Raw genomic sequence first — 144,179 nt, forward strand, 5'->3', positions numbered from 1 at the left:
GGTCCTATTGCTCGATTTGTTGTCAACCTCTGAAACTGGTTAATATGCAAAGACTTAACTGATTGGAAAATTGGGATCAAGCAGATTTTTTTTTGCTAGCAACCCATTTTGTGGATGAGCAGAAAACAACTTCTTTATGTAGGGTACGATGCTGAAGAAAATGTTACTAGCTTTGCTACATTCATTTAAGTTTGGCTTGTTACAACTCAGTCTTCCAGTCAAGATAAGTAAAAAGGTCCCACTCAACTGCATTTTAAACAAGTTTTAAAGTTATTATTATTATTAATAATAACTTTAAATTACAGTGGTGCCCCGCAAGACGAATGCCTCACAAGACGAAAAACCCGCTAGACGAAAGGGTTTTCCGTTTTTTGAGGCGCTTCGCAAGACGAATTTCCCTATGGGCTTGCTTCGCAAGAAGAAAGCCCATAGGGAAATCTCCGGGGACCTCTTTTAAATGCTGGCGGTGGGGAGCAAAGCCTTTCCCCCCCCCCCCGGCCTTCAGAAGAGGTCCAGGAAGGCCGGCGGGGGCCGAAAGGCTTTGCTCCCCACCGCCAGCATTTTAAAAGCAGTCCAGGATAGCAGGGAAGGGCTTCCCGCTATCCCGGACGGCTTTTGAAGGCAGGGGGGGGGAGCAAAGACTTTTGCCCCCCGCCGGCCTTCAGAAGAGGTCCTGGACCTCTTCTGAAGGCCGGCGGGGGGCAAAAGTCTTTGCTCCCCCCTGCCTGCCTGCCTTCCCGGGAGAGCGGAGAAACGCGCGTTTCTCCGCTCTCCCGGGAAGGCAGGCAGGTTTTTTTAAAATGCTGGCAGGCGGCAGCGAAGGCTTCTCTGCCACCAGCATTTTAAGATCGCCCCGGACAGCGGAGCAGTCCTCCGCTGTCCGGGGTTTTTTTTAAATGCTGGCAGGCGGCAGCGAAGGCTTCTCTGCCGCCCACCAGCATTTTAAGATTGCCCCGGACAGCGGAGAAGTCCTCCGCTGTCCCGGGGTTTTTTAAAATGCTGGGGGTGGGAAGAAAAGCCCTTGTCCCCCCCCCACCCCCAGCCTTCAGAAGGGGTCGGGGGACAGACTGTCCCCGGACCTGGTCTGAAGGCGGTTTCCATAGGAACGCATTGATTGATTTTCAATGCATTCCTATGGGAAACCGTGCTTCGCAAGACGAAAAACTCGCAAGACGAAAAAACTTGCGGAACGAATTAATTTCGTCTTGTGAGGCACCACTGTATTATTATTATTATTATTATTAATAATAATAATAATAATAAAAAAATAATTTTATTTATATCCCACCCTCCCCAGCCGAGGCCGGGCTCAGGGCAGCTAACAACAATAAAACAGTACAAAAGTACAACACAAACAACACTCTAAAATCATTCATTATAAAATTAATTCAAATCAAGCCACTGGTGACCATTGGGCCAGAGCTCCACGAAGATTGCCGAGGGAGGGAGTCAGGCTGCGCCCTGGCCAAAGGCCTGGTGGAACAGCTCTGTCTTGCAGGCCCTGAGGAAAGATGTCAAGTCCCGCAGGGCCCTAGTCTCTTGTGACAGAGTGTTCCACCAGATCGGAGCCACAGCCGAAAAAGCCCTGGCTCTAGTTGAGGCCAGCCTAACCTCTCTGTGGCCTGGGACCTTCAAGATGTTTTTATTTGAGTTGCTGAATATAACTCATTTCTTCACATTTACAGATCTTAGAACATGCAGCTTCAACTTAAAGGGGAAAGGTTATTTATTTCATAAAAAATTATATACCTCTTGATTGTAGAAAAAACATCAAAGAGGTTATATTGTGTGTAAAATATCCAGTGTTGTATCTGCCTGTTTGTTGCATTTGTTGGAAGTAGGTTTTTGCCTAGGATAACTTATTCCACGACAAACTTGCTAGCCTTTAAGAATGCTACAAGACGCTGTTCTGTGGCTGCTGTGTTGCAATGGTGCTGTATCACTTTGGAGTTGCTAGGGAAATTAGCTGTGTTAGCCTTGTACACCTATCTGCTGGTGTAAATACTTCAATTTACAGTGCCAGTAATGTTAAAGTCATATGTAGAAAGGGATAGACCAGCCTGATTTGAAACGGCATGTTACCAAAAAGCAACAACATGCTCTAGTCCTGGCAAGGTCAGTTCAACCCTTATGTCAGCTTTGTTATCTGATCTCTTCCTTGCTTTAGACTATAAAGTAATACTGCCCTTATATCCTCGCAAAGCACACAACATTCAGGTTCTGCATATAGTCATAGCTTTTACAACACAAAAATAGACCTGGGAAAATAAGCATGTCATTAGAAAAGAATTTTGAAGGCCTGCTGAAGCCAAGGGAAAAGATTCCAATCACTAAGTTGGGTTTAAATCAGGTGCTCATTAAGGAGTATGGTTTCTGCAGCAGCAACCAATCAGAAATACCATATTTTTTGCTCTATAAGACTCACTTTTTTCCTCCTAAAAAAGTAAGGGGAAATGTGTACGATGTATGGGGCGAATGCAGGCTGCGCAGCTATCCCAGAAGCCAGAACAGCAAGAGGGATTGCTGCTTTCACTGCACAGCGATCCCTCTTGCTGTTCTGGCTTCTGAGATTCAGAATTTTTTTTCTTGTTTTCCTCCTCCAAAAGCTAGGTGCGTCTTGTGGGCTGGTGCATCATATAGAGCGAAAAATACGGTAGATGCTTTTGTGGTTAAAATGGTTTCCTTTAACTGTTCCCTGTTCCTTTACACTCTTGTCACTGGTCAAGAGTTTCCTTTTTCATAATTATATCCAGGATAAAATACTAATTATTGTAGATTTGTGCAGGAATTGTTCTGATATCTACTTGGTAGAAATATAAAAAGTCCAAATTATTGATGTCTAGTTGTTGATTTAAAGAAAAAAGTGGTGGATGCAGGTAAAACCATGAACAAGAATCCCACAAGTCACCCCATACTATATTAAAGAAACAGGTTTCTCCCTTCAGTTCTCACTTATATGTCATATTTCCCTAGCTGCCTTTTGTAATGTATAGAAACCATTGTGTTCCTTGTTGTGTATGGTGGTCTCAAAAGCTGCTAACATGGTTAAGGGTATGAAAGGCCATGTCCAGATTACTTTTGGGGGGGATTACTTATTTTGTGCCAATTTTAAACATTCTTTTTTTCTAGAATCCCTGAAAAATAATTAAACTTGCAGAGTCCAGAATGAGGATGGCATTCCTCTATAGGTCGGTCCTAAAATGCATATAGTCCCAAGTTATTTGCTAGATACGAAAAATGTTATCTGAAATAAAAATATGCAGTTAGAAGAAGGTTCATTCAACCAAATGGAGCAATTTTAACAAATTGTACTTTGGGCAATAGATGAGACAACATGTCAATGCAGACAGCAGGTGGACATAAATGCAAGCACTTTTCAGGAGGCTTTTGTGGGGATCAGATGCTCCTGTTTCATTTTATCCTATCTGATTTTCCTGCCTCTCTGTATGATAGATGGGAACAAAAGTGGAAATACTGGGTGTGGTACCTTCACAATCCAGAATGTGACACCAGTAATACTTTCCTGTGTATTGTACTGCAGTAAATGGTGCTGTACTGCAGCACCATCTCCCACCAAAAAACTTTACAAAGTTCTGATTTAGCGTTAAAGCTGAAAGTAGGAGAAGCTTCCGTTTTAAGTATGTCCTTTGAATTCAGGGCGAGGGTGTGTGTTGTCATCCTTCTGATTAGAAAAATCTCAATTTTTTTCACCCCACAATATTGGATTGTAGTCTTAGGTTCTATGGCTTGCAGGGTGATTGTGGAACAGAAGGGAGAAATCCATATGATCAGATGGATTCTAATAAACTGGTCAGAAATGTGCTTCTTTGCAAATCACAATTTTTTATTTTTTATTTTAAAGTTCCCCGCTCACTTTACTTGGTGAAATGGATTTTTGCTAGTTTGAAAAGAGCCAAGTTTCCCCAAATCAAACTCTTAGCTAGCATGCATTGTAGTACAAGTCAGAGGTGTCTGGTTTTGTACAAGAAAAGCCTGCTGTACCAGACCATAGCTTGGTTCACAAATACTAAGAGAAACTATGGCTTGGCATGAACAGGAAAGAAAATGATGGGTATTTCACTCTTTACTCAGTTCTGTGGTTGCTGTAGTACCAGAAGCCATGGTTTGCCTTAGCATTATGCCTGAACCTAGCCTTGTGTTTTGTTTTATGTCAAACTATAGCCCATAACCAAGGTTTGTTCTTGGCTCAGTGCTTGTGGTTTGTTTGAGTAGTGATCTTGTGGGAATTCACAACAAGAATCAGAAGAAAGTAACTGCAAAGCTTGAGCATGGCTGGAAGGCCGCAGGTTTCGCCTCTCTGAATTAGAAGCTTAAATAGAAATTTCCGTGCTATAGTTTATTCTGTCAGAAACTGGCCATTTTAAATTGTTGCCCTAAGCAGCAGAGTTCAAGTCTCCTGGTCTTCAAGAAATGATTCAAGATACATTTTCACAGGATAATTCTTGAACTAGATCCCTTTTTAAAGTATGTTTCTAGCCCTCAAGGACAAGACACTGACATTTTCAAAAAAGTGTTCTCGGATGAATCTCATATTATTTGGATCCTGTAACGAAAGCTTTTCGGGATTAAACTGGGTTGCACATTACCCCTTACTTTCAGCCAGGAGAGAAAAGGGCAGAGAGTCTGAGATTCTGGCTCAGGCACACAAAAAGCAGTTGTCACATGTGTAATGGGGCAAAGTCCACGAGTTCACACTTGGGATCCTGTAGCTGCTGTTGCAGCCTCAATCATGAGGAAATGTAACATTAAAAACAGCCCAAGTCCCTTTGAAAATGTGTCTAAAAGCACCAATAAAGGTTTAGGGGTTGCTAGTTCTACCAGAGCGGCAGCATTTGGGATGTCCAATCTACATATGCACACAAACAGGACACAAATATTGAAAACTAGTAGCACTGAGCTACTGTTAGAAGATGGTGACCCATGCAACTCTCACAAATGCTTAGAGTCAAAGAAATGTAGAGTTGGAAGGGTGACACCTGGCTTGAGAGCAGTACATGTGAAAAGGATCTAGGAGTCTTGGTTGACCACAAACTTGACATGAGCCAACAGTGTGACGCGGCAGCTAAAAAAGCCAATGCAATTCTGGGCTGCATCAATAGGAGTATAGCATCTAGATCAAGGGAAGTAATAGTGCCACTGTATTCTGCTCTGGTCAGACCTCACCTGGAGTACTGTGTCCAGTTCTGGGCACCACAGTTCAAGAAGGACACTGACAAACTGGAACGTGTCCACAGGAGGGCAACCAAAATGGTCAAAGGCCTGGAAACGATGCCTTACGAGGAACGGCTAAGGGAGCTGGGCATGTTTAGCCTGGAGAAGAGGAGGTGAAGGGGTGATATGGTAGCCATGTTCAAATATATAAAAGGATGTCACATAGAGGAGGGAGAAAGGTTGTTTTCTGCTGCTCCAGAGAAGCGGACACGGAGCAATGGATCCAAACTACAAGAAAGAAGATTCCACCTAAACATTAGGAGGAACTTCCTGACAGTGAGAGCTGTTCGACTGTGGAATTTGCTGCCAAGGAGTGTGGTGGAGTCTCCTTCTTTGAAGGTCTTTAAGCAGAGGCTTGACAACCATATGTCAGGAGTGCTCTGATGGTGTTTCCTGCTTGGCCGGGGGTTGGACTCGATGGCCCTCGGGGTCTCTTCCAACTCTGTGATTCTAAGGGGCCACAAGGATCATCTAGTCCAACCCCTTGCAATGCATGAATCTTCTGCCCAGTGCGGGGCTCCAACCCACGACCCTGAGATGAAGAGGTTGTAATTTTATTTTATTTTACTTGGGCCTTTTGTAGCACATACAAAGGAAGTGAGTGTTGATTTTTCCTGTACTTGTGGCAACAGCTTACAACGGAATCCCAGGCGTGTCTAGAACCAAATCCCACCAAACCCTGTGGCAAATCCTGCCTAGACAACAGGAACGGGGCCGCAGTCAAGTTAGTAGAGGCAGATGTGACTGGGGACTCAGTTATACAGCTGGAAATATTTAAATCATAGCTGTCAACTTTGAGATTTGAAAATAAGGGATCAGCAGCCTCGAAAATAAGGGATCAGCAGCCTCACCTGTCCTGGGCACAGTCTATGGGATATCTAATAATCCGGGATAGCAGCGGGAAGCAGTGGGAATCAGCGCTGGAATAAGGGAATTTCCCGCAAAAAAAGGGAAGGTTGGCAACTATGATTTAAATGTCTTGCAAAGTGCAATATACAAATGTGACACTAGAGGGTGACGGCGAGCTATACCAAAATCAATGCATTTTTCAAAACGTTTTTTTTGGGGGGGGGCATATTCACAGCGGTTTAAAAATATATGTGTAGATTCCACCTAAGTCATCACTCGAGGTGTAAAGGGGGGGACGAGGAACCCCCCAAGTTGATGGGAGTTGCCATTCAAATGAATCTCGTGATCAGCTATGAGGCTCACTCTCAAAACCCCTCCCCATATTTTATTTATTCAAGTTGGCTCCCCTGACTGGAAGACTTCTCTGCCCTGAAGGTGAGGACTGTGCCTTCATCACCCTCAGGAGCCTTGGGGCTGAGGAGGGACGGCGGTGTGGTCAGGGCTCGGCGTGGCGCCCTTCTGCCTCAAGCGCCCAACCCGCCCGCCTTTCTGTGGTGGGTTCCGAGGCGGGGGAAAGCAAGAAAAGGCGGGAAAGAGAGAGAGGCAGGCAGAGCGCGCGCGCGCGCGCCGGCCTGCAGTGCAGCTGTTTCTCGCACGTGACCGCGGCAAGACCGGCTGCTGCTGCTGCGCCACATCCAAGTCTCTCACTGCGCGTGCCTTTCTCTGAGGCGATTATTCTGAGAGGAAAAGCGCGCCAACCCGCTTCGCCTCAACAGCCCCCACAGCCCCAGGCTTCGCTCGCTGCCTGTGGAAACTTCTATTTTTACTCCTTCATGGCCCCTCCGAGGCCGCCTACCCGCTTCACGGCTCGGTCCTTCCTCCTCCTCCTCCTCCTCCTCTCTCCCTCGAGAGACGCGGCTGGATAAGGAGCCATTGCCGCCGGTGCATGTGGCGGCTTGTTGTGGCTCTTCTTCCCTCCCCCGCCTCAGCTTGCGCCCTCCGGGGAGAGGCGGGCGGGGCAGCCCAAAGAGGGCGCTGTGAGGGAGCCGCTCCTCCGTTCGTCGTTTCTCCCTCAAGGGGACGCGCCGCCGCCGCCGCCGCCGCCTCACAGCCCGCCCGCCCGCCCGCCCGCCTTTGACAGCCCCGGGGGCGGGGGAGCGAGCGACGCCGGTCACGTAGCGAACGAAGCAACAGGAGCCGCTTGCGCCCCGGCCAACTTCCTCCTCGACCGCGGGACATTGCCGCCCCCTCAGGGACGAGCCGGGAGAGTTCCGCCTTCCTCTCTCGGTCTTCATCTTCCTCGCCTCTTCGCGGACATCTCTTCAGCGAAGAGCCGCAGACGGCGCACTTCCTTTCAAGGCAGACACTCATCCGGCGCTGATCGGTGAGTGATCTTCTCTCACCGCCGCCCCCCCCCCCCACAACGTCCCTTCATACTTTTTCTCCCTTTGCAGGTTTGATTGACGCTGCTTCTGGGGCGGGGTGGGGGGTGGGGTGGGGTGGGGAGGAGGGTGCAGCACCCACCTAACCCACCCAGACCCCCCACACCCTGTGGCGACGCGATGCGCCACGGAGCAACCACGTGTTGCTGTTGCTGCTTCTTCCACTATGACCGTATGTGGGCAAGAGGCTTCGCCGAGGGACGTGGTCTCTCTGCCCCGAGGAGCTTACAGTCTGGATTTCCACAGGGAGCTGTGATGGCGCAAGGTGGCATGGAAATCAATGGAGGCTGTTATGCAATGGAAATAACACCCCCCCCCCCCCGCGCTGCGTTTAGTGGGGTTCTCCTCAGCCTCCAGTAGGAGTGCCAACATAGGTGCAACCAGGATTTTTGTTGGGGGCAGCAGGCGTTTGTTGGGAGGGGGCAGATTTGCATTGATTTGGATTGATAAGGAGGGGGCAGCTGCCCCCCCCCACGGCGCCCCCTTGGCTACGCCCATGGGTGCCAATTTGAATAAATATTGGAGGAGACAGGTAAATCCTGCCCCACTTAATTGACCACGTGATGCAGCACACACGCAAACACCATATGAATGGCAATGCCCATTAAGGTTTTTTTGGGGGGGGCCTCAAATCTTTTGGGGGGCAAAGGAACCTTGCCCACTAGGAGTTGGATCCTGTGCCCTCCAGTAAGCATGCCTTGGGCCTCACTTCCATTGGGACTGAGGATTATAGATCTTACTCAGCTACGCTTTGGCTTTGTGGTCTCACAACCGCAGCCAGCTTTGCACGGTTAGAAGGAAGCCTCGGATGCCAAATGGGAACGTTTTAATGACTGGCACCGCTGACACTGACAACTTGCCTTCAATAATTGTTGCATCAATAAATCACAGTAGAAGGATTGTGAAAACTAGGACAGCTCTCTCTCTCTCTGTATATAAACAGTTTTAGGTCTACAACAATGCATTAAAATGTTGGTTTTTTGTTTGCATGTTTGCTTGTTTTTGTCCTGTCTCAACTCGATCACTGTTAATCTATTGGTATGAGCAATGATGTCTGGTTGGAATCCCACAAATATTTGGTTAAAAACCTGTTTAATACGTTTCCTGATGAACACACCTTTTGCCATTTTTTTCATAAACACCCTACCCTGCTTTTCATCTAGCTACCAAAGCTTACGACAGTACCAGCACTAAAATACTAATTAATGTAATATGCCAGGTGAAAGTAGCATATTTGGAAGTAAAGTTGAGTTTTGCTTTTTATTTTTTATCATGTGGATATCATGCATATATCAAGATTAAAAAGAAGTGTTTTTTGTGTGCATTCATTTCCATTTTCTTAGAGACAGAGGCATAGATTTATCTCTCAGTGCATCATTTTGTTGAGATTCAAAGACAGCTTTGAACGTACTTTGTAGGCTCTAACTTGTGCCAATAACAAATTGTAGGCGCCAACTTTGCTCATAACTCAGCACTGCACTTGTGTGGTTTTCTCTTCTGTTCAGAGATCAAGTGATAGAGGGTCACTCTGCCATTTAGCACTGCAGAGCTTAGGATACAATTTCAGTCTGGGATTTTGCTGTAATGTTGAAATCCCAGTGAGATACAAGTTCACCTGCGTTAGTGATGATGGAAGCATAAACAACCTAGGAATAAGCATGTAATTTGGGAGGCAGTTTCTTTTTTCAATTGCATGATGATAACTGCTTCTTCACAAATAATCAAATATTGTAACCAGCGTCATCTGTACAAGTACAATGAGGGGGTATAATGTTTCCTAGTGGAGAATAATCCAAAATGTACTGGTTGGTTAGCAACTTTTCTCGTTGGAGTTTGCTTGTGCTGTATTTAGGGTGTGCGCTTGGAGTATTATGGGTAAAAATAATGTCTCAGGAATGTCACAGCAATAAACTCCAATTGTGCTGCTCAGAGTGAAGCATGCAAAGTAATGTTATACATAGCACAGTATACTCTGGTTTCAAGCTTGATGTTTGTAAAGGGTTTGGAAAGGCTTTTTAGCAATATTAAAATTACAGAGACAGGGCATAAAAGAGGGGAAAGGTTACAAAATGCATCATACCTGAATATTTAAGGGTAGCTGTAGTCATAGAGGGGAAAACTGCTTGGAGTAGTTAGGAAGGTAGGAAGCTATCCTTTACTCAGTCAGACCACTGGTCCATCTAACTCAGTATTGGCCACACTGACCAGCAGTGGCTCTCCAGGATTTTAAATGGGTGATGTTCCCAGCCCTCAATTATGTCCTCTTGAGGAGTAATGGACTATAGCCTGCACCATGGCCAGTGCTTTGGGTAGATGGTGGATCAGGCATCTGCAAAACATCTATAAGCAGAGTGACTCAATTCACATATAGGTCAAGGTTACTGATCCCAAGATGCCAAGGTTACTAAATCTGTGGAGGCCATTTATCTAAACTCAAGTCCACCTTGTATGTGCATTGTAGGCCCATGTGCAGTGTAGCTCTGGGGTGTGGGAAGCAGTCAGTAAAAATGACAAGTTGGGGGGGAGGCCATAGCTTTATTGATTACAGCGCAGGAGCTTTGGCAAAGCGAAGGCCTATATCCATGTGATCACCAAGGCTGGGTGATGAGCTGTGTCTGGACAGCAAAGATTGACCAATTTTGAGATTTCCGCACAGTATGAACCACTTACAGAGAACCTCCCCTAGCCACTGAGGCAAGGGTGCCATGTCTCATCAACCCCCAAACTGGGCTTCAGGACAGAAATCTCTGCCCTTCAAGATCCCTTAAGGGGAATCTTCATTAGCTGGGAAATGGTGACCTTTGACTGACCCTCCCTTCTAAGGATTCTGCCCAGTGCCTTTTCCGCCATAGGAAACTTGTGACAATTAAATATTAGATAAAAGCAAAATTACAAAGAATAGCATTAGAAGGTGGGTGGAAAGATCAGCGGGTGACTGTGGTGGAAGTTGGTTGTGTCCTCTTTTTATGTTCCTGGAGTGGACCAGACCCTGGAGTCTTCTCTCTGATCTGCCCCAGAGGCCCTGCCGCCTGGGAACCCCCTGGGAATCCAGCGATGAAGCTGAGTGGTTCCCAGTTTCATCACTGAGAGAGGTGGGGTTTCCCCTCCCCCAAATGGAAAGTCTGGATTCTTAGAACTGTTATAAGCACCTGCACAAAGTGATAATGTCCTAATTTAACTACAGTAAGTACAATTCACTTGCCTTTAACTTGTGCACATTCAGCTTTATGTGCATAGCAAAACAAATAAAGGGGACAGAAAGCAGGCACGGTTCTGGGGGAAATGATTTAGCAATCCCACCTGCCATTGAACTCAGTGTGCTTTGACCAGGGCTTTTTTTCAGCTGAAACTCACCGGAACTCAGTTCCGGCACATCTCAGGTGGTCACCATTTCTATTCTAAGAGAACGGGGGAGGTGTTCATGGTGAGTTCCAGCACCTCTTTTTCTAGAAAAATAGCACTGGCTTTAACTATATGTAGTTTTGGGTTTAGGCATGATCCCCAGAACGTAACTCCTGCTTATGTTGTGGGTTTACTGTAATTCTTTCTTAGATGCTAAAGAAGAACATTCCAGACTTTTCATGTTGATGATACACTTTTTAGACATGCATCATTTTGCAACACAGTAATTCAGTTTTACTAGCAAACCAGAGGTTAAACTAATCCCTTTCCAGCCCCAGGAGGAGCATGGGGAGCATTCGTGCGACACACCTACACATTGCAGCCGACAAGCTAATATGTCGTGACACACAGTTTGGAAAGCTCTGTGCTAAAGTATTCAGGTCACTTAATCTCAAAATATTCACACTGATGTTGCACATGTGCACACACACATGATGGTAAAATTACTTATAGTAGTTGGTATTACTCTAGAACAGTGTTTCCCAACCGGTGTTCCGCGGCACACTAGTGTGCCGCGAGACGTTGCCTGGTGTGCCGTGGGAGGGCACACTCATTGAAATTAGAATTAGACTTTTGCCCCCCGCCCGCCTTCAGAAGAGGTCCAGGACCTCTTTGCTCCCCCCTGCCTGCCTTCCCGGGAGAGCGGAGAAACGCAGCGTGTTTCTCCGCTGTCCCGGACAGCTTTTGAAGGCAGGCAGAGGGGAGCAAAGACTTTCGCCCCCCGCCCGCCTTCAGAAGAGGTCCAGGGCCTCTTCTGAAGGCGGGCGGGGGGCAAAGGTTTTTGCTCCCCCGTGCCTGCCTTCCCAGGAGAGCGGAAAGTCTTTGCTCCCCCCCTTCAAAAGCCGTCCGGGACAGAGGAGAAACGTGCTGCTTTTCTCCGCTCTCCCGGGAAGGCAGGCAGGGGGGGAGCAAGGACTTTTGCCCCCCGCCAGCCTTCAGAAGAGGTCCTGGACCTCTTCTGAAGGCGGGCGGGGGGCGAAAGTCTTTGCTCCCCCCGCCTGCCTTCAAAAGCCGTCCAGGACAGCGGAGAAACACGCTGCTTTTCTCCGCTCTCCCGGGAAGGCAGGCAGGGGGGGAGCAAGGACTTTTGCCCCCCGCCCGCCTTCAGAAGAGGTCCTGGACCTCTTTGCTCCCCTCTGCCTGCCTTCAAAAGCTGTCCGGGACAGCAGAGAAACACGCTGCATTTCTCCGCTCTCCCGGGAAGGCAGGCAGGGGGGAGCAAAGACTTTCACCCCCCGCCAGCCTTCAGAAGAGGTCCTGGACCTCTTCTGAAGGCGGGCGGGGGAACAAAAGTCTTTGCTCCCCCCACCTGCCTTCAAAAGCCGTCCAGGATAGCGGGAAACGCTTCCCTGCTATCCCGGACTGCTTTTAAAATGCTGGCGGTGGGGAGCAAAGCCTTTCGGCCCCCGCCGGCCTTCCTGGACCTCTTCTGAAGGCCGGAGGGGGGGGAAGGCTTTGCTCCCCACCGCCAGCATTTAAAAGAGGTCCCTGGAGATTTCCCTATAGGCTTTCTTCTTGCGAAGCAAGCCCATAGGGAAATTCATCTTGCAAAGTGCCTCAAAAAACGGAAAACCCTTTTGTCTTGCGGGTTTTCAGTCTTGCGAGGCATTCGTCTTGCGGGGCACCACTGTATATATAGTCAATATAGGCACAGAGTTAATTTTTTAAACATTTTCTAATGGTGGTGTGCCTCAAGATTTTTTTCATGAAACAAGTGTGCCTTTGCCCAAAAAAGGTTGGGAAACACTGCTCTAGAAGTCTCTCACCTTTACTGTTAAAAGTATGTTGAGGAGAAAATACCAAATATATGTGGCTTCTCCCATTTTTCAAGTCTCTTTTCTGGCTGCCACTATAAATCAAACATTCAGCTAGTAACTGAGGGTTATTAAGACCTCCCCACATTCTCAACGTGTTGTCCAATCTGTGCCTTGAATTTCACTGACTGCTGTTAGGAACTAGACTCCATGCTCGACATTTTGAGGGGGAGAGGTAACATGTTCAACCTTCTCTGGAGTTGGACGATCCATATACTTTTGTGCTTTTGTTTATTGATGTTTTGTTTATTGTTTATTGACCACTTTTGTTATGTGATATTTTTATATGTTGTAAGCCGCCTTGAGCATGGTTTTAATTTTGGAAAGGCGGCTTACAAATAAAATGATTGGGTGATTGATATATCAAATTTCAGCTTTCTTATCAGTTGTGGTGAAAAGAAATTTTATGCTACATCTCTGAGTAAGTAAATGAGGAGGATCAAAATGTGTGTCCAGGAATAATAATCTGTTCTGATAAAAAAGTATAGCAGTTCCTTTCTTAGTTCTTAAGCACCACCATTTTATTTCTTAGCTAGCATTCCTTTTAAAACAAGATACTTTCCTATCTATGAACGGCTGCATGGGAATTTGAACTCATGTGTCCTATTTTAGGCTAGTTTTAAGAGATTGCTTATGTACTGCATGTTATTTAGGAAAGAGGCTAATACTCCTGAGCTATTATTTAGGAGCCTCACTGCAGTACAGATGGTGGGATTTGTGACTGTAGCTAAGCTCAGAGATTGAAAAGAACATTACTATATAAAATGGGAAAAAAGAGGCACTCTTGCTATCTCCCTCAGAGTTCAAAAGGCTATGAACTGTTGACAGTTGCTCTCAATCGTCTCAATGTACTTATAAGCTGAGCCACTGCATATTTTAAGTAAGGAGAACATTTGTCAAAGTACACAAACTTTCATTATGTTGCAAACAAGCATTAAGTCAGGATAAAATTAGTAGACCAGAAAATGTAATATGATTCTTGTGGTGTGATGTATCATCACCTTTGTACCTCCCTAGATATATGGGTTGCTATAGGTTTGATACTGCTTTAGAAGAATGCTCTCCAGGAAGGTCAAAGGGCCAGTTCCTAGAGGATAAGGGCAAGCTAATGTGCAGTCAAGATGAACTCAAGAAAAAGGGGGAAGGGTTGTTCACATCATTTAGTCCCCAAATCAAGACCCAACACCCACACGATCTTTGTTTCCTACTTCCTCCTTCCACACTTGTTTTCTTATTGCAGACAACTGTGGTTGTCTCCCTGTCTTCCCTTTCCTACTTAGCCCATGGTGTTGCTAAGTTGTGATGCTTCCTCCTTCTCCTCAATATCTCCAAGCAGGGTTGAGGAACTTGTGACCCTCCATCTGTTGTTGGACTACAGCTCTTGTCTGCTCTGACCATTTGCTATGCTGGCTGGGGATGGTGGGAGTCTGTGATTCTTGTTACACAAGCTACCTTATTTTTCCGTGTATAACACGCCCCCGTGTATTAAGACGCCCCCTGTTTTGGGGGACTCAAAATTAAGAAAATGGGGGGAGATAGTCCCTGTGTATAAGACTACCCCCCTTTTAAACTTTATTTTTTAGTAAAAGAAAACCTAGTTTTATACATGGAAAAGTACGGTATTTCTTAAAACCTTTGGATATTTTAATTTGGACTTCAACAGTCTTGCTTTTTCTTGTGTTTTCAATGAGCCTGAAGACAAAACCTTGCATGCAAATGTTGTAGCTCATAATTGGACCCATATCAAAGAACCAGAATGAATTTAGTATAGTGCTGTGGCTTTTAAATAATGAAATATACTTTATAGCTGGCTGAGGATCATCTGAGGCTTTAACATCCCTATGTTTAAATATGACTTGATTCCTGTAATGCTTTTGCCCTAAGTGTGAATCACTGTTGTTAATGTCTGATATGTATAATTACACAAGAAGCTTTTCATTTTATTGCTTAATTTTATATAGTCACTGACATGACTCTTAAATGATAAAAGAGGGAAATTGTGTTAACCATGTAAATATCTTTCCTTTCAGAAGTAAAAGTCTTCATCAAAAATTTGTTTGATGACTCAAACATGGATCCCATATCGTTCAAAGTTAAAAATCCTGAAGCAACCAGTGATGGCTCAATAGACTTCAGTCTTCAGCTAGTAGGTTCTCTGCCAGTGCACTCTCTAACCACTATGCCAGTGCTCCCTTGGATTGTGGCAGAGATTCGGCAGCTCAGCACACACTCCTTGAAGGAAGAGCCTAACTCCAGCCAAATACGGCTTTATGTCTCACCGACCAGGCTGCGATGTGAAGCAGACACAGGGAAAACCCAGCAGTGGGATCCTCTGATTTGTTCCAGCCTGTTTGAGTGTAAGCCACAGCATGTCCACAAACTGATTCACAACAGTCATGATCCAAGCTACTTTGCCTGCTTAATAAAAGATGGAGCCACAAACCCCCAAAGTATCTGTTACGTATTCAAAGCTGATGATCAAACAAAAGTAAGTGATATATTTTTGTTAACATTCAAACCGAGAGATATTAACAGTTCTTTTAGAGAATGTGTTGCAAATTAAGATGGCATTTAAATAAACTGTATTGTAGAGAGATGCAGCTTCTGTGATGGTTTGACATCCGTGCCATACATTTAAGATATGTTACTTCACACTAAGAATCCAGGGAACTGTAGTTTTATAAAGCTACTGGGATTGTGGCTCTGTGAGAGGTAAACTACACTTCCCAGGATCATTTACGGGAAGCCATGACTGTTAAAATGCTATAAATGTGATTTAAATGCATGATGTGGATGTGAATAGTTTTATTCCATACAAGCTGTATATGATTATTTTCTCAATATGTAAAACGAAGTATCCATTCATTTATCCAGAGCTTCCCCTATTTCATGAATATAGGACTTCTAAAACAAATTATATTAGTACTCTATGACGCTTGGTAGTCAGTCTGTGTCAATGTGCACGAAGAAATTGTTCAGCAAAAGTGGTGCAAATAGGGCAGTTAAAAAGGTAAAGGGTAAAGGGACCCATGACCATTAGGTCCAGTCGTGACCGACTCTGGGGTTGCGGCACTCATTTTGCTATATTGGCCGAGGGAGCCGGTGTACAGCTTGTGGGTCATGTGGCCAGCATGACTAAGCTGCTTCTGGCGAACCAGAGCAGTGCACGGAAATGCCATTTACCTTCCTGCCGGAGCGGTACCTATTTATCTACTTGCACTTTGACGTGCTTTCGAACTGCTATGTTGGCCAGGGACCGAGCAACGGGAGCTCACCCTGTCTCGGGGATTTAAACTGCCGACCTTCTAATCGGCAAGTCCTAGGCTTTGTGGTTTAACCCACAGCGCCACCAGCGTCCCTAAATAGGGCAGTTAGAGAGTGATAATTATCCTGTTTGTGCCATATGTCTTTAACTCTCAGCTTCTGTTATCCAGAGAACAGATTCAGTTAGTACAGTTATCTCTGAATATGGCAGTGTATTTGGGGACCATTAACATTTTTAGCCATTTTCTTTCCATTGGGACTTCCTTTCTGCATAAAATAATGAAAACTTTAGATTGGTGGTGGGCCAGGGGTGTCAATTCTCAGCACCCTCAGTAGCTTTTTGAGGGGCTACTTGAACTTGTATAAAACTACTGTAATATGAATCAATAGTGTAGATACGCCATAGATAACTTGTGATAAAAGTTTTTGCTTTTGTGTTTGTACAACCTTCTGATTGGCAAGCCCAATAGGCTGAGTGATTTAGACCACAGCATCACCCGCGTCCCCACAATAAATATGGCTTATCATAGGCTCCCCAAAGAATAATAATAATAAAAAAATTATTATTTATACCCCGCCCATCTGGCTGGGCCTCCCCAGCCACTCTGGGCGGCTTCCATAGAAAGCAAAAATACAGTAAAATATCACACGTTAAAAACTTCCCTGAACAGGGCTGCCTTAAGATGTCTTCTGAATGTCAGGTAGTTGTTTATCGCTTTGACATCTGCTGGAAAGGCATTCCACAGGGCGGGCGCCACTACCGAGAAGGCCCTCTGCCTGGTTCCCTGTAGCTTTGCTTCTCGCAATGAGGGAACCACCAGAAGGCCCTCGGCGCTGGACCTCAGCGTCCGGGCAGAATGATGGGGGTGGAGACGCTCCTTCAGGTATACTGGACCGAGGCCATTTAGGGCTTTAAAGGTCAGCACCAACACTTTGAATTGTGCTCGGAAACGTACTGGGAGCCAATGTAGGTCTTTCAAGACCGGTGTTATATGGTCTTGGCGGCCGCCCCCAGTCACCAGTCTAGCTGCTGCATTCTGGATTAGTTGTAGTTTCCGAGTCACCTTCAAAGGTAGCCCCACGTAGAGTGCATTGCAGTAGTCCAAGCGGGAGATAACCAGAGCATGCACCACTCTGGCGAGACAGTCCGCAGGCAGATAGGGTCTCAGCCTACGTACCAGATGGAGCTGGTAAACAGCTGCCCTGGACACAGATTTGATCTGTGCCTCCATGGACAGCTGTGAGTCCAAAATGACTCCCAGGCTGCGCACCAGGTCCTTCAGGGGCACAGTTACCCCATTCAGGATCAGGGAATCCTCCACACCTGCCCGCCTCCTGTCCCCCAAAAACAGTACATCTGTCTTGTCAGGATTCAACCTCAATCTGTTAGCCGCCATCCATCCTCCAACCGCCTCCAGACACTCACACAGGACCTTCACCGCCTTCACTGGTTCTGATTTAAAGGAGAGGTAGAGCTGGGTATCATCCGCATACTGATGAACACCCAGCCCAAACCTCCTGATGATCTCTCCCAGCGGCTGCATGTAAATGTTGAAAAGCATGGGGGAGAGGACAGAACCCTGAGGCACCCCACAAGTGAGAGCCCAGGGGTCTGAACACTCATCCCCCACCACCACTTTCTGAACACGGCCCAGGAGGAAGGAGCGGAACCACTGTATGACAGTGCCCCCAGCTCCCAGCCCCTCAAGACGGTCCAGAAGGATGTTATGGTCGATGGTATCAAACGCCGCTGAGAGATCCAGCAGAACTAGGAAACAGCTCTCACCTTTGTCCCTAGCCCTCCGGAGATCATCAACCAGTGCAACCAAGGCATTTTCAGTCCCATGATGAGGCCTGAATCCCGACTGGAAGGGATCCAAATGGTCCGCTTCTTCCAGGCGTGCCTGGAGTTGTTCGGCCACCGCTCACTCAGTCACCTTGCCCAAGAATGGAAGATTTGAGACTGGGCGATAGTTGGCCATCGTGGCCGCATCTAAAGATGGTTTTTTAAGAAGCGGTTTAATAACCGCCTCTTTCAGCGGGTCTGGGAAGGCTCCCTCACGGAGGGAAGCATTCCCCACCCCACGAAGCCCATCGCCCAGTCCTTCCCGGCTAGCTTTTATAAGCCAGGATGGGCAAGGATCCAGGAGACAGGTGGTTGGCTTCACTCGTCCAAGCAGCCTGTCCACAATGGAATTGCAGTTCCTCTAGGAAAGGGAATAACTGATAAACCAGTTTTAAGTCTGCAGTATACATACCTCTTTCCATTCCAGACCACATGTTAGTAAATATTAGTCTATGTGTAATTCCTTGAACCACAGGATCTGGGTGTCAAAGGCTGTTTTAGCACGACTGGCTTGGCTGCACTGGGCGCTGTGCTGCAGGGGGTGCCACAACAGTGCTGTAGAATGGAGCATGAGAGACAGGAATGATGGTGAATTTTAGCGTAGCACAGGTCACCACTGAAATTTGAGAGCCTAAAGTCTGCCACTGTGGGTATTAACTAAAGTGTAGGGTAACAGTGCTGGGACTGACATGCCCCAAACTGCTACGTCATAAATGTGTTGTGACAACAGCATTACAGATTTGTTCCAGATAGCAGGAGGCTGATAGTTCCTTCTCTACCTGTTTTCCTTCCTCTGTTCCCAATTTGCCTGGAGTTCTGATCTTTAGTAGCTATATGATGTCATATTGTGAAAACAGAATGGATCGAGTGTCCCTTGCTTTGAGAACTGTTGATCTCAATCAGTGAATGTTATGTTATAACCATGACAATTAAAATCATGGGATGTCCACCTGCCCCGCCCCCTCCCAAAATACTGGTGGCAATAATAATCACCTCAAACACTAGTAGATGATGTTATTATTGGTTATTTTTGTTAATATATATTATTGATCACTGTTTGCTGCCTACCACGATGCCCCATTTTGTTTTACACTGTGAAAAAATGATGGTAACATTTACTTGCTTGGCTAGTTTTGGGAGCAGATTGACATAAGGTTTGAAGAACAAAACAGTTAAGTAGAGGACTGTGCATGTTTTAGTTTCTTTTGGGAGTATGGGTTTATTATTAACATCATGTTCTAGGAAAGAGCCGAACATTTTCACACAGCTACGAACATCAAATGGATGCAAAATTTATAGTTCTAAAGCATAACATAACATAAACATCTTGTCCTTTTCTAAAAGTCCTATCACGTAAAAAGGATCCTGATTTGGAAGAAGCTCAAATAATTGTGACCCTTGTTTATACCAAGTAAAACAAATATTTCATTAGAAAAACATTCTTTTTAATACTTTGCTGCCAAATATGTAGTGAGCCTCTAAACTAGTTCTGGTATTTGTAATCTGAAGAACAAATGTATCTTTAAAAAAATCTGTCCGTAAGATTGTTTTTTGGGGTAGCATTTTAAACTTGGGGAATGGTTTTTACTTTAGTCATTAGGTGGCTTCTCAGCTATGTGGAAGCTTTTGAAGTTGAGAATGGGTATTTTTCATGAGACTTTGATTGAGATCCATGAGCTCTCACACACTATTATAATGATGTGGCTGTAATATGGTAGCAGACATTGGCCAGGATCTGAAGAACTGTGCTAGTTCAGTGTTCCAGTGTGACTCTTGACTTGTGCTTTCTTTGAACCCTTTCTTTTGCCTTTTGAACATAAATGGAAGTTTGTGATTTGGGTGTATCTGTTACTCAAAAAACAAAAATCCCTCTGCAGAAGTGCAAGTCCTGGAAGAGACAGGACTTTCCATTTTAGGTCCTGGCCATATCAGTGAAACACAAAATGTATAGCATTGAACATGCATTTTATACCATAGGTTAGCAAACTCATTAACAGTAAGTTTTTATTTAAGAAGGAAGTGAGAGAAAAGTGCAGTTATGCACTTTCTCGCACACTCCAATTTTCTTCCTCACTTCCTTCTTTGGGGAAACCAAAGTTAACAAACTGGCAAATGGTGGTTTGCACCAACCATGAACCAGAAATCATGACTGGAAGTAGGTTCTGGTTTGGACACATACTTTGACTTACACCAGGTGTGGGGAACCTGTGAGCCAGATGCTATTAGACTGCAACTCCCACGAGCTTACTGGGGTAAGCATGGTCAATGGTCAGGGATAGTGGGAGCTGTACTCTATAACATCTGGAAAGCCAGAGGTTCTTTCTCTCAGGCTTGCATAAAGCATGGCTTGCCCAGTGTCCAAATTTATTATGTAAACCATGCAAAGGATGGTATGCCTGAATTAGGAAGGAATCAACAGCATGTGCATGGAGGAGAGAAAGTATAATGTTCTATACAAGCTTTAGAGTTAAATAATAAGATGAAAGTATAACTATACAATACAAAAGGTAATGGTTGGTTGAAATGAAAAAAATCAATGTCCACATTAGGACAATATCTTTATTAGGCCAACCAAAATATCACAAAGCAATGCACAATCTTTTGAGTTCTCCTGAACTCTTAATAAGGCTAGTTAGTATACAAAGCAAGAAAATAAAATAAAAGTGGGGAGGAGAGAGAGAGAGAGAACACCCCCCCCCAATTGCTGGTGATTAACCCATCATTTCCTACAAGTTGAAAGAATTTTATGACGGACTGATAGGGGAAATAGTAGACATTCATATGAGGTCCCTTAGGTTCTATGCAGGTATAGATTCTCTATCTCTGGAAATACAAAAATACAAGTTAGTTTTATGTCGCCAAATCTTATTCTTTAGTCTTTGATCTCCTCTACAGAGGCCAGTCAAACAATTTCAGCATCAGGTGGTTTTGCTTCAATGAGAAAACAAGCCTTCTTAAAACCTTTGATCTCAGAATGCTATTGAAGTGTTCGTCTTTGATATTTAATTCCATAAACATGCATAGGAAGTATCTTGAGAAATTTATTGGCCTGGCCAAACAATAAACACATGCTGGCCTATTAATTGCTGGCCAACAGGCACTTCTGCAAGGTGGGCTTATATTTATATTGGGCTGGGAAACCTCAAGCCCAGAGGCAGAACACTTTCCTATGGCTATGCCCTCCCCTCACTGTATGCTTCCTTAGTGCTTTTGTTTGACTGGAATGTATCGTTGACCTCTAATAATGCTTCTCACATCCTAGATGGCATATGGAGCGGTGTATGTAGAAACGTCTGCATTGGCATAGCTGGAATGTATAAAGGAAAGACTCATACCCCATGTTATGCCCACTTTTGCCACTGGTCCCACCTACCATGGGCACATGGCCCCCACAAGCTTCCCTCTGAGGTAATGTGGCCCCCAGGATGAAAAAGCTGCCCTATCTTAATTTGTATGAAACATTTCTGGATTTCTACAGGTTTCACAATCTAACAGGTATTCATATACAGTTATACCTCGGGTTGTGAACACTGCGGGTTGCACGTTTTCGGGTTATGGACGTGCTGAACCTGAAAGTACTGGAACAGGTTACTTCCGGGTTTCGGCGCATGTGCAGAAGTGCTAAATCACGCTTTGCGCATGCGCATAAATGCCAAATCATGTCGCGTGCATGCGCAAGCAGACACGGCGCTGCGGGTTGCGAATGTGCCTCCCGCACGGATCACATTCACAACCCTCGGTTCCACTGTAATGTTTCAGCTGTTAGAAGCCCCTTTTCCCATGCAAGCTAACAAAATGTCTACGACTGAAAACCCCCACAAAGTCTTTTATTTCTGGAAATAGAGAAATTGTGAATTGTCAAAAAGCTGTTCAAAATTATCCACCAATATTTTCAAATGGCTCTGCCCTGCTAACACAATTTTGAGCTGTTGCTTTACTCAGTATCTAAAGTTCAGAGTTTGGGGAAATATTTGGCTTTCCAATTTTTTTTACACCAAGTCAGTTTAGAAGCCCAAGTAAAAGAATGCAGCTTTGTAGCAGGAGTTGGAAGAGGGGAAAAGAGGGCCACCACACAGGTGCATTTTATTATTCTTTATCTAAACCAAAAGACTGAAAAACAAGAAGATACAGCAGTGGTTACCAACTGGTGGTCTATGGACTGCAGGGGGTCCGTGTAAACCACCCAGGTTTTTTTTTCCTGAACAGCCAAATATATTTGTTGCTTAGGATGCAAAAACTGAATAATAATAGCACCCAATTGGTATTGCACCTTTGTCAACCTGATTCCAGTCTGCAACTTAGAATAATATTTTTTAGGAATGTGTTTTGAGAAAAATCCATATTTTTGAGGCTTGTATAGCTGGCTTATACTGTAACCAGCCTTTGTTTGATTCCAGTTCCTCAATAATGATTTAAAGTAACTATTAGGACCAACAGCAAGAATCTAATGTGAAGAATTCCCCCCACCCCAAAGTTGACTTCCAGCATATCCTCTTAACTGACTTAGGGACATGATAGGCAAGGAGGGATTGGAGAGGGAAGAGTAAAAGTGCAGTTGCATAAACATAAGCTTTGTTTTGCCTAGAGGCGAAGAGTATGCAACAGTACAGATAGTATCGTATTACAACTGGACAGTTAAGTATAGCAGTACCCAGTTGCGATCAGTTGGAGTACTGGATTTGTCCCATGTTTGCTGTAAATGTCTTCAGTACTGGCTAGAAATAGGATGTTTATCTAAGTGACTTAGTGCCTGACAGGTTTGGTAGTTCTTAGGTTATTTTAAAGCCACTATTTCTTAGTGATTATACTTAATGAGTTCAGAAGAAAGATGAAAGTTATCCACATTTTCTTTTATTTTAGTATTTCACGTGGTGTTTTTCTTATTGTATAGTCTTTTATTTTGAGGGTTTCATGTGTATTTTCTATTGGAAAGATTGCTAGGTAAAGGTAAAGGTACCCCTACCCGTACGGGCCAGTCATGTCCGACTCTAGGGTTGTGCGCCCATCTCACTTAAGAGGCCGGGGGCCAGCGCTGTCCCGAGACACTTCCGGGTCACGTGGTCAGCGTGACGAAGCTGCTCTGGCGAGCCAGCACCAGTGCAGCACACGGAAACACCATTTACCTTCCCGCTAGAAAGCGGTCCCTATTTATCTACTTGCACTTAAGGGTGCTTTCAAACTGCTAGGTGGGCAGGAGCTGGGACCGAATGACGGGAGCTCACCCCGCTGTGGGGATTCGAACCGCTGACCATACGATCGGCAAGTCCTAGGCACTGAGGTTTTACCCACAGCGCCACCCGCGTCCCTTCGGAAAGATTGCTAGTAACCCCTATAAATAAATAACACTGAGCATCAAATTGTACATTAACTTCAGTGTGTTCACCTTTTGTTAGAAAACCATATTATTTCACATGGATGTGTATTTCTATTCTTTAGAATGTTGGAATATGACCTGAGAGACCAAGGTTCAAATCTTCACTCAGCCATGAAACTCAGTGAGTGACCTTGCACTAGTCAGTCACCACTTCTCAATCTAACCTATCTAACAGAGTTTGTTAGGGTAAATGGGAAGCAGTAAGTCAGGAACCATGTATGCCACCTTGAATTCCTCTAGTGAAAAGTGGGATATAACTGGAACAATACAATACATGCACACTGCTGAAAGGCTAGTGGAAGTGTCTGGCATTCTGATCAATAGTACAGTAGGCTACCAGACTACACAGCCAGTCAGGACTGAGAACTGATGAGGATTATGTACATTATTCCTCTATGAAAGGCATAGAAAAGACACAGCAAACTCCCCAAACATTGGTTGCTAGCTTTAGCTTCATGATGGAGGATTATTATGTAATTTATTGTTTATATCTGACACCAAGGCTTTTGTAAGCATCTCTCTATTAAAATTACCCAGACAAGACATTCAACTGTGGGATTAGAGTTAGTATTGTTTATAGCATTTGACTAGCAAATGTTAAGACAATCTGCAAAGTTATGAGGAAATACTTAGAGAAACACTCCCCCCCCACACTCAGATTTATATAAATGTCAATGCCAGCAAAAATTGTACTGGTGCCCTTTTCTCTCTTCTGTCAAATGTTGCAGACCTCATTTATTTTCTTTGTAAGGTTGCGCATAACTTTAAAGATGCAGCTGATTTTCATTTGAAGGAGCAGAAATAATTGAAACTTGAGTGCATCTAGATCTCCTGAGAGAAATAAACTTTTTAACAGACTTGTCAGAAAAGTAGACATTTTAAACATGGAGCAAAAAATGACGTAGTTTGATTTAAATCAGGGGCCACTAATATGACACTGGTGCCCTCAAAGGCCTTCCGTGGTGCCCATGGCGTCACCTGCTGAAATGAGGCTTGAAAGAAGCATCTTGTTGTAGCCCATAGAATAGGGTGTGGTGGGTGCTTTGTTGTCTGTGTGGTGCTCACAACAGTTTGTCTTTTTTGCAATTGTGCCTGAAACATTTGGTGACCAAGGATTTAAATGATCCATCTTATAGCTCAAGAAATATCTGCTAAAATCTGTAACATTGATCCAGAAGCACAATCAGTACTCCTCCGAGAGAAAGTTATGTTCTTAGGGGAAGGTCCATACTTCAGAGAAAGAGTATATGATTTGAATGTAGAAAGTTCCAGGTTCACGCCCAGGAATTACCCCAAGGTAGGCTGCAAAAGACCCTGGTTTGAAACCTTGGAGAGCCACTACCACTCACTGCAGAGAGAAGATTGCACTGAACCAGATGGACAAATGATCCAACTCAACATAATACAACGTCAATGTTGGGCACCCATTGGACAGTGCCTCTGACATCACAAATCAAATGTCCCTATTCCTGAAATTTTGGGGCAAAACATCATGTTTAAAAAGAAAAAAAAACTGTGCATAGCTATCCTTTCCTGTACCATTTCCAAGGTGTGTTTTTTTTTTTTGGGGGGGGGGGAAATAGGTGAACAGGCTTTGCCCATCTCCACAATAGCAAGCTGTTTTTTTCTTTCTCCACTATGTTTGTGCAGTTATACAGTATTACTGTTGTAACATTGGAGACACTATTGTAGCACTAAGAGAGAAATAGCTTTTGTTGCCCCATTTTTTTTAAAAAAAACCCTCATTACAATCGTTTAACTTTATAAGGAGAGAACTCTGTGAAACAGCAGAGTGCCAAACTCACATAACTCAACCATTAAGCTACAGGTCAGCTCTAAACTCAGGAACAGGACTAAAAGCAAATAATAAATTCTAGTTCGCAAGCACATGCCTTGCAGAACAATGTTTTAGGTCAGAGAAAAATGTGAGTCCAGTTTGATGTTCTAAATCAACAGCCCACAACAAAGGCCTGTCTGGATTTTCCAGGAGGCTGCTATATAGTCGAAACAGCCAATAAGGCCACATGTGGTCAATAAGCAACAGGTGGCCCTGAGCCGTTGAATAAATAGCACCAAGAAAATCCAGCCCAGGAACTCAGTCCTGACAAGAAGCAAGGAAGATCTGACAAATGTAGAGATTCCAGCGAACATTTAAAACCACCACCATCCAATCTACTTTTTATTGTTGTACATGGTGTATAGGTAGAGCCCCATGCTTGCAACTTGATCAACAGGAGCTATGCACCTAGTTTTACAGCTGGGGAGCATACAGTTTGTATGGACAAGGAAACACATATAGGCCCCTGTGTGCACATTAAGACATATGAGGGCAAGGCAGACAGGTTATATTATGGGGAATGTGGGCCACAATCCCAATTTCCCACCACACATACAGTTGGTGAGATTAAGCAACTCGCCTTTCTACCCACTGGTTCCCCCCTGCCAATATCCTTTTCCCTCTTTCATGTCTCCCTTTTCTCTGCATCCCTAGGATGCCTTGTTGTGCTGCAGTTCCCTAAAACAGCCACACTGTGGAGCTATGGCATTTTGAAATGTTCAACGTTCAGACACCAAATATGTAGGATGCAGATATTTAGCAATATAGAATCATAGAATCATAGAGTTGGAAGAGACCACAAGGGCCATCGAGTCCAACCCCCTGCCAAGCAGGAAACAATATTTTATCACATTACTTCCTAAGGAAAAGGCCATGGCAAAAATCAGAGTGGATTCTGGTGGTGGGCACCACTGAGCATAGACCCACTTTTTGTGCTGACTTTAAAACTCAGCACTTCCTGCTAAATAATAGATTTTACAGTATTTTCTATAGGATGTGAAATGTCTTCTCTGTGTGCGTGCTGAGATTTAGAGGCATAAGGGTTTCCAGCTGCATCAGAAACTGTTACCTTTACCAGCTTCAGAAAAAATAATTGCGTGGTTAAGGAAATCTGACCTATCTCCATGCAACATAAGCCAAGATAATAAAGAGTTAGCATTTATTGATAATGGAAAAGCTGTCAACAGTTAGTCACAAGCGGACAAGGAAGTAAAATGATATCACAATCTGATTCTCAATTATATTCTCTAATGTGGACAGCAATCCTGTGAACAAAGCTAGAACAGTGCCAGCCTATATGTGTATATTCGTAAGGGCTCAGCCAGGAGGCAAAAGTTTTAAGCTACTAGGATAACCATTATTTTAATAAAAGTTTCTTTTATTTTCATTTCTATTGGTCCAAAAAGAATACTTGTGTGTTAAATTATGTACACTATGCTACAAGACAGATGAGTCTCAGTCTTGTATTGGTCCCCATGTTGCAATGGTCTTCTTTGTAAACAATAACATGAATAAAAATTCAGATTGATTAGAGCTATTAGGGCAGGGCTGCTGATTTAAGGCATGGGGCAATACCCTTAGACTCTGTTGTGTTCCATTCAAAGGACCCATGGGCATAGTAACTTATTTGATTGGAAAAGTAAGCAGTTACATCATTCCAGTTAAAATCAGAGGGACTGAAGTTACTTAATGAGCTGGATTATGCCTATTTTATGTAAAGCCTATTTCAGTTTTGTAACATGCATTTATGTCAAAGTTCTGATCATGTTCTCAAAAAGCCAAGGATATGGGCTTTGAATACTTTTAAAGCAAAGGATAAACATACTGTACTGATATCCTTGTCTTAAGCACATTTAATTGACTTTACTTAAATCTGATGCAAATGTGAAATTTATGTTGACTGGAACATAGATTTGTAGTGCAATGCTGTACATCAACTCAGAAGTACCCTTGAGTTCAATCATATTTATTCCCATATAAGTTTGTAAAGTGTTGCACCTTAAGTTCTATTATGTATCAAACAAAGAAACAAAGAGAGAGAAGTTTATATTTCTTTCTAGTATTTTTGTTACACATTGGTGGTGTTATTAAAATTGTTTCTGAGTCATTTACTCATAACAATATTTACTTGGAAATAAGTCTCACTGAGTTCAGTAAGGCTTAGTCCTAAGTAAGTGTGCACAGGATTGTAGTCTCAGGGTTGTGCTTTAAAAGTACAGGTGTAACATGGTATTCCAAACTGTGCAACACAAGATAAAAAGATCTCAGTTCCATTCATCATGTTTTATTTGCCTGTTGATTGCTAAAAACTGCTCTTGAATGCATCTGCCAGTACAAACAGTGTTGGTGTCTGTGTGGGTCTCCAATTGCAATCCAAGCCTGAGACATTTCTGAAAGCCGTGTCAGGAAATTGGAACCTCTTTAGTTTGCCTTCACAGAAATAGCTGCAAGTGTGGGAAGTACTTTATCTGCAGCTTATATTTCAAAATAGTTTATAACTCTGGAGATGCTCCCACTGCAGTTTCTCACTTGAATTTTTAGCTGGGAGATTGGGATTGAGGAGGAGAGTGAACTTTCTTCTAAATACCTTCCCTACGTTTTATTTTTAACTGTTTCCACCAATAACATCTCTCATAGACAGTGATGGTTAATTTCTACAGAAATTGCTTATTATGAAATAAGTTGTACAAAACTGTGTTTCCCAGTAGATACCATTTTTATAGTTTTAATGATGCCCAAACCATATCTCATCTTGGAGGAAACACTAGGATATGATTTAGTGGTTACTGAGAACAAACACAAAATCCAAGGAATTCACATAAAACTTGATTAAAACCTGAACACTCAATTTGATATCATATTGGCCAACATTATTTTAAAATCTGTTTTCAGTGTGATGCAGACAGGATTATCAGTGACGCTATTAATGTATTGTCATGCAGTAAATGGTGTATCTGTGGCAATTCCAAAAGTAATGAAAGCTACAAGTTTGATTGTTTTGGAACTGGGTCAGATGAAGCATCAATCCAATCTGGAAAGAGCTTTTTCTCTGATGTTAATGTTATTCTGGTGTTTCATGTGGATAAGGAGATGTTTTTTTGATAGGATGGCTGCATTTTCTGCACATGAATTCAAAGAAAGGCCAGCTATATGTGGCATTTCCCACACACCCTTTAGGGTTTTGTTGTTGTTTTTCCCTTAGGGTTGCTTTCCTGCTTGAAGCTCACAGCAGAGACTGGGTGGAAGAGAGGTCACCCTTGCTCATTCTGCAAGCAAGCTCACACTAGTTGGTGGCTTCCATGCATTCATTTCAGGGGCTAACACTGAGGTCATGGTTGGAGCAGTTCATGTTGTGACATATTTGGTATGAATCTGTGCTATGTATGGGCTATACACACAGATTCTACGAATTGCGTGATTGTTTGGCATTTTGTTTTTGTATTTCTTTTTCCTATTTCTTACCAGGTTCTAAGTTTAGACACTTTGCTTCAAAATAAAACTAACATACATCTAACCATTCAGTGGTGACATTGGCATCTTCCCACAAAAAGTAACATCCAGAACACCTTAAAGCCCCTTAAGCAAACACACAATTCCAGCTTCAGTTCCTACCAGATGCAGATGGTTTGCCATCTTCCTCCACAGACATGCATCTTCCCTAACCTGACTTCTTAAAGTACAGCCAGGATGTAGTGGTAGAGACCTGCTGGTTCATGAGCTAAATCTGGCCCATGGATAACCACCAAGTGGCCCACTGTTTACCCATCTCCTCCTTGGAGCTACAGCCTTGTGGCTAAAATAAACCTTTTAGTCCCAGACAATCTTCTTGGAGCTGACTCAGGAGGAAGAGGAACTGCCAAAATCACACAGGCTGTACACAAAGTCCCAGATTGTGAAGGTACTGGTAGGCGCCGGGCAAAAACATATCTCTCTAACCAGGCGTTCGGCTGATTAGCACTCTGTGGCTTTTTAAATGTGTTTGTGGGAGGTGGGTGGTTAGTGGTTTGTTTTTATTTTACTATGTATTTTTTATTCTCGTTTTGTATTTTTCTGTTGTGAACTGCCATAGGATCTTCGGATGAAGGGTGGCCTACAAATTTAATAAATACTCCTAATAAGTGTGGCAAGTGAATAAAAGGGAGAAGTAGCTTGACCCCTTTGGCTCTGTGCTTTCTTTGACCTGCATTGCCCATTGGTGCCAAGCACTGAGTTGCCAATACATGAGTGTAGTGTTTAGTGAAGTGGGTCAAGTGATCCCCCCCTTTCCTGATTCAAGAGGAAAATGAACCCTGACTTCTAGATATGAGGCAATTGCATGGCACTACTTGTGTGCTCCCGGCGTTCACTCTGAACGCCTGGAACTAAAGACTACCATTGTTTGCTCACTTCCACCAGGACCTTTAAGGTAAAAGAACAGTCCAAGCCATGGAAGCCGAGTGTTGTGGAGCCCTTTGTCATGCTGCCATAAACTAAAGGAGTTGCACCAGTAACTATACACAGATCTGAGGAGATGTCAGTTGGAAGGAAAGCAAAGAGTATGGCTGACCTGGCCCTTATGGTCAATGCACGATAGGTACCTGGGGACCATTCACCCTAGCATGGTCAGCTGTGGCTTTTGTTGCCATTTTCTAGTGCCTCATGCCCAGCAGTTTTGCAGTTTCTGCAGTGTCATAAGACAGAACTTTTGGGGAGATTCAAAGGGTTTATTTGTCTTTGATTTTTTTTTATTTTTTTTTTGAGAGGGCGTGTAATTGTTTCAATGTCAGATAATCCAAGCCCTAAAAGCTTCATGAAATACAAAAATATTCTTCAGTTCTGTAACATTGGATGTATTATATAACTTTTCTGTGGTTAGAATAGGATTGCCAGTTAATATATGCTATCTCAACATGGCCCAGATTGGGTTTGATGTGAGGCTGTGGGGAAGAGCCCGCAGTTTCTGATAGGCCTGAAGCAGTCCACATTTTCCGGTAGGTCCAAGAGCAAGGCCCCACATAAAAGCCATGCATTCAGACTCAATAGCTTATGTTAAAGTTGTTGAGGTGTGGCCTTGTGCTCTACTTTTTTGGCAACCAGCTCCAAAGTTTTTTTGGTTTTTTTAATGCAACTTTTCCTGCTTGGTTGGCTGCCTTCTTCTCAGAGAAATCAGCCCTCATAGGAACAGCAAGTCTACTAAAGCTCTGGGCCCCAGAGAGGCAATTTACAGTTTGGCCTCCCTCTGGAGCAACTCTGTTCAAGCCTGGAATGATCTGTCATGAGCAACGTTGTGGTGGCTGTTGTAGTGACTGACCACTGAGTTCCCCTGGGAACTGTCTCCATGGCAGCTGCTTTAAAAGGAAGTTCTGGTAGAGACTTGGAAGGTGAATGTGTACAAGGCAAAGTTTTCTACCCCAAGAATTCATCCAGCTGCCCTGTTCAGTCTATCTCTATAACAGATTATAAAATGCTGTTTTCAAGAGCTTTAAAAATATTATACAGTGCATATGGAACAATTTTGCTTTTTGCTATTTTTGGGATACTATATTATTGAGTTTTCCATTCATTTAAAATGACTATACAGTACCTTTGGAAATAGCATTGCTTAATCTATTCACAAGCTGCAATAAACATTAAAACACTAAGTTCTGTTTTAAGTATGTCTGTACTGCTAAACTTTTTTTGGAGGAGAGGAGGTGGAACAAATGGACAAACATTAAGGGGAAGCAAATAAAAATAAATTATTGAATACCTGAATACTTTCCAGGTAGCTCCACAAAAATAAACCTTTTTGAACTTGCAGACTTAATTTTTACTATGCAACTGGGAGACAGAAATGTTATAACATGGTCAGGAGTCCCCAGTCTTATGGCCAGAAGCCAATCTTTGCTGCTAATTGTTCATTGTCCAGTTTACACTTACCATTTATAGGGATATGGTTGTTGTGGTGGGTCGTTCTCCCCCCTTTATTCAGCTAATATTCCAGAATAATGTGGGGTGTTTTTTAAAGCCTTTTCTTTTATTGCAAAACAACAACAACAACTTTTGTGAAAGAAAGTTCCTGAATGGATCCTCAATATTTTTCATCTGTCTGGAATATGTACAAGCAGGACTTTTTTTCAGCAGAGCTCACAGGAGCTCAGCTCCAGCATCTCTCAAGTGCGCACCATTGCCATTCTAAGAGAACAAGGGAAAAGTTCTAGAAAAATAGCACTGTGTACAAGCACAGTGTCCTGGTTTATTTGTGGTTTGGGGTTGGTGGGCGTGGCTTGGGAGACATCTGTTTTGTGCTACTTCTCTCTGACCTTTGCAAGCTGTCAGTTTGTGACATCGACAGATGGAGATGATGTTGAGTCAAAGCTCTACCCACGACAACATTCATTAGCTGCAGACAAAATTTCATCACAACAACCAAGTTCGCCATAGCTCAGGCTGACGCACCTTCGAATCTCCTATACTATCACAAGATTAGAATTCCAAAATGCTAGGCATTTAAAAAATAATAATTAAAATTCCATGAAACAGCTGTAGCTTTATGCATGCTCATAACGATGATGTTTATTGCTGGAGGATCATGAGGGTATGTAAGAAGTGTGACTAGAGCCACAGAACTTTTTTCAATTTGGGCACAACCCATCGTTAGTGCGGAAAGGAAAACCCTGCACTCACTCTCTAATAACAGCAGCTTGTGACCAATGGTGCAGACAGTCAGCTTCACATTCACTCTAAAACGTTGGGTCAAACAGCACAATAAAAGGTAAGAGCAGAAAGGCCTTGCCTTTCCAACGCTGTTTAAATAACATAATTCATAAAGCACCTGAGATTTGCTAAGTGCTGTACACAGATTACAGTCACTGCCCATACGCTTACATTTAAAAGACAGGAAACAGAATGAAAAAAAGAATGGAAAGGAAAGTTATATAGTTCTTATGAGCAGCTTGGAAGGAAGCAGCTGGTCTCTCACCCAAGCCTATGGAGTGGCTTCTGCTGACCCATCTTTCCCTCTGACGTGAAATGGCTGTGTTATTATTATTATTCTTAAAACTATTAATTAAATCTGTTAGTCGCTTTATCTTACACAGGGTAATCCAAAGTGATTTACAACCAAATAGACAGATGATAAACCTCACATAGATACATTAAAACCAAGAGAAAAGAGAAATATGTTAAAAACATCCCACCCAATTCTAAAAGGTCACAAATAGTTAAAGGCCAAAGGCCAGGTTTTGCCTGGTGTTTAAAGATATATAATGATGGTACCAGGCAAGCCTCCCTGGACAGGGCATTCCACAAATGGGAAGCCATTACAGTCTGTTCTTGTGTTTCTACCCTCTGGATCTTTCGTGAAGGAGGCACACAAAGAAGGGCCTCAAATCATGAGCACAGGTTTAGGTTGGTTTGTATGGGGAGAGGCGACTGTTGAGAGGAGACGTTTAGGACAGCTCATCTCTTGTCCCAGCCAATAGACTGGGCTTTGCTATGCTATTCCTCCTATAGTAGCCATGTGATAATACTGGCATTACAGTGAATAATTTTGAAAGTAAACTAATCTGATGTATATCAGCATTTCTCACATTTATTCTAGAACCAGAAGCCTGCAACCAAGAAATTTATTCAATATATGATGTAGACTCATCCCAACATTAATTGGCAGCTGGTAACATTTTAAATTTATAGGCCTTGCTGTTTTTCATCACAGCACTTATTTAGGAATGTTTGCAGAGTGCCATTACACATGTGCAGAGTGCAAACCCAACACCATCACTTGTTCTCTGCACATCTATGGACAGGGAAAGAGCTTCTGTGTAAGAGGAGGGTCCAAGTATAATTTTCAGACAAGATTGACTCATACCTCTTATTTAGAAATTAAGCCATACTGTATGAAATCTATTCATCTACATGTCTATTGCCAAAAAGCTAAACACACAAAACATTTTAAAATGTGAGGAAAGCTTGCTTCTAGTTGCACACGGTCCCTCCCACCCGCAACGCCCCCAAAAGCAATTTAACATTAAAAAAGCAATTCAACATTGCTTTTTTCAGAGGGGGAAGAAAATGGCACTTACGGTACATTACTTCACTATTACCAAAAATTCATTATATTTTGCAAAATATGTTTAAAAATAAAGTACAGGACAAGCGTCCAATATATATTTCATGTTAATATTGCAAAAATCACTATTCCACTGTTGCTCCAATATTGATGTACTAGTGGAGGCTGCAGTCCCATCATGTCTACTCAGAAGTAAGTGGGGCTAGGACTGCTGCAGAAAGACAAGAAACGAATTCACTGAATTTGGGGGTTTTGCGTTTATTTTCAATTAGCAGTGACATTATTTATTTGTAAGTTGGAATGTTTCTAGAAAGTCCTATTAATGGCTGTGTTGTTGGGAGACTGTGCGTGTTGTTTTAAGTAAGTTCTATGAATGCTCTCTTTTATTCAGAACTCCTTAAAAGTTGCCAGCATATGTTCATAACTGCCCTCCTTGGCATGTTATTGCAGTTCTCTCTTAAATAAAAAAAAACCTGCCCCGTTTCACAACTTCCTGAGTGATTTACAGAGCAGGACTTTGTTGATACTTTCTTTAACTGCCTCTCCCTGGGAGTAGGTGGAGTCGTCTTTTGAAAGCAGCCTATAGAAAACCTCACTCCTGCGCGTAACCCACCCAGCCTTTTCCTTCCTTGCAATGAATCTCTGCGATAGACTGTGGAATTGTGTGCGAGAGACCAGTGACCTCATAGTTGCTCGCAGAGCTTGGAAGGAGCGTGGTTTTCTGCAGCATGGAGCGAATAGTCTGAAAGAAGTGCTTTCTTGTTTCTCAGTAAATGAGCTTACTGCTCGAGGCAGATGCGGGAGAGGGCGGTTTTATGAGAGCGCAAACGCTGAAAGAGGAGAGGAGAAAGTGGCTGGAATTGCAACTTCCCGCACACTGCTGCATCTCCCCTTGTTAGGATGTCACCATTGTTCAACTGGGTGGCGAAGGTAGGAGGAGTTTTAAACTTCATTCATCTTATTTCTTTCTATTTAGATATGCAGATCAATGGCTATGTTTTGATGGTGGGGTGCTGCAAGAGAAAAATGCAGCTGGAGAGCAAACGTTTTGTTAGAGGAAAGTTAAGTCTGTGTGGCTTTTTAAAATGTGCAAAATCTCTGTGAAAACGCCTAACAGTACAACCATTATGTATGTTTACGTGGAAGAAAGTGCCACAGTGTTCAGTGTGAATTATTCTCCAATATTGGTGTTTAGGATTGCAGAAGAAGCTAGAATTCTTGTGTTACAGCGAATTTGTAGGAGTTGGTGTATGAACATTTTAGTATTTATATGTAAAAAAAGACAATTTGCATCAGTTTAAATCTGGCCATTCTTGTTGGTTCACCTAGTCTGCTCCAGAAATTGAAAGAATCCTTTGGGGTAGCTTCGGACTACGCTTGGAGATGGACAGCCCATAAGCAATAGTGGCAGAGGTTGTTTATGTTTTAGTTATTTGTCCTGGAGTGCTGATAGCAGCTTCCACTGTAACTTAGCTTTCTTCCAAGTGTGGACGCTGAGCAGCTCAAAGGGTTAAATGTGATAAGTGGGGTTTTTTGTGCCTCTGAGGAATTAATAAACTGATGGCCGGTTCTAGTTTGTGATTCAAAATGGGGATGTGAGACAGCCCAAGAAACACATCCTAGAAGTGAATTGAAAAATGAGGACATAAATCTTGGACATAAGTTATTTGACATTTATCTCATTTTCTTATGAGTACACATTTTACTATGGAATATAATACCTTCAATTTCTTCCTCAAGAGTTTGTGTGCTAATATCTTTGAACACCTCAAGAAAATGAAGTTAGTGAAAATTGATGCATTCCTCTTCTTTTATTGTCCAAAAAGGCATAATCCTCTCTCTTAAATGACTAAAACAGCTGCTTATTTTTTATCACCTTTGTACCTCACCGCTGGGTCTTGTATAAAGGGTGTGTTCTGTATACTCAAGTAAGCAGTAGCATATTCTTCTTCCTGTTCTTTATTCTGTATTCAAATTTCCTGTCATGACTGGAATTGAAAATTCTGAGCCTTGCTAGTGCCCACAGGAATTTCCATGTTTCTAACTGGAGAGTGAAGTATCTAACCACTTACTTTCTTACTTTCTGTCACATGGATTTGTGAATGAAATACCTATCCACTTACTGTTGTCTTGGATTCTTACTGTTGTCACTAGGCTACCTTCAGCTGTCCTGAAGGGAACCAGCAAGTTTCTAAACATAATCTCAGGATTGTTCCTCTTGCCATATATCTATACACTTAAGTGACATTTTGAAGTAACAAAGTAGGATAAGTATTTTTTTCTTGATCTATTCTTGGCATCCGTCTGTCTCTGGAATCAATTGGGGAGTGTGCCTTATCTTAGTCAAATGAACAAATTAAGCATATTGGAGTTTAGAGTAGGAGTATTGACAGAATGGGAGAAAGTAAAGACATACAATGCTATCTTGGCCACAATACATTGTACAGTTAACTGATTGTTGTTGGACTACAAATCCCTTGCCATGCTGACTGTGGCTGATGGTATTTGGACCCCATAAATTTCTAGAGGGCCACATGTTGCCATCCCTGCTTTACAGCTTTCGTTATATCCCCTTCCTGCTGGCACTGCCCATGATTTCTCTATACCAGGTTTCCCCAACCTGATGCTCTTCAGATGTCTTGGATTAGAACTCTCATCATCTCTGTCCATTGGCCATGCTGGCTGCAGCTGATGGAGCCCACTGGAAGGACCAAAACTACTCTAGGCTGTTGTTCTGTTTTACAGATGAGGAACAGAGAATTTGCTAATGCCATGAGTCATTACCCGATCAGAAGAGAGTCCTTGTACAACCAGGAGTGACCTAGTTCTAACCTTTTACAGCACAGTAGCCTTTACAGAAAACTTAAGTGTTCAAAAATACATGTCAAAGCCTTTCCCTTAATTCTGTTCTAAGTTGATAACTTTTAATAGTTACTATGCTGTGCTTTTCACTAACCTTTCCCGTCTCTTTTTGACTATAGCATTAACCATTCTAAATCAATTCATTAAAAAAATTGTTTGAACATTTGGAATTTGTGGGTGAAAATATTAGCCCCTTCTACACCTGCCCTATTTTGGGTCATCCTTTTCCCTTTGTTGACAAATATTTCAAATTTAAAGAGTGGAAAGCATGTGGCTTATTGAGACTCAAAAGACGTTTTCCATCAAGACACTCTGGCAAACTGTCTGCAAAAAGCCAAAGGCCTGGCATTTTTCCAGGTGTTCAGTAAATAAGGGGGAAAGGCTTAGGTCTCAAAAAAATAATAATAATTATGCACTCAGTCAGCAAAAGAGGGCCCTACAATTTGCAGCATTGTTCTTGAAAATATCACAGGTGTGAGTGTTGGAAGCAGACTGTGGTATTACAGTTCCAAAAGAGGCAATGGAACTCATGGACTGCCAAACATTTCCAGGCAAAACTGGTCCAGATTAAAGAAGTTACCTTGGATTAACAACTCCTTAACACCAAACTGGGAGAGGGTGCAGGGACACAATCTGGCTTGCTGATGGTGGTAATGCCAAGACATGGCAAGGCACTGGAAGAGGATTTTTAGGACTGTATCAGACCTGGGCAATTAATAGATCACATTAGAATTCTCTTTGGTACAGCAAGGTTGGAGGTAGCTAAGGACATTAAGCAGCTCACGGATAGAAAGGTTGTGGAACATTGTCAGTAGAAGAACTCATATATAATAGCAGAGAAATAAAAATATGGTACCCATTTATAGTTTAATGGCATTAAAGATTCATAATCTGGAACATTTTCACAAAGTGTGCTGCTCTGTATCCCATTTTTAGGACCAGAATACAAAAGTCTTATAGGGAGTTTTTCTCTCCTAAATTATGTGCAAAAAACATGTAGATTGTCATGTGTGGCAGCTGCATGTACAGGTGTTTCACTGCATATATCCATAGTAGCAGTTGACTTTCTGGAATGCATTAATACATCTATGCAGTTTAAAAAAAAAAAAAAGAGCCCATGAAAGGCTCTGCATGTGTGTGTAAGAGAAAGAGAGAGGAGAGAATGAATTTCAGTCCTCTGTATTGATAAGCCAGAGGGGCTGCACACTTTATGTAGCAGTCATATTTGCCTTAAGTGCACTGGTTTTACAGCAGTGTTGCCTGCAGCAAACATTAAGTGTGTGAAGGCAAATGCATACCTCTGCCTCCTCAAACCCCACATTATCTTTTATACCATACTCAGATTGTACTTTATCCCCTCTGCGACGGGGCTCTTCTGCTTTTGACAGTAAACCTGTTTGCCTCTGTTCATCTCCCAATCTGTTATCAGCTACTGCAGCCTGTTCCTTACTAGTCAGCAACAGTGCCAAGCAGAGAGGTACAAGACTTCTTTCACACATGATCAAGCTAAAATTGAAAACAAACAGGTAGAGAAGCCATGCAATGGTTATGGCTGCAGCAGGTTATACTTAGCTGTCCTACTTACGGTACTTTAAAAAAACACACACACATTTTTCATAAACTTGCTTTGCAAAATATGTATAAGTTGTGTTAGTAGTTCAACCTGAGAAGGGGGGGGGGGAACGTAATTGGTCTGTATCTTCTCTGTGTGCAGCTGACCATCATTATCCTCCCTTGAAATGCTTGTTTGGCAAACATGTTCTTTATCTTCCAAAGGAATTTGATGTTTGTTAAAGAGAGACTCCTCCACCATTAATAACTTGCATACAGGAGCCAAGAAAATGGCAAGATCTTGCCTCTGGATAGCAAAATATCACTTTCATGTTTCCATTGCTCTGTGTCACTGTTGGGACTCTCTTAATTCCCATAGTAACTGCTGAAGAGCCGTCTCAAGAACAGCTTCTTCTCCAGAGCAATCTCGGCCCTGAATGGGAAACCTAGACTTTGAAAGTCATCTAATCTTCCTTGCTGTATTATACTGTATTGTTTTAATTAGTGTTTTTATAGTTGTTCTGATTTTGAGTGGAGTGCCCTACCTGGGTGGATGGAGCAGCCAAGTAATTTCGTTGTCCCCAAGAGGGGGCAATGACAATAAAGATGATATTATTATTATTATTATTATTATTATTATTATTATTATCATCATAGAGAAAAGAAATGTATAACAATCTCCATAGTATTTGCAGGATCTGAATATAGTAAAGTATCATGGAAGAGCAAAAGATCCCTAGGCAGTGACTGTTTATGGAGCCAAACTGACCTTTGAGAGACACTGGATAAACAGTGCTTTAATTATCATTTTACAGCACTAATGTGAGAGTTACTGAGCCATTTCCTGTGTAACCTGCAGCATGAAAGCTCAGAGACTATGACCTCAGTCATAGGGAGGAGAGAATAGATACTTCATCTTGCTCCTCTTCACTCCTAGCAGCCACAGCCTGCGGGATCCTTCTCTTTTCCTTAGCCAGCTTTTCATACTGTCACTGGTATCATGGCTGCCCTATATTGAACCTTTGTCAATGCAGTAGTGGACCAGGGGCCCTGCTCTGTCCTGGATTTTAGGCAAGTCAGTCAAAAAGTTGCTTTGGGGTTTTCAACAACACCAACGCTCAACAACTTTTGGGGTGTCATTGTCTTTACTTTTTGAAATATGGCAACCCCATCTAAACAGATTTTGACTAATCTGTTTTACATATGAATAAACCTACAGGGAAAACTGTGGCCTTTGAGGAACTGTTAAGACTACAACTTCCATTATCTCTGACCATTGGAGTCCAACATTGCTGTCTGGGATTGATGGGAGTTGGAGTCCAACACCATCTGAATGGAAAAAGGTTCCTCATCTTTGGTTTATCTTATTTATATCAACACTGGTTTTTGAATTTGTAAAGACTTGCTAGTGCTTGACCAGTTATAAAAACACAATGGTCTGTGCAGCTGATTCTGGCTCAAGATCAGCTTGCTCATTTGGGAATCAATATCGACGCAACAGTAGCTCCTTTGAGGAATTCACTCTTACTTCGTTTAAATGATTTAAACGAGACATTGAAAATAGGAACATGAATTATTGAAATGGTCACTCGTAAAAGCTCCCTAATTAGAATTTTAAAGGAAAGGAGCAATCAGGATGATAAAAGAGGGGTTGTAGGAAAGAGCCATAGCATCAGGTCACCCTCAAACACAATAATTTAAAATTTAACAAATGACTACTCAGTCTCAATCCTATGCACGTTTTGGATTGGATAAGTCTCAGTGAACTCAGTGGTGTTTGCCTCTTAATCGTCATGTATATGACTGCAGCCAGAAGGCTTTTAGCATTTGTTTTGCTCAAATTAGTCCATTTCCATTTTAATGTAACCTGAGCTAGGCCCAGCTATTGTGGATACTCCTCTAAACCCTCTGCAGACCAAGGGGATTTTTTGGGTAGAAAGAAGAACATATCAAAATCTGTGCTGGATGTCATAATCTGAATCCTGTACACATCAACTGCCAGAGGCTGATATGGATGGAGTTAAAATAGGATGGCTTTATCTTTTGGCTGCCCCAGGTTAAAATGGGCACCCAGAAACTCTTATTTTCAAATGCCCTATGATAAGCACCATGTGCCTTTTACATTTAAGAAGCCGCTTATATACTGCTGGCTACTAGTCATTCAGTCAGGGAGATGTAGCACCCAATATAGAACCACACTACATCTGCAATAGCATCTTCATTTCTGCCATGTTCCAACTATCAGCTTGGAAACTACATTTACTGGATTGTTATTTGTACAATATAGTAGTTCAGGCTGCTAGACTTCCTGCTGTTAGAGAAAGATGGTGATCTGTACATTTCCAAAACATGACTGTAGCCTATGTAAAACAGTACAAGCTTCCTGTGTGTGAGGTCAAGTGTTTAATCTTGGCATCTGCACTTAGTTTTGAATTTTAAGGGATTTTAGAAACCTCTGCCTGACATCTTAAAGTGTTGTTACTAGTCAAAGCCAATAGGCAATACAGGCCTGACTCACGACAAGATGTATACTTAGCTATGGCTTAACAATGAAAGAGGGACACTTTTATTTTCTTTCATTATTATTATTATTATTATTAATTGAATTTATATACCACCCTATACCCGGAGGTCTCGGGGTGGTTCTTTTTCTAGTGAGAGAAGCCAACTTCATTGATTCCTTGTGAAACCATTCTTTAAAAGGACACCTGCTGTCATATCTTTAGAATGGGGCAGGTGCATCCTCTCCAGCACTAAGGCTGTTTCCTGTTCTAATTATAGGACTAGAAACCAGGGATTTTTTTCCCCAGCCAGAACTCCCCGGAATTCTGTTTCGGCCCCTCTCAGGTGGGTGCCATTGCCATTGCAAGAGAACAAGGGAGGTGTTCATGGTGAGTTCCACCACCTCATTTTCTAGAAAAACAACACTGCTAGAAACTATAGAAAAAGTAGCATGGTAAGGCTTGCAGGATATATTTTTTTAAAAGGTTCTAGTAAATAGCAAAGGAAGGCTACAGTGTATCCCTGTTTCACTTAAAGAGCTTTAATGCTTCTTCTTACTTGACTAATCCAAACATACTACAAACTGGTAGCTGGTACCATCGGTTGATTGAGCAACAGAGAGTCTTAAGGCCTATGAAGAATACTTGTCTCAGTTCCGAGAATGATTTGGGTTAGTGTTGAGTTAGAACTGCACCAGTTCCCCCAATCTTTAACCATCCTACTTCCTCAAATGACGATAAACCCTAAAGGACTCCAGCGTCACACTGATTTCCTAACTTTACTTTGCCATTTACCAAAAGCAACTTTGCTATTTAATAGGAACATAAAAAACAGCCTTATACCGAATCAGGCTGCAGGCTTATCTAGCTCGCCGTCAGCAGATCTTCAGGTGGGCTCTTTCCAGTCCAAAATTCCAGAGAACGAACCCAAGGCCTTCTACATGTAAATTATGTCTACCACTAAACAATGGCTCTTTCGCAAAGGAAAGGTTCAGTGTGCATTTGCATGTAGCTTCCCCAATAGTTGTGCAGTTAGAGAATGCGCATGCCCTATTCCAAATGCATACATCCCTTTCTTAGTGGCTTCACCAAAATGACATAGGCTTATCTCACCCCACATAATGCTTAACAATCTCCCAGACCATAACACCTTTTTGCATACCATAACCAAGAGGTTTGTCCTTCATTATACACAGATAATATAGCATAGCTCTGACATAGCAGGCAGTTGTAGATTACGGGTTAAAGGTGATCCACAGCGACATTCAATAGTTCCTGAGTTAGAAATGAAAGCCCCCTCTATTCTTACAAGAAAAGTTAACTGAAAAATTAGCCCCAGGGTAGAAGTAGGAAGGTAAGGTAATAGGTCAAGGGAGACTCAGATCATTCCCATTGCAGTATAGAACAGAAGGCAGGGCAGGTTCCTGCTTGTCCTGTCCAGAGAATGCACATCCTGTATCTGGAACTGACAATATCCAGCAGCTAGTGTACTGCTGGATCTGGGACTTTGAACAGTGAGCAACCTGGTCTTCTAGAAATTGAAACAACTCTCACTAAAGTAGGCACAGATCTAAAAGTATTATATTTGATGCATGACAACTTAATGCAGTATATTCCTAATGCACTCCTAAATGCACACTGAATATTAAATGGTTGATTCCTGAAAATGGAAAATAAGGTTAGAAACCTAATGTCTTAGCTGTTGCTGATAATATGTTTTTGAGAGCTAGTGAAAAGGAAAAGAGGTAGCAGAAAATTTGTGTACAAATACTAGGAGATGCTTGAAAGAGTTTTCTTGAAAAATCATTTTTCCCCTCTTTCAGTAATGAACTGCATAATAAAATGCTTGCCCACAATCAGTGCTGTTTGTCCAGTACTGTGTTAATGTAAAGGATCTTGATATTAGGTATACCCATCATTCTGTACTTAATCCATTCTTGGCACAGGTTCTACCAATACCAGATCTGAAGCTCGTCTGGTTCAGTGCCCTCCTATAGTTATCAGCCAATTCCTATCCTGAATGGATTGTTTAAAATGTTGCTTCTCAAAGCAGTGTGAAGAACTAATCAGTATTTGACTCGGAAGGTGGCCTCTTTTGTGGTAAAAGCTTCCAATCTCAGGAAAAGATATCTGTAATTCATTTCAGATTATGCTTCCAACTCTACAATTCTATGATTTTGTGGTAGAGTTTCTGATTTTTTTGAGAGACGAGCATTCTGACACATGTCTCACCCATTTTTACATTTTTAGTTTTGTTTAGCAAAGATCTAATAAAAAGTTTCTCATCTCGCTGTACAAACATATACGCTCTCTCTGTATAATACACACACACACACACTTTTATGTAGAGTTTTCAGCATATTTTATTTTGTTCTCTTTTGATGTGGCCTACAGACTAACTTAATACATTATATTCTATTTAAAGAAATACTTCTGCTTCCATAATATAGCCTTCCTCCTGACATTGAAGGGCAGGATCCTTTTCTTAACACTGCAAACAAACTCTGGATTTTCCCTCACCTTCCCTCAGGTTGCATAAATTTTTCCTTGTGCTATATTAACTGAAGAAAATGCAAACATCAGCAGCCCACCCACAGTGGGTTTTCTGTTGCTTCTGCTTTGTTTTTTGAAACTCAATATAAAGCCCTGTGTGGGCAAGCCCAAAGTTTCCTATGTGTGGGAGCTGCACAGTGATGTTGTTTTAACATTGAAGGAGCCCCAAACATTAATTTTGTGTTTACCTGGCTTTCTAAGGATATGTTAGTGCAGTTGCAGGTCAGACAAACGAGGAAGATGAAGGTGCAGCCAGTATTGAACAGAATCAAATATTACTTTACCCATTCTAGCCTCTAAGTGTAGGGTTTGATTGCTGTGTAACATCCCACAGGTTATGGCTAGAATCCTGACAGAATATCAGTGCCTTGATCAGATAGTTCTTTGTATCAAACTTGGATGCATATCTCCTAATACAATGTTCATAGAGTACCATTGGACTGCCAGATAGTAAGCAGTAGGGAATAGAGCCAAGGCTGTTGCTGGAGCGTACTACTGTCTTTGTGCCTAGAAGACAGAAAGAGGCTTGGATTTCTAACTCAGGAGCTATTGCTTGCCACTGTGGGTCACCTTTAGCCTGTAATCTACAACTGCCTGCCTATAAATTGCCTGCTTGTTACCTACAGCAAGTAATTTTGTTAGAGCTATGGTATATTTTCTGTGTATAACAAAGGACAAACCTCTTGGTTATGTAAAAAGGTGCTATGGTTTAGGGAACTAGATAAGCCTGTAGTTTGATTCACTATAAGGCAGCTTTTGATGTTGAAATCATTATTTACAGTCCTAAATTAGTGATTGTGGGTCCTAACTATAACATGTATGAAATGGGAAGTTGTGTATTTAGAATTACCTGAACCCACAGTTATTTGCAAAAGAAAGTTTATAAAAATAGCAGTAGTATTTCATCTCCTAATTTTTATTGGATGACGACAGGGTCTTTCTCAAAGGAAAAAAGCATTATAACATAAAACATGAGCATTCTAACTTCGCATATTGGTCGCAGGCAAAATATTAAAACTCAGTAGTACTCAGAAGTTTTTCCTGGACCAAATAAATGCTAGGTACTTACAGCATTGTACTGCTAATACTAAATATGGGTAAAGTCCTCATTCATAGCAGCCTTAGAACAATGACATTTTTTCAGTGCCTTTATTATTTAAATAGAGCCATCAAAATTGCATGTCATTTTACAAAGTGCAAGAGGGCAAGTTCTGCTCTTACTAAACTGCTTTTTTAAACAACTACTTAATATTAGTTCAGAGTGCAACCAAACTGTATGTTGACTGAGTCATGCACCATGCTCAGAGAATGAAGTAATTCTTCCTGTCTCATTTTCAGACCATTCTTGTTTCCTTATTGTAATCCTGACTAATGCTATCGAAATATGTCTGTTATCTATAAAAAGACCTTCTGAAGTCTTTGTCAAATCCAGAGGCAAATATTTTCTATTACAGTTAAGGATGAAATTTGCACCTGCATTAAAAAACGCACACACAAATGAATGCACGTACAAAGGGAAAAGAGTTTTCCAGAAGGGATTTTGTTTGATGCTTTCTGGGACATTATTTATCTAGTTATGTAGAGAGATGGTTCTAAGAGCAGAAGTCTTACTTTTTTACTCCTGCACTGCTTGTTTCACCATTCACTCTGAGCAGCTACATCTCTGTTCTGAAAAGCTGCCTTCTATGGAAAGGAGGGTATAATCTGAAAAAAGTATGTATTTTACAGGCTAATACCATCAAGCTTTGAATCAAGAAAAATATTTTTAAAGCCAGAAAATTTGGTGTGATTTCAGTGTTACATTTGTGGTTTGGGAGCTACTTCCACATGCTTGGTTCCTTGCCATGCCAGTAACTTGTTAGTACCAGAATTGGGGGGGGGGTAATTGACAAAGTTGCTTCCCATACTGCTATCACCCCTTCTTAGGGTACAGCAGCCTGGTGTGGGCAGTAATATCTGGCCATCTCATATGGTCCTGTTTGTGAACAGCAGTCCTACTAGACCAGGCATAGGCAATCTGTGGCCCTCCAGATGTTTTGGACTACAATTTCCATCATCCCTGACAACTGGTCCTGTTAGCTAAGGATCATGAGAGTAGTAGGGCCAAAGATTGCCTATGCCTGTGCTAGAGTCATGCATTTGGCTTCATGTTTGAAATTTGCATTTTGCTGAGCTATATTTACTTTTCCCTAAAGTTTATGACTGCCTGAAACTCCTTTCATACCAGAACATACCCATGCACACACATACTCTGGTCCTAATCCAAATACATTTTCTCTTGTTCAGGAACAGGAGGGCATTAGGTATGCACAAAGGTTTGCTGATTTCCCCTTATGACAGCAGGCCCTGAACATCACATTAAGTAGTTCTCAAGAGTACACACAGCTACCATTGTTCAAAAAAACCTGAAAACAATGGATTTTAAAAAGAGAGCACAAACAGCTTTGGGATTAGAGTACATAAAAAGCTCCCATGTACATGAGAATACTGTGCATAGCACTTTGGATCTTAGCCTCTGTGTTCCACGACAAGTTCACATACAAGCGTGTATGTCACTTGATTTCCCTTCACTCATTGTTGATAACTGGCAGCTTAATGTAAAATCAGATTTCATTGAAAATCTTTGTGATATGATAATCCTCTCTGCTGGGTTAGATCTGTGATGGCAAACTACACATATATTGGTTTTCCTTTCATGTTGGGGTGGCCAAATAATGAAGATGCCTCTAGCTTCCAAAGTTAATTTGTACAGTGGTTATTCTGATTCACACATCACTTTCTGTCACTTTTAAACCCCCACGTTCTTCCTCTTATTTGAGTGGCTCTGATATTGTCATTTTCTTCCAGGTGCCTGAGATCATAAGCACTATCAGACAAGCAGGAAAAATTGCACGGCAGGAAGAGTTTCAGAACAACCTCTCAGATGTGGAAGATCCTTTTAGCAAAAAATTTGAAGTGCTATTCTGTGGCCGAGTGACAGTAGCGCACAAAAATGCACCTCCAGCCCTCATAGATGAATGTATTGAAAAATTTAATGATGTTAGTTATACCAAAAACTTGGATTCTGGTCCATTCACTCAACCACATGAAACTGTCAACCATTCTGGAGGCTTTTCCATAAGTGATAAATTCCGATCCGTCTTCCAACCCTTAGTTAATGAAGAGCAGGAGAAAAGGCCGATGCGGAAATCCTACTCTCAGCCCGGACTGCGTTCTTGTGCTTTCAAGAGAGAGTCACAAGCAGGTTGCCTGAAGACAAGTAACAGCTTTGTCAGATCCTTTGATGAAGATGCTGTTTCTCTGAACTTAAAAAGTCGATTTATTCACGGGCAAAACGTTCAGCCAACGGATATTGCTGGGAACCGGATAATGCTGTTCACGGTAAAACAGAGTTGTTGTGTTTAATTAATTAATTGCACTTCTTTCCCACCTTTCCCTCCAAGGAGCTCAAGGTGGCATACATGGTTCTCCTCTTCATTTAAGCCCCACAACAACCCTGTGAGGTAGGTTAGGCTAAGAGGCAGTGACTGACCCAAGGTTACCCATGGCAGAGTGGAGATTTGAACCATGATTTCTCAAGTCATGGTCCAACACTCAGTAACCACCACATTGCATTGATTCTCTGATACCATCTCTGAACACTGGATAACATGGTTACAGAAATAGATATCCAGAGCTTTTGTGCATTGCTGCTAGCTGATTTGAAGTTAATTGAGTTCAGGTGTGTGTGTGTGTGTGTGTGTGTGTGTGTGTGTTTATACAGAGAACGATGGAGTGCTTTCTGTTTACTGTAGCATAAATCTGCATCACTTGTCCTCAAAGCCAAACTCAACCCTACAGGATCACAGCTAAAATTTATTTTCTGTGCTGTGGCTCTTGATCTTGTAGCTCCATCAAATGCACCCATTTAGCACCACTCCTTCCCATATGTGACATTTTCCTTCTTCTTTTTTTAAGGAAATAGATATGAAGTAATAAAGGGAAGTACTTCAGTTCTTGCACTTCCTCACCACTGAGCAACTGCACTGTGTCCTCACATAGTTAGAATTAAGAACCTGTGCAAATTGCGGGTCTCCCATTTAGTCCCGGGCCTCTATCAATGTAGAAAGTAAGCATAGTTCACTCCCCCCCCCCCAAAAACCCCACCACATCTTAAAGCTTACAGACTATCACAGTAGTCCTGTAAAATCTCAAGCCTTAAGCTGGCATTCTGTACCTGATCACACCCTGTAATATTCCATACTGTATCTACCACATACAAACTATGGCATGTGGAGCAGCTTCAACATAACTGCATTTTAAGTAGCCCTTGTTTTGTGTGTGTGTAGGCCATGTGTAAGATGGAAGCCTAAATGTATGTAATACTTTTAAAGACCTTCCAATTAAAATTGGGCAGAACAGAAGAAGACTGGCTAGGCTTCCCCTACGAAGCTCTGCTTTAACAGACTATGAGGTAATGTCTAAGGCTTAAAACAGCCTTCTTCAAGCAACTTCCCTCCACAGTAATGTGGCTTGGTTTGGGATATCCTGGAGTAAATTATGCTACAACAATACCTGAAAACTTTAATGCTCTGGAGACAATATGACTGCACGATGCAAGTGCTCGCAAACAAGAACCTGTCATTCATACATCAATTTTTTTAGGTAAACCTTTGAAACAACCTGAAAGGTATAATGTTTGAAGAAGCCCTCTGTCATTTACCTTCCAGTAACACTAGATAGGGACGCGGGTGGCGCTGTAGGTTAAACCACAGAGCCTAGGACTTGCCGATCAGAAGGTCGGCGGTTCGAATCCCCGTGATGGAGTGAGCTCCTGTTGCTCGGTCCCAGCTCCTGCGTACTTTGGATCTTTAGGGAGAGGGAACATAGCTCATTGGTAGAGCACATGATATCTCCAGTTAGAACCATGAGGTAGCAGGTAATGTACCTGGCAAATAACAGTGTAAACAGTATGATGCTAGATGAGCAAATAGTCTCATTGGGTATAAGGGAGCTCCTTTTGTGCCATGTGCAGGGTTGGGCTAAATTCCTAAACAAGTGTGGTGGTGGTTGTTGCCCACCTTTCACCCGAAGGTTCCAGGACGAGTTACAGCAATCTAAAATACAATATGAAAGTCCTAGTTTGCATTGTGGCTGATTTGTCATGCAAAATTCAGCATACCCACTACAGTCTCAAAATCATATTTTTGTCTACAAATTATTTTGAAGGGTGCAACTGACTAATATTTTGTTTATTTTTTTCAGATTGGCCAGTCTGAAGTTTACATCATCAGTCCGGATACCAAAAAAGTAGTTATTGAGAAAAGCTTTAAGGAAATTTCATTTTGCTCTCAGGTACCAAACTTTTGATTCCTTCTTGGTTCTTAAAAACTTGGGTGTTGTTTTCCACAACAGGGCAGTGGTTTTCTCCCACTAAATTCCATTGCACCATTTAACAAGCCAGGATCTTTGCCCTAAAACCAGTGTATGACTCAAAGAAGGGAGGAGACATGCAGAGGAATATGTGGCAATGGTTTATAAAGTTTTGGGTGATCATTTAGGTGCAGGAAATAAACTGCTAGGGAAGAAAATAAACTAAAATTTGAGTGAGCAGAAAGTAACAGTTTTTGACATTTAACTTGTAAAAGCTGCTCCCTTTAAAATCTGATTTCTTATGGAAGGACAGAGTCATTTTCTTATCACTTAAGAAATGTGTGTCAGGGTAGATTTTTAAAGCCATTGTAGTGGTGACCTTTGCAGTCAGTATGTGGTGGGAACACTGTATGTAATATTAGTATTTCTGTCTCATTTGCAATGAACTTCTTCAGCAATTTTTTTTCCAGCAACTAGGGGCATAGCTGTCAACATTTTCCTTTTTATTCCGAATAGGATTCCTCGCAAGAAAAGGGAAAAGTTGACAGCTATTATTAGGGATCCCCTTCCCAGTTTGTCCAAACCATGAAGGCATCAAAGCTCACTGAGTGTGACATTCCTTCGAATAACCAAGGACTGTGTTAACCCCAGTACATTTGAAAAAGATTGCCTGCAGTGGATCCTGAAGTAAATTAACACAAATCCCAGAAATTTACTTTCTAAAGGAAGTTTGTCAGACAGTAAAGGAACTTTTGTCAGAGAGAGAGAGAGAGAGAGAGAGAGAGAGAGAGAGAGAGAGCGAGAGCTGTGAGTCAGCACTTAGCAGGTTGCCCTCAAGGTCAAAATTTAGCTTTCTCAGACCAACAGGAAATAAATTCCAAATTTAATGACCCAACTCCCTCTCCCAGTCCTTTGGATTGCTTAACTAGTGGCCCAACCAATGGGAAAAACTGTACACATGCTCCTGTTTGCTGTCTCTAGAGAAAGGAGGGCATATGCTACAACTGTACATCCTCCCTTGGATGCCAGCCACAGACTGTTTCCATGGTAACTGTTGGCAGTGATGCTTTAAGGCTTGAAGATGGGAAAATCATTCAGTTTTGCTTCTGTTCTTATGAAACAAGATTCTATAACTTGAGATGCACAACCTTAATGGATAGTAAAATGTAAAAATCAGAGAAGTCTGGGTTTATGAAAGCATTTACCCAATTCCTCATGGATGTCATTCATTCCTCAACAATTATGCTGTATGTTTTAATGTTCCAAGGTCACATGGGAACAATATCTGCCTATAGGCACCAAACTGTACCTATAAAAACTAACATTTTGGGAGCTGTATTTACTGCCATACTGTTTTGCAGTGTTACTGGCCTTGAATTACATTGAATCTTAGAACTATGGGTATTCTATGCTACATAAGCATTGTCTCCTGCATTTTATTGTTGCCTAACTCATTCATCTTTTGCTCACACCGATTACTTCTTGTTATGTGTGCCAAGTCAGAGAGTCTTCATTCCTTAATCATGTTATGTTTTGTTGGGCTCCTGGGCATCTTAGACTTAAAGCTTTAAAGCTCCCATAATGCAACACAACCTGCAATTAGAGACATGCAGTTTTCTCATTTATTGATTTTACCCCATCTTCAAATCTAAACTGGGGCTTTTTGTCAACTGCATCCCTTAAGAACTCCAGGGGGCTGGAAGCATCTTAGCTCAGCTAAGAATTGGTCATGGGATTCACATGCACCAGCACTTACTGAAGAAGGGAGCTCCACCAGAGTGTCTTCTCAGTTGAGCAAGTGATGCTTGAGGGTTGGTTGGTTTTTTTAAAAGTTCTCCAAATATTTTGTCAACTCCGCCACGTGATCAGCAACATGTGGGCCTAACTTTGTTTGTTGGTGAAGAAATTAGTTTATGTGCTTTTAAAAGCAATTGGCTGGCTATTCTCCTTTTAATATCTTGGGAACTTGACTGCTGACAGAAGGAAGGGGTTGTGGTTTTTTTCCACGAACAAAATGGAAACTTGAAGGCCGCTCTTTGAAATGTCATCCAGTACATGGCTCTCTGGGCTTAATGCCACTCCACCACTCAACCTACTGATTACTTTTATGTCAAGCTCTGGGCACTGAGATCCATACCAAGCAATGGTATTGATATTCTGCTTCTCTTCTCTCCCTCTCTCCTTTTAAGAAACATGTTAATCTCTTCATTAGAAATTAGAAATGGATTGGATTGGATCCAGACTACATTAGCTTCACTTAAATTCCATTAAAACCAGTGGACTTAAGTCAGGACTTCCGTCCCATTGGTCTCAGTACAAATCAAATGCAACTAAGGAACAGTGTACCTCGGGTTAAGAACTTAATTTGTTCCAGAGCTCTGTTCTTAACCTGAAGCACCACTTTAGCTAATGGGGCCTCCCGCTGCTGCCGCGCCACCGCTGCGTGATTTCTGTTCTCATCCTGAGGTAAATTTCTTAACCCGAGGTACTGTTTCTGGGTTATAGGAGTCTGTAACCTGAAGCATCCGTAACCTGAAGCGTCTGTAACCCGAGGTACCACTGTAATCCAAACACAAGATTCACTGGGCTGAGGCAGTTTAGATTTGCCAATCTTGGACTTTCATTGTATAATATGTGTGTGTGTGTGTATTTTTTATTTCCCAATGGATTACTTTTATTTTCTTGCAGTTAATATTTATTTTGCACGCCTTTCACAAAAGTTTGTATGTCAAGATGCTGCTTAGCGGACTAATTACAAATCTTTAGCTAGCCTTTATGAATCTTTGATATCATTGTTTCTATTGTAGGGAATTAGACATGTCGATCACTTTGGATTTATCTGCAGAGAGCCTTCGGAAAATGGAGGCTTCCATTTCGTTTGTTACGTGTTTCAATGTACAGATGAAGCTCTGGTAAGAACCTTTAGAAAACAAAAACAAAGAGGTGCTGGACATAGAATATCTTCTATATAAGGTTCTTACTTACTCTGAAGCTTGATATTTGTCACTATTGGGCTAATATAGAACAGCAGTTAATACATTGTTCATTAGCCTTCTTAAATACCAGGTCTTCACCCCTAGTTTTCTTTGCGCCAGGTTGATGAGATCATGATGACTTTGAAACAGGCTTTTACAGTAGCTGCTATACAACAAACTGCCAAAGCACAAGTCCAACTCTGTGAAGGATGTCCCATGCAGTGCCTGCATAAACTCTGTGAAAGAATAGAAGGTAGGAATTATGCAGCATGGTACATGTTTGCTTTTTAAAAAAATAGGCGTATGGATTATTGCTAAGTAAACAATCAAGCATGAAGTGCTTTGCCAAACTTATGTGTATTTAAAAACAACTTTGCTACTTGAGCAGTACTCGAGAAGTCTGGAGAAAAGTCCTTGTCTGGCAAGGACCGCTCCCCACTTAAAACGAGGGGCGCCCTTTGCGTGGACGCATGCAGCCCCTAGATCTGAAGCGGCTCCAACAGCATAGGCTTGGCTTTGCCTCCCTCAGGTGGGATACCTAGAGGTCTCCGCCTACCTCAGTCAATTGTCCAATCCCACCTGGGGGAAGTGTTGCCAAGGAGACCAGGCCAGGTAGGGGAGGGATTACCTGCCCACACAATAGAGGGAGGATCTTACCTGGGAATCCTCACTTGGCTCCAGTAATATTTGCATGTTACAAGGTCCAAAATACTAAAAAGATATTTTTCAACACTTTCATGTGCTGGATAGAAAAACTGGGGGGCAAAATAGGCCAAGAGGGTGTTGTTGAGGTTGGGTTGTTTTTTTTTTTTTGCCAGCCCAAGAAAGGGTCTTTGTTTTTTTATAAAGTATTAGGTATGCAGTCATACCTTGGTTTTCAAACAGCTTAGTTCTTGAACGTTTTGGCTCCCGAATGCCGCAAACCCAAAAGTGAGTGTTCTAGTTTGCGAACTGTTTTTGGAAGCCGTACATCCGACAGGGCTTCCACAGCTTCTGATTGGTTGCAGGAGCTTCCTGCAGCCAATCAGAAACTGTACTTTGGTTTCCAAACATTTTGGAAGTCGAACAGACTTCTGGAGCGGATTCCGTTCGACTTCCAAGGTACAACTGTACCTGGGATTCTTTTAAACTTCAGAAGGGATTGTCCCTCATATCTTAAAGGACTGGTTGAAAGATGGTTTTGGCTGTAGCTAAACCAGTGCAGTTTGCTTAGCATCAAACAAAATGTCTCCACTTGGTTCTCTTCCTCCAAGTTTCAGCAGGCACAAAGGGTTTGTACAGGTGGCATCCATAACCAAGCCCCCGGTGATTGGCTACTATCTGGGTCTTCTTCCTATTCTGAGCTTATTCTTTTCCCTTGCTTGTGAAAGCATAGATTGTGGTCACAGTCACTTCAGGTTTTGGGGGTTTATTTGCTTCTCTGCTTTTCACCTTAGTGTGGTGAGTGTAGTCCCTGTCTGGAAAGCTTATTTTAGATGGACATGACTTTGTGAATATTGCCTGACTAGGTATTGTTGTTGGGTTGTATCCAACTAAGTGATAATACTCAGAATAAGGTACCCTGCCCGTACGGGCCAGTTGTGTCCGACTCTGGGGTTGTGCGCCCATCTCAAGAGGCCGGGGGCCAGCGCTGTCCGGAGACACTTCCGGGTCATGTGGCCAGCGTGACAAAGCTGCTCTGGCGAGCCAGCACCAACGCAGCACACGGAAACGCCATTTACCTTCCCGCTATAAAGCGGTACCTATTTATCTACTTGCACTTAAGGGTGCTTTCGAACTGCTAGGTGGGCAGGAAATACTCAGAATATAACAAGTGAAATCAGTAGATGTGACGGACTTAAAACTATTGATTTCAGTGGGTCTACTCTGAATTGACTGTAGTCAGACACAACCCGTCTAAAATCATTTTGTTTGCCCTATATTTGTTTGCCTGTTGCTTGTTAGGTTTACATCCTTCTAAAACTAAACTAGAAATCCAAAAGCATCTAACAACGCTGAACAACCAGGAGCAGGCCTCAGTCTTTGAAGAAGTTCAGGTAACCGTCTTGCCTGTTTCTTGTGGAGGGGGTAGGGTGGAACAGAAAATATGTCCTTTAAAGTACTCAGATATTTATTATGGTGGATCAAAAGAAACAACAACAGACCCTTGGCTCACAAGTGAAAAATACTGGAAATTATTTTTAAAATGCTGAAAATTGTAAGAGAGAGAGAGAGAGAGAGAGAGAGAGAGAGAGAGAGAGAGAGAGAGAGATTTCTTATGGAGACAATTAGATTAGTATTGGGAGCTGGGATTGCTGCTTCCGGCATTCTTTGGCAATTAATGACAGAAGCAACTGATCACAGTAACTGACTTCACACACTTCTGTGGTCCTCATATCTGCTCTTGTCCAAAGAAGTGTGAAACCATGTAGAAGCCCAACAGGGCTTGCTTTTCTCAAAACAGTAGGGTCACCCCCACTTCCATGTTACATGGCAAGCTGTCCTCTCTTGTTGTAGTCATATCTTGAAATCTCAGTTTAGCAGTTATATAAATTAAAAGGCTGTAAGTAAATTTCTAAAATAATTATTCTTCTACCTAGAAATCTTCTATCTAAATCTGTCAATGGGGCAATTTATTTATTTTTGCCTTATCCCGCTTGTATCTTCACTGTGAATCGCCTATTTACTTATTTACGAGGCAGTGTAATCCGTTTTTCTCAGCTTGGGTTTTGTTTTTGGAGTTTGTTTTTTTGCTAGCTAAATTTGTTTAGTTTGTGATGCTGTTGCCATCTACTGGTATTTTAGGGTACAAGCAGAAATTTAACCATACAATGTCCTGCCAAAAATTAAGTAATAGGGCAAAATCTGGATGGCTAATATAGATGTTCCCTTTTTCCTATTGCAGAAAATAAGGCCAAGAAATGAACAGAAGGAGAATGAGTTAATAATCTCTGTCCTGAGAGTTATGTATGAGGAAAAGCAAAAGGATCATATCCACCTTAGTGAAGCCAAGCAGGTAGGCAATTGTAAACCCCCCCCCCTTTATTGCTGGAAAATATCTATTGGTGCATAAAATGAAAATGCCTTTTCTATAAAGGTCTGCACATGAGACCTGATCTGTATTTTCTGAAAACATATGGCACAGCCCTCCTGGGAGGATCACATATTTAAATGGTGTCCTGTATAACTCACATGTATTTTGTTGTGTGAATTATTTGATGTGTTTTTTAGAACTTATTGTGTATGTCAACTGCTTTGAGATGTGTGTGTGTGTGTGTGTGTGTGTGTATCTCAAATTGGTGTATAAATGGATCATGAATTAAAAATGAAATTTAATAAATTTAAATCCTTGTACTTAGATAACTACCATGTGCAGGCTAACTCAACCAGCAAGAAGTTGACCAGTAAAGTGTCTATTTTGACATTGCTCTGAGTGGTGAATAGGTGCCATTGCAAAGGAGGAGAGAAAGCAACATTAGTTTAAGCAGAATGCTCTCCTGTGGCAGTAGCTGTGCACTGAATTGAACAGTAGACTACTGTTAAGTTGTGGGTGAACATATCAGACCACACAGCGATTCTTCAAACAGCTCTTGTTTATTCAGAGGCCAGAACAGAACTGAACTGAAGGGTTCAGTCAGCCTGCTTATATAGAGCTCCAGTATAACGTAACTGTAACAATTTTCTAAAACGATCCAATCACTGAACATCACTTTTGATCCCTTATTTGCATAACTATCTACAGTATCCCCCTGCTGGCCCAGGGTGAGAACTTCAGTACATAACAACTACAACATAAGTGCAAGCCCACTTGAACCTTTGCCGTTATTTTATTCAAGCATCTATTCATATTTGACCCTGAGTACTTTCTCTGGTAACCATCTTCTCCAGTAATTGGATACAGTCTTTACATTTCTTTGGAAATACTACTTTCTTTCCCCATGAAGGATGCCTCAACCACCTGGCTCTCAGTTCTGACTGCCCAGAAACTTATACACAAGAAATAAATGCAATCCAAATTGCTATGTCTAGGACATATTTTGGGGTGGGGGTGGGAGATGATTTGAACAGAGGGGAAAGCATTCCTTTCCTTGTGTAAGGGGAAAAATCTGATCTGTGTAACAAATATTTAGCCTTTTAGAACTTTTTTGTTCCAAGTTAGTTCTAAGTTCAGAACGGGCGTCATACAAATTGTGTGACACTTCTAGAAAACATGGAAGGGTGTCTTCTATGGAAACTTGTTCTATTTGTCCCTATTTTTTCTTTTTAAACAAATGTTTGTTATTTTAACTTTCTAGACGTCACAGTCATCAGTAGAGGCCATGGGAAATGAGATGCCAAGCAGCACGCCCCGGTTCAGACTGGATATGTTGAAGAGCAAGGCTAAAAGGTCACTGACGGAGTCATTAGACAGTATTTTATCTCGGGTAAGATTCTTTAATTTTTTTATCTTATGTCTGATGGCATTGTATATGTTAACTGAAAGAATTTTTTAACATAGTGCAGATATCCAGGAATTTGATTGGTGATTTCTTAAAATAGAAAGGAAGGAAAACATTGATGACTACGCAAAAGGTTCACTTATTAAATTAGTACTTGGCGGTCATGCTTTTGCTAGTTTCCAAGTTGCTTGCAAATATCAGTGTGAGTGACCTTTTGGAAGGAGGCTGTTGTTTCTTATGCAGAGCAAGGCTATTCTTAGTCCACTCAGGAAATTAAATTTAATAATGATCTCAGCACAGTGAGAACTTTGGGGGGGTTATTGCAAGGAATCGTATGAATTTTCAGATTTCTTTATATATGTGTGCCTATATAATATGAGGATTTTCTTGGTAGGGGAATAAAGCCAAAAGTCAACTGGAAAGTTCTGGAAGTATTGATTTGGACAGCTCCTTATCTAGCACACAAAGCACAACAAGTAAAGTAAGTGAATGTCAAAACATAAAAAGTAACAATATATATTTACAATCTTTAATATTATTTACTAAAAGGCAGATGGCCCGTTGGGGGTACACAGTTATATTATTAAACAGTGTTGAATTTTATTTTGAAAAGAATGAACAATTATATTTGTTATCTGTTTGTTTGCACTGCTGCCGCTTTGCCGTGCGTGTGGGGAGGGCTTCCCCCTGCTAGCCCATTCTCCATCTTGGGCTTGGGGACGGGCCCCAGACTCCACCTCAGCACAAAAGACTCCAAGTAGGCCCGGGACACTGCTGCTGCCGCTTTGCCGGTGAGTCTTGGGGAGGACCGCTCCCCCTGCAAGCCCATTCTCCACCTTGGGCCTGGGGGCGGGCCCCAGACTCCATCTCAGCATATAAGGCTTCAAGGAGGCCTTGGAACACCACTGCTGCCGCTTTGCCGTGCGTGTGGGGAGGGCTTCCCCCTGCTAGCCCATTCTCCATCTTGGGCTTGGGGACGGGCCCCAGACTCCACCTCAGCATATAAGGCTTCAAGGAGGCCTTGGAACACCACTGCTGCCGCTTCGCCGTGCGTGTGGGGAGGGCTTCCCCCTGCAGGCCCACTCTCCATCAGGCCTTGGGGCGGGGCCTACGCTCATCACTGCCGCACCTTTGGGGACATTGGTGCTGCGGCAGCAGTTGTTTGAAGTGTTTTTATATGTTTTAAACTGTGTGGGTTTTTTGTTTTGTTTTGCTTTGTTGTACCACCATAAGCGGTGATTTTTATCCATGTATTTTTATTTTGTTTTGGTCTATTTTGGGTTGGGGTGGGGTGGTGTGGTTGTGGAGTGGGGTGGGGATCGGCTTTATTTTCGTATAATTGTTTTTGTTTGTTTGCTTTTATATTCTGTAAATGGAGGTGAGCCTGAGGCTTGGGATTCCTACTGTGGAGGGGCAAGGGAGGTATGGCGGTGGGGGCAGATGTCATAGGCGAAGGGGATCGAGATACGGATATGCTCGTACCCCTTCCAATCTGCGCCCCATCCCGAGAGACGAGGGTAGGGTGAGCAAGGATTACTCACCTCCGTCACTGGTGTTGTGCAATGCCAGGTCTATAGGCAACAAAACCGCCACCCTGCGAGATTTCTTTACCTCGCAGGGGGTCGACCTGGCTTGTGTGACGGAGACCTGGGTGCGCGAAGGGGTAACTGTTACCTTACGAGAGATGGCGCCCCCGGGTTTCTCCGTCCTCCACCAGTCGCGGACTGTGGGCCGGGGGGGAGGGGTGGCGTTATTAATCCGGGAAGATTGTCCTTTCAGGGCTCTACCATCGCCATCGATCCCCGGCATTGAATGTGTTGGCCTAGTGTGGGGCTCCGAGGTGAGCTTGGCTGTCTGGCTGGTGTACCGGCCACCCAGCGCACCAGCAGCCACCCTGTCAGGCCTGCTGGAGGCGGTGGCCGGCTGGGCCTTGGAGTTCCCTAACCTATTGGTATTGGGGGACTTCAACATCCATGCTGATGCCACTCCCTCCTCGCAGGCTCTGGACCTGGTGTCTTCCATGGCGACACTAGGGCTCTCCCAGTTTGTTTCGGGCCCCACACATCAAGCAGGCCACACGCTGGATCTGATCTTTGGCATCGGTATAGATGTGATCATGTTTCCTTCGATGAAGGTGCCATGGTCTGATCACTATGCCCTGAAAGCCAGGATTGACGTTCCACCCCCACCCTGCTTGGGTGGCGAGCCAATTTGGGCTCGCCCGCAAAGGCTGATGGACCCTGATAGATTCCGTCAAGCCTTGCGGGACCTTTCTCCCCCTGGCGACTCATTGACTGAGCTTGTTGAGGCCTGGAATACCCAGCTCCTGGCAGCCATCAATGAGATCGCACCTAAGCGCCCTCTGCGACCCCGCAGAAACCGGGCTCCCTGGTTTACCGAGGAGCTCCGGAAAATGAAGCGGGACCTCAGACGGCTAGAGCGAGTATGGCGGGGTGCCCGTGACGGAGCCTCAAGAACATCTTATAGGGTTTTTATGAAAACCTATGAGATGGCAGTGAAGGCCGCTAAGAAGTCTTACTTCTCGGCCTCCATTGCATCCGCTAGCTCTCGCCCGGCGCAATTATTTAGTATAATTCGGTCTTTAACGTCCCTCGAAGGACAGCCAAATTTAAATAACAATTTGACACACAGCTGTGAGGCATTTGCGAGCTTTTTTGCGGAGAAGGTCTTGTTGCTCCGCCATGACCTCCCTGCCAATTTGGATACAATAAAGGAACTGGAGGCCCCTCGACTGTCCTCGGGTCCAGTATTGGACCACTTTGACCGGATATCCCCAGCCGATGTGGACAGACTCCTCCGAGCTGGAAAGCCCACCACATGTCCTCTCGACCCGTGCCCGTCCTGGCTGATTAGAGCGTGTCCAGACGAGGTGCGGGCCCCCCTGGGGGATATCATCAATCTGTCCCTTGGCACCGGGACATTCCCAGGGGAACTGAAGGAGGCAGTGGTGCGCCCGCTCTTAAAGAAAACATCATTAGATCCCTTAGATCTATCCAATTACCGCCCAGTTTCGAATCTTCCATTCCTGGGTAAGGTGATTGAGAGAGCGGTTGCTGAACAGCTTGGTAGGTTTCTGGATGAAACATCGGCTCTGGATCCATTCCAGTCCGGCTTCCGCGCTGGTCATGGGACTGAGACGGCTCTGGTCGCCCTAACAGATGACCTCCGCAGGCAGCTGGATCGAGGCGGGTCGGGGCTGCTGATTCTTCTAGACCTGTCAGCAGCCTTCGACATGGTCGATCACGAACTCCTGGACCACCGCCTTGCCGACGTGGGGATCCAGGGCACAGTCCTTCAATGGCTGCGCTCGTTTCTCTCCGGTCGGGGACAGAGGGTGGCGCTTGGGGGGGAATTGTCATCCCGCCACTCCTTGGTGTGTGGCGTGCCCCAGGGTGCAATACTCTCCCCAATGCTTTTTAACATCTTTATGCGCCCCCTCGCCCAGCTTGTCCGGAGTTTTGGGCTGGGCTGCCATCAGTATGCTGATGACACCCAACTCTATCTGTTGATGGACGGCCACCCGGACTCTGCCCCAGACACACTGATCAGATGCTTGGAGGCTGTGGCTGGATGGTTACGTGGGAGCCGGCTGAAGTTAAATCCTTCGAAGACAGAGGTCCTCTGGCTGGGACGGGACGACAGGGGGCTGAGGGGGCAACTCCCATCTCTTGCGGGGGTGCAATTAGTGCCAGCACCGTCCGTTAAGAGTTTGGGTGTAATCTTCGATACCTCCCTCTCTATGGAGGCGCAGATTGCAGCTATAACAAAGGCGGCATTCTTTCATCTCCGCCAAGCTAAGCAGTTGGCTCCTTACCTCTCACGCCCCGACCTAGCCACTGTGATCCACGCGACGGTCACCTCCAGACTGGATTATTGTAACTCGCTCTACGTGGGGCTGCCCTTGAGACTGACCCAGAAACTCCAGCGGGTGCAAAATGCTGCAGCGAGACTCCTTACGGGGTCTTCGCTTAGAGATCACATTCATCCGGTGCTATACCAGCTGCACTGGCTCCCGGTGGAGTACAGGATCAGGTTTAAGGTGCTGGTTTTAACCTTCAAAGCCCTATACGGCCTAGGGCCCTCGTACCTACGGGACCGCCTCTCCTGGTATGCCCCACAGAGGAACTTACGATCTTCAAATAAAAACATCTTGAAGGTCCCAAGCCACAGAGAGGTTAGGCTGGCCTCAACTAGAGCCAGGGCTTTTTCGGCTGCGGCTCCAACCTGGTGGAACGCTCTCTCACAAGAGACAAGGGCCCTGCAGGACTTGACATCTTTCCGCAGGGCCTGCAAGACAGAGCTGTTCCACCTGGCCTTTGGTCAGGGCGCAGCCTGACTCCCTCCTCTGGCAATCTTTACAAAACTTTAGTTTATGGTTGCCAGCAATTTTGATTTTAATTCATTTTAATCCATTTTTATAATGTTTTATAATGTTGTACTGTTTTAGTGTTGTTAGCCGCCCTGAGCCCGGCTTCGGCTGGGGAGGGCGGGATATAAATAAAATTTATTATTATTATTATTATTATTATCGTAAACAGGCTAGTGGGGGGGATAGTTTGCTGCTCTATAGCTCTCTTGGCTGCTCATATTTCTGTAAGTCACACCTGTATAATTTTTAGCACATCAGTGACCTAAAAGTTTACAAAAACATACCTACTTGATCATCTGGATAGGATTCTTAGTCATCTCAGACACTTAATTGACAGTTATATAAAAACCTAGGGCCTGCAGTTCCCTTCATTTTGACTTCCTTTTTTAATAATAATTTTTTATTAGTTTTCAATTGCAATCCAATAATAGCCTCATTATAACAATACCAATTTATAATACAAGTAATAATACCAATCGCTCAAATACCGAATTATATAATTTAGATAAAGTGGCCCACACATGCTAGATTCGATGGTTTGATGATTTTCTTTATTTCTGCATTCCAAAATCTTACTAATTTCAATTACATTGTGGTCATAATAATAATCCCTTATATAACAACTGCAATATTAATAACTTCTATTTGTGTTGACACATTAAATGATTTGTAAAACTAGAAGTAAGGAACTCAAACTATATCCTTGTTCTTCCTGTGTGTGCCATTTCTGTCCGTGGTGTTTCTTCCTGTCCTTGTAAGATGTTATGTCCTTCTTTCCCCCGGTTGTTGCTGTTATCCATCATGCCTTGGGTGGAGCTGATATCCCATTGTTGTTCAAGAAATTTCTCCATCACTCCATCCCGTGCTTTATTGTTTTGCAATTTTAACAACAGCTGCAAAAGTCACTCTGTCCCAGTAAATTACCTGTTGTCACCATTTTCCCTCTCATCCTGGGAAGAAGAGCAGTCTCTCGGACTGCAGATGACTCAATAAAGAACCCTTATCAGTTCCTTGGCAGTTCACAGACGCCTTTCATCCTTCCTTCCAACCGAAGATATATGAGCAATTAAACTTCCAATTAAATCAAATTCTAAGTCCTCTTAGCATTATTCAGTTCACTTCATAAATAATAAAGGATGGGGAAGAGTAAACCTTTTGCAAAATAGTTTCCCTCCCTTTTCCCTTTTTTTACACACACAGTTCCATTTGATGTTCTTTTTCTAATTTTTATAATCCAATTTCTTCTATCCTCGCTTGTACAAATATATTTTGAACTAACATTCAGAGGAGGGTTGCTGAATCATAAATGTAGAGAAGAAAGCTTTAAATAAAGAAACTGTAGACTCCCCTCCCCCACCATCTTTTGCACTGAATGGAGTCTTATCTTAAGTTCAAACCTTAAAGTCCTTGCAGTTGGTTTGTTCCGCAGTTTGTGATCTCATCTCTTCTAGCATGTGCCTGTACTTTAGTCCAATTAAGCCCTCATTAACAGGAGAACCTCTGCTTCTTAATGGTGGCGTTGGAGGGTTTCCGACAGGCAAAGTGCTTTTGCACTCAGCGCCTCTACCCCCCCCCCCCCCGCATTTCATGCTGGAGCGAGAGCCAGGTACCGAGACGAACTGTGAGTGAAGCCCGTTTCCCCCTGTCCCTGGGGGGAATTTGAAAGGATAATTACCTTCAGTCATTCTTGTTTTTCCTTTGCCAATGATCTTCCGCTGTCATGGAGGCTGCCTCCATTGAGGCTGAGCAGAATCGGAAGCCCCTTCTTTTTAACTTCCTGTACATCTCCCATTCCAGGCCAGACTTGCCTTCTGCAGCATGAGTATTTTGTTCATGGTTCAATTCATGCTTCGGATAAGCTTATGATCTGTAGCATATGCTATGAATAACAACATATTCTTGGTAAACCCTTCTGGGCTTCCCAAACAGGAATGAAATCTCATTGGAACTATACATGCAGACAATGGAGAAATGAAATTGCAGAAGTGCAGCCATAAAGCATATATGATACGTGCAGAGCAGCCTGAAAAAAATAACAGTAATCACTTCTATGGCATGCCTAATTGTATGTGCATATATTTTATTTTGACAGGAAACATCTCTGTTTGAGAAAGAAGACCTTCCCCCAGAGAGCCCCCTCAAGGCAAATGGATCTGTAGGTGATATCTCAAGTGAGCTAGAAAGCCTGTCTACTGAACAGTCTGCAAAATCAGCTTACCAGGGATTTAGAAGACGAGCTAATACTCTGACCCATGTGCCAACTGAAAGCCAGGAAGCCTCAGAACCCACTGAAGCATCTCCGACTGTTCCCCAAAGGAAACTTATGAGGTATCATTCGGTGAGCACAGAGACTCCAAACCAACAAAAGTAAGGCTAAGTTTAAAACAGGATGCTGTTGGGGGAGAAATTTGGGCTAAATGTTTTAAGGTATGTCCATTTTTAGAGAAAACGAGATCTCTGGATAAGTCTGTCTCATATATCCAACCATAGCACATTTCTGGACATAAATGTTAAAATTCTCAGATAATGTGACAAAGTGTTTTTCCGTAGCAGGATGCTTTATAAATGAAACGTCAAAGAGTCTTTGGGTAACTCATCATTTGAAACCTTTGACATCCTGTCTGTCACATTAGTGCTCCTACTCATTGGGAAATATGAATTAGCTCTTAGACTTTGAGGAATATTTGTATCAAGGTCCATGATTCAGACACTAGAATCCATTCATGGACTGTTTTACTTGCAGGTATTTTCCTGTTATCGTCTGTTAGGGAAGTACATGCAACCAAAGAAAATGTGTGCCATTTCCTTTCCAAGAACAGTATGGGAAGTTTGGATAGTACCTACAGAAATGAAGGTTAAATATCTAGTGACTACAAATACTTGTAAATTGGGCAGGAGAAGGGATACATTCCTCTATTTGCTGATAGAGATTGGGGCCCTGTCCTATTTTGCCCAGTTGATTGCATGAAATGCTTTTATATTTGCTGATCAACACTCCTCATATTCTTGTGTCAGTATACTTCATATGTTTTCTAAATATTTGCACATGTTAACTGTGTGGCTTTGCTAAAAATGCTGGTTTACACTGGTTTGCCAGGCATATCTAGACTATTACAAATTGGGATTTGTGCCAAATCACCTTTTTCTTCCTCACACATACCAGAAGTGGCAGAAAGAGGAGGAAGAGTGAAAGAAAGAGGTTCTGTGGCTTTGGTTGGTTTCCTTGTCCTTTCTTTGAACCTTGTTGCTTGTTATATCTAGAGGGCTTTAGCATTACAGCTATGGACTTGCATCAGTATCATTTTGCCACAACGCTATTTTCAACCTGCTGCTGCTTGCTCAGTAAAAGCTGAATTTATTTAGAATGTTTTATTTCACAGTTCATCTTTGATCTCAACTTTTGTGACATAGGGCACTGCTGTATTGCTTTTGCTTGCATGTTACAGAGCTGGTAAAGTTTTGGGGAGTAAGGGAGAAAATAGGGGTTAGTTGTTGGTTTTTTAAAAAGCCTTGCTAAGTTTAATTTTAAATAGAGGCGATATATACTTCCATTGCTTCAAGTACATATAGTCAAATGTTATTTGCTTTGAACTTTGGTTATGCAAAACCCAAAGAAGGTGTGCATCACTTTAATGCAGGGTTCAGCAAACTTTTTCAGCAGGGGGCCGGTCCACTGTCCCTTAGACCTTGTGGGGGGCCGGACTATATTTTTGGGGGGGAAATGAATGAATTCCTAGGCCCCACAAATAACCCAGATATGCATTTTAAATAAAAGCTCACATTCTATTCATGTAAAAACACACTGATTCCCAGACTGTCCACGGGCCGGATTTAGAAGGCAGTGGGCCGGATCCGGCCCCTGGGCCTTAGTTTGCCTACCCATGTTTTAATGTTTCCTGCTATCCAGAATAGTGATTATCTTAAATTCAGATTTGTTATTATTATTTCATACAAGGTTATCTAGATAACTGAGCTTGCTAGGAACTTGATTCTGTGTTTGTGTTGCAATTACGCAATGCTTCAAGGGAACTTCTTCCCACAGTAGCTCCTTAGAATGACACCAGAAATGCATCCCCAAAAGAGCATTAACATGTTTCAAAATGTTTAGGCATCCCTCCACTATACATATTGCATCAACAGCCCTGACCCTGCATTATCTGTTGGGTGTGGTTGCTAATGGGCATGGAAATTGTTCAGAATCCGTACGTCAAAGCCTTGGCAATAAAACCTTGTTGACAACTCAAGGCCTGATGCAGGCTGGGAAATATATGTAGAAGAAACCAGCAATCATCCTTTCTGGACTGCAAAGCCTTCCCACGGTCTTGGAAGCTGTGATCCTGTTGCTCACATAAACGTTGAGAAAATGAGCCAGGTAATCTTGGCTTGTTTAGGGCTAGAAGAGCACCATTCCAAGAAGTAAAGCTCTATTTTGTGTTTGCTGCCTATTTGATTGTCATATGTCTGCCTTCCTACTGGGGACATCAGAAGATCTTTTTGGTTAGGCCAGGCACCATGGAGGAGGCAGAATCAATGGAAGAGCACTCCCATTGTCCCTGGTGCCCATGCTGTTATTTAACATGGTTGATACAAAGGCACTGATGCAGTGCATCTTTTTTTTTATTCAGCTCTTTGCTCTTTTCTTTTTGTCTTTTTAAAAATTTTATTTATGCTTTTCAGATGTATACATTTCACTAATTTACAATCACTTTAACATTTCAAAACTTGATTTCCTTCCCCCTCTTTCTGCAGTTCCTTAAATTTATTTTTAATATCTTCTGCAAATCCAAATTAACTTAATTTGCTAATTTATTCGTCTACTTTAAATATATACTCTTATAAAACTGCAGGTTATTACAGTAATCCTGCCAATGTTCTTATCTGTTTACAATTTATCTGTAAATATTCAATGTTTTCTTTGATTTGTCACGTTTCTTTCTGTCTTGCCTTTTGTTTAATCTTCCCTGCTGGAACCCTCCTTGTAAAATATGAACACACCTGGCTGCAGCTCTAAAAGTTCTTCCGATCAGTCATCAGCGACTCCTCCTCCTCCTCCTCCTCCTCCTCCTCCGCCAGCTCGTCTTAATCCCTCAGCCTCTTCGCCCAATTTCTTTAAACATTTTAGGCATAATTCAAGTGGAGAACAAAGTGGGCATGCTGTGCCAAAGAGGTGAGAGAAGAGATGTGGGGAGTTTGTTTATGATCCGCATTTTAAAGAACATTTTAAAATATAAAAACCACCAGAAACCCCAGTGGTTTCATGCTTTCACCTATATAGATGTACTTTTCATGCTTCATTTGAGGTTTTTCCTTAATTATGTGGAAGTAAAAATAAGTTCTCACAACCTTTGGTGGGCTATGTAGTCTGAAGAACAGGAGTGGACATTTCCCTTTCTCTGAGGAGCATCTTATGAAGCTTCCCTGTTAGTGTCATTATCCCACACTCAGATTATTGTTTACTAGGCACTCTGGTTTAAATTTTAAACTTGCCGATCGGAAGGTCGGTGGTTCAGGACCCCGCAACGGGGTGAGCTCCCATTGCTCGGTCCCAGCTCCTGCCAACCTAGCAGTTCAAAAGCACACAGTGCAAGTAGATAAATAGGTACCGCTCTGGCAGGAAGGTGAACGGCGTTTCCATGCGCTGCTCTGGCTTCGCCAGAAGTGGCTTAGTCATGCTGGCCACGTGACCCGGAAAAACTGTCTGCGGAAGCAGACAAATGCCAGCTCCCTCGGCCTGTAAAGCGAGATGAGCGCCGCAACCCCAGAGTCGTTCGTGAATGGACTTAACTGACAGGGGTCCCTTTACTTTTACCTTATGCTATTGCAAAGCTTGAGAAAAGCAGTGAGAATAGATTGACCTTAAATGTCCACCTGACGACTCTCTCACGACTATTTCATCAAGAAGCCAGGAGAGGAAGAAAGTTAAAATGCATTTGTTTGCTGCACATTTGGTGCTAGGAAAAAATTACATGGATCCAGCCGAAATCTTCTTAATTCAAATAAATTTCATGTAAGGGTCACATGGCAGCCCTACACAAACCATCATAGTTGGTGATTTTCCTGCCGCATTTCCCTTCCATTTCATGAGACCAACCCAGAAGAAACCACTGCTGCCCCACTCATTTCTGAGGGGGAGGTGAAAGCCAAGGTGATTTCTCCTTCCACTGATTCAAAAGTCCGAGAAGTGAGGTTTCCTATTCATTGCTGATTTGGATTAAAGCCCTAAAGAGACTTAAAATGACTTTCAATGTTAGCCTTTGATTTCTTGTTATTTGTTTTAACACCTACAAGTATTATTTTTCTGGTTTGTTATTTGTTTTAACACCTACAAATATTATTATTTTTCTGGTTTAATACTGATCAGGTTTTTTTCTGTTTTGTGTTTTTGTTCTCAATTTCACCTGGTATACTTACACTTCCTCCTTCTGAACTTCCCCCTTTCAACTGCTCTCAGCACCTCCTACCGTTCTGCTCTACGGAAAAAGCTTCACTCTTCCTCTTCTGTGCCAAACTTCTTAAAATTTCTGGCTCCTGTAGATGAAAATAACACCTCTGACTTTAGGAACACAAAAAGGTAGGGTTCTCTTCCTGCAGCTGAAAAATCTGTGATTGTTTAAGAAACATTGTCTCAGCCTGCAATGGGAATTGTTAAAAGTTATAATTGTTCATAAATGGTTGGTGTGGTAATTTAATTAAAAAGCCATTTCACTTCAGTGTGTCTTATTCATATTTATAAATAATATAGATAATGTGAAGACCATGGTTTTTCTAAAGTTATGTGATGGCAGTGATTCTTATAAAGTGCCGTATTTTTCGCTCTATAAGACACACCCAGACCATAAGATGCACCTTGTTTTAGGAGGAGGAAAATAAGGAAAAAAATATTCTGAATCTCAGAAGCCAGAACAGCAAGAGGGATTGCTGCGCAGCGAAAGCAGCTATCTCTCTTGCTGTTCTGGCTTCTGGGATAGCTGCACAGCCTGCATTTGCTCCATAAGACGCACACACATTTCCCCTTACTTTTTAGGAGGGAAAAAGTGAGTCTTATAGAGCAAAAAATACGGTAAGGTGCCATCCTTATTCAGTAGATTTTCAGTGACTGCTGTTTGTGAGCAGAATGGGTCAAAGTTGTAGTTTCTCACATTCCACACGAGCCCTCCCTACCTACTGTTCGTTCAGAAACTCAAAGGGCCAAAGTATACATTTCATTAATGCTGCCGCTTTTATTTTGGAGGAAATGCAGCCGCAGGCCCTGATTTGGAGCCATTTCCCCAATCTGGAGGGGAGTCTCTCACCAGTTTCCTATCTGCCCCATCTTGCTTACTGTGAATCCATGACAAAGCTCTTCACATTTCTTTTGGAGAGAAATAGCAGCTTTTTCTTCCAAGGAAAACCAGTAGTGTTAAGTACAGCTTTCTAAAAGCATGATTAATGCATCTCATAGTAGTTTGACTCAAAATGACGAACAGAAAATAAAGAATTGCAGGTGGAAAGACGACAACAGTTTACCTGAGAAGAAAATTGTAAGCGGCAGGGTGCCAGTGGCTAAGGGTCACCAGCATAAGTGAGGCCATTGCAAGAAAGTTGCAGTAATACTGACTATGTGGAAGAATCTTCTACTTGTGGCCGGATTTGCAGAACCTCGGAAAGTGATTTAGAATTTGATGACTTAGGATGTCACCTTATAGGGATGCTGCCGCATAATCAAAAAGTGTGGGGGAATGTTATGCTGTAGCTTTTTCTCCAAAAAAGTAAGGGTACGATAAAAATATGTGTGGGGAAGGTAAAAAAAAAAACCATAGGCCTTTCTTGGAGGTTTATATTACCTCTCACTTCCACTGCTTCATTTTTATAAAAGGATGTTCAAGAGCACAAGACTCTCCATAGGCTGTTTTTGTCAGAGGTATTTTGGGTGAAAGGGGTAGCGCTAGCAACTAAAATTAAATAGTAGTTTAACGTGGGCCCAGCATTTCTCTAAAGTGGCCTGCGTGTTACATGAAGAACGGGTATATTTTCTTTGTTGCTGCAAATACTTAGGAAGATTTGTTCATTCTGCTTGACTGCAAAACATATTGCAGTTATAGTTTCATTTTACAGTTTTTACAGGAACGATAGACAAATCTGGTTCTGACAATCCTTCTAATTTTAGTGACTACAAGCCCAAGTCAAGTGAAGTGGCTTCTATCCACGAAAGCCCTGTGAGGACCCGCCGGCATTCATGGAGACAACAGATATTCTTAAGAGTGGCAACCCCACAGAAAGGATGCGATTCTCCTAGTTGGCACGATGGTAATGGTCTTCCTTAGATAAAAAAAAACCTGCCTAAGTTATGCTACAGATAAAAGATCTAATCTTTTTGTGTGGATTTTTGTCATGAATTTCCAAAGAACATATTCATAATTAGTGAATCTACTGATCCAGCAGGATTCTTCTTAAAGTTCTTTAAACTCAGAAGGATTTAAAAGGCAGCCTGAGAAGGCAGTGTTCTCCATTTAATTTGTTGTATTTGATGCAAACATTTTTATGTCAGCAGCAGATGTCCCATTAATATCCTGGCATTACCAGCTACAATAGGCATAGGCAAACTCGGCCCTCCAAATGTTTTTTTGGGACTACAACTCCCATCATCCCTAGCTAACAGGGCCAGTGGTCAGGGATGATGGGAATTGTAGTCTCAAAGCATCTGGAGGGCCAAGTTTGCCTATGCCTGAGCTACATCCTCTAGCACCACTTCCTGCTATTAATCTGATTTGTAATTATGTTGGCAGCAGGCATTAAAACTACACAACTTGAGGAGGGGAAATGGTGGTGGTCGCCCTGCTAAATTGTGCTTGCTGTTTTCAACATGTACACTGGGTGGCACTGTTTCTTCTGCTTGTGATTCGAGAAGATTAGAGCTGCTCAGTTTGAGTCCCTTGTGCTTTTAAAGGTCAAACACCTCATGAGTTTGGTTCTTAAGGAATCATAGCAGCCAGCTCTAGGGGGCTGTGGGTGCTTGGTCACCCACAACAATTGTGGCAGCCAGGCACCCAGAAAGTCAATGAGAAAAGCCGGCAAGCGGGAGAGAAGCAGTTCAGCTCCACCTTCCACAGCCAGCAAGTGAGACACCCTTTTCCAAGGGGGTGGGGGGTGTTTGTTTAAGACATGGAGATAGAGTCTCTCTGCTGCCAAGTCCGAGCCCCTCCCCATGGAAAAAGGTGCCTCGCTGACTCTGGAGAGGAGGAAGAGGAGCTGCTGCTGCTGCTGCTGCCGCCACTAGCCTCCACAACCTTGATGTGCAACATCACATGCACATGCCTGCACATGTGTGTGTGCATGCGACGTCACACGTCTGCATTGCAGCAGCAGGCACCCACAAACCCGAGGGTGAGATGGCACCCCTGCAATGAATTAAGATCTTCTTTAACTTTTAAGAATGGAATGACTGTTGTTTCTAGTAGTGCTTTGCTTTTCAGTCTATGCTTTGGGAGGATTTAGATTCTTGCATTGAAAGTAAGGAGCACAAATGATCAAAGCTCTGGAATTTGCTAGTAATGCTGGCTATGATCCATAGAGGCCCACACATGCAAACAGAATGGGTGGTGGCTGTTTTTTCCGTCCAGCAGAAGCTGCTTGTGTCTTACAGGATATACCTTCTGTCCTTTGAAGTGGCTTTTGAAGGGGTGGGGGTGGGCCGTACACCATGTGCAGCACTTTGATTGAGACCACTGTGTTCATGTTATGTGCTTTCTTAAAGGAACTACTGTACTGAGAATAAAGTCCAGTTGAGTTTGATAAGCCCTGTATACGATCCAGATTTTGTAGGCACTGTTTAGCCAAATGCAGGACTATGTGTAAGAAGAGCTCAGAAGTGGTTGCTAGATAATAAAATTCAACATCCTTAGAAACTGTTCTTATTTTTGAAAAATGAGTTGCTATTTCTATAACAGCTGCAAAAATGGGCACCCATGTGTGGTTAAATATCTTAAGCAAAAGACAGAGTGGTACAATTTGCAATTTCTGAGGAGGGGCGGGGCTCTAATTACCTCCATTGTTCTTCCATTGGAAGCAAAATAAATTATCTGAAAATGTTCATAGTTTACACATATTGCAGATATGCAGAATTTCTGTCAGCTCACAGACCTGATTAAATATGCAGGTTTTTCTAAAGTTATTTACAAACGCTAAGATGTATTAGCACAACAGCACACTGATTCAGTTTGCTTACTTTGTCCTTTGCTTCATTTTTTTGCTCTCACAATGTTATTATTGCCCTTTTACCATTTGGAAACTAAAGCTGAGAAATAATCACTTTTCCAGTGCCAGCACAATGTGTTTGTGGCAGATTTAAATCCTCAGCTGAGATCTCCCCCTGATTCCAGTCTTTCATTTTAAGCATTCTGCTCATATGGACATTCATGTACAGTCCCATTGACTTCACTGGAATGAGTCTTCCAGTATAAGAATCAATTCTTGAATTATTCTGTTTTGATTACTGGCACCCTAAAAGTACTGTGGTATTAGTACAATATGTATCCAATTTTAAATGTTTATTTCCTGGCAGAGACTAATTCATATATATATATATATATATATATATATATATATATGCAGGTTTTGGTGTCCTCGGGTGTCTTCCCGTGTAAAAGTTGGGGTGTCTAGGCGACGTTTCGACGAGGTCTCACTCGTCATCTTCAGGCTGGTGCTTTCGGCTTCTTGTTACTGGAACAGAGCAGGATCTCAGTGTTTGAGTTCCTATAAATACTGTAGAGGGGGTGTGGTGTATAGCCTCCAATGTTCTGGGCAGAGAGGAAGTTCCCAGGCTAGTGTGCCTTTTCTTCTTTTGTTCCTTAATTACTTGAGAGATATCTTGAGTGATTTCTTGAGTGATATCCTGAGTACCACTTAGGTGGGTCATTAGGTGTGGATTAGTTGCTAAAGTCTTTGTGTCTTGACCTCTTGAACTTTGTGAAGAGTTTTCCTGAGAAGATGGCTGTACTGTACTTAGTTGTGCTCTGGCTTGGCTTCGTGTATAGGGGCGAGCTGTGGTTTTGTGGCTTGTGTCAGCCAGATCTGTGTAGGGATTGCAGGGGGGTGCAGCATCCGGAGGTGCCACCATGGATTGGCTACTGGATGGTGTCTGTAATTCATCTGTGGAGAGGGTCTGGGTTTGGGTCTGGTGTGGTTGATTGGTGTTGGCGTTCTGTGTGCCTCTGGATCTGGTGTCAGTTTTTGTGGGGAGGGCTAATTTCCAGATGTCTGGCAAGCGGGATGTGTCGTCACGCTTGTTCATGTTGTGAGGGTGTTTCTCTATCTCGATGGCTTCCATGATTATTCTCTTGTGGTGATGTTCCGTGTTAAAGAGCAATTTGGAATCTGCAAAATTAATTTCGTGTCCTGTTTCTTTCATGTGTTGGAAAAGAGAGGAAGTTTTTTCTTCTTTTTTGACGGCATTCTTGTGTTCTGCGATACGTGCATTTATTCGTCTGTTTGTTTGTCCAATGTACGTGGCTGGGCAGACTTTGCAGGGTATTTCATAGATCCCTTGGTTTTCCAACTGGATTTTATCCTTGGGGTTTCTGAGGATATTGGCTATTTTTTGGTTGGTGCAAAAGGCTGTTTTGATATTGTGTTTATGGAGGATTTTGCTAATTTTATCTGTAGTGCCCTTGATATAAGGAAGGAGGGCCATGCCATTGTTTTCTTCTGTGTCTTGGTTTTTGGGGGGTGTTTCCTTTTGGATTAGCTTCGTAATCCTGTTTTGCTGGTATCCATTGGCAATTAACACGTTTGAGAGATTCTGTAACTCAGTTGTCAAGTGGTCTTTGTCAGCCAGGCGTTTGGTTCTGGAGATGAGAGTCTTGGCTACGGAGTTTATTTGTGCAGGGTGGTGGTGTGATTGTGCATGTAAGTAGCGGTTGGTGTGTGTTTTTTTCCGGTAGATAGTGTGTCCTAGGGAGCCATCAGGTTTTTTGTAGATTAGGACGTCAAGGAAGGGAAGTTGGTTGTTGGCTTCTATTTCCATAGTGAATTGTATTTTGGGGTGTAAGTTGTTGAGATGTGTGAGGAAGCTATCCAGTTTTTCCTTCCCGTGTGGCCAAATTACAAAGGTGTCGTCAACATATCTGAGCCAAAGTTTGGGTTTGTGTTCTGACTTGTCTAAAGCATTGGTTTCAAAGTGTTCCATGTATAGGTTTGCGATGACCGGTGAGAGGGGTGATCCCATAGGTGCTCCTTCTATCTGTTTGTATCTTTGTCCATTGTGGATGAAGTACGTGTTGGTTAGGCAGTGGTTGGTCAGGTCCAAGATGTATTCGGGGGGATTGTATTTGTTTTGAATAGCTGTCAAGGCTTCATTAATGGGCACTTGTGTGAAGAGAGATACAACATCGAAGCTTACAAGTAGGTCATTAGGATGTAGGTTTTGCTTCTTTATTGTTTCTATGAACTGGAAGGAGTTTGGTACGTGTGAAGAGATGGATTCTGCATAGGGCTGAAGTTGCTTGGCGAGAAATTTAGCGAGATTTTGTAGAGGTGAGCCTATGGAGCTGACTATTGGTCTGAGTGGTGTTCCTTCTTTGTGTATCTTGGGGAGGCCGTAGAGTTTGGGGCATCTGGATGATTTTTCTCTGGGGATGATTCTTAGCTGGATTTCTTCACTGATAGGAGAGGCTTTTATTTTGGATTTGGTGGTTTTTTCCAGGTAGGTGGTGGGATCTGTTTTTATAGGTTTGTAGGCAGGATCTTGGAGTAGATTTGATAGTTTTGCTTGGTAGTCCGATGTGTTCATCACCACTGTGGCATTACCTTTGTCTGCTGGGAGAATGATTATGTTGTTGTCTTTCCTCAGGTTGGTGAGTGCTTTCTGTTCTTCTTTGTGTAAATTGCTTCTGGGTGGTTTGCTGGAGCAGAGGATGTTGGTGACTTCAAGTCTGATTTTATTGGCTTCATCTGGGTTGATTTTGGTTAGGCTAGCTTCGACTCCGCATATGATGTTTTCCGTGGGGATGCGTCTCGGGGCGACTGCAAAGTTGAAACCTTTGGAGAGTACTTTGGTTTCAGTTGTGGTGAGGATCCTGTCTGATATGTTATGTACTGTTTGTTTCATGGGTTGCTGTGGAGGGTGGCTGGGCTTCTGGCGTTTCTCTAGTTTGTGGAGTTTGTTGGTGTGTGTGTCTGTCTTATGTGAGGTCTCCGTTTCAGCTCTCCAGACGGCTAGTTGTTTGCATTTGTCCCAGAGTGCAGGGTGGATTTTGTTACAGAGTTTGAGGTGAAGAGTGAGTAGATCTTTGTTGGTTTGGTCTAGTAGGTATCTTTTCTTGTGTAGTTCGTTTCTGATTAGGGATAGTTCAGTTCGTTTCAGGATCCTTTCGGTGGCTGGGGTTTTAGAATGGAATTTAAGTTGGAAGCATGTGGGAATTAAGTTGTTGTCTCGGCAGTTGCGTAGGAACAAGAGATCACATAAGATGGTGGCTCTTCGGACTTCTAGTTTCTCGTAGGTTCTTGTCAGCTGGAAGGTTTCCTCCCCGTAGAGGTAAGATATTTGCTTTCGTAGATTTTCACGGGTACAGGAATGCAGGTTTTGGTGTCCTCGGGTGTCTTCCCGTGTAAAAGTTGGGGTGTCTAGGCGACGTTTCGACGAGGTCTCACTCGTCATCTTCAGGCTGGTGCTTTCGGCTTCTTGTTACTGGAACAGAGCAGGATCTCAGTGTTTGAGTTCCTATAAATACTGTAGAGGGGGTGTGGTGTATAGCCTCCAATGTTCTGGGCAGAGAGGAAGTTCCCAGGCTAGTGTGCCTTTTCTTCTTTTGTTCCTTAATTACTTGAGAGATATCTTGAGTGATTTCTTGAGTGATATCCTGAGTACCACTTAGGTGGGTCATTAGGTGTGGATTAGTTGCTAAAGTCTTTGTGTCTTGACCTCTTGAACTTTGTGAAGAGTTTTCATGAGAAGATGGCTGTACTGTACTTAGTTGTGCTCTGGCTTGGCTTCGTGTATAGGGGCGAGCTGTGGTTTTGTGGCTTGTGTCAGCCAGATCTGTGTAGGGATTGCAGGGGGGTGCAGCATCCGGAGGTGCCACCATGGATTGGCTACTGGATGGTGTCTGTAATTCATCTGTGGAGAGGGTCTGGGTTTGGGTCTGGTGTGGTTGATTGGTGTTGGCGTTCTGTGTGCCTCTGGATCTGGTGTCAGTTTTTGTGGGGAGGGCTAATTTCCAGATGTCTGGCAAGCGGGATGTGTCGTCACGCTTGTTCATGTTGTGAGGGTGTTTCTCTATCTCGATGGCTTCCATGATTATTCTCTTGTGGTGATGTTCCGTGTTAAAGAGCAATTTGGAATCTGCAAAATTAATTTCGTGTCCTGTTTCTTTCATGTGTTGGAAAAGAGAGGAAGTTTTTTCTTCTTTTTTGACGGCATTCTTGTGTTCTGCGATACGTGCATTTATTCGTCTGTTTGTTTGTCCAATGTACGTGGCTGGGCAGACTTTGCAGGGTATTTCATAGATCCCTTGGTTTTCCAACTGGATTTTATCCTTGGGGTTTCTGAGGATATTGGCTATTTTTTGGTTGGTGCAAAAGGCTGTTTTGATATTGTGTTTATGGAGGATTTTGCTAATTTTATCTGTAGTGCCCTTGATATAAGGAAGGAGGGCCATGCCATTGTTTTCTTCTGTGTCTTGGTTTTTGGGGGGTGTTTCCTTTTGGATTAGCTTCGTAATCCTGTTTTGCTGGTATCCATTGGCAATTAACACGTTTGAGAGATTCTGTAACTCTGTAACTCCATAGGCTCACCTCTACAAAATCTCGCTAAATTTCTCGCCAAGCAACTTCAGCCCTATGCAGAATCCATCTCTTCACACGTACCAAACTCCTTCCAGTTCATAGAAACAATAAAGAAGCAAAACCTACATCCTAATGACCTACTTGTAAGCTTCGATGTTGTATCTCTCTTCACACAAGTGCCCATTAATGAAGCCTTGACAGCTATTCAAAACAAATACAATCCCCCCGAATACATCTTGGACCTGACCAACCACTGCCTAACCAACACGTACTTCATCCACAATGGACAAAGATACAAACAGATAGAAGGAGCACCTATGGGATCACCCCTCTCACCGGTCATCGCAAACCTATACATGGAACACTTTGAAACCAATGCTTTAGACAAGTCAGAACACAAACCCAAACTTTGGCTCAGATATGTTGACGACACCTTTGTAATTTGGCCACACGGGAAGGAAAAACTGGATAGCTTCCTCACACATCTCAACAACTTACACCCCAAAATACAATTCACTATGGAAATAGAAGCCAACAACCAACTTCCCTTCCTTGACGTCCTAATCTACAAAAAACCTGATGGCTCCCTAGGACACACTATCTACCGGAAAAAAACACACACCAACCGCTACTTACATGCACAATCACACCACCACCCTGCACAAATAAACTCCGTAGCCAAGACTCTCATCTCCAGAACCAAACGCCTGGCTGACAAAGACCACTTGACAACTGAGTTACAGAATCTCTCAAACGTGTTAATTGCCAATGGATACCAGCAAAACAGGATTACGAAGCTAATCCAAAAGGAAACACCCCCCAAAAACCAAGACACAGAAGAAAACAATGGCATGGCCCTCCTTCCTTATATCAAGGGCACTACAGATAAAATTAGCAAAATCCTCCATAAACACAATATCAAAACAGCCTTTTGCACCAACCAAAAAATAGCCAATATCCTCAGAAACCCCAAGGATAAAATCCAGTTGGAAAACCAAGGGATCTATGAAATACCCTGCAAAGTCTGCCCAGCCACGTACATTGGACAAACAAACAGACGAATAAATGCACGTATCGCAGAACACAAGAATGCCGTCAAAAAAGAAGAAAAAACTTCCTCTCTTTTCCAACACATGAAAGAAACAGGACACGAAATTAATTTTGCAGATTCCAAATTGCTCTTTAACACGGAACATCACCACAAGAGAATAATCATGGAAGCCATCGAGATAGAGAAACACCCTCACAACATGAACAAGCGTGACGACACATCCCGCTTGCCAGACATCTGGAAATTAGCCCTCCCCACAAAAACTGACACCAGATCCAGAGGCACACAGAACGCCAACACCAATCAACCACACCAGACCCAAACCCAGACCCTCTCCACAGATGAATTACAGACACCATCCAGTAGCCAATCCATGGTGGCACCTCCGGATGCTGCACCCCCCTGCAATCCCTACACAGATCTGGCTGACACAAGCCACAAAACCACAGCTCGCCCCTATACACGAAGCCAAGCCAGAGCACAACTAAGTACAGTACAGCCATCTTCTCAGGAAAACTCTTCACAAAGTTCAAGAGGTCAAGACACAAAGACTTTAACAACTAATCCACACCTAATGACCCACCTAAGTGGTACTCAGGATATCACTCAAGAAATCACTCAAGATATCTCTCAAGTAATTAAGGAACAAAAGAAGAAAAGGCACACTAGCCTGGGAACTTCCTCTCTGCCCAGAACATTGGAGGCTATACACCACACCCCCTCTACAGTATTTATAGGAACTCAAACACTGAGATCCTGCTCTGTTCCAGTAACAAGAAGCCGAAAGCACCAGCCTGAAGATGACGAGTGAGACCTCGTCGAAACGTCGCCTAGACACCCCAACTTTTACACGGGAAGACACCCGAGGACACCAAAACCTGCATTCCTGTACCCGTGAAAATCTACGAAAGCAAATATATATATATATATATATTATAATATATATAAATTATATAATATATATAATATTATATATATATGAGAGAAGTAAAATCTGCATGTAGTTGTGCATCTTTCCATTGAGAGTTAAGAGAGTTGTGCCCAAGGTATTCAGGATCTCCAGTAGAATTTTTGACTTTTAAAAATTAGAACTGTTGACTTCCTGCCATATCACAAACTACTTCTGGGAGCTTCTTTGGTTTTGTGTTTTTGGTAAATTTCACCAGATGTTACAATTGCTAAGAGTAAAGTGACATGCATTGCATAGCGATGGCATGCAAGCCACTTTAATCTGCTTCCAGGATCTCCAGCTCTTTTGAGATTAGCTATTCATTTCCACCCCTACCTTCTTGCACAGACTGGGAAATTTTCTCCACAGCATCACAAACCTTTATTATCAATATATTGTAACTGATGCTTACCTGAGGTGTTGATCTAGAAATCCAAACTAAAAACTTTTAGATACCAATAAAAGGCTTCTGAATGCTTCTTTCTTGCTTTGTCACCATATTAAGAATACTCTGAGTTGGGCGAACTTCCACCCAGATCACCATTGCAAGCAGTTTGTGAAGATGGCCCCTTTAGGGCAGTAAAAGAAGAGAGGAAGAGGACACCCAGAGAGCTTCGGGAACTGTGGCAAAAAACAATTCTGCAGCAGATACTACTACTTAGGATGGAAAAGGAAAATCAAAAGTTGCAAGGTAAGTAAATTACTGGATCAAAAACTTGAGGAATGGCAGGAGCAGGGGAACCTTACACCATTGGACTTTTTACCATGACAATAAATAAGTGTTCTGGAAGTATTGTTGATAACATTTGCCTTGTGTTTATTCAGATTCCTTTCTTCCCAATATCCTGTCATGTTTGCTTTCCTTCTTTTGCTGTACTTTACCCATAGTTTGTTTACTTTATCTTAATAGTCTCTTTGCTTGTTTTATCAGTGGCTACTCTTAGCCTAGTTCCTGGAAGTGCTGATAAGGTGCTCATTTTCTGACTCTTTTGACCTGTGGCTTTGGTATATTTGGATCCACCTTCTAGATGCTTAAAGTACTCAACCTCTGTTAGTGTCCTGCTAAGTCATTCTGAGTCAAAATCTCTCAAGACTTGAGCTCGCACTTTAATCTGTGTGAGAGGTACTGGCTTTAAACTAGTACTGGTGGAAATTGAATGTCATCCTACAAATATTTTAAGTGCAGTAGGGACACTTGAAAAACAACAAAAACAACCCTGAAACATTTATTTCTGCCTCGTATCCTCAGTAATCCATGAAAGAGGCAAAAATAGAAGACAGAATTCCCCCTTGACCCTCTCCTCCATACAAGCCCTTTCACAACTTCTGTGGCTACTCACAGCTATGATCTGTCTGCTGCTTTTAGTTGCATTCTCCCCCCCCCCTCTCCTTTACTGCATGGCCCAGGTAAGGTGCTATTAAGCAAATTTATTTTGTCATGATCCTGAAATCGGAGGCGAGGAAAAACCCTTTATTCTTTGTTCGCATATGGTTTTCAGCATGCCACTATACTGTGCAATATTGAAAGGAACTGGCAAAACCAAACTGGAAAAGAAGTATTCTTCAAAATGTAAACTGAAGTTGCAGTGGAGGACTAAGGCTGCACTCTCCTATAGATTGTCTCACTCCTATAATAAATGAAAGTGCTGTTTTTTATGATGCATAATGCTATTAAATCATAAAAGTGACAGCATTCTTATGATGTATTGGAATAATATGTCCCAAGAATGACAGTGTGCTGGTAATGTATCATCACAGCAAGGGCTTGTTGTGCATATATCAAAGCAGACATCATTAAAGTGATAGCTACGATATGACAGATTACTTTTTAAATATGGTTCCAAGTTATGCTTAGTGTCCAGGCAGTGCTTTTAATGCTGCCCTTTAAGTAGAAGGAAACACAGTGCATTAACTTGTCTTTTCCCCATCTCCTTTTGCTTTGGTCCCTCTGTTCCAATTCTCTCTCTATAGGGTTTCTTCTGGCATATGGTAGTCCCTAACCCTAACCCTTTCATCTACAGAAAAAGAGCAATACAGTCAATTTGCATCTTATGCATGGGTTACCTTCTGGGGATAGTGTTTAAAGCCGAAATCATGCAGAGTCAAAACAACCCTTTAAAAACCAGAAAGTGATATGTAAAAAACATAGTACAGCACTTACCAGTGCTTTTAAGCTCTCAGACATGCTTAGTGAACTCTGGGAAGCTCTTGCATGATATTTTGGGGCCATCCAAGATCTCATGAGAGCTTCCCAGAGCCTTCATGTGAACCTCCCAGAACTTGGTAAGCAAGTCTGGGAGCTTAAAAGCTCTTTTCCACACTGGGAAAACCCAGTGCAGAATGAGCTTGTAAGCTGTCTTCCCTCCATGCATTTAATTTGTGTGATTTCAACTGGCTAGCCTTCAGCTGTGTAAAGTTGCGAGTTGAGTGTACTTTCTGTCCTCAAAATGCAATTAATCCAGGAGATCTTGTAAAAGCAAAGCCTGCCCTTCCCTTTGCTGGGCAGCAAAGAGCCTCAGGATAGGCAATTATCTCCCTCTTAGCCTGGCAAGATCCAGAATAGACGGTTGGGACTCCTCCTCCTTGGCCCAAGGTAGTGCTCACAGCATTTCATTTATTTATATACCGCTTGACTGTAAGTGGTTTACAGAAAATAAAACAAACATTAACATGGTACTAAAAGTTGAAAACAGGTATTTTAAAAAATTGAAAATGTAATTACAAGCAACAGTTAAGCTGAAAGCAGATTAAAACACACGTCAACTTCTGTGCATCTGGAAAGACTTTCTTGAACAAAAATGTTTTTAGCAGGTGCTGAAAAAAGTACAGTGAAGGCACCTACCTGATGTCAGTAAGCAGGGAGTTCAGTTTCCCCTTCTTATTTTTTTATCTAATCCTGACCCCACTTAGCACCTACCCACATGATGCTGACTGTATGGCTACATTTTCAGACTAACAACAGTTTTCAGCTTGGACTAAAGTCTGTACTATTTTCTGTGTGTAAACAGTAAACAGTGCAGGTAAGATGAATGTTTCCAGTAACTTCATGCAGTAAACTGCTAGTAAGGACAAGCCCTAGGATGACACCTTTCAAAATGCCCATAATGGGGCAGCAGCACATTGAATATGAATCAGTAGCATTGTCGTATTCTTATATTACCTTATTTCCCCTTTGCAGCTGCTGAAACACGCTTGCCTTTTTTGAGTGTCATGGTTCATTAGGCTGACATTTTCAGTGAACTGTCAAAGCTCCATTTATCATATGCTGAATGTCATTAGCATGTACCTCTTTAATCTTTTTTGTCTAGCTTCTGAAAACAATCTGCTGAACAAACGTCTGAAGCTTGATTATGAAGAAATCACCCCATGCCTCAAAGAGGTAACGTTGGTCTGGGAAAAAATGTTGAGTACGCCAGGAAGGTCAAAGGTGAAGTTTGATATGGAAAAAATACATTCTGCTGTTGGAAAAGGTAAGTGTACTGAATTATTGCAGACATGCGCACACATTCTTGGAAAGTAAACTATCAGAACACCTATTTAAATAATGCGGGTAATGTATTATATGAATATGGCTGCATTTCATGAGTCTGCAAGTGCTTGGGGTTCATTCACTCTCAGTGCTCACGGAATAGACTTCGAAAATTTGGAGGTTGTCATGGACAGAGCCACAAAGGAATTGCGAGTAAATCGGGAAGTCCCAATTTTGAATCATGCCTCTGTCACGAGCAAGACACACACTCTCAGTCCTAGTCAGCACTGTCTGCAATATGGGGAATAACTGCAAGCAGATGGAAACGAATGGAAATGCTGTGCATTTGCATATAGAAATCAGGATTAATTATTCAGGATCTTCTTCAGGAAGTTAAAATGGGATCAGTGATTTGATCTAAAGTAGGGATATGGAATCTCTGGTTCTCCAGATGTTGCTGAACACCAGCTAAGGTTGATTGGAACTGGAGTGAGACAACCAAAAGTCCCCATTACTGCTGGTTTTATAGATTATATTCCCATTTCTGACATAGCCCCATAACATACTTTTTTATTTTAAACATCCAGATGGACAATTCTTATTTATTTTAAATATTTATAAGCCGTCTTTTTGAATAAAATTATCTGAAGACTATAATGAAAGTGTTAGCAGTGAGGGAAAGGTAAAAGGTATTCCTTCTTTTTTTTTAGTAAAGTTATTTTCTGTGTACAGTTTTAGGTCACAGTCTTATACCCACTTATCTATTGAACACATTGGTACTTCCATCTTGCTAGGCATGTATAAGATTGTGCTGTTGGTTTAGTTTTCTAGGGAAAATTCTTTGAAGTACTTTGCCTTTTGTATCCCACACATAGTCTGAGAAGCTAGATTTTTTTGTTCCTGCTATGATTGCTACAACCGTGCCAACAAAACTAGTCAGTATCCTCTCCCCAGCCAGCAATAAATGTGTGTGCATTTTAAAAGTAAATATAAGAACTGTACAATTCCCATTGACAAAGAACCTAGTGACTGTGATCCTCCACTGCCAGTAATGATATCGCTCCCGGGAGAAATCTCCAATTAGGTTGCTTTAATGTCAGTGGTGCTGGCACCAGTAAGCTGTGTTTTTCTGTTCACTTCTCCCCATCTCTTTTTCTCAGTGAGGATAAATGGGATGGAGCAGCAGACACCTTCATTTGGGAACTGTGCCTCAGTGGGGTGAGATACTGTTGAGCAAAAACATAAAGGGTGTGCTTCATTAGCATTCCTCACCCCTCAAATTGTGCCTACCTTTCAGTGAATTTTTCACACTACTGTATGCAGAAATTTGTGGATCGAGGACTGACTCAATGATGACTTTAGAAGAGGGAAGAGAGAGAACATCTCAGCACCCCTTCTACATCCATTAACAGGTGTTCTAAGCATCATTGGAAGAAAGCAGTATCTCTTCCATTAACTTCCTTCCTTCCTAATCACAACAGGCAGTGGGAGATAGTATATTCACCCTACTTAGTCCTTGGTAATTTGGGAAAAGAGGGATTGTCTACCTCAAGATCCCCACCCTGCCTTGAACTTTAGCTCTACCACCACCACTTGGCGTTTAGTACTGCTTTAGTAGATAATTTGTGTGAGTTAAGGTCAAATTATTGGATACTGTAGTTGAGACAGATGGCTGGTACAGTGATAAATAGTATGTGGGGGTTCCCCCATTCAAATTAATTATTTTCTTTTCCTTTTCCTTTTTTTGGAAAGGAGTTCCTCGCCATCACCGGGGTGAGATCTGGAAGTTTTTAGCAGAACAATACCAGCTTAAGCCTCAGTTTGCAAATAAACAGCAACCAAAGGATACACCTTACAAAGAACTCCTAAAGCAGCTAACCTCTCAGCAGCATGCAATACTTATTGACCTAGGTAAGTCTACAAAAAAGAATAATAACCCTGACATAATACTTAGCATTTTGTGTTCTGCTGAGAAGGTACACTTTTAAAGTCATGATTTTATTTAAAAGCTACTGTTCTGTTCAAGTCTATATGCATTGATGAACTCCCTAGGCTGGAGACAATGCCTGCTGCTCAAAAGTATTCTACTTGCACAACATGGGGTGTTCAACCTCATGTTTCTTTTTAAAGGGCAGATTAAAAAGTAGAATGTGGGTCTAGGTCTCATGACTGCAGAGGAGAAATTTGAAAACATAAAGATATATATGATACCTGCATCACAGGGGGTTGGACTAGAATACCCTTGGTGTCCGTTCCAGCACTACAATTCTATGATTCTAAAGATTCAGAAACTCAAAAGGGTTTGAGTGGCATTGGAAGTAAGTCTGCTGCATATAGTTTCTCTCCAGCGAATCTACTGGTCCCCAAAGAAGCACTTATAAAAGCATGTAAGGCAACCCAGGATTTGCCCCGGGGGTTGTGTTCCAAGTCATCACATGTGACAGTGGAGTGCACATAGGCCCTTCCCCTTTTCCGGCCACTTCCGTGTCACCACGGTGTGCATCAGTTGAACTCACGTAAATCGGTTGTTTCCTGTATAACATAACTTAAAATCTCTTAAGTAAGTTCTAAAATTCTAAATAACTGTCTAAATATGCATCTGTTTAAAAATGCTGTCTAAATATGCAACTGTTTGTTCCAATGCTGTGTGAATGATTACAAAACTCGGAAGAATAGTTCCTGACCACTCAAGCAGTAGGACACAGTGTATAAAGTCTAAAGGTAAAGGGACCCCTGACCATTAGGTCCAGTCGTGGCCGACTCTGGGGTTGCGGCACTCATCTCGCTTTATTGGCCAGGGAGCCAGCGTACAGCTTCCGGGTCATGTGGCCAGCCTGACTAAGCCGCTTCTGGCAAACCAGAGCAGTGCACGGAACGTTTACCTTCCTGCTGGAGTAGTACCTATTTATCTACTTGCACTTATGACGTGCTTTCGAACTGCTAGGTTGGCAGGAGCTGGGACCGAGCAGTGGGAGCTTACCCCGTCGCATATTTTACTCTGTATAAACTAATACAGATAAAATGTCAGTGTAATGAAACAGCTTCTGAATATAATGATAAAATGCACTGTATCTTCTGCACTTTCTGTGCCTCCTACACTTCACGTTAGTGGGGACTTTTTCTCCATTCCCCACAGAATATAAATGGCAACAGCCCAAGATTAGCAAGGTACAGAAACACATTGCTATGAGTTTCCAGTGTCTCACTACAAAAATGAAAATCTCTTATTTAGGAAAAAAATGGGTTTTTAAACAAAATATACACAATACTAAAAATGTATGGATCTTTCGTTATCCAACATCACATCAGATTGTATCAGAGTGTTAGAGTATTTCAAGTTAAGACATGTTGAACTGTCAGTAAGCAGTGGTTAAAAGGTTTTGTTTTTTTTGTTTTTTTTAAAAAAGCATGTATTAATATTATAGCTATACATTTTAATTAGATTATATACATATTGGCTGGTTTGTATTCAGAGGTAGTTTAGCAGCTTTTTAGAATAAAAAACATAATTAGTATTTGCTAATATTTAAAGCTAAATGTTTAGATCCCTTCATTTGAATGTTGTATTTCATTGTGCCTGCTTTCCGCTATAGCTGTATCTTTTAGCTGAGTCACACATACCGTATTTTTCCTTATATAACACGCAGATTTTTTCTTCTAAAAAGGAAGGGGAAATGTCTGTGCGTGTTATTGAGCGAATGTGTGGTCCCTGGAGCCAAATGGTGCGAGGGGAGGCAAAAAAAAAGCAGGCAAAAATCGCGTGTCTCATAGAAGGGAAAGCTGAAAAGAGGAAGTGGCTGCTTTCCTGCATTCTGCCTCAGGGTCTTACTGCCCACCCACCTCTGTTTCCTTGCTGTGTTTGCTCAAACGGAACAAAGAGCAGGGAAAGCCCCTCCCCTCCAGGCAAGCAGAGGGGAAAACATGCAGGAGGGAGAGAGAGAGAGAGAGAGTGTGCGAGCTGGCTGGCTTGGGTGGGTAGGTGAGAGAAAACTTTTGCCTTCCTTTCCTCCCTCCCCGTTATACCCCTCTCCTGCATTCTTAGCCAGCTGCTTCTCTGCACACCCCTCTCGTGCTCCTTGTCCGTTCTGTGTTTTTCCTTCCCTCCCCACTTAAAATGTGGTTAAAAAGCATGGATCCACATGGATCCTCAGGATCTTTGCATTGGGTCAGCCCAAATTCACCATCAGAGCACATAGCATGTCCATGGCTACAGCCTGCCCCCCCAAAATCACGCACCCACTGTTGCGTGGGGCTGCAATGGTGCAAAAATGTGGTTAAAAAGCATGGATCCACATGGATCCTCAGGATCTTTGCATTGGGTCAGCCCAAATTCACCATCAGATCACATAGCATGTCCATGGCTACAGCCTGCCCCCCAAAAATCATGCACCCACTGTTGCCTGGGGCTGCAATGGTGCAAAAATGTGGTTACAAACCATGGATCCACATGGATCCTCAGGATCTTTGCATTGGGTCAGCCCAAATTCACCATCAGAGCACATAGCATGTCCATGGCTACAGCCTGCCCCCCCAAAATCACGTACCCACTGTTGCCTGGGGCTGCAATGGTGCAAAAACGTGGTTAAAAAGCATGGATCTACATGGATCCTCAGGATCTCTGCATTAGGTCACCCCAAATTCACCATCAGATCACATAGCATGTCCATGGCTACAGCCTGCCCCCCCCCAAATCACGCACCCACTGTTGCCTGGGGCTGCAATGGTGCAAAAATGTGGTTAAAAAGCATGGATCCACATGGATCCTCAGGATCTTTGCATTGGGTCACCCTAAATTCACCATCAGATCACATGTCTGTGGCCACAGCATGAAGCACAAAAATGATACATCCCCTGTTTCATTCAGAATGTTTTTCCCCTTGTTTTCCTCCTCTAAAAACGATGTGCGTGTTATGGTCAGGTGCGTGTTATAGAGCGAAAAATACGGTACTTTTGCTTGTTTCTTAAGCCTCTTTCTGTGAAAACAAAGCCTATGCTTGAAATGTTTTGGGAACATTTTCTCCTTGCGTTGCATAGTACTGGAAGAGTGGCTTAGGAGCCTGTGCAAATTGCCTTTCACCACAGTTAATTCAGCCAGCTTCCATGTGAGTTTTAAGATCAGACACAGCAGATTGCTGCCTTAATCCATATCCTTCCAAGGAAAGGTGTATTCCAGAAATACCTGTCATCAGTTATCATGTAATAAGAAAGAAAGGGGAAAATATTAAGCACTCTTCTTGTTCATTCTTATTATTATGTCTTTTTCCATTTTGGATATCTATTCCCTTTCCTAGTTAGCTCATGCTTTCAAAGTGACTCTGTTGAGCAGGACTTTCTGCCAAACAGGAGACATTGAATAGAACTGTTCAGCGTGTGTTGGAACAACTCCTACTTTGGGCAGGGAGGTAGCTGCTGCAATAGAAGCTGCTCTTCCAGTTGGGAAGCAACGCACGCTACATCTGCAGAAACACTCGGTTTCCTGCCAGCCTGGGCAGTGAGCAGCCAGACCCAGAAATCAAACAGTCTCTTCCTAGTATACAGCGTGCAGAGCACTAATCTGTTTGCAGGAAGACTTAGCTTCGGGCTTTGTCTTTGTTTGTGAAATAAGAGAGCCCTGATAGCATCTGGCAAGGCAACACACCTCCCATAGATGCAATGTTCCGGAAATTAAAGGGTGGGGTGAGATTTAACAAGTGCAAAGCTACAAAAGACTGCTTTAGCTGCACTTGAAAGGATGTGGGGGATGCAGGAGTAAACCTACCTTGAGTGTATTTTAACGTGGAAGAAAAGAAAAACTGGTTGTTTCTCTTGCTCTCTTTCAGAGTAGCAAACATTTTCTTCCCAATCCTCATGGAACATCTACATGGATCCCCAATCTGATTTGTGATCCCAATTTGTAAATCTGGATCAGATCCGTTTCAGGCCCATTCTGACCAGGAGCCAGGATCACAATCTGGAAATTGCAAATCTTCAGAAATACCATTTGCATTGTGAACCCAAATCAGCTCTAACTTTCTTGTTTTTTCACATAGGGGCATGACATTTGCAGTTATGGTGGTCCCTACAGAGGGGATCAGTCCTGAAAAGTTTCAGATGGGTAGCTCAAGTGGTTTTCATGATAGCCAACTTTAAAGTTTAACATATTTTCAGATTAAAATGGACATAACATTTTTGTTTTTTCACATGAAATTTGAAAACATGGTAGCCCTTACAGAGGATTAACCCTTCAAAATTTGACTAACTTCAATGGTTTTCATGTTAGCCACCTTTAAATTAAAAGACTGAGTGTGCCATGATGCCAGTTCTCATGCTCCTTGCGTTTATCCTGTTCCTGCCATCAATATTTCAAAAATATTCGAGGTATTTTATTTAATTAGGTGTGAGGTAATGGGCATGAGCAGTCAACATTAGGCAGACACTGGCAGGCTTGCAGTGAGGGGCATAATACAGGTACAGGAGTCTTTTAAGGGGCAGATTGCCAGCAATGAGAAACACACAACATATTCATAGGAGTCACAGAAGAGACCCTGTCATATAGAGTGCAAAGTCTATATTGGATTTAAATCGTTCAATCTATAGCAGGCTTCCTCAGCCTCAGCCCTCCAGATGTTTTTGGCCTACAACTCCCATGATCCCTTGCTAGCAGGACCAGTGGTCAGGGATGCTGGGAATTGTAGTATCAAAACATCTGGAGGGCCGAGGTTGTGGAAGCCTGATCTATAGTATCAAAGCAATTAGACTTTATAGTTTATTAGACAAGTGGCCTAACAAAATTGTTTGCTTCACAGGAAAACATGGCATGTTTGCTTTATTAATATTTGTGTTGCTAACCCCAAATTTTAATTTTCACAGGCCGCACCTTTCCGACGCATCCATATTTCTCAGCCCAGCTTGGAGCTGGGCAGCTGTCACTTTACAATATCTTGAAGGCCTATTCCCTCTTGGATCCAGAAGTCGGCTATTGCCAAGGCCTCAGCTTTGTAGCCGGTGTACTGTTGCTTCATATGAGTGAAGAAGAGGCCTTCAAGATGCTCAAGTTCCTTATGTTTGACATGGGCCTGAGGAAGCAGTATCGGCCTGACATGACAATTTTACAGGTTGGAGCTCCAGCTTGCATTTATTTTATTTTTATATTTTAAAAAATGCAACGATGTAAGAATTATATATTGCGTTTCCACCCTATGTTCATAAAAAGAAAGCACAATACGTGAAACACTTGTGAATTTTTATTACTTGTGTACTCAGGAAGGTTGAATGAGAAGGGTGCCAAATGGGAACATTGTCAGCTGTGTATCTGCTGAAGTTGGGGCACAATTTTGGAGTGTGTTAGCAGTGGCTGCCAATGGTTGTTGTGCAAATAGACTTATGAGGTTTTCCTCAGAGAAAACAAAAGTATCCTTTAATAAGATTGTGAAGATCACCAAATCACAGTATTTTTAGCTGGCATAAAAAGGGAAAGAAGGATAGTTTTCATTTCCGAATACAATGTAGAAGGCCAATACAAAATAGCTTCAGTTTTATTTTTATTTTTCTCAGGTGTGTGAATGCTAATTTGTGGATATGAAAATTTTAGTTTGCTTCCTGGAAAGTATACTTAGGATCACAATTTCAACTGAATGCACCAGGACTTACATTCTTATAAATGTGCGTTTGGACCATCACATAAAGGTCCAAGGGAAAAGTCCATTAAACATTTTGTCTGGTTTAACAACCTTTATTTTTATTTGCCTGTGCAGATCCAGATGTATCAACTTTCTCGACTTCTTCATGATTACCATAGAGATCTCTACAATCATTTTGAAGCACATGAAATTGGACCTAGTCTGTATGCTGCCCCCTGGTTTCTTACCATGTTTGCCTCTCAATTTCCCCTGGGGTTTGTGGCTAGAGTGTTTGGTAAGTCACAATAAATGTTAAGGATACCTAGGATCCATTAAATGTATTATTTGTTTGAAATTCAGGAAGTTTTTTTTCTATCAGTGGGTTAAACCACAGAGCCTAGGACTTGCCGATCAGAAGGTTGGCGGTTCGAATCCCCGCGATGGGGTGAGCTCCCGTTGCTCGGTCCCAGCTCCTGCCAACCTAGCAGTTCGAAAGCACGTCAAAAGTGCAAGTAGATAAATAGGTACCGCTCCGGCGGGAAGGTAAACGGCGTTTCCGTGCGCTGCTCCGGTTCGCCGAAAGCGGCTTGGTTATGCTGGCCACATGACCCAGAAGCTGTACACGGCTCCCTCGGCCAATAAAGCGAGATGAGCGCCACAACCCCAGAGTTGGCCACGACTGGACCTAATGGTCAGGGGTCCCTTTACCTTTTTATGAGCCAATCAGCTAATAGGACTTCACTGGTTTTCTTAAGATTGTTTGGACAAGAATGTGGAGACAGAGCATAGCAAATGCAGATGCTTTCGTTCCACCATGTCAAATGCTTTATCTTTGTTTGTAAACAGAGGAATAGGTCTTTCATGACAGTAACCACACTGTCTGACAAATAGGCAATTGGTTAAAATGGGACAAAATCATTTTTAAATGTGTCATATTCTATGGACAGTCCCACCAAAGCATTGTGAATTTTGCTTAGGCTGTTAGTAATTTGGGACAGTATTCGGATTTGACTGAACTGCATCTTATTAACCTAAGTTCCATGGTTGACAAAAATTTGATGGTGGCCCTAATCTCTGCCTAAACCTATTGATTGCATCATACCTTAGTATGGAATCAAGTTGACATTCCAAATATAACATGTTGAAATTATAATCCAACATTCCTCTTCACAGTCATGCATAATAAAAAAATATGATCTTTGGCATTACTTATCAATGTCTTGCTTGAATGCACATAAACTAAAACATATGCTATCTGTATATATCCCACCCTATATGTTTCCAAATGTAGAGTGGTTGTTTTTAATTATTGTGCATTTTTTCTGTTTCATTTCCCTTCTTGCAGAGAAACACAGACAACTTGTTAAAAAAGCAAATACACTTGAAAGGCACTGTACATATGTAATGAAATATAGACAAGTACAAGGGCTTTGTGGAACAAAGAATGACACTAGTTAGGGAGGAGATATAACAAAAAAGCAAAACTTTGCTTGCTACACTGGAAGCAATGATTTGCAACAATACTTGGAAAGTTGCTCACAAAACTTTGTATAAGGAAAGCATTCTCTCTCTTTAAAATAATGAATTACAGCAGTGGATAGCCATGTTACTTACTCTGTTGCACCAAAGACAACAAAGAATTATTTTTATGAAACTTTAGATGAATAAGAAGAAAAGGAGAATTGCACGCATTAGTCCCTTTTCTTTTACAGAAATATTTGAATCAGGGCCCTCCTGGTTTAGCAGCTCACTCTTGTAGTTGTTATGCTAGAATAGGTCTTTGGGGAACCCAAATATCAGATAAGGAAGTTCTAAGTTAAAAAATTGGCTGTGTGGACTTGAGGGCTGCATTGTGTGTTCAACCCGCCTCTGTTTTTTCTCTCTGCCTCTGTGAACTTTCAACACCCCTGTGTTCCTGTACAAAAAAAAGATGTATTCTCTTATTTGCTCAGCAATAGAAAAACAATGTTAACTCTGTTTCCAGATTGTATTTTTGAATCATGCTGACATTTGTTTGGATGTCTACATTACGTCGTTACTGGCTCACCACCCAGAGCCAGCAAACCTTTGCCCTGGATATGTTCTTAAAACAATTGGCCTTTTGTTTAAATGTTTGATGTGTTGTACAGGGATCGACAAATTATGTGCGGCCCTGGTGGCTAACCAAGAAATTTGTTGTCATGTGGATATCCTCCAGGGGGGAAGGGTCTTGATGTATATTTGAGATGCGGCACAAGGTCAGGCACAAGCAGAAGCTTCTCTGATTTTCTTCTTCAGTGTGAAACTGTAAGGGGCGGCAGAAGCCAGTGGGGTTTCTCTGCCAGGCACCTAGAGCTCCAGCCCCATGGCAGGCAACCCTCCATGCCTGCACCATCCTTCTTAGTGGGTAAGGGGCAGAGAAGGTGTGTGGGCTTCTGCACCTGCCTCTACTGTCCTTCCTCTGCTCAGAGCCAGGGAAAGTTGATGGAAGCATGCAGGGTTTCTTTGCTTCTCTCGGGATCAGAGCACCACCCCACTGCCAGGCACAGAGACCAGGCATTGTGCTTGCACTGACCCTCTTCAGCTTGGAAGCAGAATTATGTTTTGGCTAAAATAAGTACAGTGGTGCCCCGCAAGACGAATGCCTCGCAAGACGAAAAACCCGCTAGACGAAAGGGTTTTCCGTTTTTCGAGGTGCTTCACAAGACGAATTTCCCTATGGGCTTGCTTTGCAAGACGAAAACGTCTTGCGAGTTTTCTCCCTTTCCCCCCCTTTTTCTAAGCCGCTAATAGCGCTAAGCCGCTAATAGGGATGCTTCGCAAGACGAAAAAACCGCTAGACGAAGAGACTCGCGGAACGGATTATTTTCGTCTTGCGAGGCACCACTGTAACGGGTTCCATATTTGCTTTGGGGAGTAGTGGAGAATCAGCTCTCCCCTTCTTCACCTCTAGCGTTGTGAAGAGGTCTTGGGCCTGTCTCCCTTGCCTGAGCTTGACTGACCCCTCTCTGTGGTAAGATCTTTGAGGAAGATTATAAAATGCTTCTGTTTTATACAGGAGCAAGACAAATGGCATGTCTGCCACACTAACATAGCATAGGTCACCTTGAACTGATCTCTTATCTCCCCCACGCCCAGCTTCTTGCATAAACACTGCTCTTGGCTTAAATCGAAAATTAGTTTTGCTTGGCTATGCTTTCAGCATTATCTGCCCTAATTCTAGCATGTATTTTAGTTTTAGTTTTAGTTTTTTCCTTCAGTGTGCTCTCTTAAATTTGGATGCCTTGCTGGAAATTAATTTTGTCCAACTTTATTTAAGTGAAAGGCATCAAACATTTATTATAGATGGCAAATGATTGTAAGGTTAGACTGGAACTAACAGCTGTCAGTAGAATGCACATATGGTGTAAGTGGAAAGCAATGTAAGATATATGTCAGACAGAAAACTCTCTATTTCTTCCATTGTTTCATTCAAATATGCCTTTTGCTGCAGGATACATTGAACTGCTACATGCATTATTTTATCAGTATGTCACATATTGTTAGAAATCTTCAAATATAGCTGCCATTACCAGAACAATTATTGATACACAGTGGTACTTGAGCATTTGGTGGATTCCAAGCTGCTTAAAATTTTCGTTATAATTTCTTCTTTGCCTTTTCCCCCCATCCACTCTTTCCCCCCCAGACATGCTGTTTCTCCAAGGATCAGAAGTTATATTTAAAGTGGCTTTAAGTTTGCTGGGAAGCCATAAGCCCTTGATTCTGCAACATGAAAACTTGGAAACTATAGTTGATTTCGTTAAATGTATTCTCCCAAATCTGGGTTTGGTACAGATGGAAAAAACCATAAACCAGGTATGAAGCTAGGTATTACCAGGAAGGTGTAAATTGCAAAATTACTAGTAATTTATTGATGCCCCAGTCAAGAAATGTATTTGTGCTCAACCCACCCACCCACAACTGAATTGGCTTATGCACTTGGAGAATGTAGATGTTCCTTGCGGAGAGCTAAGAAGTATTTGTAGAGACTAGCCAGAATTGTTTGGGGGTAATATTATAGCTAGATTATATAGCTAGATTTCCTCCTGTGTTTTCATAGTGAGCATGGACAGTTTACTTGAACAATGGAAATGCTTTGGATGTTTGGCAGTAGTAAAATATGTCCTGTGCACAAGAATCAAGGTTGAGTTTCCTCTCCACATAATATAATGCAGTATTTCCTGAAAGCAAGAAATTAAGCTAATGCTCTGCAAAATGGAAGCAAGGGAGAGAAAGTAATTAATGGCAAATAATATTTACTTGAGACTCCTAGCTATTCTACCAATTCTCATCATTTCCCTGACATTTCATCTTCTAAACGCCACAGTCTGTTCAACCCTCCCTTCACCTCCCACCAGGTCCTACTTTGCAGCCTGTCCAATTCCATCAAACCCTTTGAATGCTTCACTTCCTTGCCACTCAGATTCCAAGGCCTTGGTATCCCTGCATGTCTGGCATTCCAGTTTTTGCCTCTTTCACCATTCTTTCTAGAAATCTGTAGTAATGCTTTCCCCAGTTCATTTCTTAAAGACTCCTCCTTTCATTGTATTGCACCACTCTACAACCTAAGTACGTTGCATTTGGTGATCTAGATGTTGTAGGTGCATAGTTCAGCCCTCTAATCTATACAACTCATAGCAAAATAGATGCGCTCTATAATCTAGCCCCTTGGAAGAGCACTGTTTTCTGTGGTTTTACTATGTTTTGCATACGGTTGGTTATCTCTCTGGTGTGAATTAATATTCTAAATGCTCTTTATTCAGACGAGCCCTTCTTGGCTTTCAAAAACCAATAGGATCTTAGCCACTGGATGCCTTGACTTCCTTTGTAATCTTGAAATGCATCTGATAGCTTTTGGAGCTAACTTATTTGTTAGGCAGTTGGGTGTTTTGTGTTTTCAATGTTCCCTTAATTTTTACAAGACTTTATCTCAGTAGGCTCAGAACATTTTTGAACAAGTGCAATGAATGAATGAATGAATGAATGAATGAATGAATGAATAGCATGATCTATAATGCGATCCTCTTAGCTATGAAAGTGCAGTAACTGTGAACCAACCTGACATGTCATGAGGGCATTCTCTCATGACAAAAATGCTTCTATATGATACTAAAGTGGTTGATACTACTTTTAGCTGGTCACCCTGTTACTGGAGAGAGAAAAAAGAAAAAGGTTCAGAGGCAGCAAAAATGAAACTCTGATAGACAATAAATTTTGCTTGGGAAGAATGTTTGGATTATCTGACGCCCCGATTTCTTATAGACAGTGAGCCAAACAGGATCTTATACAAAATATGCATGCAGTGGGTTTTCTGGTTGTTGTTTTCTTTTTTAAAAAAATCAAGGCACTCTTCCATTTTACATATGTACCAGGTATTTGAGATGGATATTGCCAAACAGCTGCAAGCTTATGAAGTTGAATATCATGTGCTTCAAGATGAATTGATAGATTCTTCTCTCAATGACAATCAAAGGATGGATAAATTGGAAAAAGCCAACACCAATTTACGTAAACAAAACTTTGACCTCCTGGAGGAGCTGCAGGTACTGATTGCACATTATACAATATACATTAAATATAGCTCAGTGACTAATAACTTGGCTCATTTATTTACAGCTGGATGCATCAGTAATCGGTGAGTTTTTGTATTTGAAAAACATTTGCACATCTAGCTTCTGGAACCCCTCTTGGTGGAAAATCAGATGGCTATAGGATTTGATTATCTTTAAAAAACTAAAAGTCCTGAAATGCCTAGTGGATTTGTCATCTCTCTCTCATCTTGTACAGGAGCATAACTACATTGTGCTTTTAAATACTAGGTATCTGTACCATGGGGATACAGGCAATTGCTAAGCAGAAAAAAGATGAGATGAAGGAAGTAAATTTATGAGCTGCTTAGCCAACACAGCAACTGTTATGCTCTATAACATCAACAGAAATTGCTTAAATAGTGCAAATGTTGCTCTCCAAGGTCTACATAAACACACACTGTTTCCCATTTGGTTTTTGTTTTGTTTTGAGCATGGTTTTTTTCCCATTGGGATCAAAATTGGGAACTAAAAGATGGAAAGAATAGAAATCATCCAGGTTCATGCTTCCCAGGTCAAAGCTTGCTAAAGTTGAAGAGGCGAAAAGCCAATTTCACAGTCTTTGGCAGGCCTTTTTTTGTGTTATTTGTTTGGTCTGAATCATGATTCATGTTTCCTTTCCTCAGCATCCATGAGGCTCATGCTAGATAGATGTGGCTCTGGATTAACAATGCTATTCTTAATTAAAATGCCTTGGTTAATAAATTTACACATGAATTTGTCAATTCATGACGTAGATTTATTGGCTTTCAGTTTTTCTACTCAGTATTATGTTGTAGGCTTAAGTTATTCTGGAGCTTAAGTAAACAAGATTTGGAAGGAATGTGGAGAATATATCATACACAAAATTTAATTCATTATTAAGTAGCAAAGAGATCATTTTCCCCCAGTGGTGGCTGTGGAGAAGTTTAGTCGTTACATTGTTGGCAGGAATCTTCCCTGCACCAAACATTGATGTCCACATTTGTCCCACGTTCTTTTTTTATCTAGATGCAGTCCAATTCTACTCTATTCATAAACTCTAAAAAAAGCCATGAGGGAAACAAGCTTCATCTGCATTGTCCCAGTATAGGCCCAATTTCATTTTGTGTAGAAAGATGAAACTCCAAAACTGGCTGTAAGTTAAGTATGCCAGTAATTTGGATTGCTGTACTGTATTTATGGGATGCGGGTGGCGCTGTGGGTTAAACCACAGAGCTTAGGACTTACCAAGGGGTGAGCTCCCATTGCTCAGTCCCTGCTCCTGCCAACCTAGCAGTTCGAAAGCACATCAAAGTCCAAGTAGATAAATAGGTATCGCTCCAGCGGGAAGGTAAACGGCGTTTCCGTGCACTGCTTTGGTTTGCCAGAAGCGGCTTAGTCATGCTGGCCACATGACCCGGAAGCTGTACGCCGGCTCCCTCAGCCAGTAAAGCGAGATGAGCGCCGCAACCCCAGAGTCGGTCACGACTGGACCTAATGGTCAGGGGTCCTTTTACCTTTACCTTTTACTGTATTTATTGTTCTGCATATGTGAATTTCAGCTGGTTTCACATAAGAGGAATAGAAAGGTGTGCTGAGAGAGCAGTCTGCGTGTTCTTACTTGTTTTCCTCATAAGCAATCTGTATATGTTTCTTGTTTGTCCCTTAAGATGGCAAATGGAAAGATCCAAAACCTAGAGGCCATGGTTGATGCTTTGCTCAACAATGAAAGCAAGCTGAGGCAGACAATTCTCACCCTAGAACTGGAGAGGAAAGCACTGCTGGAAACGGTAAAGGAGATGCACATACATTCAGCAAGCCCCAGTGGAAAGCCTCTTCTTACCAGGCAAGAACATATGGATTCTGCTAACTGACAGCTGCAGTTCAACACAGATAAGAAGGAAAGAAACGTTTTCTGAAGTCGCTATCTTTCAAAGGTGTCCTTTGTATTGTTCACGCCTTAACTTTGAGCGAAACGAGGACTTTGCACAAAAGAGATGCATGCTTTACTAACGGAGGAAAGTCTTGCTTGTTCATATCTACAATTCTTTTGAATTAAGCATATATGCAATGCAACAAGCAGAAGGACCTTTATGCTGCCTTGTTCTTTTGCTTTTGACTGACATTTCCACTCCACCGTAAAGGTTTGCTGTCCCAAACTCTGCAGCAAGTGCTTCTCTACCCAAGGGCTTCATGTTGCTTACAAACTAAGCATTTTTAAAACTCTACTTTTAAACACTGTGCGCTTCAAAGGTGCTGGAGAATTACAGCGCAAGGAGTTCCTGGAGCAATTCCTTCTCCCTATTTGACAGGCTACATTATTCATCTGCAATTGGACTTAGTAAGTTTGTGGCACTTACCCCTCTGCCTGAAGTTGGAGTGGATTCCATTTATTCACATTGTGTTTTTAAATCCCTTTTGCTGCCTTAAGACATCAGTTTAGTGAACCCAGTAAGTCAAATTTCACCAAATGCATCTTGAGATTGTTATCTGTTGTTACAAATCTGATATCTTTTAATTACATTGGGGGGGGTGTTTTTTATTTTTAAACATCCAACATTATAGCATGGTTTAATGCTCTGATGAAGTAGATGAAGTTCAGGATACTACTTTTTTCTTCTCTAAAGTGTGTTTCGACAGGTCTGAAGCTTTCATGTCATTTTGATGGATCATGCCTTAAAGCGTTGTTTTATTTATTTTTGAATTATTGTATGTTGCAAGCCTTTGGTTGCCAAATGGAAATCTTAATGACTGTCAGTTTTAATTTTAGAAGTTAATTGGACCCTCAACCCACTCTGATGAAATTTTGCTCTTCAAAACATTACCTTCTGAAATTGTGGTACTTCCAAGGGTCGGTTCTATGAAAGACACATTTAACAGTGCAATCCTACACATGTCCACTCAGAAATAAACCCCACTGGGTTCAATGGGATTTACTCCCAGGACAGCAGTGTTACACAGAGCAGCTGGCTTATTTGAAGTAGGAGTACAGTCTCTCAATAAAAATATTTCCTTTTTTCTTCATATAAACAAAAGCATTTTTAAGACCTTTAAAAGCACTTCAACTTTCAGCTTCAGGTAGTGTATCACTATTCATCAGTAAGCAGTTCAATATATATTACAGAAAGTTCAATTGATGACACAAATTCATTTCTTTCCAAATAAATTTGTTGACTTGAAATGTATGGGCATTTACTTTAACTAGTAATGTTACAATTGATAAACAAATTATGCATTAAGAAGTTTTTTTCTTTCCGCCAGCAGTGGTTGACAATAATTATTATATTGCACAGTGAATTTCCTGTCTAGATATAAGGTGAAATCCAGAAACATTAAGATCAATTGACTTCAATAGGATGTGGACCTCACATCAAACTTAAACCTATTTAATCATCGTTCCCTCTGGCAAGAAACCCTTGGACAGCATTCTGTGAGAGATGCTAGAGAGACTTTTCAACACCCTTACCAAGCTAAATTTACAGGATTCTTTAAGAAACCATGATGGTTTAACTGGCGTATAATTATTCTATGTTGTTATTTAGATAAGCCCGAAGTATTGTTTATGTTGTATGAAAAGGTTAACACATTCCTTCATTTCTCACACCTCTCAAATTCACCGCATAGTTTTGCATCCTTAAACAAAAACAAACTCTTATTGATTATGTTGTGAGTCAGCGCTTTTCCATTCACATTTTTACTTTTAAAATGATGGCTTCATTGTGGGTTCTTCAGAAATTTTATTATTTTTACTCTTAGGAGTGCCCAGCAATGATGTATTTGGACAAAGGCAATAACTGATATATAAGCTTTTTAACACTAAAACAAAAGAGCAATAAAAAGACTAACTAACCCAGCCAACTTCATATTGTGATGTTCAAAAATATAGAGTATTGGGTCTCCTGCAGTAGTCCTATGGGATTATTAAATGCAAATATGAAGAACCAGTCGGCGGAGAAGGCTACAAGCCCATGGCACCTCTTGCTGAGACTGTCCAGAAAGCACATTGGTGAGCCTTCCTCCACAGAGATTGCCACCAACAAGATGACTTCTTCTCAACCAGTCAGTATGGCCTCCTCAGCTTGCTGTGGGACAATCACTGCTGCTAGCACTCAACAGCCTATTCTTCTGTGTGTGTCCATGTGCGAGTGTCCAGCCCTTATAAGGATTTTCAGTCCAGCCATTTTTACTTTCCAGATCTGGTTTGCACTGAATCAATTGGGGACATCATAAGCAAGATAAATATTGCTAATTAAGCTGCTAAATTGTACTTCAAATTCAAGGTGGGAGCTGCCAAAGTTTTGCATGAGGATGGCTGTATGTTAATTTGCCTAGCATTCTTTCAATACATCCGAGAGAGAGAATCTGAACCCAGGTCTTCTGAAACCATTTTTTTCCCACACAGCAATGACCATTTTGCAATTATTTTTGCCACAGAGACTACCAGGACTAAACGACGTTTCTGTGCACTCTGACTTCCGTCACAGTGTCCCGTTGCGCCAGAAGCGGTTTAGTCATGCTGGCCACATGACCCAGAAAGCTGTCTGTGGACAAACACTGGCTCCCTCAGCCTGAAGCAAGATGAGTGCCGCACCCCATAGTCACCTTTGACTGGACTTTGACTGTCCAGGGGTCCTTTGCCTTTTTTACCGTACTAGGACTAAACTGGTGTTTTCCACAGCAGCAGTCCAAAGTTTGAATGACAAACACACTTTTTTTAAAAAAACGGGCATGACTGCATTGGAGAGCCATGGGCCACCAGATGTGTGTATGTAGAAATTTAACAATATGTGCCTCATTCATACTTCAGTGCTTAGGGAGATTTAAATGTACCTGCAGCAAACATGGTTGCTCTATAAAGTGTGTCGGTGACCACTTTGGAAAGCAGTAGCTTTCACTTTCAGCACACGGGTCAGTATTCTCCCTTCAGAAATATCTCCAAATCTGCTAAATTCCCATCTGATCTCATAATACAGCAGCTATATTATGATTTCCCCTTGCTTGTACAGAATTGTATAGACTTGTTGTTGTTTAGTCGTTTAGTCGTGTCCGACTCTTCGTGACCCCATGGACCAGAGCACTCCACTGCCCTCCCGCAGTTTGATCAAAATTGTATAGACTATGTTAATAAATTCTTCTGTATATGTAAAATCCCTTCCTTTGACACCCTGAAATTTAAGGATGCAAATCATACGAGTTTTTGTTGTTTAAAACAATCTGGCCAAATTCAGGGATTTCAACCAAAGAATGAATAGGAATAATGCTGTGTGAATGAAAGGCTTCTAACTTGGTGATTCAGCACGTGCTGGGCGTGCTGGGCATCTTATCAGCATGACAGGAAATTGATGGCCGCCTTCTCTCCAGATGAGGAACAAGCAACCCCAGAGATCTGGAAACCATCCAACCCGTGTGGTTTTATGAAGACAATAGGACTGGGGGTGGGGGGGGGAATGCATATAAGTGCACCATGGGGTGGAATTTAATGAAGCATATGCTTGCTTTATATATCAGTAGGTGACAAAACATTGGAGGCACAAGAATGGATGGACAGGGTCAGGAACATCAACTACAGCTCCTGACGAGGACTGCTGAGTTGGCAGAAGATGGCTCCCTTTAAAGAAAGTTCTGAGAGTGAGAATAGGTAGGAGAGATTATGGGGAGAGTGTTTGGGGTAGAACTTCCCAGGAGAAGTAGTGAAAAGGTTTGGGTGCCGGTGTAAAGAATGGGCTTCAGGTGGGGGCTTAGCTGAGCAACAGTATGGCAATGGGACATTAGGCTTTCAGTTGTAAATTTCCCCCAGCATTCAAATTAATAAGTGGATACTACCAGCAGGACTGCTTTTACAATCTGCAGCTCTAAGGCAAGTCACTCTTGAGTGGCCACCTTAAACCTAGAAGGGATGGGGCACGCAAAAAGATAATTCTCTCGTGCTGGCTCTGGCTGTGCAAAGTGAGAGGGGCAGTGCAAATGGTGTGGGGTGCCCTTCACCAGTCTTGGAATTCCAACAAATGCCTGGCTGTGCTACCCTCATCTTTGGACACCAAGGTGTCTGCCCTTCTTCAAGCAGTTTTCACCATAAATAGATAGAATATGGAAAGCAAGTGAAAGTTGACAGTAAGTCAGATTGTAACCCAGTGTGGTGTAGTGGTTAAGAGTGGTAGACTCGTAATCTGGTGAACCGGGTTCGCATCCCCGCTCCTCCACATGCAGCTGCTGGGTGACCTTGGGCTAGTCACAATTCTCTGAAGTCTCTCAGCCTCACTCACCTCACAGAGTGTTTGTTGTGGGGGAGGAAGGGAAAGGAGATTGTTAGCCGCTTTGAGACTCCTTAAAGGTAAAGGGACCCCTGACCATTAGGTCCAGTGATGACCAACTCTGGGGTTGCGGCGCTCATCTCGCTTTATTGGCCGAGGGAGCTTCCGGGTCGTGTGGCCAGCATGACTAAGCCGTTTCTGGCAAACTAGAGCAGTGCACGGAAACGCCGTTTACCTTCCCGCTGGTGCGGTACCTATTTATCTACTTGCACTTTGACGTGCTTTCGAACTGCTAGGTTGGCAGGAGCAGGGACTGAGCAACGGGAGCTCACCCCGTAGCAGGGATTTGAACCACCGACCTTCTGATCGGCAAGTCCTAGGCTCTGGTTTAACCCACAGCGCCACCCGCGTCCCCTTGAGACTCCTTAGGGTAGTGATAAAGCGGGATATCAAATCCAAACTCTTCTTCATTTTCTTTTTCTTCTTCTTCAGACATTGACTCACAAGGAACATTTGATGCTCATGGTATCTTTTGCTTCATATTGCTTAACGTAGGGAGAAACAGCCAATGCACAGGGCTGCCAGGAAACCTGCCTTTTAACTAAACAATCTGAAGTACCAGGAATCCAGTCCCTCAAAGCAGGCTTTTTCAATCTAACCCCAAAGTTAGCCAAGAAATATTTCATAACTATGATGACTGTACAAGTTCCTGCTTATGCCACTGGGATTTTAAATGGTTTATTGTGCTGATAAACTGGGGCAACTGGTTATTATGCTGAAGACAAGAATGAATTTGGACTGTAATTACACTGTGCTGGGATTTTAGCAAAAAAAAAAAAAGCTTCAAGTTTTTGAAAAGCTGGAATTTGAATTTCCTTGTGTTTCTAAAGGAAAAAGTTCACATGAATGGTGACAGGCCTCATCACGTATCTGGAAATCACAAATGATCCATTAGAGCCAATTTGTACATGGAATACACTTTCTAGGACTATTCAGGGTGGGGAATCGCGTGGTTGAATGTTCTTAACATAAAACAAGCTCTGCATAGAAATCCAGCACATTAGGAAAAGAGTTAGGCTACATTTCCGGAGACAAGGTGAAGCATTTAATCATGTAATTATCTGTCAGTATTCAAAATTGTTGTGGGCTATACCACATTATTGTGAGCATGTAAATTGGCTTGTGCTCAAAGCTGTTCTGCTTGTAAAATTGTGCAGTGTGGGTGAGGAGAGAGAGAGTCTATTAAAACAATATACAGTGTGCACGCCACTTACACATGGGTTCAGTTCCAGTGGTCTGCGTGCAAAGGCAAAATCGTGCAAAGTGAGGAACGCCGCCCCCACAGCACTATCAGAGCCTTCCCTCTCCCTTCCCCAAGTAAGGAAAACTGACTGGGCATGTAGATGGGGGGGGGGGATAAATAAATGGAAAGTGGTGGGTTTCCCTGGCTCTCCGCTTGCTTATTTATTTATTTATTTATTTATTTATTTATTTATTTATTTGGGAGTGGCCGCTGGGACCACATACCAGTCCTGAGAGATCTGCATTGGCTCCCAGTACGTTTCCAAGCACAGTTCAAAGTGTTGGTGCTGACCTTTAAAGCCCTAAACGGCCTCGGTCCTGTATACCGGAAGGAGCGTCTCCACCCCCCATCGTTCCACCCGGACACTGACATCCAGCGCCGAGCGCTTTCTGGCAGTTCCCTCATTGCGAGAAGTGAAGTTACAGGGAACCAGACAGAGGGCCTTCTCGGTAGTGGCGCCTGCCCTGTGGAATGCCCTCCCTTCAGATGTGAAGGAAATAAGCAGCTATCCTATCTTTAAAAGACATCTGAAGGCAGCCCTGTTCAGGGAAGTTTTTAATATTTAATGCTGTACTGTTTTGAACATTTGATTGGGAGCCACCCAGAGTGGCTGGGGAGACTCAGCCAGATGGGCGGGGTATAAATTTTATTATTATTATTATTATTATTATTATTATTATTATTATTATTATTATCCCCACCCAACCCATACAAGGTTGCAATCACAAACCTTCATCATCTATGACAGACAAAATGTGAATGCTTTTGAAGGTTTGGCAGCAACACTATCAAACCAATTCAGCCCATGTTAAAATGCAAGGGGGAATGTCTGCTTTGCACGCAGAAGGTTCAATCTCCAGCATCTGCAGCTAGGGCTAAGAGAGAACCCCGGCTGATGCCATGAAGAGCCGCTGCCCGACAGCATAGACAAATAACTGAGCTTGATGATCTGACTCAGTATAAGGCGACTTCTTGTGTGGAAGCTATTTTCAGGTGTAGGTGGCAAGATGCAAATTCCAGACCAGATACAAATACCGGTGCCGTTAATGATTTGAACTGCAGCAAGCTGTGTCTCTTGCTTTTCATTGCTATTGCTTGCAGTTTCTTAGGCCAAGTAGTCACAGAGTTCTTCTAGCTGGGTCATTTCGCAGCCTCTTTACCGCAACACTGACTCACATCCCTCCCCCCTCCCCCACCTTCCCACCACTTCAAAGTTTTTGAAATCCCGTTAGGTAAACTTGCAGCCAGAAAATCCTCCAGTAGTTTCCAGACACAGCATGACTTGTCCTGTTTCCCCAGATTTATTTACATAAGCTATTGTAAGATGAATGAACATCTCCTGTTAGTCCCACCTGGAGACTATTTCTCATGCATTTCCAGCACAGAACCTTCTGTTTTAGCATATTATCCCTGGAGGGATTTTATCTCTGAAACACAGGAAGCTTTCTAATTGCTATGGTTGCCTAGGCCTCTTCACAGGTGCATTGTTTTCCATTCCTCTGAAGGGATAACTACTCTCTCTGGCTAAAAACGGGATTCCAACGATTTCAACCGACTTTGGCAATCTCGTGTATTCTATTCTAGATGCCAGAACATGCTGACTGCTAGTATCTTCAGGCTAATTGCACTCTTTTCCATAGGTTAACTATTTTTGCTGAGTAGCATGTATATGTATGTGCATTTATATATGCCGTATGAGTAGGTGTGTATTTTTATATTCTGGGAATTTTCTGGTACAGGATGATGCAGGCAGTATATATATTTATAACAGTCAACATAGCTTGTTGCGTCTCAGTGAAGGGCTTTTAATATCTTTACCAGAGTCTCACCTGTTGATGAAAGAGCCTTATACAGTGGTACCTCGGGTTACATACGCTTCAGGTTACATACGCTTCAGGTTACAGACTCCGCTAAGCTAGAAATAGTGCTTTAGGTTAAGAACTTTGCTTCAGGATGAGAACAGAAATCGTGCTCCGGCGGCGCGGCAGCAGCGGGAGGCCCCATTAGCTAAAGTGGTGCTTCAGGTTAAGAACAGTTTCAGGTTAAGTACGGACCTCCGGAACAAATTAAGTTCTTAACCCAAGGTACCACTGTACATTGTCAAACTGTTGGTTTAGCAAGGCAAGTGTAACCTGCTCTGACTGCAGGGCTTTGGTCAGAAGCTACCCAATAATCTTTTAAATCAGCCCAAGTTGGCCGCCCACAAAGAGCACAATAAATTTCTGCTGTGAAACTACAACTGGTTCAGAACTCAGCAGCTGGATTACTGATGGGGGCTGGTTGCCAGACACACATCTCTCTCGTTTTAAAGTAACAATTCCCGTCACCGGTTCTCACCTTTGTCCTATGGCAACCTATGGCCTTCCAAAAGTTGCTGGATTACAGATCCTATTATGCCTTTTGACCATGCTTGCTGAAGAGAAGAACAATTATAATCCAACAACACCTGACGACCCAAGATTGGGCAAGAGTGAACCTGTGAGCATGTCCTCTGTCACTATTGTGGACCTCCTGATTCTCTTACCTTCACATCTACTAGCAGCAACCAAGGATGTGGTGGGTAGGAGAGGAGGAGGGTAGCAGAGCCAGTTCCTAGTTTGAAGGGATGCTTGACAAAGTGTCTTCTGGCAAGTTCTCCTCCTTTGGGCATTCTGGGAAATAAAAATGGGTGCCTGCTGCTTGCAGCTACCAGGCATGAGGTACCAGGACTGGCATTAGCACTGCTGGGCCCTGCCAGGGGCCACAGCAGCTGCCCAAGGGTACCAGATGCTGAGGCCAGGCCAGAGCATGATTATTTATGAACAAGAAATGAACAAAATTGGGTGTCACAGAGGAGCGTGCAAAGCAGCCCAGATTTTCGGTGTTTAGATCTGTGAGAGCAAGCTCGCACAGGTCCAGTTTTGTCATACAGGTCTTTTGACAATGGGCACTTGTGGTGAACTGATCGCGACTGATTCATGCAACCAGTTTGTCATGCAAACAAGCTTTTGCTGAAGTGGAGTGTACCAGAACTGAAAACAGCAGATCTGAAAGAGTTTTGTGGGTCAAAGGCACGAGCAGAGAGGCGTTCACTTCGCACTGAAGCTAAGAAAACACATTTCCCCCTTCTCCCCCTCTACCCCTGCCCCAAAGTTCAGAGCTCAACCAAAGTGAAAAGAAATTCGCTGTCAGCCTTTGCTTTAAAAAGAAGTAGGAAGTTTGCAAATTGCTTACGGCGGGGAAGGAGGAAATGAGAGTTTAAGAAACAGCTTACTACAAATGCAACTGGAGCTACTTGCACATTTAGCTGGTGGGTCGTCTTTGCAATGTCCAAAAAGGAATGTGCAGGAGAGAAAAAGCACGGACCATGCATGCCAAGTTCACCAGAGGTGCCATTTAAGCTCTTATTAATTGGGTCCCCCTTGCAAACTAAGAGGCATAGCTGCTTTTTAATGTGTGTCAGGTAATTGTGGTGAACTTTGCAATGGAATGCAGATCTATTTGGCCTTGTTATTTCTGTGTTATTCTTTCTCCCGTTCAGTTTTAAGCTGTTAAATTAGGTTACTTTATTGTTCTGTTACAATATTAGATTTTTTTAAAATGATGTACTTACTTATTGACAATATGACTTGTAATTATTATGGAGTGTATGTGGTTTTATAATCGTTAATGTTTACTGCTGTTCATTTAATCTGTGATGAGCCACTTTGGGCACAATCTTTTGGGAAAGTGCCATAGAAATTAGAAGAGGAATGCCAGGAACAAGATTCTCAGCAAGATTTGAAGCCCTGCTCTGGGACATATTGAAGTATGTTTGTAATTTTTTTTAAAGCAGTGTATTTTAAGAGTATTTGTTGCAGGTTTTTTTATTACTCTCCCTCGTAATTATATTTGCTTATTTAAATAACCGTTAGCAGCTCTGTAATGTTTCTACTCGCAGAGCAACTGAAAATAAGTATTTAAAACCAGTAAAATATTGTATAACAACAAATAAAAACACATTAAAACAGCAAAGGTGGTGTAAAAGTATCTGCTGCAAGAATTTTTATTTACAGAATATTTACTAGGGATCCATAAATCATCCTGAGGTTCGACTGGGAAAGGATTAGGTTTTTGTAAGTACCTGGTTTGGGAACTTGCAAAAGACAATAACCACTCAATGAGCTGCTTTGGGCATAAAACTAAGCCAAACAACGACTTCTTAGCATGAGTATTCCCAAAGAAGATATCACAGCAGCTGAACTCCCCCTGCCCCCACTACTGCTGTATTGCCGTAAGCCGAACTATGTTTGGCTTGGCATGTCCCAAAGCTCATGGTTAGTCTCTGCCAGATAAACCATGTGCTATAAACACCCAAGAACAAATCTTAGCCACAGCTCATGGTTTGTTTGGAGTGAGACAAACCATGAGGTTCAGGTTGGGTGACACACTACATTAAAGCATATCTTGGCTTATGGCAGTTCAGCAACAGCAGTGCTGGAGGAGGGGGCAAGGCAGTTGTGATGTCTCATGTTTATGAATTAAATCATGGCTTAGTGTTGCATGTGAATCAGCGGAGTGGGTAGAACAAGTGAGTTGGCCAGAAATATAGTTTCTCCCAAGGAAAAGTCTGGTGCGCAGGGGGTGCTGTCCTGCTCTCTGCCAGCTTGCCCCGATGTTCTGCCAGCCAAATGCACAAGTGCATATTCAGAATTACCAGGAAAACTTGGTCAAAGCCTCATGAGAACCTGGTGAGCCACCCGATAAATTCCAAGAAATGACCAGCTTTGAGTGTAAGCAAAGATTGCCACTTGATGGATAGTGAAAGAAAACTCATTTCCCAATGGGTGCATATTCTGTAGCATTATCAAACTGGTGAGCTTAATAATCCCTGGCTGTGACTGCATATGAAACCCTGGTGAATGAATGGGACTATAATTCATCCGACAGGGTGCCAATATTGTAATGAATGCACGGGATGACTGTAGGAATTGACCCCCCCCCCCCATGGTCCAAGGTAATTGGCTTTTCAACCAGTGGATACAAGACTTGCGTAAGGCCAAGACCTACAATCTTATTTTCTTCATTAATTACATCTCTTAACAATTATAGACCATGAAGGCCATTCAGCTGATGCAAGCGTGTGCCTTGCTGTATTAAAGATGAAGGTGTAGATTGTCCTTAATTGAAATGGAGAGCATCTCAATAATCCCTGACCGAAGCCTCCTCAAAACATGTTTGAGAGGATTTGTGTATCTGTTTTGTAGGACCTAGCACCTCAAGCTGCCTGATTTTAAAAGGCTCATTGTTTCAGATGGCGACAACTCCCTTGGGCAGCCTGCCCAGTGGAGCCAAATTTGGAGTGAATTTTGAAATGTTGCATGTTACGATCCAGTGTCAACTGACATTTAGCAAGATATTTAGATTATAATTAGAAGGCTTGTGAAAGCTGGTTTACAAGAAAGATGATCCCATAGGTTGATAGCTAGCCCAACAATTCCACAGGAACCTCTATAGATTTGTCTCTTCTGCTTGTAACCTCGCCTGCCCTACCTCCTCAAAGAGCTCAGAAGAGCATTTTTACCCTCAGAGATGCAATGTTTAGCAAATAATAGATTGGAAACTTTGTGGTTGATGAAGAAGGTGCCTTCAGTTAATCATACAGGGTTTTGGGTGGGTGTTTTTTTTAATGTGAACTATTTCTGAACAAGTTAATCACAAAAACAGCCGGAGATAAATGTCAGCTTAGAAGAGACATTACATTGTTTTGTCACAGGTGAGATAGTGCCCCTCCTTACTGAAACCTGTATAACAAGGGAACAACTTTAGTATAGTAGTACAGGACTTGCTTTGCACACAAAAGGTCCTTGCACACATGTGCACGCACACACCCAAATACACACAGCCTTTAGCCCCACTTCAGGATATTTTAATATAAGCTATAAGCTACTGAGATCACTGTAGGTGGTGACAGCAGCCATGAAATTAAAAGACGCCTGCTTCTTGGGAGAAAAGCAATGACAAACCTAGATAGCATCTTAAAAAGCAGAGACATTACCTTGCCAACAAAGGTCCGTATAGTTAAAGCCATGGTTTTCCCAGTAGTGATGTATGGAAGTGAGAGCTGGACCATAAAGAAGGCTGATTGCCGAAGAATTGATGCTTTTGAATTATGATGCTGGAGGAGACTCTTGAGAGTCCCATGGACTGCAAGAAGATCAAACCTATCCATTCTTAAGGAAATCAGCCCTGAGTGCTCACTGGAAGGACAGATCCTGAAGCTGAGGCTCCAATACTTTGGCCACCTCATGAGAAGAGAAGACTCTCTGGAAAAGACCCTGATGTTGGGAAAGATGGAGGGCACAAGGAGAAGGGGACGACAGAGGACGAGGTGGTTGGACAGTGTTCTCGAAGCTACCAGCATGAGTTTGACCAAACTGCGGGAGGCAGTGGAAGACAGGAGTGCCTGGCTTGCTCTGGTCCATGGGGTCACGAAGAGTCAGACATGACTAAACGACTAAACAACAACAAATAAGCTACTGAAACAGGCAAATTCCCATTCTCTCCCCTTCTATTTTTCTTTCACCACCGAGCTGAGACCCTCAATGTTATGTAGGTCCTGAAAGCTCAAAGGCTCATAATAGACATGTTCGTTGGTTTGTTTTGAAATTTTATTTTCATTATTTTCATTTTATAAGTTAATAGGCATATGCATACCAAGGGGTTTCCCCATGCCTGTAGAAACGACTAATTTTGGATGGACTCATTTCACTTACAAAATGATCGACACTTCACCTCTCATGTTTGACATTGGAGGGAACGACCATATGTGAGTCCTTCGCTAAATTAGCCCCTGTGGCTAGATAACATGTGTTGTATTTCCAGCGAGAGGGATAGCTTTAACTTCTAAGCCCAATCAGAAAAGTCTCACAGGAGCAACTACTGAAAAGCCCACTCCAAACTGCAAATTATATTTTTTCCTTCATTGTACCATGTCCAAGCGGGTGGCACTGTGGTCTAAACCACTGAGCCTCTTGGGCTTGCCGATCAGAAGGCCAGTGATTTGAATCCCTGTTATGGGGTGAGCTCCCGTTTCTCGGTCCCAGCTCCTGCCAACCTAGTAGTTCGAAAGCACACCAAAAAGTGCAAGTAGATAAATAGGTACCGCTCTGGCAGGAAGGTAAACAGCATTTCCGTGCGTTGCTCTGGTTTTGGTGTTCCGTTGCGCCAGAAGTGGCTTAGTCATGGTGGCCACATGACCTGGAAAAACTGTCTGTGGACAAACGCTGACTCCCTCGGCCTGTAAAGCGAGATGAGCGTCACAACCCCAGAGTCGTCTGTGACTGGACTTAACTGTCAGGGGTCCTTTACCTTTACCTTTCTACCACGTCCAAGACTGTTACGATCTGGCAAATTTCTGAATAATCTCTCCCCAAGACTGATAATTTTCCATTCCTTGCTTATATGTACAACTTAAACTTAAACTTGTTCCCATTGGGAGGGTTGACATTAATTTCAATGCAAAGCAGGATCTAAAATGTAACTTTTCCAACTCAGATAAGAGGAAACGAGTTTTCGTTTATCGGTGCTTAGATTAAAGCATGTAGTTTTTCAGGCTGATGAGGCAAAGACTTTTTTGTGTGTGAAAGGGGTGTGAAATATGCCGCTGTTTCACTGTGTTCCATGTTTGTAAGGCCGAATGTGTAGACACCTGAGGCTGTGTCATGCAATAGTGCCTGAAATTGTACTTACTGGAATCTCTAAATCACACTAATGCAAACACAAATAGTACACATTATGATCCTGGTTCTAGAATATAAAAATTAGCAGGAGAAAAGTGGAAGAACCAGAGAACCCAAATCTAATAATCATTTGCATTGAAATTGCAAAAATGTGGGTTTTCCCCCCTATGCACCCAAATGCTAGACCAAAAATCCTGTAATCTGTAATGCATATGCAATTTTGGAAAATATAAGCAAGGAAGGGGTATATGTCCCTTTCTCTGGTGGGAATGCAACCTGGTTAAAGAATACTGGGAAAAGATCATTTAAGGCAGGGGTCAGCAAACTTTTTCAACAGGGGGCCGGTCCACTGTCCCTCAGACCTTGTGAGGGGCCGGACTATATATTTTTTTTGGGGGGGTGAACAAATTCCTATGCCCCACAAATAACCCAGAGATGCATTTTAAATAAAAGCTCGCATTCTGCTCATGTAAAAACACACTGATTCCTGGACCATCCGTGGGCTGGATTTAGAAGGCGATTGGGCCGGATCTGGCCCCCAGGTCTTAGGTTGCCTACCCATGGTTTAAGACATTAAAGGTATCACAGACTTTAAGTCAACTTTAAGAGCCAGTGTGGTGTAGTGGTTCAGAGCGATAGACTCGTAATCTTGGGAACCGGGTTCGCGTCTCCGCTCGTCCACATGCAGCTGCTGGGTGACCTTGGGCCAGTCACACTTCTCTGAGGTCTCTCAGCCCCACTCACCTCACAGAGTGTTTGTTGTGGGGGAGGAAGGGAAAGGAGAATGTTAGCCGCTTTGAGACTCCTTCGGGTAGTGATAAAGCGGGATATCAAATCCAAAATCCAAACTCTTTAAGTGAAAACGAAGCCTTCTTCATACTTTTGGGGCATGTTAAAAGACTGGGTACAAATAGAATTTTGTAATGGCTACGCATTACTTTTCTAGCAAAAGCTTGGAGAAGAGTTTGTATGCCAACAATAATTGATCAATGGAAGAGAAAGCTGAATCATCATGGCCACTGATGAAAACCACCAACCACAAAATGTTTTAAAAGAAAGTAGAATCAATGCAGATTTTTCAAAAGGAATAGGATGGAATTTATTCAGCAGGGCAACCAATACCGACTATATAAATTAGTAACTCAGAATATTATAAGCATTCTTGCTACTAAGTGTGTGTGTGTGTTTCTAGAAGGGAAAACTGTAAGAATTTTAAAATGTTTAAAAAACCTGATCCAATATTATATCAGACGAGAGAGAGAATTAAACCTCAAAAATCAGCAAATATCTGTCTTCCAGTTCATTTAATTTGCATAAATGTGCTTTTGCTTCTTGGGAAGGAACCAAGGTGTAATGAAGCCCCACCCTGTGACCAGTAGCCTTTGTTCAGTTTTGAAAGCATGCAAACAAGCAAGTCTGTTTATAGTCATAAAGACTGGAAACTTGCTCTTTTAAGCAGAAAACGAAGAAAGGACATTGATCTGATAATAAAATTTTGCTGTGCTTTGTGTGAAACGGCAGAGGACACACAGCTTTGGTTCTGATGGTTAAGTAAGAACAACAGCAGCAACAGTTTTAAAAAAGGATTAACTAGAGCAATTTGATCCGAATTGTAAGAGCAAACCTACCTTCCCACTAGGTGGCACTGTTGTTCCAAACAATTAATGGGGAATTTTGCAGGATGCGAACTTTCAGAAAAATTATTCAAGAATTATTTTGGATCTCCTTTTTTTTAATTATTCTTTTGGGGGCGTACAGGATGAGGCAATCCTTAAGGTATCCTAAGCCTAGTTATTCAGGGTTTTGTACATGAACCCTCAACCTGGCCTGGTAGCAGACAGGAATCCAGTGTTTAATAGCAGTGTCAGTGTGATGTAGTGGTAAAAGTATTGGACTAGGACCTGAGAGACCAGGACTTGAATCCCCACTAAGCTACCAAGCTCACTGAGCGGCCTTGGGCCAGTCACTGCCTCTTGGCATAGCCTACCTTACAGGGGGCTTAAGAGGAGGTGGAGAACCATGTATACTGAACTTCCTGGAGAAAAGCAGGGAGGACCTTAAGGTCCATAAATAGCAACACCCTACAGGTCCCAGGCCCTAAGGAAGTTAGATTAGCCTCAACCAGAGCCAGGGCCTTTTCAACACTGGCTCCAGCCTGGTGGAACGTTCTGCCTCATGAGACCAGGGCCCTATGGGATCTGATTTCTTTCCGCAGGGCCTGTGAGATAGAGTTGTTCTGCCTGGCCTTTGGCTTGGAATCAATTTGATTCCCTCCCCCTCTTTCTTTTTTCCTTTCTCCTCCTGGGATGAGGCTGCATTTTAATGTTTTAATGTTGTATTTTAATCTTGTTTTTTAAGTTCTATTTTAATCAACTTGTTTTTATTATCGGTTGTTAGCCACCCTGAGCCCAGTCTTGGTGGGGAGGGCGGGGTATAAATATTATTATTATTATTATTGTTGTTATTGTTATTGTTATTGTTATTGTTATTGTTATGCAATAAATAGACTGGCGGCAGTCTACTCCTGTCACTAGTCCTGCCGCAGCATTTGGCACTAGCTGAAGCTTCCAGGCCAGATATTTAGATACAGTGGTACCTCGGGTTAAGTACTTAATTCGTTCCAGAGGTCTGTACTTAACCTGAAACTGTTCTTAACCTGAAGCACCACTTTAGCTAATGGGGCCTCCTGCTGCCGCAGCGCCGCCGGAGCACGATTTCTGTTCTCATCCTGAAGCAAAGTTCTTAACCCGTGGTAATATTTCTGGCTTAGCGGAGTCTGTAACCTGAAGTGTATGTAACCCGAGGTACCACTGTATCTTAGAATCATAGAATTGTAGAGTTGGAAGGGGTCCTGATGATCATCTAGTCCAGCCCCCTGCAATACAGGAATATGCATCTGGATCAGACCTGCAACATTGCCGTTATCAGCACCACGCTCCAACCGATTTACCCTGGCCCTCTTTTTTATAAAAAGGTTCAGAAGTGCTCCTCTATTTTACATCTTGGTTGTTGAGCTGCGGGCCCCGTCACCTTTTCAGACATGCCACAAGGTATAAAGTCGTTCCTGTCTCAACAAGTTTGTAATGAAATGAGCATGCAGACTCTCCTTTGGAATGCCCACTCGCTTTTACAGACCAGACATCCACATCAATAATGCTCAGGAGTCACTCAAAGGCATTTTCAGCCTCATGCATGAAAGTCCTCTTCGGCTGAAATCTGGAGAGTAAGTTCCAGTGAAACGAATGCAGCGAATTGGCTGCAACTCACTTGTGCATCTCCTTCATTTCAATGGGACTGAAGTGCAACTAAATTTCTCTGGATCGGGTCCCATATTTATGTTTACCTAGAAATGAGTCCAGCATCTTAAAAAGCAGAGACATCACCGTGCCAACAAAGGTCCGTATAGTTAAAGCCATGGTTTTCCCAGTAGTGATGTATGGAAGTGAGAGCTGGACCATAAAGAAGGCTGATCGCCAAAGAATTGATGCTTTTGAATTATGGTGCTGGAGGAGATACTTGAGAGTCCCACGGACTGCAAGAAGATCAAACCTATCCATTCTTAAGGAAATCAGCCCTGAGTGCTCACTGGAAGGAGAGATCCTGAAGCTGAGGCTCCAATACTTTGGCCACCTCATGAGAAGAGAAGACTCCCTGGAAAAGACCCTGATGTTGGGAAAGATGGAGGGCACAAGGAGAAGGGGACGACAGAGGACGAGGTGGTTGGACAGTGTTCTCGAAGCTACAAACATGAGTCTGACCAAACTGTGGGAGGCAGTGGAAGACAGGAGTGCCTGGCGTGCTCTGGTCCATGGGGTCACGAAGAGTCGGACACGACTAAACAACAACAGAAATGAGTCTCGCTGTGTTCAAAGGGACATGCTCCCAGGTTAGTGTGCAAGAGAAACGTAACAACAAATCAAGCTGTGTCGCCACTGAAAAGCTCCACCCGTTTCTTCTATCAGCACTCCATGATGACGGAGCTGTCAAACATCCGTTTGTCTTCTTCACTTCACCCGGACTAACTCTCGTGAGCCAAATGCTACCTGTATCCAACGTTTCAGGGGAAACAATCCACACCGAACAAGCCGGTGTGTCAGCCATGCTCAACTGTACACTCCCTTCGACAAACAAACAAACAAACAAAAACCCACATAGATTGTGAAGCAAAGAACAGCGCATTGCTCCGTAGGTGTTTTAAGACGATGCCTTTCTTCATTGACCATTTTCTCTGCTGGTTTTGAAGATAAGGATCAAGATGCTGTGGGAACAGGGTGAAACAAGAACCGTGTGTGTGTGTGTGTGTGTGTGTGTGTGTGTTGTGATCTTGCTCCACTTGCTTATGTCAACATACACTCAGAAGTCAGTTGAGACACTGGAAGTTTCAATACTTGGTATTGCTGTCAGCCCACACGAAGACTAACACGACCGCCGAAGCTATCACATGGCATGTGTCTGTGTGACCTCCTGGCCAGCTGGTGGTCTGGTTTTAACCTTTAAAGCCCTATATGGCCTAGGACCCTCGTACCTACGGGACCGCCTCTCCTGGTATGTCCCACAGAGGAACTTACGGTCTTCAAATAAAAACATCTTGAAGGTCCCAGGCCACAGAGAGGTTAGGCTGGCCTCAACTAGAGCCAGGGCTTTTTCGGCTGTGGCTCCAATCTAGTGGAACGCTCTGTCACAAGAGACTAGTGCCCTGCGGGACTTGACATCTTTCCGCAGGGCCTGCAAGACAGAGCTGTTCCACCAGGCCTTTGCCCAGGGCACAGCCTGACTCCCTCCTTTGGCAACCTTCACAGAACTTTAGCCTAATGGTTGCCATCAATTTGAATTGAATTAATTTTATAATGAAATGATTTTAGAATGTTGTACTATTTTATTGTTGTTAGCCGCCCTGAGCCCGGCTTCAGCTGGGTAGGGCGGGATATAAATAAATTTTATTATTATTATTATTATTATTATTATTATTATTATTATTATTATTATTATTTCCCCTGCCAAGTGGTGAAGAGAATCTTGCTGTCAGCAGAGGCCGATCCATTAGGACAAGCAAGGCACTGACCCAATGAGCTCCGTCTGCCCTCGGCTAACCTGCTCCTGCCAACGTCCTTTCCAGCATGGGTGGCGTCAGGGAGTGGTCGGAACAGGAAGACTAAGAAGTGTGCACTCAGTCTGAGCATCTTTTCTCCGAAGAGGAGGAGGAGGGGGAAGCACGGTTCAGGAGGAGAGAGAGAGAGAGAGATGCTATACCGTACGAGGAAGAATTACCGAGCTACGAGATAGCGGAGGAGGAAGGGGAGGCGAGAGAGCAGCCAGCAGAGACCTCCTTGGAGAGTAGTAGTAGTAGTATTAATAATAATAATAATAATAATAATAATAATAATAATAATAATAATAGAGTTATACCCCGCCCATCTGGCTGGGTTTCCCCAGCCACTCTGGGCAGCTTCCAACAAAATATTAAATTTTATCCCCCATTTGCTCCCAGTCCTCACCTGAAATGACACTGGGAACACTGGGGAGGAAAGAAAATGGAGCCCAGGCTAGCAGCACAATAGCTACAAGAAGAAAACAGCAAAAAGCTGAGTGTGACGTCGTCGTCCCCCCCCCCCATGTCAGGAAACCACAAAAGAATTTCTCCTCCCCCTAGAGAAATATGGTGAAAAGCCCCCCCATCCCCATTATTCTCCCCAGAAACTGAGTGGAGAATTGAAAGCCCAGCTCTAACTTGAAATCCTGCTGGCGTTCTGGGGCATTGTATCAGAAATCAAAACATGTCCAAGAGTATATAAGGACATGCCGCGTCTCTGTGTACTCCCTGTTATCTGAGAGGAGGATGACGATGACGGCAAGTCTCTGGAGTGGCATTTTAGCCTTTGGTCTGCATCAGCGTGGGGAAAGGGTTGCTCCGTTGCAGGCTTCTGGGAGAGATTGTGCAACTTCTCCCGGGACTCTCATGCCTGATGGGTAAATAGTGCTGAGCATTCTGTCTGTGGGCTTTTCTGCAAATGACCAAACACACAGGGAAGAAGGCATAGTTATTTTCTAGGGTGGTGTAAGGCCTCTCCCTGCCTCCCCCTCTTGTTGGCTGTACATATATAAAACAAAAACCCAGCTTTTCTGAGAACCAAAGACGATATTATAAATAACTCTGCTACAGCTGTAGGAATTAATTCCCATCAGTCAATTGTATTTATTCAAAAAGCTAGGATGCACATTACACAGATGGCCAAATTCTTAATGGTACCACTGTATCTTTGGGGATGGTTTTCGTGTCAAGTGGCTGCCTTCCATCATGGTGTGTATAAATGGGATTACAGTGGTACCTCGGGTTAGGTACTTAATTCGTTCCGGAGGTCCGTTCTTAACCTGAAACTGTTCTTAAACTGTAGCTAATGGGGCCTCCCAATGCCACCATGCCGCCCGAGCACGATTTCTGTTCTCATCCTGAAGCAAAGTTCTTAACCCGAGGTAATATTTCTGCGTTAGCGGAGTCTGTAACCTGAAGCGTATGTAACCTGAAGCGTATGTAACCCGAGGTACCACTGTAGTTTATTGTTCCTCATGTGGCATGTCAAGAATATTGTGAATTGAAAGATCATTAGGAAAAAGAAAGGGTGCACACAGACTGCATAGACACCCCAAAGAATCATGGGAAATGCAGTTTATTAAGGGTGCTGGGAACTGTAGCTCTGTGAGGGGAAAACTACAGTTCCCAGGATTCTTGGTTTGTGTGTTTTAAATATGCTTTAAATGTATATAACGTGTACGCAGCCACAGATTCAAAACAATCAACAAGAGTTTCATCGAAAAGTAAGGGGTGAATATTAAAGATCTTCTGTATATGCACCCATAGGCAAGCTGGCTTTGGATGTTTGACCCTCTGCATGATGACCTTGTATGGACAAGAGCTAAGTTTAACATGATGAGCTGGAGGAAGATAGCACTCAATTTGTAATGTGACCATTATGAGCCGGTCATATACTGAACTAAAGTAAAGATAAAGGGACCCCTGACCATTAGGTCCAGTCATGGCCGACTCTGGGGTTGTGGCGCTCATCTCACTTTATTGGCCGAGGGAGCCGGCGTACAGCTTCCGGGTCATGTGGCCAGCATGACTAAGTCACTTCTGGCGAACCAGAGCAGTGCACGGAAACGCCATTTACCTTCCCGCCGGAGCGGTACCTATTTATCTACTTGCACTTTGACGTGCTTTCGAACTGCTAGGCTGGCAGGAGCAGAAACCGAGCAACAGGAGCTCACCCCGTCATGGGGATTCAAACCGCCGACCTTCTGATCAGCAAGCCCTAGGCTCTGAGGTTTAACCCACTGCGCCACCCACATCCCTTATATACTTAACTACAATCTGTAATATGCTCTGGCCTGGCTCGCTTGACACACAAAACCAACCCTTGGCTTAGCGAGACCATGTGACATCTCGGGCTCCTGGACAGGAGCTCACACAGCCACTATCTTCCTCCTCAGCCCTTTTTGAAGCTGCACTGCATTGGGCAAGCCCAAGATTAGCATGGCATGTTGTTTAAACTGGGGCTTGCAGTTAAGTTGTCTCCTCACTAACCATGAGCGGCTGCACGTGTGAACGAGGCTTCTGAGCTAGAAAGCAGATTTTTGGTGATAGCATTTGTTGTATTGTGGCTTCTAGTTGGAAGACAGGCAACCTGCCTTATACCATGAGTATTTGTGCAGTATTATCTAACCTTGTAAAAAGGTAAAGGACCCCTGGATGGTTAAGTCCAGTCAAAGGCGAACATAGGGTTGCGGCGCTTATCTCACTTTCAGGCTGAGGGAACCGGTGTTTCTCCACAGACAGACATGTGGCCAGCATGACTAAACAGCTACTGGCGCAACGAAACACCATGACAGAAGCCAGAGCGCATGGAAATGCCGTTTATCTCCCGCCACAGCAGTACCTATTTATCTACTCTCACTGGTGTGCTTTCGAACTGCTAGGTTAGCAAAAGCTGGGACAAAGCAACAGGAGCTCACTCCATCATCATCATCATCATCATTTATTATTTATACCCCGCCCATCTGGCTGAGTTTCCCCAGCCACTCTGGGCGGCTCCCAATCAAGTGTTAAAAACAATACAGCATTAAATATTAAAAACTTCCCTGAACATGAGGATTCGAACCGCCCACCTTCTGATTGGCAAGCCCAAGAGGCTCAGTGGTTTAGACCACAGCACCACCCGCGTCCTTTACATTTACCTAGCCTAGTATTCTGAACTGGCAGCGTCTCCCTGGGGTCCCAGGCAGAGCATCTTTTGCATCTACCTGATCAGTTTATCTTCAGGTGCCAAGCACTGAACTTGGACCATCTGCATGCAGAGCCTAAGCTGTGGTCCCAAAGTGAGGAAATTCAGCAAATTTCATCTCCAGTCAGAAGTATTTGTACCTAGACATGGCAGTGGGGAGATAGGCTGTAACAGTAGGTTGTGCTGCCACAGGAAGGCTATGTAAGGTTAAACAGGTATGGGTGTGTTTCTTTGAAACAGGAAGAAGATGGGTGGATTGTGCAGTATCTGGAATCAGGTTAGGTGTGGCAGAAAGAGGAGAACTAGGATAGCGTCTGTTGGAGACAGGGAGGAAGGGAAGGTGACAAGGATGTGCTTGTGGTATGAGACGCTTGGCTAACCTGTGTCCCTGCAGATGTTGCTGGACTCCAATTCCCATCATCCCTGGCTGGTGGCCATGTTGGCTGGGGCTGATGGGAAGTGGAGTGCAACAATTGACAGAGAGAACCATGTTCCTCTGGAAAGTGGTGCTATTGAGGTCCAACTCTGAGGTCCTTCTGGCAGTTCCCTCACTGCGAGAAGTGAGGCTACAGGGAACCAGGCAGAAGGCCTTCTCAGTAGTGGCGCCCGCCCTGTGGAACGCCCTCCCATCAGATGTCAAGGAAATAAACAACTACCTGGCTTTTAGAAAACATCAGAAGGGAAGTTTTTAATGTTTGATATTTTAGCGTGTTTTTAATATTCTGTTGGGAGCCGCCCAGAGTGGCTGGGGAAACCCAACCAGATGGGCAGGGTATAAATAAATACTATTATTATTATTATTATTATTATTATTATTATTATTAGTGTTTGGTTAACACAAGAACCATTTTTTTTCCTGATGCCACAGGAGCACATAATGTGAACTCAGGCACAGAACCCCAGTTTCCTAAGAATTTCAGTTTTTCCTTTCCAAAACATGTTTATAGTCTTTATGTCCTTCCAATGTGTGAGTGATATCTACTGAAACCCAGAATCCAGAGAGGTGCCTGAATATGGTCTTTGGCAGTGGGGGCCGAGGATTCGATATTCTGTGCATCTCCTTGACCTATTCCAAGATGAGCAAAACAATGGTTCATCGGGTCGTAAAGATATATAGAAAGATAACTGCAAAGCACAGTGGATAGAGTAGGAAGGTCCAAACCCTTCTTCCTATAGAGAACCATCTGCCCCTGGCGAGCTGCCCTGGATATGGAACTTTGTGGCAGACCAGTCCACTTTTGGCTGAGGGGGGAAGCCATTATTTCCCCTGCTTCCTTAATGAGCTCCTCCAGTAAAATGAATTGCTGACCAGGAGGACAGAGAGTGGTTTGGATATAGAAAAAATCTCACTCAGTCGTGAATCCAGCCCATGCTTTTGAGTAAATCACTATAGATAACCAAACCCTTACGTGGCTCCTGTGAAGATGCAAATGGATTCTGTAGCAAGCTGAAGCTGGAAAATTGCCGTGTGAAATTATTTTACTATCATTAACTCTTGCATTATAAAGCTTTCCTATTAAAATGAACAGAACGGGTTATATTATACTGTTTATGTATGGGATAACTAGTCACCAACCTAGGACTAAGGTAAGAGATGGCAGTATTTAAGACAGTCGAGACAACAAAGTGTGTGGCTTTTTTAATTGCTAGGGAACCAAAGTATTCAGATTCCATGTATAACAACCTGCCTGACAGACTATACTAGCCATTGCGAAATATCAGCAGCTGTTTCAATATGGTTAGATGAAGCAGTTTCCACAGTCCTTGAAGGAAAACTCAGGGACAGATGTGTGATTAAATGCTACATACAATTCAACATGGCTCCCACAACTGGTGGTGTGTTCCTTTACTGATAGTACAGCGATGCCAGCAATATGTTGTCAAGTTCTGGGCTCTAGCTTAGAGGGTACGAAGAGAAAGATTTGTTGTAAGGGTGATAATTCAAAATGGTCACATTTCTTTCTTTCTTTCTTTTAAAAAATGTTTTTATTAAATATTTGCTCGGGTTACAAAAGTACATGTTTCACTTCTATTTTCAGATCACCAAGTCCTTTTCACAGATCAGTTATATCCGATGTGAGACTTAATTCTGTATACAGGTTGGGGGAGAAGTTAGGAAGGTCAACTCATTTTTGAAAACAATGGGAAATAAACAAAAGGCACACCCATTTGTTTTACATTCATCTTAAGTTTAAATAAATTTAAAACCGAAATTTATATACACACACAAAGCCTGAGAATACCTATTTCACATTCCTTTTGGTAACTGGCAGCAACCTTGACTTTGGGAAGCCAGGTAAGCAGCAGGGCCCACTGATTGGAACAGATGATTGATTGATTGATTGATTTTGCTAATCACAACCCAAAATGACTTACAAACCAGTCAACAAATAGAAAATCCTACTGCTCTGGACAGAATAATTGCCACACACAAGAAGAACAAAGAGAGAGTTTGAATGCTTCACCTGTAGGACTGTAAACCATTTAATGTTTGTGTTGGTGCTGACCTTTAAAGCCCTAAACGGCCTCGGTCCAGTATACTTGAAGGAGCGTCTCCACCTTCATTGTTCTACCCGGACACTGAGGTCCAGCACCGAGGTCCTTCTGGCGGTTCCCTCACTACGAGAAGCCAAGTTACAGGGAACCAGGCAGAGGGCCTTCTCGGTAGTGGCACCCACCCTGTGGAACGCCCTCCCATCAGATGTCAAAGAGAAAAACAACTTCCAAACTTTTAGAAGACATCTGAAGGCAGCCCTGTTTAGGGAAGCTTTTAATGTTTAATAGGTTATTGTATTTTAGTGTTTTGTTGGAAGCTGCCCAGAGTGGCTAGGGAAACCCAGCCAGATGGGCGGGGTATAAATAAATTATTATTATTATTATTATTATTATTATTATTATTATTATTATTATGTGTTAATGTGAATGGAAGTCCTTTAAATTGCAGTTGCGGTATAAGGGTTACGCAGAAATATAGTAAATCATCAAACCATCAATTCTAGCATGCGGGGAGGGGTGACACCTAAATTGTATAATTTGGCCTTTGAATGATTGGCATTATTAATGGTATTATAATTTGGCATTGTTATAATGAGGCTTTTATTGGATTATTGCAATTGAAAATTAATAAAAAATATTTTTTAAATTAAAAAGGAAATCCTAGTGCTCTCCACATCAGCAGGTGGGGGCAGCAGGTATTTGAAGAGAAGTCTGGTCCCAGTAGAGTATCTGAGAGACTAAGCATGTGAGCACCAGTAGACAGGCCCTTTTGAGGGACCAGAAGAACATCGCAGGAAGGAGTGTGGGAAACCCAATCCTGACCACCTACAATGGAGCAGAGCATCCAGGATTCTGCCCTCCGTAAGCTAGATGAATTCTTGCTCCAGTCACTCAATGTCACGCTTGCCACAATCCACTTCAAGGCCGAGGGCGCAGCTAACTTTGTAGGCGTGGGGAAGCCTGATCCCTTGGCCGGCCACTGTGGAGAGCTTTGCCTGTAAGCTCCCGCTCTGGAAGTGCTGAACACTGCAGGACAGAGTTCCAGGCGTGGCTGGATGTGCCCTGCAGGGCGGGCCCTCCATCCCAGGGCTAGAAGGACTGGAAAGACCGCTGCCGCTTCTGTCACTCCAGAGTTGTGCAAAAGAAGGGAGGGTGTCGGTGGCTTGGGGTGTGGGACCAAGTCAAGTGGGAAGGGAAGCAGCAAGAAAGGGAGGAGCTGTTGGTGTGGATCCAGGTCAGCTGCCAAAGAAGTAAAAAAGCTTGGCAGCCTCTGCAACACATTGGAAACGGAAGTTCATGGGGGAGTGAGAATGACCTGCCCTAGCAAAGGAGAGACTATCTTTTAAGAGCAGAGGAGGAAGGAACGAATGGGATTAACCAAGCCTTGTGATTCAAGTACCCGTCCTCCGCTCTGGGTTAATAAAGACACATGGACACAGTATATTAGGTTAATGGGTTAGAAAAGGCCACAACTTTATTGATTGCAGCATGTGAGAAGGTATTGGCTTAGGCATTGGACAAGAGCAAATCTGACTCCACCCACTCGGAGAGGGGTGAGCCTGATGAGGGGTTAACCACCAGTAGGGGGAGCCTGTTGATGCCAATGCAACTATAAGCTCTCCCCTGATGTCACCGGGGGTCGTGCCATGGCCCCCCGCCACACAGGGCATCGGACAGGATCCACGACCGCCGGATTCCTTTAACGGAATACCCATAAATGAAGATGTAGGCGATGGCCACACCTTGCCCTTCCATACACCAACAACACATTCCAGTGCCTAACCGCCAAATACCAGGAAAGTTGTGACGATTGCTACGAGGTAGGCAGGAAAAACCAAGAAGCCGGTGCCAATTTGCCAATTGGAACAAACTCCTACCAGGCCCCCTGGGCAACCAGGACGACCAACCACGGGTCCATAGCAAGGTCAAGCGAGAAGCTATGCACTAAAGGGAGTGGTAGGTGGGTGACTCGCGAAAATTGGCAGCGCAATGGCGGGGAGAGCTGGTGCAGCCGCATTTGAGCGGCTAAACCACGCCCCCGCAGTGTCTCTCGATTGGGTGCCCAGCTGGGAGGCGTGGCACACCAGCGATGATGGCAGGGCAGGGGGCAGAACGCAAGGATCTGGTCCCGCTCACAACCCCTCCCCTCCGGAAGGAGGAGAGGCTTTCTCTGATTTTACATGAGAAAAATGGTCTTTGTCTCTTCTGCCAATTGACATTTGTTTTATGTCAATGTAACAGGCATTGCTTCCCCCCTGCCCGTCCCCGCCATCCCGGTTATGTTGGAAATTTTTGGCTCCCTTCACTATTGTTCCCAGAGGAGAAGAAATGATATATTAGCACATGAAGCTGCCTTCTGCAGATCATTAGTCAATTGACTCAGTACTGTGTTGTCTACACCACGGTCTCCAGCTTTTTTTTTTTTTTTTTTGGACTATAATTCTCATCATCCCTCATCACTGGTCCTGCTAACTAGGGGTGATGAAGGTTGTAGTCCAAAAGCCACTGAAGACCCAAGCTTAGGAAACTCTGGTGTATACCAGTCAACCAATCTGGCTCCCTCTAGATCAGCAGTTTTCAACCTGTGGGTCCCCAGGTGTTGTTGGACTACAACTCCCATCATCCCTGAGCTCTGGCCTTGCTAGCTAGGGGTGATGGGAGTTGTAGTTCAACAACATCTGGGTTGAGAAAGGCTGCTCTAGATGTTGTTGGACTACAGGTCTCATGTGCGCTGAGGCTGATGGGAGCTGGTGTTCACTGACAACTGGAAGGTTCAAAGTTCTGCACTTTTCTGGTCTATGCTGGGTGGCAGTAGCTCAGACAAGAGTACTTTCCCCCTGCTGTACTTCGAGATCCCAGGAATTGGATCTGGAACCTTCCATATGCAAAACAAGCCCTCTTAATACTGAGTTACGGGGTTGTCCCATTTTACGGAAACAACCCAAGTCTTAAAACATAGGGTCAAGCTAGAAATAGAGTGTGACAACTTAAAAACCTGTTGGACACCTTTTGCAAACAGTATTCCATAACCCAGGTTTGTACAGTCGTACCTTGGTTTTCAAACAGCTTAGTTCTTGAATGTTTTGGCTCCTGAATGCCGCAAACCCGGAAGTGACTGTTCTGGTTGGCGAACTATTTTTGGAATCCCAACGTCCGACGGGGCTTCCGCGGCTTCCAATCAGAAGTCGCGTTTTGGTTTCCAAACATTTTGGAAGTCAAACGGACTTCTGGAATGGATTCCGTTCGACTTCCAAGGTATGACTGTATTTGTGTCGTTGTCATTTTTAGATGATGCGCCATTGACAGCCTCTCCGTCAGAAACATGCACCTAGCAATTTTCTCTGAATTCATATGGAGGAACTAATTGATGCATTACAGCTGCTATAAGTGGAGGCTAATTTAGCTTTCAAATCACTTCAGATACACAACGTAAGCATGCTTGAGGATTTGGTTGCTCTGCTTTGAAGACTATGAAGTGAGAGTAATATTTACTAAGTTTAGTCGCCTGTTACACTAGATATCTAGTTAATATTTGATTACACATTTGTACAGTTAGAGACATAAATCAAACAGTTCAATCCAGAAAAATATCCAATATAGAAAGGTTAGAATAATACTCTGTAATTGGCAGGGGGGATCCTGGAAACTGGGGGATTGGTGGAGATGCTGTCTGTCTATTGCAAATTTTCAGAGCTACAGTTTCTTGTGGTGAGGTGACATGAGGCTGCCTTTTAGAAATCATTAGTTCACCTAACTCATAATTTCCTACACAAGAGATAACTAATGTGCTGCCCTTCAACTGTTGCTGGAATACAGTTCTCAAAGGAGGGGAGGGCAAGATATAATTATTATTATTACATAATGTTAGTTTCAGCCACAACAAACAACAAGACAAACAACATAAGTTGGAGTGGAAGCCGAACTGTAAAGGTAAAGGTAAAGGTACCCCTGACCATTAGATCCAGTCGCAGACAACTCTGGGGTTGTGGTGCTCATCTCACTCTATAGGCCGAGGGAGCCAGCGTTTGTCTGCAGACAGCTTCCGGGTCATGTGGCCAGCATGACTAAGCCGCTTCTGTTGAACCAGAGCAGCGCACGGAAACGCTGTTTACCTTCCTGCCGGAGTGGTACCTATTTATCTACTTGCACTTTGACGTTCTTTCGAACTGCTAGGTTGGCAGGACCAGGGACTGAGCAACAGGAACTCACCCCGTCGCGGGGATTCGAACCGCTGACCTTCTGATCGGCAAGCCCTAGGCTCTGTGGTTTAGACCACAGCGCCACCCGTGTCGCCGAACTGTAGTGGAACACAAACAGCACTGATTGCAATGAACACAGAATGGAAATTGTAGGCTCCTTACATCCCTACTGGGGTGTGCAAACATGCAGTGCTATTTTTCTATAAAAAGAAGTGTCAGAGCTCACGTTGAACTTATTCCTTGTTCTCTTAGAATTGCAATGGTGCCTACCTGTGAGGTGTCAGAACTGAGCTCCAGCTGAAAAAAATATCCCTACAGACATGTAGGGTAAAGAATAGCTGTGGGTATATTTTAACTGGCAAGCCAGGATTTGGTACCAAACAGCCCTAAAATGCAGATCATCGTTATATTCGGGTCAGGTTTCATAACACAGCAGTTCATAATCTGTTTCAAAAAATATGAATAACCTTTTATCATGAATATATACACACACATACTGACAAAGATGAAACAAAGCATATTATGAATTTGTAATGGCAATGTGCCTGGAATGTGATCAAAACACAAAAGAGAACGATGTTAGTCCATTGTTGCAAAGACAACTGTGTGCATTTTTGTAGTTTCATGTTAGAGTGTCTGTTTTGCTAAATTACCTGCAAAAAAAAAAAAAAAAGGAAGAATGAGATTGTCCTGCATTTTGCAAAAATAAAACTTAGCAGCCAGTTAAATAAGTAACGAATACCATGATGGCTTAGGTCTGAGTGGTGTGTGTGGCTCACTAGCTGAACGTTAAGGTAAAGGTAAAGGGACCCCTGACCATTAGGTCCAGTCGTGGCCGACTCTGGGGTTGCGGCGCTCATCTGGCTTTATTGGCCGAGGGAGCTGGCGTACAGCTTCCGGGTCATGTGGCCAGCATGACTAAGCCGCTTCTGTCGAACCAGAGCAGCGCACGGAAACGCCGTTTACTTTCCCGCTGGAGCGGTACCTATTTATCTACTTGCACTTTGACTTGCTTTCAAACTGCTAGGTTGGCAGGAGCAGGGACCGAGCAACGGGAGCTCACCCCGTCGCGGGGATTCGAACCACTGACCTTCTGATTGGCAAGTCCTAGGCTCTGTGGTTTAACCCACAGCGCCACCTGCGTCCCCAGCTGAACATTAACCGCCCCCCAATTAGGTCTGGAAGCCTATGAGGCAACTTAATGCTTTTGCTGCCTGCTGAGGAAATGCAGAAACAGGAACCCTGCCAAGCACCTGGTAGACAGCAGTACTTGGCTGCAATGGTAAGCAGTGTTTGGTGGGAAAATATAACAGCCTGGATAGCTCAGTTGGTTAGAGTGTAATGCTGATAATACTAAGGTTGCAGGTTTGATCCCCATATGGGACAACTGCATATCAGACCCTCCTGGTGTCCCTATTTTCCAGGGACAGTCCTAGATTTACAGAAACCATTCCAGTTTCTGATTTGATCCCAGAATGTCTTGTTTTCCTACTTTCCTTAGGAAGTCCCCATCAGAGAAATGTTGGCAAGTGTAGAAATAATAATAATAATAATAATAATAATAATAATAATAATAATAATAGTAGTAGTAGTAGTAGTAGAAGAATGTCCCTATTTTCATCAGAAAAATGTTGGCAAGTATGGAGTTATACAGCCCTCAAGCTAAGGAGAAAAGTAACTATACAACCTTTAGACATCTGAAGTTGTATAGTGAAGTTTTTTAATGTTTAATGTTTTCTTATGTTTTAATATGAGGGACACGGGTGGCGCTGTGGGTTAAATCACAGAGCCTAGAACTTGCCGATCAGAAGGCCGGTGGTTCGAATCCCTGCGATGGGGTGAGCTCCCGTTGCTCAGTCCCTGCTCTTGCCAACCTAGCAGTTTGAAAGCACATCAAAGTGCAAGTAGATAAATAGGTACCGCTCTGGTGGGAAGGTAAATGGCGTTTCCGTGCGCTGCTCTGGTTCGCCAGAAGCGGCTTAGTCAGGCTGGCCACATGACCCGGAAGCTGTACGCCGGCTCCCTCGGCCAATAAAACGAGATGAGCGCCGCAACCCCAGAGTCGGCCACGACTGGACCTAATGGTCAGGGGTCCCTTTACCTTTACCTATGTTTTAATATATGCTGGAAGCTGCCCGGAGTGGCTGGGACAACCCAGTTAGATAGGCAGGGTAACAACAACGACAACAACAACAACAACAACAACAACAACAACAACAGAACAGCATGTCCCCATTTTCATCAGAAAAATGTTGGAGGGTCTGGCAGATGATCCTCAAGGTTCCTTCCGATTCCACGATTCTATGAAGCTAGTTATTTTATGGAGAAGAGTATCAATCAAATGCTGTTTGAGCAGGATCCTTTATCCCTTAATAGATGTGGGGTTTGGTGCTGAAACCAGTTCGCAAGGGTGTGTTTGAAATAGGTTAAGTTAGCAGAATGCGAGGTGAGCTGACCTCAGGTCAGGAACTGCAGGGTGAAGCGTATGACTTGGAGCGCTTACCTTGGGATTCTTCGGCAGCCAGAGATCCTACGCCCTGTTGAAACAGCTCCAACCCACCTGGTTCATCAGGTCAAAAGAAATGGTGTGTCCAACCCCACCCAGGGTCCCTCCTTAAAAGAAAGAGAATAAAAAGGCATGCAGCACACTTTGGAACAGGCTGCGACAGCAACCCGATGTCAGTTTCAACTGGCACGTTTTAATAAGTTGCTCGTAAAAGTCAGCAGACGACACAAAAGAACAAAACAGGCCTGGGAAACTCTTGCTTTGGCACGCTTTCTTTGTCAAACCTTTAAATTTATTTCTCGTGACCCGACCCCCACCCCACCCCACCCACCCCCAGAGCACCGCCTTTGCGGTTTACACCTCTATCAAAACCATGGCTACAGTGGCAGAGCAACAAGGAAACTTTTTGCTCACCCCCTCCAAAGAAAGGCCCAGAATAATCTGAGGCATTCCACTTCGAAATCAGTCTCTGCTATACTTCAGACCCTCCAAGTGTCTCTGTTTTCTAGGGACAGTCCTGGATTTACAGAAACTGTCCCGGTTTCTGATTTGATCCCAGAATGTCCCACGTTTCCTTGTTGTTGTTGTTCATTCGTTTAGTCATGTCCGACTCTTTGTGACCCCATGGACCAGAGCACGCCAGGCACTCCTGTCTTCTACTGCCTCCTGCAGTTTGGTCAAACTCATGCTGGTAGCTTTGAGAACACTATCCAACCATCTTGTCCTCTGTCGTCCCCTTCTCCTTGTGCCCCCCATCTTTCCCAACATCAGGGTCTTTTCCAGAGAGTCTTCTCTTCTCATGAGGTGGCCAAAGTATTGGAGCCTCAGCTTCACGATCTGTCCTTCCAGTGAGCACTCAGGGCTGATTTCCTTAAGAATGGATAGGTTTGATCTTCTTGCAGTCCATGGGACTCTCAAGAGTCTCCTCCAGCACCATAATTCAAAAGCATCAATTCTTTGGCAATCAGCCTTCTTTATGGTCCAGCTCTCACTTCCATACATCACTTTTCCTTAGGACGTCCCTATTTTCATGGGAGAAATGTTGGAGGATATGGCATAGGACATGCCTATTTTCATCAGAGAAGTGTTGGCAGGGACGTCTCTGTTTTCTTTGGAGAAATATTGGAGGGTATGGCAGTTCAATAGCAAAGGCCATTAGGCCCAAGGTGTATATAAGAGTGCCTTCCTACGCCAGTGCTTTTTTAAGGTAGAAAAGGTAAAGGACCCCTGGATGGTTAAGTCCAGTCAAAGGCTACTGTGGGGTTGCGGCACTAATCTTAAAAGCAGGTGAATCATGTCCTAAATGTTTTAAAAATTAAGAGTAGTAAATAAATATTGGGGTTCATCAGACAGCTGGTAATTATGCCAGTTACTCTGGTCAGTGAGTTGCGCTCCTAATGGGTAGGAGGAGTTGCTGTCAGGCAGGTTGGAATGTCTGAGCCATGGATTGCTGATGAGATGTTGGCTGAGAGAGGAAGAAGCAAGTCATTGCGGGTAAGTCAGCAAGCATGTGGAGCATAATACTGTATTAGTCATGATACCTACGACACGTGACACCCTTTGCAAGGACATAGTGACTCTTAAAGGGAGCATAAAAATATCCATTTTACGTTATGCTCTAAGTACGTCGATATGGTTTACATATTTCACAACTCTCCAGCATCAAGGGATGCACGGTTTCTCCAATTTAAAATAATCTTTATGGAGAAATAGAAGACGACAAATCCACACTCGGTTAATCCAGTTCTGTTGTGTTTGAAAAACCTGGGGCTTGTTTAGAGACGATTGCTGTCATGTGGGGTCCATCACACCCAAACAATTAATTCCTCTGCTGAAATTCCTTAAGCAGTTCACAGCAAAATAGAAGATTAAAGCAGAACAAGCAAACCTGAATAATAATAATAATAATAATAATAATAATAATAATAATAATAATAATATATTTATACCCCACCCATCTGGCTGGGTTTCCCCAGCCACTCTGGGCAGCTTCCAACAGAATATTAAAAACACAATAAAGCACCAAACATTAAAAACTTCCCTAAACAGGGCTGCCTTCAGACGTCTTCTAAAAGTCAGATGGTTGTTCATTTCCTTGACATCTGATGAGAGGGTGTTTCACGGGGCGGGTGCCACCACCAAGAAGGCCCTCTGTCTGGTACCGTGTAGCTCTACTTCTCGCAGTGAGAGAACTGCCTGAAGGCCCTTGGTGCTAGACCTCAGTGTCTAGGCTGAATGATGGGGGTGGAGACGCTCCTTCAATAGCTCCACACGACAGCTGTGGTTGTACCATCAGGTGGCAATCCTTTTGTCATGGACTGGCTGGGTGCAGAAGGAGTTGTAGGAGGCACCAGCTGGGGAACTCTCAGGGGAAATAAGCTAAGAGCCAGGGGAGTGGTGGTGGGACGGCAATGAGTGGTCAGAAGGATACGAAGGCGCAGAGTGGAAGGAGGAGGTTTTGGTAACAGTGTGTAGTGAGTAGGAAGATGCTGTGGCAGAGAGCAGTTTATACTCTGAGGCTGAAGCGGTGGCTGGAGAGTAGGTTGGCCAAGAGGCAGAGTTGAAACAGTGTGCTGATCCCGAGGGTTATCCGTGCGGCGAGGTCCGAGGCCGGTCCGAGGTCAAGGGAGCGGTATGGAGGCTGTCCGTCAAATCTGTAGCTGGGTCCAAGGCAGGGAGTCGGGTAGAGTCAGGAACTCTGGCATAAGAGCAGGACAGGGTGCAGGCAGGAACATGCTAGCAACAACGTTGCTCCCGCAACTTGGGACTGGGGCTGGCCGGCTTTTATCTGCCCCGAGGCATAGGGTGGCCCCGGTCCACAGGTGACTCGCCTCTCCTGGCCTGGAGGCGAGCACTCCTCCTGCGGGAACTTAGTTCCCTCCGTCTCTCTGCCCTGAGCCTCTGCAGCTCAGGAGAGGCTGGAGGGTTACCAGACCCAGAGGCAACCTCCTCTCCCCCTGATGGGGCTGAGAGTGGAGCACCTGCAGGCAATGGGTCCTCCATCACTTCAGGGGCCAGATCAGACTCAGCTGGTGCCTGCACCTGAGGATCCAGCACAGGTGAGGACCCTTCAGGCTCAGCCCCCAGCCCCGGCTCAGCTGGTTCTGGAGGCGGGAACTCCTGTGCAGGCTGGGATTCCTCAGGTTCAGCCTCTGAGTCCGAATCCCAGGCCATCATAAACAGGTTGCTGAAGAATCTAGGCAGTTTCCCCCTCCCGCTGTGATAATCACATATGTAATTGGAGTTAGCCACTACTGAATAAACTGATGTACTTTTACACAGCACTGTACGTCAAGCAATTAGCCATCTGTAAAATTATCGTGATAATGTCAATATTTTAGCTGAAATAAAATGAATTCATAGGCCTAAATATAGATGGATAATGTAGAATATTAGTGTTCAAGGTCCATGTTGCTAAATTCAGAGTTGCAATGAAAACTGGAAAACTGAGTATGAAAAACTGTATCCAGCTTCTGATACATGTACTGGCCTGTGGAAAGTTCAAAACTGTTGTGAAGACTTAGGTACATGATCCTGAATACAAACAACAAAACATACAAAATATGGGGGTTTTTTGCCCTTAAGCTCTTAAGGGAGGTTTCTCTCCTGCATTTGAAGATAACAGTTCACTTTAATTCTTAATTAATTTCAATTAAATCTAATTAGTTCATGTTGAAATCATGCATTGCTTATCATTTTTACTGTAGCTAGCAAATTGGTCTCAAGGTCAAACCCCGACGCCATTTAATCCCTTAGGAACTTTGCTGGTAAACGAAAGCAGGGTGATTTCTCCCCAGGGTACAGTCCTGGCTCCATTTAGGTCAGTAACTAAATTCCCTTCAGTTTCGACGGGGCCAAAACTGCAGTTTAAATCTTTCATTACCTTGCATGATGGTTACTGCTGTTAACTCTGTTTCATCACATCTTTGAGCTTGCATTTCCTTTATTCCAATTATATGCACCAGGGTGTGTTTTCATTATATATTTTAAAAGCAAAGGGAATGCTAGCATTGTCACACACTCACAATTTTAATGAGCCATTTCATCTTTCAGGAACCCTGCTCTCGATCAGCATTACAGACAAAGCTTGTCCACATTTAGTATGTTCACATACTGCTCCTTCCTTCAGATTCATAGGAACGTTTGGATCTGCCTTTTTCAAAGACATAACTGTGGCAATGTTATAGATAGGAGAGGATATATTGATTAAATATTATTCTTCCTCACGCACGCTAGTGGGTTAGTAGCAGAGTACATTCCCCAGTATATAGCAGGAAGTTAGTTGGTAGCATAGCTGTCAACCGTCCCTTATTTGGTGGGAAACTCCCTTATCCCAGCGCTGTGTCCCGCTGCTGTGCCTTATTGATGATGTCCCTGAAATTTCCCGGGTTTCAAAGGAAGCAGCTCCTCTCCCTCCCTCCCTGCCGGCCAGGGAGGAGGGAGGCTCCAACTGTGTTGCTTGGCTGCGTTGCTCACCCAATAAGGAGTCTAAGAACGACTGGGGAGTGGAGCTTGCATGCCTTGTGCTGATCAAATCGGTCGCGTTGCCTGGGGACTCGCCTTTGCTCAGCACTTCCCAGCGGAGAGGTGACGGTGGTTTTCCTTGCTGCATCCCCTTTGCTGGGTTGCTGCATTGTGGGAACCACCACTTGAGGCTTCGTTTGGCTGCTGGCTGGGCTTTCTGCCTTTGACTTGGAGGGGCTCAGAAGTTGAACATACCTGTGCCCAGAAAATCCCTTATTTTGGCTGCCAATCCCTTATTTTTGAGGCTGCTGGTCCCTTATTTTCAAATCTGTAAATTGACAGCTATGGTTGGTAGATTTGTCTGAATCTCTTTACTTAAGCAATTCAATCTGCTTGTCCAGATTGGGTTTCTTCCTGGAAAATCCCCTTTGTTCCCTCTGAAAAAGAATAAAGACACAACAGTCTTCTTTAAAAGTAACGATAATAAGTTTACTTACATTCAGTTCACAGTAGGTTCCCTGAAGGCAGGCTTTAGCTTATAGTTACGGAAGAGAGTTTGAGTTCATCCCATATGGGAATAAGCTCATGTGCTGCTGGCTGAGAACCAGCAGACAGCAAAAATACATCAGTATAACAGCATCAAGAGAATCAAGAGAAAAGAGAGGAAGATGGCTGTGTGACTGGCCCTTTTACAGGGTCTCCTAGGGTCACACTCATCGACCTGGTCACATGCAGGGGGAGGCTGCTCCAGACAGGTGTGACAGGAAGTCCTCCTGGCTGGAGTAACATCCCCCTGTGTGTCCACTCTGGGCAAACAGGAAGTGTTGTACTTGACTACTTATGTTACATCCCACAATAACACATTTTCATTTAACTCAGTAATGTGTGCCCTAGAGGTAAGGAAACTGCATTCCTCTCTCCACACGCTCCTAAACTGCAAATCCTATCGGCCCCAACTCAGAATGGCCAACAGCCACAGCATTGTAGCCCATAGAGTCACAGGATCCCTATCCTTGGTCTCCACTGACAGGAAGACTAGGGTGTGTCATTTTAGGGAGTGAAACTTTATTTCTTCAATGGGGGGGTCTTAAAAGTATGCATTTGGTTATGAAGAATTCAAACCTGCTGTTATTTTTGTGATTGGACAATATTTACATCAGTATGTCTACATTTGATGAAGAGGCACCTAAACTGCTTTAGGAAAAACCAAAGAATTTTAATTTTACCTTCTGAAAATGTCAGATAATGCTAGATAATACTAATACGATTACTGCTAATATATAATAGAACCGCAGAGTACTTGGCAATCATTTGTTTTATGATTTCTATGTGATTTCACACACCTTTTACTTACCAAGCAAAACGAAATTATATTGCTTGAAATAAAATATCTTCCCAAGTCATGTTGCAACTTTTAGCACCCCTCATGTCGGGAATTTGGGGTTTGGGGGATTTACCACCACCTGAAAATACAGTGCACTGGATTTTGTTTCTCATGTTAACCCTAAACAGATTTTATCCTCAGAGCATTCCCAGTGCATCAACATGTCTGGTGAGGAATGTGGCACATCTGCCATGGATTTCCCGTGAGTTACAAGGGATTCTGGGTAGTGGTCTGTGGTACATATTCAGCACACCGGGGGAGGCAGCTGGGCCTGTTGGGTCTTAACAACACCCAATGTTCACTGACAGAGTGCCTTACCTCTCCCTGCCCTTGTCATACCCTCTAACATTTCTCTGATGAAAATAGGGGTGCCCTATTCAATAATAATAATAATAATAATAATAATAATAATAATAATAATATTTATACCCTGCCCACCTGACAGGTTTGCCCCAACCACTCTGGGTGGCTTCCAACATATATTAAAACATAATAAGACATTAAACATTTAAAAAACTTCTCTATACAGAGCTGCCTTCAGATGTCTTCTAAAGATTGAACAGTTACTTATCTACTTGCCTCGGGGGGTCGCATAACTCCATACCCTCCCAACATTTCTCCGATAAAAATAGGGGTATCCTAAGGAAAAGCAGGACATTCCAAAATTTAAAATATAATGGGGGAAATTTATTGACTATTTGAAGATGCATTGTGAACAAAACATTAGCATGACTGATATAAACGCATGCAGGAAGAGATAATTAAGGGGAAGATGAGGGGAAATTAGTAGATATATTTGAAGTGGGTATGCAGTAATAAAACAATACAAAATAAATAACTGCATAAAATTATTTGCAAAGATTTTGTTTTTCTTGCTTAAATATTTGTAAAAGGTGACAATGAAAAAAGAAATTTTAAAAAGCAGGACATTCCGAGATCAAATAAGAAACCGGGATGGCTTCTGTAAATCCAGGACTGTCCCTGGAAAATAGAGACACTTGGAGGGTCTGCCTCATACCAGTTTTGCATCTTCTAATCTGCTGATTTAAACCAAATAAAGCTTGGTGTCTTCATTTCAAATTTTAATTTACTAGAACTCTGTCAAGAAGGAAGACTTCCGCCACTTACGAAACACTCAACTGTGTGAAATATTGTTGGAACAATGAAGCTGAGCTGGAAACAATGGTCATGAATTATTTACAGTTAGCACGCTGCATAAATGTAAAAGTTATGTGAACAAGCAATTCAAGAGATAGAAAAGTTCATATTGGCCTGTACCCAGGCAGGGCCCAACCCAGAATTGCTTCTGCGACTCCATGCAACTTAACTGTGGAACATGTGAGACAAAAAGGAACTACATCCATTATGATCACCCTGTGGCTCCCATATTCTCCGTTCAAGTCCATGCCAAACCACATTTCCACATTGCTGTGTATCTATCTGCCTCTAAGTCAATCACATGATGGCTGCTATCATGTTTGCACTGTCTCTTAAGGGGGAGGGACCAAATTCTTGACCATAGAGTTATGGCACCTTAGCATATCAAGTGAAAGGACGAGACCACAGGTGTCCATGAAATATTTCCGTCAGAACTAGGCCCATTTTCTTGACATTTTCTTTTTTTTTACTCATGTATTCATAAATTACTATAGCAGCAGTGAAACCAGGCTAAATTAATGCTCGGTGCTTTATAGAAACCACAGGTATTCCCACGAATGTTAACGAGGCTTGTTCAAATTTGATTTAATTAAAGTTTTACTGTTTGCAAAGATCAAAGAGCTGAGTCTTTAAATTTAGCAAACTTTACCTTTGGTAACCAGCTCATAAACTCCTCTTGAACAGCTTACAATCCTCAGCATTCGGTTTTGGACTGGTTTATTATTTTTGATGTCTTGCCAATTAACTAAAAATGCAAACTTGCGATGAAAGGAACTGTTGCACCTAAAGTTCTATCCCCATAGAAATGTAGGTAAAGGTAAAGGGTAAGGGACCCCTGGACAGTTAAGTCCAGTCAAAGGCAACTATGAGGTTGTAGTGCTCAGCTCGCTTTCAGGCCGAAGAAGCCGGCGTTTGTCCACAGACAACTTTCCGGGTCATGTAGTCAGCATCAGTAAACCGCTTCAGGTACAATGGGACACCGTGATGGAAACCAGAGCGCAACGAAACATTGTTTACCTTCCCGCCACAGCGGTACCTATTTATCTACTTGCACTGGTGTGCTTTCGAACTGCTAGGTAAGCAGGAGCTAGGACAGAGCAACGGGAGCTCACTCCGTCGCAGGGATTCGAACTGCTGACTTTCCGATCAGCAAGCCCAAGAGGCCCAGTGGTTTAGACCACAGCGTAAGTTAAGTAAAAGTTGCCCAATTCACACAATAATGGGGTGCATTATTAATCCATTAAAGCTAACGGAAGGCTTGTCTTTTGCCTTCCAATGAGACACTCCAAATGCCACAATATTGTTAGGTAATGATTTGTTACATCCTATGCTTACTGCATCTCCTGTATTTATTGTTCATTTCAGACTCTTACGGTGGGCTTCAAAACAATCTGTATTTTCTCAAGTTAGAGGGAGGACTTCCTGAACAAAATAAGAAACCATATTTTTAGATGCTGTGTACTTCCTTTTGGGGTGTTCTAAGAATACGTGCCCATTTCCCCCCTTTCTTCACCTTTCAAGAAACAACCTGACGTTGAATTTTTGCAAAAGTAAATGCTTTCTTAAAAGTATAAGGCGCAGCCATTCCAGTATTGCAACACTTCAGAATGCAGGTTTAAGGGGTGCATATTCGATTGTGAAAGGAGCCTAATCATTTCACCACTGAATAACATAGTTCCATCATGTTAACTTAGAAAGCAAGAGATCAGAAAATTATTCTAATTGCCTGTAAGATTTTTATTCTAAGCTAAGCCAAGTATGAATCTGGGAATCGGTTCTATAAATGTAATCATTACAGACAACCAGTGTATGAGAAACATAGAACCACATAGAGTTAGTTAGAAGTCTTCTTTTTTCTTTCTTTCCTTTTCTTTTAACTTGCTTTTCTTTTTTAAAAGAGAGTATAATGTTTATATTTTTGATTGCAGTCTACATCATTATGTTTATATCTTTGTGTCTCTGGCTTTGTATTTTTTCTGTTTTGGTATTATATGCTTGTTTTATTTAGTGTTTGTTTGTATGGTGCATAATTATAAAGAAAGTATCATTATTTTTTAAAAAAGGAAGCGAGATATCAGACCATGCAGAAGCAGCTGCCATCCCCTCTGTTATGTACTGTGTTGAATAGGATCTAAAATGCAGCAGTCTGATTGGTCCTAGAACAATAGGATCCAAAATTTAGCAGTCTGATTGGTCCTAGAACAATAGGATCCAAAATTCAGCAGTCTGATTGGTCCTAGAACAATAGGATCTAAAATGCAGCAGTCTGATTGGTCCTAGAACAATAGGATCCAAAATTCAGCAGTCTGATTGGTCCTAGAACAATAGGATTCAGAATGCAGCAGTCTGATAGGTCCTAGAACAATGCAGCAGTCTGATTGGTCCGCAGGAGCCACCCAATCCAGCTCCAAGTGGAAGTGAATCCACAACCTGATTGGCCTACAGGAGAATCCCGGAATTAGCCAATTACGTGCAGCCCATTGTGTAAATAATGTATATAAAGCAGATATTGTGGGGGAACTTCCATTCCTCCTCACCACTATGAGCTGAATAAAGAGCATGAAATCCACTCTCGACTCCGAGTATCTTTCACCTTCCAACATTTCTCTGGTGAAAGTGGGGACTCCCTATTCAATCCCCTCCTCCAACATTTCTCCACAATGGCACCCACCTGAGAGGTGAAAAAAACGACATTGCACCTACCTTTCAGGCGTTGGGAGGATAAAGGAGAAGGGGAGAACAATGCACACTGTCTTGAGTTCCTTGGAAGAAAGGCAGGCTACGAATGCAGCAGAATAAATATATAATATAACATGTACCCTGCGTATCACAGAAAACACAGCAAACACAAAGGGTTGGGGAAATTTATTCAAGCATGAGTTAGCATTGGCTAATCTCCCGGCAACTTGAGATTTCACAGAATAGGACCGTCTTTTAGAAAGATGAGCAATGACCCATAGAATAAACTTTGCTTAACCTACTGAGGCACCCATTTTCCTACTTAAAAGGTGCCAATGCATTCGTATCATCAGAAGGTAGGGAGGGACACCAGTTTTACTCTAAATATATAGTTAAAAGAGGCCTCTGTTGTTCAGTTTTACATGTACTTGTTCTTCTGATTATGCATTTTGTGTTGTTGTTTTTTCATATTCTATTTTTATGTTGTGAACAGCCACGAGATCTACAGATGGTATGTAAATCCAATAAATAAATAAATTACTATTTGCATAATTAATCTTCCCTGGAAATTCCTTAACCAGGCTTTTAAAACCCTTTTGGAAGGGTGGGTAAGCAATGGTGTGCTTTAAAAAGAAGCACCTATTTAGTGTGGTGAAGAGCCAGTCTCCTCGGTCTCCTCTTTTTTCGTCAGTGCTGGTTGTGATGACATCATAGCTATCTAACCAGTCAGAAAGGACACTGGTTGTGGGTTTTGTTATGCCGAATAATAGTGGGCCCTGTTGAGAGATTGACAGCTCAATTATTGAACGAGAGTGTGGTCATTTCCCAATGGAGATAGGAAGATTCCTGTCAACAAAGGGCACCTGCGTCATCGTTATGTGTCATTTGTGTACAAATTCAGGGTGTTCGGGAATCTAGTACAGTGGTACCTCAGGTTAAGTACTTAATTCGTTCTGGGGGTCTGTTCTTAACCTGAAACTGTTCTTAACCTGAAGCACCACTTTAGCTAATGGGGCCTCTTACTGCCGCAGGGCTGCTGGAGCACAATTTCTGTTCTCATCCTGAAGCAAAGTTCTTAATCTGAGGTACTATTTCTGGGTTAGCGGAGTCTGTAACCTGAAGCGTATGTAACCTGAGGTACCAGTGTAGAGATATATTTCCTTGGAAGGGAGCTTTTCAATGGACCAGACACCAGGCTGCCATCTCTCAGTATGTGAAGCTGCTAGAGGATGTTCATCTTTGTCACATTTGACTGGAAAGAGGAAAACACAAGGAAACAATCACACGGCATAGAGGGTACCTTTGGATAAGAGTGGGTTTCAGCTTTTCTGCAATGGAGCGAGCTCTCCTTTCCCCCACCTTTACTCAGGTAACAACTCAGAAAATCATAAAATTGCAGAGTTGTAAGGGTCATCTAGTCCAACTCCCTGCAATGCAGGAATCTCAACTAAAGCAACCATTATAGGTGGCCACCCAGCCTCTGCTGAAAAACCTCCAAGGAAGGAGAGTCCACCATCTTCTGAGGGAGCTTGTTCCACTGTTGAGCAGCTCTTACCATCAGAAAGTTCTTCCTGATGTTTAGTTGGAATCTCTCTTGTAACTTTTATCATGTATGATCTCTGAATCAAATTCTGTCATCTTCACACACACCCCTCCTCCCTTACTTCTGGCTAGCTGTTTTCTTTGTTTCTATTCTCCATGCATAACGCATATCTGATCGCGTAGTTTATGCTTTATTTTTTGACATTGTAAAGTGAGTTTTTACATTACATAAACTGCTCCAATAAGTTGGGGAGGTGGCTTCATGACTGACACATGAGTCAGTCAATCAGTGGTTTGCACAGCCTGTGTCAGGAATGTGGCCCCCCAGAGCGGAAAGGAAGAGTTAGACTCAGAGATGGAACTAAGTGAATGAGGAATCGACTCTGCAGATGAGAATTGCCTGACAGAAGCGAGAAAGGGCTGTCTGACTTCCATTCATGGGGAAGACTTTTGGCTCTCAAGAAGGGGAAGAGTTGGAAGGCAGTCACAGCGTTGCTAGGCAATCAGCAGATAAGCAGAGGTCTGGGTCTCTGTCGAGTGAAAGTGGGGAGGAGGCAGGCCAGCCTCTCAGTCCCCATTCTAGGCGTCTGGATAAGATCAGATGGCAGTGGCAGGGCAAGAAGGGAAAGGCAGTAGTCTGGTGTCCTTCCTGCTGCGGGAGGGGTGAAACTTCAGACTGACCAACAAACGTAAATGCAAGCAGGCGAGAAGCCGGGCTCTGGATGTGTCTTTTTGTAAATAAACATACATAAACTTGCCAAGAGTCATTGCTTCTTATCAGGTCTTGCTTGCCTGCCAGAGATCATTACAGCCCACAAGAGGAAAAAAAAATGCCTTTGTGATTGACACAAAACCTGCCCAATCAGCACTGTGAGAACAGCGGAGGGGGGTTGCTGTTTCCTCAGCAATGGTTACGGAAGAGTCTCTGCCGCTTTTCCAGCCTAGAATGGTGTGAGGAGAAAGTGAGAACTTGGGTTTGCAGTGCCTTTGTGCTTTCTGTGCTTGCATTGAGGCTGGGCAACCTCAAACCTTAAGGACTGACATGGGTTTACTATCAAGTATCTCATTATCTTATGAACTTCTCATTTCTTATGAAAGTCAGCGCAAACTTATATATTTAAAACTATCAAGTGTCTAATTAGTGCTATACCGAAACCCCTCCCATTATAGCATCCTATTCATAGGCCGTATGTTTTTTCTCACTGGGACCTTTGCAACGGTGGATGTATATGGAGTAAAACGTCTAGTGAATCGCCCCCCCCAGTCACTTACCAATGTTATTAAAAGAGAGCCATGTTTATAAGCAGAGAAGGGATCAAACAGGAATTAAAGGCTTGCCCAAAATGTGCCATTTTCAGAGTCTTTCTAAAGTATTTGATTTGATTTGTAAAGCTAGCAACAATGCCATTTTTTTAGCCGATATGTTAAAGATTGCTATGGTTTCTTGACTTGTGCAAGAAAGAATGGCCGGCTGAAAGTGAGAAGCTTGGGGTCAAAATCCTAATGATGTTCTCCGGTGCCCTGATAATGAGTCAAGAAAAACAGAATCCTCTTTTGCAGAGGAATGAAGTTTTTGAAAAAATGGAGGGCAAATTTCAGCACAGCACTGAGCTAGCCCTTGTTTCAAAGATTAAGTACAGGACAAAAACAGTTGCCCAGAAAAACTAGACGATGGGAGTCTCCCTGGTCTGTCTTAAGCAAGTAAATCGGATTAAAGTAATCTCTGGAACAAACTGGACAAAGCGTCTGGGATAGTGCCCATCAAGATCTATCAGCCTATGACAGCACAACTCATTCCCTGTCTTCCTTTAGCATCATGTTTGGCAATTATTATTTTTTACACACCCTCCAACATTTCCCTGATGAAAATAGGGACATCCTATTCTGTAGACGTAGTAGTACTAATTTTATTATTTATACCCTGCCCATCTGACTGGGTTGCTGCAGCCACTCTGGGCAGCTTCCAACATATACAAAAACATAATAAGACATTAAACATTAAAGAACTTTCCTATACATGGCTGCCTTTAGGTGTCTTCCAAGGATTGTATAGTAACTTATTACCTTGGCTCGGGGTGGGGTTGCATAACTCCGTATCCTCCAATGAAAATAGGGATGTTCTTCCATACCATTCAACATTTCTCCGATGAAAATAGAGACGTTCTAAGGGACACGAGTGGCACTGTAGGTTAAGCCTAGGACTTGCTGATCAGAAGGGCAGCGGTTCGAATCCCCGCAACGGGGTGAGCTCCCGTTGCTCGGTCCCTGCTCCTGCCAACCTAGCAGTTCGAAAGCACATCAAAGTGCAAGTAGATAAATAGGTACCGCTCCGGCGGGAAGGTAAACGGCGTTTCTGTGCGCTGCTCCGGTTCACCAGAAGCAGCTTAGTCATGCTGGCCACATGACCCAGAAGCTGTACGCCGGCTCCCCCGGCCAATAAAGCGAGATGAGCGCCGCAACTCCAGAGTCGGCCACGACTGGACCTAATGGTCAGGGTCCCTTTACCCTTACCATACCCTTCAACATTTCTCCGATGAAAATAGCAACGTTGTAAGGAAAAGCAGGGCATTCTGGGAGCAGGACATCTTCTGTAAATCCAGGATTGTCCTTGAAAAATAGGGACACTTGGAGGGTCTGTGATTATCTTTATCTCTAAGTAGCAAGATTTCCAAAAAGCCTTTTTGCTTCTCCGATTGAATGTCTTGTGTTCACAAGTTACTGGGGAGATGATCCAGCATTCAGATGTGTTCTAGAATATGTCCCTCGAACAAAGAGGAGGTGGAAAAAGTGGGGACAACAGTTCCAGAAGCAAAACTTCTGCATGCGGTACATAATTAAACTACGGAACTTGGTCGGTCCCACGGGACACAATGATGCTTACCAACTTGAATGGCTTTAAAAGAGGCAAATTAATGGATGAGAGGGCTTTCGATGGCTACTAGCCATGATGGCTGTGCTCTGACTCTGCAGTCAGAGTTAGGAATGCTTCTGAATACCAGTTTTTGGAAACCACAGTTTCCCATGGCATCTGGTTGGCCACTGTGAGAACAAGATGATGGACTACATGGGCCATTGGGCAGATCCAGCATGCTCTGCTTATGTTCTTGTGTAAGAATAATTTAATAAAAGGGACAAGTTGGCTCCAGAAGTCCAGTGCAGAGCAATCACACACATACTTCTAAACCTGAGGTCAGAGACACACCTTTCCATCAAGATAATATCTTTATCCTCCCAGCCATCATGGAGCCAGGATCTTATCTAGTAGGAGATCGTGGATAGATTCTTCATCGTCACATAGTGAGAGTCAATTCTTGTCCTGACACTCTTCTTGAATTAAGGCCAGGAGAAAATTGTTCATCTGTGCTCTACACCCCGTGGTCTGCCCTCATTCACAAATTCTGTCATTTAAAAAATCTTTACTCTTATAGAGACCATGGAAATTGATACACTGCAACAAATAATAATAGGGAATTGAGAGACAGCGGGGATTGTCATAGCTTTAACAAATATGCTTTATTCGCCTATTTACACCTTCAGTCTGCATGGGAGGAGTCCAGATCTTACAGCATGGTCATTTCAAGAGGGGATTGTCCCCACAGCAGTCTCTCCCAGCATCTCTCCCAGCTACCCTTCAGCCAGCCTACCCAAGATGGATCCCAGACTTTCTTCCCCTTCCTGCTACCCAGCAACCCTTGCTCAAGACTCTCGTTTCCTGTCATCTCACACCCAGTTACCCTGACAACCTTCCACCACCACCACCACCACCCCAGTCTCTGTTCACACCCCAGGGCAAAGGGGGGAGACAGTTCTCTTGCATTACCAATGGCTCTCAATAGCCATTGTTTCTTAATGGCCCTAGCTTGGCCAGGTCATTTTACCTAGCCTAGGTCAGGAATTACTCTGCAGCTTGTAATTCTCCCTTCGTATCTCAAATAATCTTACCATTTAATAATTTCTAGGGTTTAGCCGCCACCCCCAATCTATAACAATATTTACTTCCCCTGGCAGATCCAAGAGACTTTCATGAATTCTTATATTGTAAGGGAGTTTATTTATTTAAGGCACGCCCTGGCATTTCTAACCTGCCCTTCACCATATGGTCCTGGAGCAGGGATACATACATAATTAAAGCAACAAATAGCAACAAAGGTAAAATCACATAAATTTAAATAAGCATTCATATAATTAGCATCGCTGTCACTGTTGGTGCATACACTGTTTCAAACTGAATAGTGTATTATAATCTCATCACCTCCCAGGAGTGCCAACTTGATCCCATGACCATGGGTGCCCAGGGCTGTGGGTGCCATGCTGCATGCATGGCCCTGGTACAAAAGTTGTGGGTGCCCAGGCCCCTCAGTGGGGAATTTTGTGGGTGCAGGAGCACCCAGGGCCCCAGGGATTTGGCACCTATTCCTCCTCCCCAAGGCCTGCTGAGAAAACGTCAGTGCCAGACATATCAGAATGTTTTCAAACTTACTCTGTGTTCAAAACACATCAAATGGTTGCAAATATTTCGCAATGAGTTCTGCATCAAAGCCATTCACTTGCTCTTATGGGCATTTTTCAGGTTGTGGGTAGATCTCCTTTAACTAGAATGTAAAGAGGATTCCTTGGTTTGAGACCAGGCTAATGCGTCAACTGACAGCCAAACTGCCTCTGTCGCAGGAAAAGATATAGGCAGTGGCTATCGCTTTTGTTTGTTGCTGTTGATTTTTTTAAAAAAGCTCCTAGGAACAACCATTTAATGAGCTTAACAGAAGCAAAAGCAAAAATCCTTTAGGCAAAACCACAACATAATATCTAGTTGTTCTAAGAACCAACTGAACATTTGTTGACATCTCATCCTAGTCCATCGTGTCAACGGCACTGAAAGGCATGTTTAAATGTTAGCAAATTCTTTGCTGGCTGAAACTCCAGGAAAACGTCTTGGAGTAGGATCCAAGCCTTGCAGAACGTAGGAAGCTGCCTTATATCTGAGCCAACTATTTCATAGAATTATAGAATTGTAGAGTTGGAGGGTACCACGAGGATCATCTAGTCCATCCCTTTGTGATGCAGGAATCTTTGGCCCAATGTGGGACTCAAACCCAGGACCCTGAAATTAAGAGCCTCATGCTCTACCGATTGAGCCATTGTACATGTCAGGGAACTGCCATCGGAGCCAGAGGCGGAGGGAAGGCTCCAGAGCGATGCCGGAGAGGGGCCCAGCAGGGAGAGAAGCAGCCCATCTGCTGGGGAAGGAAATCAGCGTAACACCAGGGGTGAAGGGGGGCAGATGGGGGAATCGGAGAAAAGGCTCCAGGACTCTTCACCGGAGACCAGTGGGGAGAGCACGGGTACTCCGCTACCCACTCCCTCCCTGCGCAGAAGACTTCCGCACAGAGAGAGTAGGAGGAGACTTGGCATCAAATAACTTCTTTGCTGGAAGAAGTTTAAGAAACGCCCACTGACGGATTCTGCCAGCGACTGAGACAGCCACGAGTGCAAGGCTGTCCAGAGAGAAAGGGTTCAACCAGGCAACCTAGCCAGGAGTGACGGCAACTTACGCACGAGCAACCCCCTTAGAACCATTACAGTACATGAACTATTTGTCCATCCAGCAGCAACTATCAAGGGCCTTTCTTTGCCACTGGTTTTAACTGGAGATTCCAGGGCCTTTCTGCATTCAAACGCTCCATTACTGAACTATGGTCCGTCCTAAACCAAATTGACCATGCAGGCTCCCAATGTGGTATCTAATGCAGAATTTTCCAGCCTTGGTTTCCGTAGATCAGACAGGTTTCTAGCCCTTATTATTGCTATGGAGCGCTAACAGTTTGGGCATGTGGTGACAAGTTAGGACTGCATTGGCATCAGCCCTCAGCAGAAGGTAGTCCGAGCGACTTGGAGTTGCTGGCACTGCAAGTCCCGGCAGGATTGTACGGCAGAGGAATGTGTAAGCGGGATCTGAGAAGCAGGTTTGCACAGACGTAAGGCGGCGAGGGTAATCCAAAGAAAAGGTCATTCACGCAAGCCGGAGCGAGAGCCAAGGGATTGGGGAAGCCGGAGAAGCAGCCAAGGCAAGTTGGCACACATACAAAGGGAGTCAAGGGAACGAGACAGACAAAGGCACAAGCTAGGTGTTGCTCAGGCAAAGATCCAGAGCTGACCCAGACGAGATGGCTGGTCAAAGGTTTCTTTGTTTTTTGCTGTCCGAGACAAATTGATTTTTTACTGCCCTCCCCTCCTCCCATACCTTATTGTGTGCTCAGCAGTGGAGAGGGAAAATAAATTCGTTGGGTGCAGATTTTACCAGATTTACACTTCCCAATCCAAATAAACAAAAGGAAGCTCTCCTCCTTTGAAAGTTGCACCTCTCTGAATTTTGCGATGCAACTCTCTATTTGTTCATTTGTTCCTGTTTATCAGCTACTTTTTTTTTCTAAGCCTGAACTCAAAAACAAAGATCGAAAACACGAATATAAACAACCGGAAATATAACAAAATGTACAGATGAACAAATCCAACTCGGCCTCACCCGACTTAACAGTATGCAAAGAATATCCATCTTATTCCTTGGGGAATAAAACTGTTTTAATCTGGTGTCTAAAATCAGATAGTGACTGTGCAAGGCATGGGCAGAGCACCCCACAACCAGGGAGCCACCACTGAGAAGACCACCCTCCAAATATTAATGAAAACATAGTCACATTCTCTTTTTTTAAAATAAAAGTTTTTATTAATTTTCAATACAATATACATATAATACCATATCAAAGGTTTATCACAAATTATATATTATGGAGTTCCTTCAGCTTATCTGCCAATCATCTGTAATTAAATTTTAGTTATGCATTTCCTAGATTTAATACTGCCTTTTTATATGCCTTCCTAATCTTATTTTCTTTTTTACAATACTCCTCAACCTTTCACAGAGCTTCTTGAAATCCCATGAACGTTGTTTGTTCATCACATATATTTTTCAGTTACAGATAGGTAGCCGTGTTGGTCTGCCATAGTCAAAACAAAAAATTCCTTCCAGTAGCACCTTAAAGACCAACTAACTTAGAACTAACTTAGTTGGTCTTTAAGGTGCTACTGGAAGGAATATATTTTTCAGATATTCTACAAATTTTCCCCAGTCCTCGATG

The 144,179-nt window shown here is 43.0% G+C and overlaps 1 protein-coding gene and 1 long non-coding RNA gene across 5 annotated transcripts; one reads left to right on the forward strand and one right to left on the reverse strand.

The window, feature by feature from the left end:
- Nucleotides 1–14,769: 14,769 nt before the first annotated feature.
- TBC1D1 (TBC1 domain family member 1) lies at nt 14,770–96,946 on the forward strand. 4 transcript variants are annotated; one of them, XM_081875642.1, is made up of 21 exons: nt 14,770–15,227; nt 45,404–45,937; nt 47,801–47,890; nt 50,716–50,820; nt 51,004–51,136; nt 52,828–52,919; nt 53,768–53,878; nt 55,158–55,286; nt 55,696–55,782; nt 61,784–62,058; nt 64,697–64,858; nt 66,143–66,262; nt 67,838–67,977; nt 76,957–77,142; nt 79,760–79,921; nt 81,673–81,831; nt 86,770–87,014; nt 87,654–87,813; nt 91,186–91,355; nt 92,912–93,082; nt 94,759–96,946. In XM_081875642.1, the coding sequence occupies exons 1-21, from the start codon at nt 14,811–14,813 to the stop codon at nt 94,960–94,962; spliced, it is 3,852 nt and encodes a 1,283-aa protein (XP_081731768.1). In that variant the 5' UTR covers nt 14,770–14,810; the 3' UTR covers nt 94,963–96,946. The 4 variants fall into 4 exon arrangements, with proteins under 4 accessions (XP_081731768.1, XP_081731769.1, XP_081731770.1 ...); XM_081875645.1 differs by lacking the exon at nt 14,770–15,227 and adding an exon at nt 33,733–34,019; XM_081875643.1 differs by lacking the exon at nt 64,697–64,858.
- LOC309349696 lies at nt 64,759–76,995 on the reverse strand. The gene is made up of 3 exons (XR_014160097.1): nt 76,864–76,995; nt 66,103–66,219; nt 64,759–64,845 (listed from the first exon to the last, which is right to left on the reverse strand). It is a non-coding gene; the product is annotated as an uncharacterized lncRNA (long non-coding RNA).
- Nucleotides 96,947–144,179: the final 47,233 nt, after the last annotated feature.

The sequence above is a fragment of the Podarcis erhardii genome (genome assembly GCF_964252035.2).
Source record: "Podarcis erhardii genome assembly, chromosome: 9".
Lineage (NCBI taxonomy): Eukaryota > Metazoa > Chordata > Lepidosauria > Squamata > Lacertidae > Podarcis > Podarcis erhardii.

Coding starts and splice junctions, on each gene's coding strand:
- TBC1D1 (XM_081875642.1), top strand. CDS start 14,811: ATGGATCCCATATCGTTCAAAGTTAAAAATCCTGAAGCAACCAGTGAT. Junction 62,059..64,696: donor GAGACTCCAAACCAACAAAA/GTAAGGCTAAGT, acceptor ACCTGGCTGCAG/CTCTAAAAGTTCTTCCGATC. Junction 93,083..94,758: donor ACCTCCTGGAGGAGCTGCAG/GTACTGATTGCA, acceptor TTGTCCCTTAAG/ATGGCAAATGGAAAGATCCA.